General features: G+C 38.7%; 10 protein-coding genes across 13 annotated transcripts in view; 4 read left to right on the top strand and 6 right to left on the bottom strand.

The window, feature by feature from the left end:
• Nucleotides 1-24,180: 24,180 nt before the first annotated feature.
• Nucleotides 24,181-32,172, bottom strand: psat1 (phosphoserine aminotransferase 1). Its single transcript, XM_059337371.1, has 9 exons — nucleotides 32,015-32,172; nucleotides 30,978-31,038; nucleotides 30,527-30,596; nucleotides 28,479-28,684; nucleotides 27,345-27,517; nucleotides 26,885-27,054; nucleotides 25,950-26,078; nucleotides 25,205-25,342; nucleotides 24,181-24,606 (listed from the first exon to the last, which is right to left on the bottom strand). Exons 1-9 carry the CDS (start codon nucleotides 32,069-32,071, stop codon nucleotides 24,504-24,506), a joined length of 1,107 nt encoding a protein of 368 aa, XP_059193354.1. The 5' UTR covers nucleotides 32,072-32,172; the 3' UTR covers nucleotides 24,181-24,503.
• Nucleotides 32,173-35,397: 3,225 nt separating this feature from the next.
• On the bottom strand, nucleotides 35,398-39,260 carry kiss1rb (KISS1 receptor b). Its single transcript, XM_059337213.1, has 6 exons — nucleotides 38,996-39,260; nucleotides 37,696-37,820; nucleotides 37,302-37,437; nucleotides 36,136-36,374; nucleotides 35,899-36,051; nucleotides 35,398-35,634 (listed from the first exon to the last, which is right to left on the bottom strand). The coding sequence occupies exons 1-6, from the start codon at nucleotides 39,213-39,215 to the stop codon at nucleotides 35,398-35,400; spliced, it is 1,110 nt and encodes a 369-aa protein (XP_059193196.1). The 5' UTR covers nucleotides 39,216-39,260.
• A 3,676-nt stretch (nucleotides 39,261-42,936) lies between these two features.
• isca1 (iron-sulfur cluster assembly 1) lies at nucleotides 42,937-46,908 on the bottom strand. The gene is made up of 4 exons (XM_059337115.1): nucleotides 46,784-46,908; nucleotides 44,501-44,554; nucleotides 44,108-44,213; nucleotides 42,937-43,971 (listed from the first exon to the last, which is right to left on the bottom strand). Exons 1-4 carry the CDS (start codon nucleotides 46,862-46,864, stop codon nucleotides 43,823-43,825), a joined length of 390 nt encoding a protein of 129 aa, XP_059193098.1. The 5' UTR covers nucleotides 46,865-46,908; the 3' UTR covers nucleotides 42,937-43,822.
• Nucleotides 46,909-47,459: 551 nt separating this feature from the next.
• Nucleotides 47,460-61,541, bottom strand: tut7 (terminal uridylyl transferase 7). Of its 4 annotated transcripts, none has more exons than XM_059337177.1 (29): nucleotides 61,284-61,539; nucleotides 59,580-60,015; nucleotides 59,215-59,405; nucleotides 58,672-58,788; nucleotides 58,392-58,569; nucleotides 58,110-58,198; nucleotides 56,975-57,026; nucleotides 56,790-56,859; nucleotides 56,058-56,184; nucleotides 55,799-55,918; nucleotides 55,572-55,694; nucleotides 55,103-55,280; nucleotides 54,227-54,921; nucleotides 53,874-54,024; nucleotides 53,281-53,367; nucleotides 53,020-53,120; nucleotides 52,445-52,502; nucleotides 52,069-52,172; nucleotides 51,882-51,971; nucleotides 51,668-51,781; nucleotides 51,341-51,418; nucleotides 51,068-51,245; nucleotides 50,646-50,693; nucleotides 50,461-50,552; nucleotides 50,256-50,371; nucleotides 49,948-50,138; nucleotides 49,769-49,839; nucleotides 49,612-49,675; nucleotides 47,460-48,952 (listed from the first exon to the last, which is right to left on the bottom strand). In XM_059337177.1, exons 2-29 carry the CDS (start codon nucleotides 59,995-59,997, stop codon nucleotides 48,894-48,896), a joined length of 3,960 nt encoding a protein of 1,319 aa, XP_059193160.1. In that variant the 5' UTR covers nucleotides 59,998-60,015; nucleotides 61,284-61,539; the 3' UTR covers nucleotides 47,460-48,893. The 4 variants fall into 4 exon arrangements, with proteins under 4 accessions (XP_059193160.1, XP_059193161.1, XP_059193158.1 ...); XM_059337178.1 differs by having other exon boundaries at nucleotides 59,215-59,369; nucleotides 61,284-61,538; XM_059337175.1 differs by lacking the exon at nucleotides 47,460-48,952 and adding an exon at nucleotides 49,016-49,286 and having other exon boundaries at nucleotides 61,284-61,541.
• A 1,427-nt stretch (nucleotides 61,542-62,968) lies between these two features.
• On the top strand, nucleotides 62,969-65,657 carry LOC131975240 (cyclin-O). The gene is made up of 3 exons (XM_059337851.1): nucleotides 62,969-63,453; nucleotides 63,867-64,052; nucleotides 64,730-65,657. The coding sequence occupies exons 1-3, from the start codon at nucleotides 63,097-63,099 to the stop codon at nucleotides 65,303-65,305; spliced, it is 1,119 nt and encodes a 372-aa protein (XP_059193834.1). The 5' UTR covers nucleotides 62,969-63,096; the 3' UTR covers nucleotides 65,306-65,657.
• Nucleotides 65,658-67,184: 1,527 nt separating this feature from the next.
• mcidas (multiciliate differentiation and DNA synthesis associated cell cycle protein) lies at nucleotides 67,185-70,696 on the top strand. The gene is made up of 7 exons (XM_059336765.1): nucleotides 67,185-67,310; nucleotides 67,388-67,457; nucleotides 67,561-67,640; nucleotides 68,108-68,168; nucleotides 68,294-68,520; nucleotides 69,741-69,851; nucleotides 69,953-70,696. Exons 1-7 carry the CDS (start codon nucleotides 67,185-67,187, stop codon nucleotides 70,391-70,393), a joined length of 1,116 nt encoding a protein of 371 aa, XP_059192748.1. The 3' UTR covers nucleotides 70,394-70,696.
• Nucleotides 70,697-77,268: 6,572 nt separating this feature from the next.
• On the bottom strand, nucleotides 77,269-80,143 carry gpx8 (glutathione peroxidase 8 (putative)). The gene is made up of 3 exons (XM_059336200.1): nucleotides 79,891-80,143; nucleotides 79,469-79,730; nucleotides 77,269-77,898 (listed from the first exon to the last, which is right to left on the bottom strand). Exons 1-3 carry the CDS (start codon nucleotides 80,095-80,097, stop codon nucleotides 77,735-77,737), a joined length of 633 nt encoding a protein of 210 aa, XP_059192183.1. The 5' UTR covers nucleotides 80,098-80,143; the 3' UTR covers nucleotides 77,269-77,734.
• Nucleotides 80,144-80,941: 798 nt separating this feature from the next.
• On the top strand, nucleotides 80,942-89,815 carry LOC131974453 (cell division cycle protein 20 homolog B-like). Its single transcript, XM_059336764.1, has 11 exons — nucleotides 80,942-80,950; nucleotides 81,847-82,054; nucleotides 82,936-83,039; nucleotides 83,384-83,435; nucleotides 83,640-83,756; nucleotides 84,537-84,754; nucleotides 84,885-84,979; nucleotides 85,412-85,640; nucleotides 86,973-87,098; nucleotides 87,178-87,301; nucleotides 88,317-89,815. The coding sequence occupies exons 1-11, from the start codon at nucleotides 80,942-80,944 to the stop codon at nucleotides 88,412-88,414; spliced, it is 1,380 nt and encodes a 459-aa protein (XP_059192747.1). The 3' UTR covers nucleotides 88,415-89,815.
• A 10,931-nt stretch (nucleotides 89,816-100,746) lies between these two features.
• Nucleotides 100,747-103,538, top strand: LOC131975096 (granzyme A-like). Its single transcript, XM_059337633.1, has 4 exons — nucleotides 100,747-100,844; nucleotides 102,361-102,499; nucleotides 102,694-102,969; nucleotides 103,115-103,538. The coding sequence occupies exons 1-4, from the start codon at nucleotides 100,762-100,764 to the stop codon at nucleotides 103,271-103,273; spliced, it is 657 nt and encodes a 218-aa protein (XP_059193616.1). The 5' UTR covers nucleotides 100,747-100,761; the 3' UTR covers nucleotides 103,274-103,538.
• A 5,432-nt stretch (nucleotides 103,539-108,970) lies between these two features.
• areg (amphiregulin) overlaps nucleotides 108,971-114,331 on the bottom strand; it is a 6,367-nt gene continuing 1,006 nt past the window's right edge. The window contains exons 3-6 of the mRNA XM_059336762.1: nucleotides 114,022-114,250; nucleotides 113,735-113,905; nucleotides 112,145-112,258; nucleotides 108,971-109,303 (exon numbers count right to left, since the gene is read on the bottom strand). Of these exons, the coding sequence (XP_059192745.1) occupies nucleotides 112,165-112,258; nucleotides 113,735-113,905; nucleotides 114,022-114,250 (494 nt within the window). The 3' untranslated portion in view covers nucleotides 108,971-109,303; nucleotides 112,145-112,164. The remainder of the gene's footprint in view (nucleotides 109,304-112,144; nucleotides 112,259-113,734; nucleotides 113,906-114,021; nucleotides 114,251-114,331) is intronic.

The following is a 114,331-nucleotide window of genomic DNA, read 5'->3' as shown; positions in this document are numbered from 1 at the left end:
ATGTGTGTGTGTGTGTGTGTGTGTGTGTGTGTGTGTGTGTGTGTGTGTGTGTGTTTTACATTGCATGCCAAAGAATGTGTTTGAGAAAACAAAAAAAATCACCATCCTCCCCTTTCCTCCCTCCTTTATTGCCCCCCCCCTCTCTTTTTTTCCTTCCACCGCAGCACAGATCAGATAGAATGTCACCTCTACAAAATGCCGCGAGCTAATTAGCTGTTAGCCATGTTTGTGTTCTTGACTGATGACAGGATCATTTACTCTGGTCTCCAGCTGGCTCTGTTTGTCGGAGCCATCTCATTAGCATGGCAAATTAGTCCCACTCAGTCAGGGTTCTGCCTCGCCCAATGAGAAGTGATTGGAATGCAAATCAATCAAGAGGGCGGGGAAATGGAAATCACTAAATCGTGGTGAAGAGGGGAGGATGAGAATATTGTGTAAACTTTTATTTTGGAGGAGATATGACAAATTGCGTTGGCTTGTTTGTAGTAAATTAGAGACAAAAATAGAAAAGGTCAAGACTGAGCCAGTTTTGGATGGATATGTTAGTAGCAGAAGTATAAAAGACAGAAAGAAACACTCAAGGGCGATGCCTTTCACCGTTGCATGTGACGATTATTAGTCTGAGGAAATCGACTGTAAATTGTAGGAACATAACTCTGAATTTGTGGGTTTAATTCCTTTAAAAGCTCAGCTTCATTCCCAATATCAAAGCCCAGCAGCCATTCATTAAAGCAGTGCCAGGCCAACCAGGTACAGTATGACTGTGAATTTAAAGGAAAAAAAGAAATATCAATAAATAAACAAGGTTCAGCATATTAACAAGCAGCATTGCCTGGCAAAGGAACCTTGTTTGTCATCATTGCTTGGTAATTCTGCTAAGTGAGCCGTTAATACATTCCCAGTGTAAAACAATCTCTTTAATTTAATATTCTGTCATCAGGTTTTTCTCCTCATCAGCAGGAAGTTATTGATCACAGTCAAGGCTGCTTTCACAACAAGACAGCTGCATTTTGTCTGCATGTCATTCAAATCTGAAAGTGCATTTACATTCCCCTGCCCGTCTAGATGTGCTTTGCTATTTGACTGAAGTGAAGGAAAGTTTGCAGAAAGCATATAGGAACCTACACTGTTTTTTTTTTTGTCCAGCACAGAACAATAGATGACCGAGCCACTGGGGTTTTCTAGGTACATTTATGTTGTTAGAGGTGCAGGAGGTCTCTGTCTCTATCTTTCCTGTGTGTGTTTTACTCCTTCAAGTCAATCTCTGTGAAGCTGCCGCTATCTCCAGTTTCATTTGTCGACAGGTCTGGCAGCAGCGAGGGAGGGAGGGAGGGAGGGAGGCTGGCGGTGGAGAGAAGGATGGAGGTGGAGAAGAGGAGGGGGAGCAGTAATGTAAGAAAATTGGAGGATTAGACGGCGGGCCCTCTTCCTGTCTGCTGCAACCCCCCTCCTCCTCTTCTTCCTCCTTCTCATGCCTCCATCCAACCCTCATACTATAATAACACAGCCTGACATACTGACGACCCCCACCCCACCACACCCCCCTCCCTCCGTTATCCCTAACAAATCTGTCATACCTCCTCTTTCTCCCCGGCTTTGTTTTCCTCCTCTTTTTTTGCACATCTAAAACCTGGACTTTCTCCTCTCTCATGCTCTATTTGTGTCTCTCTCAGCCTCACTCTATCTTTCTCACTGTCATTCTCAATTACTTTGCTCACCTGCTGCCATCATCAGCTTCTCTAATCTTCACCAAGACCTGGTTCATGCTATAAAGGATGTGTAAGATCTCTATATGCAAGTTTGAGGCAGATTTTCATTGTCACTGTGTTTTTTTAAAGCTTAGAAATGTGGCACTTACACGACACAAGAGGTAGTAGAAGTAGTGGCGGTGGGAGGGGAGGGGGTATATGAGCAATGAGCGGGAGTTTCAGAGTGTACATGGAGGGGTCTGAAAGGGCCTAAATGGATCTGCGATTGGACTCTCTGAGGTCGTCATCAGCCCAGATTGGAGGCCATTAGGGCCTATTTAAAAGAATTACTTCCAGGATGCAATCAAAAACCCTGATAGGTAATCAATGGCAACTAGATCAGGGCACAAAGGCAGTCCATGTGTCTCAATCAGCCACCATTCAGCAGGACAGGGAGATCAGTACTGGCTAGAAACTGCATTCACTTTCTGTAGTGCATGCATGCACATGCTGCACAGAATATTCAATAGCTGAGACACATGTACACATGCATGCACACAAAAACACACTTTCATAAAAGCGTACAATCACTTGGACAATACTTTGCATTGCTAGAATATCTACACACACACACACATACGACAGTAAGTTGATCCGCAGATGGTCGTGTTACTCTGATCTGCTCCCTGACAGTGATTCATCAGGAGGCACATAATGCCTCCAACACCACCCCCTGAGCCTTAAAAGAAGAATTACAGGACATAAAGGAGAGGGATGGAAAGAGCGATGGATGAAAAAAGAGGGAGCAAAAAGACAAGTGGGGGGGAGGGAGGAGTAATGGCGGAATAGGTAAGAGCGAAGGAAGGGAGGAGGTTGTGGACAGACAGGTTGATTTATTAGACCTTCTTGTTAAAGGAGCCCTCTGCACATGCACACACACGTATTGTTCACACACACACCTGCAGCATCCAGTGAGAGTGATGAGTGGGGAGAGGTTGGTAATGCTGCTCAATGATGCGTTCGGCGTTTAGTTCAGTCTGAGTGCGTCTGTTTCTCCAGCCATGCGGGCTCACAATATGCCCCGGCAGGCGGACAAAGAAAGAGAGACAGAGGGTGAAAAAGCACCGGGGCCACAAACTGGGTCAATATGCCTCGTTCATAAACAGAGCAGAACCCTCAAAGCACCCTACGGCACGCTGAGGGGCAAAATTAGCACCCACATCCGAGCCAGAGGGACTTCGTGGTGCATGCAAACATGCACACATACATATGCAAACAGAGACATGCGCTCAAGAATGTGCAATAACTCAATTTATTAGGTTATATACACCAGTGCATATAAATGCAGAAACACATATACCAATAGGAACAATAATAGTCCTGACATGATAAAACACCATCAAGAAGGGGATATGAAACACACCGCGCTCCCTGCAATAAGATTACAGGCTATCAGCCCTCAGTAGATTTGCCAGCGGGAGTCCCCAGTATAATAAAATCAGATTAAAGGACAATCATATTTATTTCTAGTATATACAATATATCAAGGTTGCTCAGTAGCTCTTATTGTGATAGGCTGTGAAAAGGCGAGCCTCTGTGTACTCTCCTTCTTCTAAGTTGACGTTAGGCTGTGTTTAATGAGCTTCAGGTGTCAAGGAGTCGGGAATGTAACAGGATATGTTGGCGAGGCTTATTGATTTATTGTTTTTCAAAGAAGTTTTTGTACTTTTGTTATTGCCTGGCTGTCACCGGTAATGTCATTTCAGAATCATTTCAGGTGAATAAAAGTTGAGGGACGGTGTGTAAATGTGAGCGTGTGATTGCTCTGCAGCTGGATAAAATATTAGAAAATAAGATGACTTGGAGAGGTTAATGTGACTTCCGACACATAAACTCATCTACTGCTCTGGGAATAGGCAAAGTATATGAACATATGCAAAGATTTAAATTCATGAGGATTCAGAACAGCGGCATGGGAGTTAATAACCAGTCTCAATTACTTAGTTTTAATACCAGTGAAACCACCACTCCCAGTACTGCTGCTACAACTACTACTGAAGAGCTGAAAGTGAGAATCCTAACATATTTAGTAGCTTAAATATTCATGACTCACTTGTTAACAGTTGTACTGCATGAATAAATGTAACTGAGTAAGATGCTCTGCATTAGATGGTCAAACAGTTTGTGCAGGTGTCCTCCCTCATTAATTAAAACCTCAGAAGGTTATATTGACTGGAGTTATACACAAGCAAAAGGAATTGTTTTCTAAAATATATTCTCTTTATGTATGTATTAAAGGTGATAACTCACCTCTATAATTTTTTTTGAATGTATTAACATGTAAAAAATACTTAGCTATAATAACATTTTTGTTTTAATAAACTCTGGAGGAGGCTGGAAGCATGTCTACTCCTTTTCCCTCACTGAGAAATTCTAGATCTAGCATCTGCTTCGCTTGGCCCACCAGTGGTGCTCACACTAGGTTGATCAGTAAAAGAGCAGTGCTCGTGATCTGTAGACTGCAGAGGTAGTTTAGGCGTCTGGTCTATTTTCTCCATCAGAGGAATCATCAGATTCTGTCATACCTGTTTGAGCCTCCAGACTCAGATTGGAGTCTGTTGAGCACCAAAATTGGCGACTAGCAGACCTATCACAATGGTAAGTGTAGTTAACATCTTTATATTGTTAGCTTGAAGATTTCAACTGGCAGCGGCTGAAAGAGCGAAAGTGGTTGGGAAACATTACAATCATTACGGTGCACTTCGCTCTCTGTACTGGCAAGGTTTTAGGTTTCTTTTCTGGCTTTTGCAAATTAGCCAGAGATTGGCTTTCAAAGTTGTGATAAACCTAATCTAGCTTGCCTGGGCTATGTTTGAATCTCAGATTTCAGGGAAGAGCACAGATATCTCCCCCTTCAACAGAAGAATGTGGGGGAAAAAACACCTCAATAGTGACAAATGTTGCACTGACAAACGTCAGTGTAGTCAAGGACATTTAAGCGGACATAAACATTAAAAAAAACACATATTTGAGTGAAGGGGGACTTTAATAAAATCAATACAATGTATGTTTTTTTTCAACACACTACCTTTACAGAACCAAACAGTGTGCAGGATTTAGCAGCTAAAGAGACACATTTTTTCCATCAAGGGTTGGTGAAAACCAAAAGGAAAGTGAATGAAGGACTCACATTCAGGTGGATAGACACACGACTCCAAATGAATACTGATGTTTCACCAGATCTGCTGGATGTGTATAGATAGACAACCTTTTGCTAAAAGAGATAATATGTCAGTTTTGTGTTTCAGCTTGTTTTTGCTGCCTCCAAGCGGTCAAAAATCACTTAATGTAGCTTTGAGGTTACACAAAGCACAAAGCTGTGTGATGGAATGCTAACAGTCAAATAAAAAGCTAAGGTCGTTATTCAATAACAAATGTGACGTAATTTTCATAATATTTTCTAAGATAATTAAGAGAACAGTAGGTCCCTCAAATTGTACAAAATTTAAATTCTAAATTCCAACAAAATAAAAAAAAACATACTGATTTCCCTTTAGTTGCTTTACCAGTTTTTCTATACAATACAAGTCTCTCATCTACTAAAATGATATACAGTGTTTGCCGTGTTTGAGGTCACTTTGCACCCTACCGTAGCACACACTTAATTTGTTACCTGTCTCTTGACCGAGAAGCTTTTTCCCTCCATACTTTTGCCTCCACTGAATAGCGGCTTCATGCACTCTGCCCCCAGCCAGCTTTGTGCTTATGCAACCAGCTGTTTGTCTGCTTTGCTCATCCTGTCCAGGGAAAGCAACTGTCTAAACAGCACTTGTATCATTGGACCGTAGAGGTTGTTATCAGAGCCTGATAATACAAAGAAGGTTAAATAGATTTGACTGATTCCACTAGAGGAAGGGCTACTTCTTTGCTTCAGTGTTTAAGCGTGTTAAAAAGAAGTAATCTCTGCACCGACTGCAGAACCCTACAACATCTTTGTCAGATTTTACTGTCTGGATGAAGGTTTGTTAAAGGTATGCAGCAGCCTAGTCGATTGAAAGCATAATTTTCTCAAGTACAGACAAACAGAACGATCAAGTATGCTTCAACAAAAATGTGAGATAGGCTGAACTCTGAATGCAATACAAATGTATTGTGGTCTATGAGGTCTGCTAGAGGAGTCCATTTTCAATGTAGATATTTTCTTGGATAGCAGTGGCCTTGCCAATCTTCAAATAGGATCAAAATCATTCTACTGGTGGGAGTGTTTTATATCAAAACAAGTGGTTTTGATATAAATGGATGTAATCTTTTGACATTTTAAAATAACCTTGTGTGGGTTTTTTATATCGACATTTTTTTCAAACTTTTATTTTTTTCCATTTTCAAAAGACAGTTGACTCCTTTTGCTGAATTAAAGAAATATTGAAACTAGTGATTAATACCATAAAGTAATTAGGGATATGTTTACTAAGACAATAAAGAAAGTAAGAACTAAAGTAATTTCGTCATAGACTCCTATACAACCTGACTTCTCTTTTTAACCAGTGGAGTCGCCCCCTGATGGCCTTTAAAAAGAATGCAGGTTCAAAATACTTTCACATTGGCTTCACTTTTCAGATGCAGATTGCTGCTTGGGTTGAAATAACACAGATTGTTTCATATAAAAGAAAACAGTAAAGCTGCAGTCTGAGGCAAAACACTGGGCTGAAATACGCTAAAATGCTCTGTAGAGCTGAGGGGAACTGCAGAGAGGGTGATTATCTGTTTGTTCAATATTATGAGCGACACCTTTCACTACACAGTCATTTCATCCATTATTATAAAAATATTGATGAAAGCAGCTATAAATGTGGCTCATTTTCATAGACCTATGCTTTAGCTTGTACATTCAATTACAACAAAAAAAGCAAAAAAGGTATGGAATTAATGTCAAAATATGCAAGTGCCATCCATGCTTGACTTAGTATTTGTAGTGCTTTTTTTTTAATTCAGGGAGACTGCAACTGTGCCTAATTACTCTCAAATAACAGCCTAAAACGTATAACTGGAAGGCTCAGACTTTTTAGCGGTCCTCTCGCCCACACGACTTGATGTCCCTTTCCGCTGCCTAAATGCCACACAATTATGAGTGGCTCCAGGTTTGGCAGGCCAAGATGGTTGGGGGGGGTTGTTGAGGAGTGAGATTGCATGCGTGAGTGCACAAGCGTCTGTGTGTTTGTGCGTGTGTACATTGTGTGAACAGAGAAGTCATCTTATTTACCCACCTTGGTGTTAGGGGTGGCCATCACCCGCCCAGCTAAATGCCATGCAAATGCTGCCGCTGCCGTCAAGCTGCCAATCACAACGCTTTTGGCATTCACGGCATGCCGCAGGAGTATTTACAGCGTCTGTGATCTTTACTAAATGAGAAATAACCCTAGCCTGTCCAAGCTGGCCACGACGTTTAAACAACGCTATCCCCAAATTCCCACTGGAAAAATGCTGTGAAGTGAAGACATCGTATTGTGTCAGAGGAATGATAAAGAAAACAAAGGGGGTGGAGGGGAGGTGGGTGGATGTGTGGGTGGTACGGGAGGTGTCTTACTCCCACAGTACAGCCTCATTATGATGATGTGATTTGCTGGAATGGCAGCAGCGGCTCTCGTCACTAATACCAGCTCCCCTGAGCCACAAAACAGCGCTTTATTAAACTTTATGAAAGGCTTAGCTGTCCAATTTATGAGCCTGCCTGCTGAGGACATGAGCGTGCAGAGACAGAGGAAACACTGCAGCACTACATCAGATGAGATTACACAGAACAAAAAGTTTTACCCCTGACAGTACTTTTTCTCTTGCTTTATTCAGGAATGCAAACACAAGACATTGTGTTAGATTGTTCTTACAAGAAGTAAAGGAATTGGATCAGCTCGCTAACTAAAAGATGCTCCCATCATACATTTTTGGGAACATGTCAATTAAAGCATTGTAATGTGTTTTATAGACATAGATCACAAGAGTCAGCAAAAGTTGCAGGATGACATTATGTTAATTTGTTTGATCCAATTATGTTATTTCATTGATTGTTTAAACGATTAATTTAAGCCTGTTTTTTCCCTGCTGTTTGATTTACAATTCATAAATGCAACTTGTGTTTCTTTTAGTTTTGTATGTGCTTTATGGTAAGATGCTTGTTCTATGTCTTTTTTAAATAAATACTGACTGTTTGCAGACATTGTATTATCCAAATGTCACTGTGTATGGAATCTACACATCAGCTGACATTTAAGAATTTAATTAATTTACAATATAATTGTCTTCATTAGATTGAGAAAGTGAACAAACAATTATATGTTTTATGTCACTAAACACTACTGCAGAGAAGCAAATTATGTGACAGTGTAAACAGGTACAAACAGTTGGTTGTCATCAGCATAAGAATGAAAAGAGACACAGTGATTATGAAAAACAAATGTAAACAGAAGGGGACCCAACACAGAAGCTTGCAGAACCCCACACTGGACCTCAGACTGTCAGATAGCAGGTGAATGCTTTTTATGGTTGATGACAGTCAAGAAATGAGACTTTCCTCCCCCAGAAATGACCATGTGTGTAGTTTGTACAACAGCTTAAAACACCCCATGACCGTTTCTAGTTATCAGCACCCTCTAGTGGCTGTATTAATCATGAAGGACGAGTATAAGGAATGACATGGTCCACTTTGGGTGGGCGGGTCAAACAAACACAGAGCTTTCACTAAGGAACATGGTGTTCATGTCCTGCGTGAAACCAAAGGTCAACATTTTATATGAAGTTATGTAACTTAATTTCCATGCATAGCCCATCCATGGCTATGCCACAAATACATCACGCTTTATGTCACCTAAATAACTACTTTTCTTCTCAGTAACCTTGTGCTGTTTTTTCTTACTTTAGCCAAGTAGTTTTGTTACCTAAACCTAACTAAACTGGAACCGTATCACAATGTTAACAATGAATTTGAAATGTTGACCGATACATAGATTTGAGAACATATTAATCTCCTTTCATCAGTAGGGGTGCTATTTTTAAAATTAGTGGGTCATTTTTGAGGGCAGGAACAAACAACATAATGTGGTTGTATGGTTTGGAGGACTTGTTGCAAAAAAACCCTAATGGATAAATGTTAACATCCCTAAAGCACAATATGGCCATGCATTTCTATTTATATGTAATTAATCAACAGTTTTATCATACAGAGAATTACATTTTAATTGTAGTGTGCTCTGAGACTCTCTGCCTACTGCAAATTTGCTTTTTCTAGAATTTACTCATGATACTTCATCATGTTAAGAGCTGTGGATGACAGTTAATACAACAAGCAACATTTCCTAACCTTTGTTCTCCAAAATGGAGATCATTACACCATTATTTTCATAATACGATTACTCCCCATTATCCTCCCTTACACACCTAAGAAATATCATGATGATGATTTTTTAATCATGTTAAGATTACACTGATACTATTCTCTCTGTGCTCTGATGAACAATGCATGTGAGATCACAGAATGGTTTGTTATGTTTGATGAGTGGATTGAAAGTTTACTGTACCGACGATGTATTTACGTATCCATTCTGATACTTTGCATAATGGCAGCACAGATTACTTATGACGATCATGATTATACACAGAAATAATGCCCACAGAGCTGTGTGTACCTCACTCAATCCACTCCTGGTGGCGAAAAAGGCCTCATTAACTCCTGTGTCTTTGCTGACATTCTGTTATCACACACTGACAGACACACACAGATAAACACATGCATTAAATATTCACTAAAGTGTTTATGTTGGCAGGAAGACAGCCGGGCAAACACACACACTCACGCACACTCATGCACACACATTAACACAGATCCCCAGGCAGCAATTAGTCCTGGCCCATAAGAGTCCCCCCCCTCATCTCACTGAGCTGTAGGTGCAAATTAAATTTGTCTGAATGCACCGGCACTGGTCTCTCATCATACGAGAACATGTCTGGGTCACACAGAGGCAAAGACAGGTGCACTCACTCACACTCACATGCACATTGTAAATTGTACACATCAAAAACACTGAAGAAGGATGAAGAGATTAATTTTCTTTGTGCTGAGAGATGACAAAGAGTGTCCTTTAAATCACACAACTGAGCTTAAGGTTTCTTTGCTTTTCAAAAATAAAAGCACAATGTAAATATTTTCTATAGCAACTCTAAGATTTAGGGAAAAAAAATATTATGGGATAGAAAAAATAGCTATATTTTAGGGTTTTATAGGTGACTTATGCCAGCAATTGTTTGTAAAGGTATTTAGCTACATAGTGTTGGCTTTGTCTTTCATACTTTTCATACTGATTTTTAAGTTATCATCTCAAGACAAAATATCAGCTGTGTTAAAGAAGGATGGAACAAATTCAAGAAGTTTAGAGTCAAACTGATGAGATGCACTGAGTGAATTTCATACTTTATTAAGAATGTTTACCAGAAAGTAAAACATCATGGGATAATCCAAAACAAATTAAAAGAAGCCTTATATTAAAAATCTGTAATTTCTTAGAAAGTTTTGTCTTTTTTCCATAAGTGTTGAACTGTTTACTTGCCTAATTACATTATTTTCTCACTTTACAAAAATTAGAAAATGGTCATACTTTTCTCCAATTGCTGCAAAAATAAGTCGATTGCTTAGAAGTCTTTGTACTTGTCTGTACTACTCACTTAATTTATTACCTCAGTAAACATTTTCCTAATGAGTTTATGTTCTGAAGTGTTCTTCAATACAGCCTGAGGTTCATTGTAAAATATGGTCCTATTTAGAGAAAGACAGACGATAATTTAGGGCATGCTTGAAGGCAGGGCTACCTTGTGATTGGCTCAGGATAGCAGCTTAGCAATATATATCAATAGCACTGTGTAAATTGACCATGAGCCATGAATGTATTTTGAGGTGTTGGCCACATTTTTGTCTTTGAACTTTGCCCCTATTCCTGGTGTGTTTTCACTTCATGAAGGTTAACTGTAACATTTGGGTTGCTTGAAAAGGTCTTGTTCTACATTTGCTTGTACTAGTTAAAGGAGTTAGCTGTTCATTTTTCTAGTAAGGTGGTGGTTTTAGCATCCCAATTGATATCACAGTTAAACGTGAATAACAAATTCACCTTGCTTACCAAGCTGGCTAGCTCTGCAAACCTGTATTGTATTCTCAACTTCACCCTCTCGTCCAAAAGGTTAATTTCTGGTGCCAAAAAAACAACATTGTGATGGCCAAAATGCTTAACTCAAGGCTTCAAAATGGTAGTCCACATACCAATTGGTGTCATGGCTATGTCCACTTCGTTTATACAGTCCATGGACTAAACCCACAGGAGCCCTTAAGTAATCTGATTATCAATAAATTAAGGGGTTTGGCATCACTTCTAAAATGTCATATAGTAGTCAAGCAGGCTTGCTTTTTCTAAAATGAAAGCTGATTCAAACAGATGAAAAAAACAAACTTTTTTTAATTTGACAGCAATGAGATAATTGGCTCCAAAAAGATGCAGCAAAATCTGACTGTTTGTAGAAATGTAAAAATGCAAACTCCCTCAGTCAGCCCACTAAGCTGGAAACAGGAAAGGAAGAATCTACATGAACAGATTAAAGCATGAAGATAGTATTTCGCTGTGCTTAATATAAATCAGAACGGACTAATTGGAAGAAGAGCTTGAAGAGCTATGAAGAATTTATTTGATATATTGTGCAAAACAGAAGAAGTTAAAGAGAACCCTAAATCCTATCAGGTATAATACAGGGTCTAGTCCATTTAAGGAAAAGATTTAGAGAAACATGGTTACCACAGGTAGACTTCTGTTACAGAATCATGATTATTTCACTGTGTAAACCCTCAGGTCAGGTGACTTTGAAATGTCATTTTATTGGAAGAGATCTCACAATAACCATGTCTATTTGCATGACAAAGTCCAGAACAGGAAATGCTCCTTTGTCACAGCATGTAAATTAATCAGAATAAAATAAAATGCTGATTTTTCTTGACACTATGACCTGATTTATCTCAGTTATCTGCTTTGTAAACGTAGTCAGTGACTCAGCAGAAGCATTAAAATAATAAAACTGTGAAATGGTTCCACGGTCATACGTGGGTAAGTCGAGCACACTTGTATCACAGCGGCGCTGAATGAGTGAGTGTCATCGGTGGCAAAATGACAACGTAACACTAAAATCAATGGCACTCTGCTGCTAATGAATGACAAGGCTAATTGCGGGAACGGCTTGTTGCTCTTTGGTTTAGATAAATACTCCGACAAGTGAAGTGCTTTAATTATCCCCAGTGTGTTTGTGCCTGAGCGCCGTCGCCACCGCTGCACTTGAGATGCCTGCCGAATGAGACAAGCTAATTAAGAGTGATTTCCCCGCTCCCCACTCATTAATAACACAACAGCAATTAAGAGGAGCTAGCGGAACATGGTGCATTTGGTGCTAACAAGATTAGCCTCATGGAGCAATGAGTTTACGAGAGAGACTGACAGACACAGAGAGGGGAAGGTGACTTGGAAAGAGATTCAATTGAGAGAGAAAGATATTAGATGGTGTTGAAAAGCTAGTGTGTAAGGAAGCGAGAGTGAATAGAAATGAGACATTTGGGAGGGAAAGAGGCAGAGAAAAGAGGTAGTAGTAAGGAAAAGACAAACGAAGTTAAATGAGGAAGAGAAGGAGGAAGAATGAGACAGAATGCGGGATAGTTGTGTGCTTCTGAGTCGAACAAGCTATTTTTTTTCCCATTTCCCTGCATGAATCACCAGATTGGCCTTTAAATGAGCTGTTGCATAAAGGACATCCAGTTTCATGAGCTCACTGAATAATAACAGAGGCAGGAAAGAGACTGTGCACCTCCGATCGTGACAGCATTTAATTACCAACAATACTTGAGCCTGTGTGAAAGAGATTACGGCACTAACAAACATATTCAGGATATAAAAAAATGTAGTTATGTTTACTCACAGGTACCGGTTTAGTACACGTGGGTACAATAATCAGTACGTAGTACATTAACATGGTGAATTAGATCACCCCAACAGTGAGTCAGATGGCTGTTGTTTGCTATAAAAAGCAGGCTGACAGGCTTCAAGGGGTTCCGTTTCTGCTAAATTAAGTAATAGGAAAAGCTAAATTAGGGTGTCTGGGTGATTAGGAAAAGCCAGATACAACTGTTGATGACAATGAGCCTCATCCTTCCCTCGCCTCCTTTCCTAGATACTGAGTCCCTCCCACCTCAGATGCAAGTGAAGGAGGCATGAGGAGGCAACAGGCATTTAACAAAATGAGACATCCGTGATTCAGAGCCGTCATTTTATAGCTACGTCAATTTAATGTGACTTGTGGCTCAGCTGCATCGTCGGTCCGTTGTCACGCTTACGTCATAGATGCCAAAAAGACTTCTGCAAAGGACACACCTGTGCATCCTCACTCATAGCTCCTCAAGGTCCTCTTAAGGTCTACTCAAATTCATTTTACATCGTGCTGCGCCGAAGGGGGGAGGCACAAAAACGAAAAATGAGAATAGCTGGGAGACTAACAATCTTCAGTGATTTGAGAAAAACGCGTTAATATTTTCTCAGTACAATTTGGTCTTACGAAGTTGTTTGTATGATATCTTACAGATCTTTGAACAATGGGGTGTATGGTACCCTTTGAAATATAATTGTTATATTAAACATTGTTGGATGGTTGCTGTTTTAAACACATGACGATCAACTTTTTTTTAACTTGCCGTAATGTTGTGAAACAGAACTACTGAGTTTTGTTGCCTGAACCTAACTAAGTTGTTAGGGTTAGGAAAAGAGAACACAGTTTGGGTTAAAATAACTAAGTTAGATGCGTAAAAACAGTTGGAGGTGGTTTGTTGACTTTCAGTTTCAAATGGGGCATGAGCTCCAGCCTCCTGGGTCAAAGTCCTGTTTTTGTTTGATCCATCCAACTCCCCGCCCTTCTGCCCTCAACGGTTTTGATCAGTATTTACATGTTCTACGCCTCACTTCCTGGTTCACCTCCGTCGTTACCCTCATAATTACTACGGCCACTAGAGGTCGCCACCTGACAACAAATAAGCAGCACCTCCTTACTCACAATTATATGATCTTGTTTTTTCGTTGTTGTTGTTGTATACCTACGAACAGTGGATGGGAACAATGCCAACATGCTGACGTTGAGCAGTTATAACGTTTACAACATTCACCATCTTAGTTTAGCATGGTAGGATTTTCCAGTTAACATGAAACACAAAATACAGTTGAGACTGATGACACTATCATTAGTTTTGCACATACTTCATAAACCAAAGTACAAGAAAAATTAAAATGTTGGCCTGATGACGGCACTAGATGGATAAAACGTTAAAAGATCACCAAAGCTAGCACCAAAGCTCCAACTCATCCCGTAGGGAGCGTGAATTTCTGTGCCCAATTTCATGGTGTTGCATTGAGTTGTTGAGGCATTTCACTCAAAAAGCAAAGTGGTCGTCCAACCAACCAAGCACCCCCCTAAACGATTCTGCTGACTACTGCTGGCATGCTGTGGCTAGGAAAGGGTCAAGGAAAATCCCACCCGCCACACCAAGTGCAAAAATATTTTTTTCATGAACTTTCATATCATTTACTCCAAAGCAGTCTAAACATACGAACAATGGTTCATTGTGCATGTTGCTTTTTAAACTGTAAACTTATCACTTTGTAATTAAAGTTTCAGTGTGTGTGTTTCTTTTGTTCTCTCGCTGACCTTGTTGTGGCACTATTGAACAAAGTAGCTCATTTACAGTATTCAGATACTCTAAGTGTCTTTCCTGTCTACTGCTTCTTTGAAAACAAACTATAACAGTGGTCTGTGTTCATGTATAATAACCCTTGCAACAAGAGATTCAAAACAAAGAAACATCCTGGATTGAATTTCTGTGTCGTACCTGACCACTACAGGCAGTTTGGTTCTGCAAGAGCGTGTTTGAACAAGCTGTATTCATTCATATTTTTATATTAAAATCAATTGATGCAGGTTTAATACTCGATCCACTCTGGAGCTATCAAATGTATCAGAAATATATACATTTTGGAAAATTGATCTTCACCAGATGATGTCAAACAGGTTACAATAAATACACATGTTAAAGATGTGCATTTTCCTCCAGGAGCTTCTGAATGCAGCAGTTCTGGAGGAGAAATACAATCTTTTTCCCCCTTTTTCACTAGAAAGTGTACTAAATGTTCCATAATTCACACTGAGTGGTTCCAGGGAAATGGAATGAACTAGTTCAAGGATAAAATTGTAATTGAGTGATCTTCTTTGAACAGACAGTATATACAATATCTATAGAAAACAGACTCTGAGGCAATGCAAACTGTGTGTGTCTGAAATAGACTGTATAAAGGATGTCAGTCACAGTAACTTTTCATGCTGCAAGCATGGAGCTCTTGACAAGAGACTCAATCAGCAGCACTAAAGCCTGCCTCTGCCTCCTCTGCCTCCGCCACCCTACTTTTGTGTCGACTAATCTCCACTGTAGGATGTAGAGGAGCCATTTGATATTGTCTTCCCCGGTGTTTTTCATTATCACCGTCTTACTGCAGCCTGCCGGTGGCATTACCTCAACATTAGTGGGCTTGACAGGACGAGAATCACCACACAATCCTGTCACAACCTCCCATCTCTGCTGTAACCCTACTCACATTTCAAAGCCCCTCTGCCTCTTCTTATTTTTCACTTGCTTTTTTCTGCTTTGAGGTGGATCTGCAGCAGGGTCATGGACAATATTTTGGGGGGGAAATTGCTGAGAGGGTAGACAGTTTGTCGGAATCCAAATTGCATTTAGGCAGAGTAGAGTATAAAGACTTGTCATAGACACAAGAGCAAAATCTCCATTGAAAAGATTGAAAATACGATAATGTGTTGTCTGCTATGCACCGATACAAAAACCTTATTTTTTTTACAGAACATAGAATGTCGGAATCGACGCTTGTGATGATTTAAAAATGGTGTTATTTATTTTTTTATGGATTCTTTATTTAAATGACCAGCACTGAACACAGTATTAATGTTTATTTAGCTAATCATTCTATTTCTATATATTCTTTCTCTTTTAATTTGTAGAAATGGCTGATAATAATGTGTATCACGTAAAAAAAAATGTAAGTTATTTGTTGAAGAAAGCAGCCTTCTGAACACCTTTGCAGAGTCATACTGGTGCAAAATCAATGCACAATCCACACAGAAAAGGTTTTTTTTTTTAATTGAAGCTAAAAAAATGGCTATATCAGCCAACATTGCGGTAATCTGTGAAATGATCAGTATCAGCCTCAAAAAGGTAATTTGTGCTCTAGAATATACAATTTTTAAAGCTTTATACTATTTCTCCATATCCCATTCACAAATACCAAATTAGCTTAAGTGAAATTAAGCCTAATTCATAAGAAGAAAAAGGAAATCTGGTTTGGTTGAAAAAAAAGAGGAAAAAAAGCCTTGACTGCCATGAACTCAAACTGCACAGTCTGTTTCACAAGCACAAACAGCAAGCTTTGTTCAACACGGTCATGCACTTGCAAACATGCACAAATGGCTTGCTTCAATTAATGCATGACTGCTATTAATTATTGCGCTATCTAGCGGCTGTTGTAGTCCACAGCAGAAGATTATTTTAATGCGCTCGAAATCTTGATCAACATTTCCAATGAGTGATCTTAAATCTGTGAGATTGAGATGTTTTTTTCCCCTCTCATCCCTTCTTGAGTTTATATCTTCTGACTTGTTCCAGTTCTGTCTCCAGTTTTAGTTTGGGTTTTAAATGTCTCTTGGCTTTGCGTTGAGCTGTGATCAGAATTTCACCTCTGAAACAGAGATATTAGATGATAGATCTCAGACTAATCCTTTTGCATCATTTACTGTTGCTCACCTGCCTCAGGCTACAGTGGATTTACTACATTTCTGCCTGAACTCGAGGTCCCCACCCAAACACATTTACTTTGAGATTTATCTCCCGAGACTTCTGTAACAGGATAGATCCCAGTCTCCTTTTTAAGCTGCAACAATTGCCTGGGTTCAGACCTTTGAAGAAAATTATGTTGCACATTATCGTACAAATCTTTAGTTCTATTGTGCAGCTCATTTACAATTATTCAACGCATATCCTGCAAGCATCTACGAAGTGTAACATTTGACAGCTAATCACTATTAGATCTTGGTAGAAGCATGCTGCAGGCTTATTAACTCACTCACGACATTTATGCCGTAGGTATTGAAATTTTGTATCGAGCCATTTCTCAAAACTCGATAGTATGGAAGCAATTCAGTTGGTTCTATTAACCCTCCTGTTATGTTGCGTGTCAACTTGACCCATTTCAAAGTTTAAAAATCCCCCCCAAAAATCCTTAAAAGTAGTTTTTTCATAAAAATAAAAAAATTAAATTTAAAATAACATTAAAAAAAAAGAAAGTCATGTTAACTATTGTATTTTATGTGTAGATCTTTCCAATGTACATAAAAAAAAGTTTTAACATGCATTTATGAAAAACGAGTGAATTATCCTCATTGAACCATGATCTGTTCATATCCATTCATAAATATTGATGGAAATGGTTAGTAATAGAGTTATTAATGAAATATAAACAATGTTTATTGGGATTTTTTTAGTTAGACAGTGCTGGATAATATAATATATGATATTTAAAAAAGAATAAATAATAAATATTTTAAAATAACATGCCCTGGGTCAAACTGACCCACGAACATTATTGCGGTTCCTGAGAAAACGAACAAAACAGGAGGGTTAAACTTCAACTGATGCTGTATAATGAGCGAACTGATTTCAGGCAACTTAATCAGCAAAACATCTTGTATTTACTCATGATCCACATTGTTGCTAGAATTTCAATTTGCTCCATGGATCTATGGCTCTATAGATGGCAATGTTGGTCCATTTCAGTACGTGCACTTAATTTTGAACAGAGATGAAGAATTTTGGCCATGTGGAAATTGGTTCAATTGGTTCCCATCAATAGCATGTTTTCCTTGACTTCAGTGGGCATTTCATATTCTACAAGTTGGAAAAGAGAAGAGGAGAAAGCAACAAGTCAAGTCGGAAATTGTCAGAATAAAAAAAAGTCTGCATTACTTTAGCTCATGCTTGTTTTTTTTTTGCAGAAAATCAAATATCTGTAATAAAAGAACAAAAGTTCACAGGTAATCTATGTGATCTGCCATCTTGCTACTGCTGTTTACTTTGTGCAACACCCTCGATCAATGACACTTCCTTGATTATAATGGTTCCACTCAAAACTGGTGGAAACTGGTTCAAGAAGCAGAGCTAATGTGGTGGGAAAGGGTCAGTTCACCACTTTGTGCACAATTTCATGGCAATCCGTCCAATAGTTTTATTTCACCCTGAACCAGAGATTCATAGTGTCCAGAGGATGAATCATACCAACTTTGGTGATCCCCTAACTTTTCCCCAAGCACAAGGTTACAGGGCGATATATGCAAAAATCTTCTTCTTAGCATGCTAATGTTAGCATTCAACCCAAAGTTCGGCTTCATGGAGATGCTAGCATGAGTAAAAACATGTTCCATGATGCAACGTTGCACTACACCTTGATCCATCACCGAATCGCCGTTGAATATGCAGAGATCCTAAGGTGTTGGTACACTGGAGATAAAAATAGTCGTAAAGGAGCTCTAAAATGTGTGCCCATGCCCTTTTGGCTCTAATGGGAGATGGCAGAGAAAAGTTCATTGATGACTAATTTTCCTGCTGATGGGAGCATGAAGCCTTTCAACACCATCATTAAAGATGACCATGAAGACAAGTTTGTTACAGAAAGACCTTTGAAAGCTGCAGATATGACTATAAAGAAAATGATGAGGCAGTCTCTTACTGATCTGACAGAAAACTCATCCGGCTTAAAGCAATACCCGAGTCTGGCAGAACATTTTTACCTTTCAGCACACAAAGCTCCGCAGCAGGTCCAACATCTCCCGCTCTGGGGATCCACAGTCAACACCAGCATTCAGACTTTCTCCCCTGCTCTTGGTATTGATATTTGCTAACAGCCAAAATTACTTTTTGGAAAGAATCATCCGGGATGTTATATAAAATAATAACTCCTGGATCAACTTTACCTTGTGTTTCATTACATTTCAAAATGAAAGTAAGAAAATAGCCAGTGGCTTTTTTTTTTCTCACTCAAAAAGAGTCTCTTTCAGAGGCGACACTTCATCATCACCCGCCATTAGATACTTTTCAAGAGGTATATTAAATGTACGTGGGAACAAAGAAATTAATGGAAAATATATCACTTAAAGGAGTTTGCGTCTATAAAAGTGGGATGCAAGATAATACAGATGCTAAGCCTGAAAACACTTTGAGAGGCTACAGGGTCAATGGTTCTATTCCTACTCATTCCACCCATACAGCCATTCATGCACTGATAGATTTGTAAAGCATGAAAGAGAAAAGCACTGACAAAATGGTGCATCTAATGCTCTATTAACATCACGGCAAACAAACTAATAACAAACTAATAGCCTTTTTTACACAACAATTTGTTCTTCTTGAAAAATATCCAGCTCCTGGAAAGTGTAAAAGAGTCTGCAAGAATAAAATAAAATATTTTTTCTTTTTCCGAAGCAAGTCATCAGCAGTAATTAGCTGTTTCAATAAGTGTTTATCCTTCTTGCCTATGAATTACAATAATCTAATATTAGATACTATTGTGTTATCTACCAATTTGTGTCAAAATATGTTTTTTCTTTGATGATGTGATTTAATCAAAATTTCATGTCAATAAAGCCTTACTGAATGGGGCGAGTCAGACCCACAATTGATCTCCTAGACAGTTTGTTGTTGAACACTTCCACCTAGAGGTCGTTTGCCGCCAAAACATCTTCTAGTTTAATTTTTTTTTTTCAAGCTTATTAGCAGCACGTGGGGTTATCGTCTGAGTCTAGTTATCTTCTTACATGATGCTTTTGAGACTTTATCATGAATATTAATTAAGCTTTTCTGTCTTTTTAACTGATATGACCTCAGTTGTGTCTTTGTATGGATAAAGGATTATTTACCGAACGGACCTACCGAGTTTAAGCCCAGGAGCCCCCCCTGGCCTTCACCTACAAAACTTTACTCACAGAGACACATATGAACCAGTGAGAGGCTCAAAATGACCACAAAGAAACAACACAACTACAAGAGACACAAAAAGACTGCATAGAGAGGAAAAACTGTTGCAAAGAGACACAAAAGGAAAAAAAACACATACAAAAAGCAACAAAACAAAAAAACAGAACTACAAAAAGAGGCGGGAACAACAAAGCCTGTCTCTTGCTCCTGTGAAGGAAAGGTGGTGAGGCCACTTGCATGCCTGTGCCCAGAGATCCATGACATGTTTTCCGTCACTTACATTTGATTTGATTTTCTAATTGTTGTTGATTTTTGTTTTTCTGCCATGTCTGAAACACTTTGTAATCTCGGGATTGTTCCAGTGAAAACATTTATTCATTGTTATATGTTTCTGATAAATACTGGCTATATCCAGGTAGTTACAACAGACAACTACTTACATGCATTTTGAATGTACACACACATATACGAACAGTCTGGTTGGTTTGGTACCCAAATTCATTCATTATTCTTAACCGATTATCAGCACTCGGGTCGCGGGGGGCTGGAGCCGATCCCAGCTGACATTGGGCAAGAGGCGGGGTCCCTGGACAGGTCGCCAGACAATCACAGGGCTGACGCATAGAGACAGACAATCACGCTCTTATTCACACCTACGGGTGTGAGAGTCAACAATTAAGCATGTTTTTGGACTGTGGGAGGAAGCTGAAGAGAAGGTACGCAAAAGAGCCGCAGGCCAGAGTCGAACCAGCGACCCTCTTGCAAGAGTGCTAACCACTACACCACCATGTAGTCCCACTACCCAAATATCTTCTTTAATTTATCTATCATCATCCCTTACCTTCTGTATAAACACAGCTGGAAAAAACGTATCAAAATTCTTACTTACATGTTGGATAAGCTCAATGATATCCATCAATCCATCCATCTTCTTCCACTCATCTGGGACAGAAGCAGCACGCTAAGCAAGGTATCTTCCTACCATTTAACATACCTGAATACCTCATAGACAGGAGCCCAAGGAGCCTGAACCACCTCATCTGGACTCTTGACATGACGGCTTTGCTCCAAGCTCCCACCGGAGCTCACTGACAAATCAGTCATATATGGTAAATTAGCCTCTTCGAGCGACAGAGCTGACCTATACTCTTCTACCACCATAGCAACTTGGAAAAACATGAGACATGCTGGTGATTTCTTTCAAGAGAGAGGGAGGTGCTGATGGCAGGCTTGCTGTTGGTCATTGCACTCAAGGGTAAAGAGTCACTAAAATAAAAGAGCACACACTCATCACAGCTCACAGGATCCCCTCACAATACACATTTTCTCTTATATGAATGTTTCAGTCATTGTAAACCAAAACTACATAATAATTTAGCCTGTAAGTTTCATCAGTAACCTCTTTAATGAAATTCTCCTTTCACCGTCTCTTCCCTGTTTTGCTTCTCCTCCGGGGAGGTCAAAGGTCAGGGTCAGATAGACTCAGCGCTCCTGGAGCTGAAGCGGCTGCAGAACAGTCTCAGCGGGATGAAGGCAGCAGGAAACTGGCCTCTGGACATCCAGATGGAGGACGGTCTCTCTCACCATGAAGCCGTCCAGCCGCCCTGCTGATGTTATGTAGACCTGTTCACTCCTACATACTGAGCTGTTTGTGCTGTCAGCGAGCAGCCAGATAGTAGGGGGTGACTGCTTAAGACTAACTGCGCTTGTAAAGTAGTTGTGCTGCATATTATTATTTAAGAGTAACTTATCACAAGGCTACTTTTCACTGCTCTCTGGATAAAAGTTTCACGTCTGTTGAACCACATCCATACAGTGTGGTGACACACCTGGAGTACAGTCATACATCACTGGAGAAAGATTTTTCAGCTGCTTAGATATTTTAAAAAGGAGCTCCAGATTTTCACTTGGGCTCACCAGTATGCTAGCTTGTTGTGCTAACCACAGCACATGTTGCTATCAGCTAATGGCTAAACGTTTTCTGACACTAGATAGTTATAACGTAACATTTGCCTGACATAAAACATTGTTGACTTACTCTGCTGTGCAAGAACATTGTTATTCCTGTACAGGTTTGTCCTGTACATGAACTGTCAAGACTTTTAGTCTCCTCCTGGTTCGTAAATACTCCGCCAACAAATTATGTTGTGAATGCAGCTCTCAAATGCATTGTAAAGTCCTGTCTGTCTATTTCTCTCTGATATTTCAGAACTATTATTTTGAAATGTGCTTCATTTCCTTTGGTATTTCCACAGGTGTTATTTACTTTGGAATGTCTCACTGACATGGATGAAAACACCATATTGATATAGCAGGTGCAAAAGACAGGCATAGCAACAGTATCCAAAGGGGCCTGGGCATGAAGAAATGGAGCACATCATTTCTACATGAGTTACCAAACAGGTTACATTTTAACCTTCACTGTGCTTGTTATGGAAGTGGAGGCAGAAATCTTGGGAGACTGATATTTAAAAGTGTGGTCAAACAAAACCAAAACTGCCGGCTAAATATCACTACTGATGCGTGAGAAAAAAATGCTTCTCATAGGTTTGATGAAGCAAGACTTTAAAAAGGGGTATTAACCTGTGTATTTACAGCCAATCAGACTGTTGAGGGTGAATTTATATAGCAGTAGGTAGGGGTGGGCGATATGGCCCTAAAAGAATATCACAATATTTCAGGGTATTTTTGCAATATAACATTCTTGATATGATAAAATACTGAAAAATATATAAATGATTATTTGAAATTATTCTCGAGTGTGTATAAATAAAGATTGTACAACAAAATAAAAATAAACTATACATCTAAATGGTAGTGTAGTGCAAATCTCAACAGTTGCCAAATACAAAAAAAATGTACTTGACTCTTCGTTTAGAAAATAATTAAAATTCTGCAAATGTTAATGGAATGTAACCAAGTACATTTACTCAGTTACTGCACTGTATGTCTACTTAACATGTGTATTTCCATTTATGCAACTTTATACTTCTGCTTAACTACATTTTAAAAGGCAAATATCATATTTTATACTCCACTAAATTTAGCTGCCAGTTTAGTTATTTTTCATATCAAGATTTAACATAAAAAACGTGATTGAACATTTTTATAAATTAAACCACAAAAGTATATGAGAGTGGTTCAAATTAGTCCTGCCTTAACTACAGTAAAATGCTGCTTACATAAATGCATCAAAAATAATTATCCAACAATATAGATAACAATCTGAGTGCTGGTATTTTTGTACTTTTACAGAAGTAAGTTTTGAATGCAATGATTTGTCACTACGTCAAGAAGGAATCTTGCCATAAAAAATATACTGGTATTATCATGAACGTTTCAATATGGCACACCTCTAGCAGTAAGTCCATTTTCTAACAATATTTGTGATGATGTGTTTTAGAAATAATCTGTTATTCTGTCTCTGTTGTCTGTCTCTGTGTATGGGGGTCACTATCTGTGTGGTGAAGGTCACTATGCATGCGTAATTCACTAACCTTGTCTGTGCTATCTCTCTCTATGCAATTATGGATTAATCATGCAATATGCTTTTGATACAATGATTACGTTTGTGTGTTAATATTGGTTTAGAAACTATGATTAATATAAAGACATGTATCCCAACTGCTTAAACTTAGTAAGATTCTATTATCAAAAAAAGATATATTGTATGCTTTGTATTTTATGTGCACATTGCAACATCTGTGTCTCCAATTATATCTCTGTAAGTCATAACAAGGCAGGAGGTTGTGTTGAATGTTTTGGAAGCAGGCCAGGTCATGGACACGGTGTGCTGGGAAGAGGAGATTATGGTCTTCTCTGCTTGGTGACATGACGTGTCCCTGTATTGATTAAAACTGACGAATCAACGGATCAAGAGGGTGGCACTTCCTGGAAGAAATCTACCTTCATGTTTTAGCAAAATCTGTCAGGTTATAAAAAAAAAAAAAGGGTTCAAGGGAAATGAGACTGGTCCAGACTTCATGACCTGAAACCAGTCTCCTGTGTATCAGGGACGTGTAGAGTGAACCCAGAGATCTCTGTAACTGCACATTTGTTGACATATTGTAATAAAATGTAAAAACTAAGAACTTGGCCTCCTGCTCATCATTCCCCATCAAACGATCTACGCAGAGAAATGGGTGAGAGGTTTCTTTTGGAGTCAGATAATTTAACTTTAAGCGTTTCCTCAATGCATTTCTCTAACTTGTGACTATTCTTTATGAATACCAGCTCAGTTTGGTTGTGTAACACCGCCTCTCTGGCAGTCATTGATATTGAATCATAATAATTTAAAGTGGTCCAAAGTAAAACAGCATTTAAGACAAGAAATAACACTGCAGTGTGTAAATATTGCCAAATTAGATTTACTGGAATGTAAATATATTTCAAACAAGTAACAAGACTTACCTACAGTATGTACATCAAAGCACTGTTAGTCAACAAACTCTTTAAAATAGTGATTCTATGAAACACAGATGTAATTAAGACATTACTGGCGACTGTAGTGGTTAAAGCCGATGAGGAACAATGTTGGGTTTTACAAAAACTTGAAGGTCTAAAGGTGCAACTTCTGGATCTCAGCTAAACATAAAGCTGACTTTTTTTAAAACTACTGGAGTGATGAAATGCTGATGTGTGATATCAGCTGTCTTTTCCACTGGCCTGTTTTATTGGTGCTCTTTCATGAATTCTTTCATATAGCCAGCCAGCGCTTTAGTGTCCTCCAGAGTTACAGCATTGTACAGGGACGCACGGATCCCTCCGACTGACCTGCAGGGGGAGACAAACCGGCATGTCTGAGGTCTACAAACTGGCATTACAAGAAAATTAATTTACATTACTTTCATTATAAAAGAAAGTTTCTTTTCCAAGATTTCAACATTTTTTAAACACATGCAAAACATACCAAACAAGACAGGGAATAGTTATACAAAGATGAAGGATAGATTTAAATCAGCAGTGGTAGAGATTATGTTATAGCCCCATTTAACACAATCAAACAATTAAGGGACTGTTATTGTGAAAATGAATAAGGAAAACAAAGGCAACAAATAAAAGAGAAACAATCAAGTAAACGAAAAAATGGTTTAGTTTTTCAACACATTTTTAATCATAGACTTCAGTGACTTAATGTTTGCTTCTAAGTTGTCCATAAGACAAATTGTAACATAAATGTATCATTATAAGAAAATTACTATATGTTCTCAATACTGAATGCTAATTATGAATATCAGACCAAAACACATTAGCGCATAAACATTTTAAAAAGTAAATGATGATGATTTCATCATTTACTCACATACTATAGCACAAAATATAGCAATACAGTATATATTGATGCAGTAGGAGACACGTGTTTCTGACTAACCTGTGTCCTTTCAGGGATATCATTCCAAGTTTGGACGCGCCGGCCAGAAATTCCTTTTCCAAAGCTTCATCTCCCTCTTTCTTCCCCACACGAAATGGGACATTCATGCGGCTTTGACACGTCATGTCCACAGGACACCTGGACATGTGGACACAGCAGTAAGAAGTTGTAACTTTTCCCAACATTACTGAAATTATTTTTTTTCATTGTCACGGCCATTGTATACTAAATTATCCTTACTGTAGTTTAATCTAGTTACATATACTCAAGTGGTTTATTGTTTCACATTTATGCATTGCATAGGTATTTTTCTTAAGGCTTTTCCCCCTTCAGTTATGTTATCAAAGAGCTCTTATTTTGAAGGTGACTTCCTGGTGAGTCGTGATTGGAGTTTAAACAGTAATTCATCATCATTCTGAGGTTTATGATAAAAGAACATTTTTTTAGCTACTGTCACTCGGACATTATGAGGCAATGGATTATCTCTAAGGATTATGAGCTGTTGGAGCTACAGTGTTGTGCATTTCATTCATCATTATACTTTATATTAACTTAACAGTTAAGAGCATCATTCAGCCGGGCATACTGATTCAGGTAGATGAAAGTTTTAAATTTTAAAGAAAAAAAAACAAAAACAAAAACGGTGGACCGTCAGTGGGTCAGTATTGATGGTTCAGTCTTAACAAACAAACAAACAAACCAACAATTGTTGCATACTATACCTTTAAAATAGGAAGTTACTTACGCGTAGAAACCATTAGAGCCGTTGATGATGTCATAAATCATGGAGGACTTCTGCTTGTTGAGCGACTCCATGGCAGCGCTGCCGCCATTGTTCTTAATCCAGTCCAGAACCAGAGCCATGATGTAGATACTGAACAGACAAAATTAATTACGGTTATGAAATGTTTTTGAATGTCCTTAAAAGAAATAGTTCAATATTTTGGTAAAACCACTTATTTGCCTTCTTGCTGAGAGTTGGATTGGAAAATCAATATCAATCTCATATCTGTACACTACATATAAGGCTGTAGCACAGGGTGTATATAGAGATGGACAGCTCCCTATAAGTGAAGCCAGAACGACCTGATCGCCCCCTGGTGGTGGGTTGCAGGAAAAGTCAAACTCTACCCCTCCATGTTAGTGGATGGATGAATCAAACTGTAAACTCAAAAAGTACACATCAAATAAATCTTTCCCAAAAAGATTCTCTCAGGTAGTTCATCACACAAATCTATGTTCAAGTGTTTTTTACTTTATAAATTTGGTTTAAATGTGTTATTTGATACAACACAACAGCTCGCATTGTGCTCTGATTGGGTAGGGCAGGTGTTGGGCAGGAACTCGATACCTCAGCTCACTATTGCACAGACTCTGGCTCCAATTAAAGTGAACAGCGCAGAGTGCTACCAATCTTCTTATCGAACTCTTGACAATAAAGCAAATAAGTGGCGTTACTATAATGCAGAACATTAACCTTAAACATTTTCTGGTGTAAAATGCAAGCAATTCTTGTGACATGCATAGAAAATCAGTTTTAAAAAAAGTCCAGCATGATTTAAAAAAAAGTTGTGAGACATGTACATTTCGTAAATGCAAACTGACATTAATGTATTAATAATCCCCAGTCTGTAGGAAACATGGTAGGTTGTAATGATAAAAACAGAGGTGAGTCTGTACCTGAAACATGGCGGTGTGTTGTAGAGAGAGTTGTTTTCAGCCTGCACCTTGTAGTCCAGGACAATGGGACACTCTTTCAGAGCGTGGCCTAACAAGTCCTCTCGCACGATGACCACAGTTACTCCAGCACAGCCCACGTTCTTCTGAGCCCCGGCGAAGATCAGACCGAACTACAAAACGCAAGAGGACACAATTATACACTGTGTCACCTTGTCTATAATCACAATATCAACTTGTGTGTGTGTGTGTGTGTGTGTGTGTGTGTGTGTGTGTGTGTGTGTGTGTGTGACCAACAAGAGGGAAAGGTGTTTTAACTCCAGTCAAATATGGGTGCTTACAAAGGTGCTGCTGTTGCCAATCACATTTACCTTTAAGTTAATGGATAATTAAGGTTTTCCTGACAGTTGAAAGGGGACATGAAAGAATAGAATATTTTATATAGTGTCATTCTTGACGTCACCTTTGACACATCCACGGGACGAGACAGGAAGTTGGAGGACATGTCGCTGACGAGGATCACCCCGTTAGTTTCCGGTGTGAAGTTGTACTCCACGCCGTGGACCGTCTCGTTGCAGCAGTAGTACACATAGGAGGCTGAGGGGTTCAGGGTCCAGCTGCTGGCGTCGGGAATTTCTGGAGGGAGCAACAGAACACAGCACATAGTTAAAGCCATGGAGGATTACTAAACGAGCCTACCAAGGCACATGCCCGAAGGGCCCAGAGTGTCAGGGTCCCCCTGAGCCCTGTGTGTCTTGCTCCATGTAGGAGGAGGTGGGAGGGTTTTTTCTTTTGTTCTCTTGTTTGAACGTCTTTGCCCGGTGGGCCATAGTTATATAATGAGCCCAAAGTGAAACCAGATTAAAGAGTCAGCAGCCACACTTGCAGCTCTGAGAGAAACTGAACTTTTTTAACTACGAGCTTGGTGACAGTGACACTGATAAATAACATGTTGATGTTTATCGTTGTCAAACGAGAAATTCCACTTTAAAAAAATGGTGTGCAGAAAAAAATGCAGGTTTAAAATGAGACTCCTCTTTCTGCTGATGTCAGACTGAAAAAAGTTATGGAATAGAAACCAGCCCGTCTGAAGAGTGAAGGCACAACATATTGTGTATTACATATTTCCTCCATCATTCATCTGTGTTAACTGAAACCAGTTTTAGATTTTATTCCAAATCACTGTAAAAATGCCTAATGATAAACAAGAACTCAGATGAAAACCTCAAATCAGACAAGAATGTGGAAAGGGCTGCTCACATACCAGAGTTTATTGGTAGTTGGCTCTATTGTTTATTGTGCAATGGCCTGGGAACACAGCCAGCTTTTATAAGGGACTGTCCTCATGCAAAAGAATGACAATGACTAACTCATAAAAGCTTAAACTATTTTTTGATGTGGTAATTAAATTGAACTTTTAAACACCAAGTAAATTAACAATGTGTCAGGTCACACCAATAATTACATAACCTCCATTCTAGCACTAAATGCATGCTTACTTTTAAAAGAAATGTTGGTTGTGGCCTTTATTTCCCTTCTTCTTTTTGTTAAAATATTAGTCTCCCTCTGCATCAACACAACATGCACACAGACTCACTTGTGTAACTATCCAGCTTTGGGTGCACGATGTTGACTTTGCCATATTTTTCTGCTTCTTTGGCTGCTTTTGCTGACCATGTGCCGGTCACCAGGTAGTCGGCACACCTGTCCTCTTTAAGACCAATCAGGTTGAGAGGAACACCGCTGAACTGTCCAGACCCCCCGCCCTGCAGGAACATCACCTTGTAGTTGTCTGGGATGTTTCTGTGAACACAAAGGTTTTTGTATTAAAACACTATGGACAGATTTTACACTGATCTTTTCTTGTAGCAAACTATAAACAGCAGACACAGTATTTGAGTGTTCAACACACTGGTATGGATGGAATTTTACAGTTAAAGCATGCAGCTGTGTCTTATTCTTCAATAGTTTATAGCTTTCTGTTGCATTCAATGGAAACAGTTAACTAAATGTAATATAATTATATATATTTGACCCCATTAAAAACAGACTGAAATTGGATGTTGTTGATCTTAAATATGATTATATTTTTAAGATATAAAATAATTTAAAAAATCAATCTGCCATCACTGTTGTCGTGCATATATATATATATATATATATATATATATATATAAATAAATAAATAACTTACCCACCTTAGTCCACTTTGACCAATTCTAAGGTTTTTGTGTTTTTAATTTGAGCGTGAAGGAAACTATTGACTATTGCTGAAATATGAATGTAATTATTTTCTTACATTCATTTATTTTGCATTCCTTAACGTATTTAGGTTATTCTTCATGTGAATTATTTTCACTTTACATGACATTTTGTGTATTTAATATGGTTTTCAACCCGGATTCCAAAAAAATGTTAGTACATTGTCTAAAATTTAGTGTAATATGAGTTTTACACAGGGTCCCAACTTTTTTGGAAGTGTGGTTGTATTCATATGATGATTTGATAAGCACCTTGACCTTATCAAGGCAAGTTCCTAACAGCATTTGCTCTAATGGTATTAAATTGTCTCAACTCAGTTTTATGAATTGGTAAAGGTGCATCTCATTCCCAAAACAAGGCTTCTCAGTCCTCCGTTACATGGAACTACAAAAGCTTGTGTTTAGTTAAGACAGCATTAAATCAAAATTTAGAACAATCCCTTACATTAAAAAGTACTTTATTTCATAAAATATGTAAAGTGTAAACAGGTGGCTTTTAAAAAAAGAAGTTGACAGATTGTAAAGTGTAGAGCATGGTTTAACTCTCACTGATTAATCTTGTGTTAATAACTTTGTGGTGAAACACTCCCTAACATTAGCACGGCCCAACCCTGAACCTTTTTGGCATTCAGAAAAACATGCTGGCACATGAGAGGCTCAGCAGAAACAGGTAACACTCAATGTGGCAATATTATTGTTCCCATCGTTCTACTTGCAGGGTTCACCTAACTTTCCCATGGTATACTAAGGTCGCGTTCAGACTGCAGGCGAATCCGATTCAAATCAGATTCCTACTCAAATCTGGCTGAATTTTTAGGGCTGACTGTCCACACTGTTTTTAGCAAGTGTCCAAATCGGATATGGCTCTGTTCAGACTGGGCCACATTATTGACTGATCTGACAGGTTGCCATAGTAACGGCGTCTGACGTCATCACGGCGTCTGACGTCATCACGGCGTCTGACGTCATCACGGCGTGCCGCGTAGAGTGAAGTCACGGACAGTCAAAACTGATCTGAGTGTTTGGAGCGGTTCAGACTGAGACGCATCTGTCCAAATGCGATCTGAAACTACCTCCCGAAGGTGGTTTCGATCCGGTTCGCAAAAATCGGATTTCATGTGATTTGTGACTGTTCAGACTTCAAAAAGAGCCATCCAGTTCCAATCTGGATGGGCTAAAAATCGGATTTTGGCTGGCAGTCTGAACGCAGCCTAAGAGATTCAAATAATAAACAAGAATACATATGATGGTGCTAACTGTTTCCATACAGTGTATTACCAACATATTGTGGATACTGAGTAAGAATATGACTTAACATCCCAGTGTGGACGTCAGTCACTCGGTGTTAGAGTGATGCAGCAGAAACAACAGAAGCAGCACTTACAACAGCTCTCGCAGGAGACCCTCTGTTTTGTCCATGATTCTGTTGAAGTCCGCCGATCGGTGACTCATCTCTGGTTAGAACGAAAACATTTTAATTTAATCTCATTGTTATTTATTCACTTTTTAGCATATAATATTTCTTACTACTTTTTCTACTGCACACAGCAGAAACTATTCCAGTGAGTGAAGAAGCAACAATAAGTTATGAAAGCAGAGGTTACTGAAATACTTTATTACCTAATAATTACTTGATCTGTTTAATTCAGATTCAGTTAAACTTTGGAATAACAATTTACACATAGCAAGGCCTGTCCACCACTTGCATTGAAAGTGCATTATGAAGGGAATGCCTAATGTCTAGTAAGAACAGGAGGAATAATTACAGTGGAAAGAAAACTAATATTTAGGAGTAGTTTTGTCTCATTATGAAACTCATGTGTAGTTCTACTCACCGAGCACGCTGATTCCAATGCCGCTGTAGTTGAGGAGCTCCTTCTGTGCTTGAAGCAGCACCTGCAGAAAAAAAAAAAAAAAAAAAAAAAAAAGATATAGATAAAATATTAATTTCTTCAAACATTTCAAACTAGAAAATATTCTAACTAAATTAACTTGTCAAAATCAAAAGCAGGATTGGCTAAATCAAAAATATAACATTTCTGAAAAGATGGAGGTCATAAGTCAGTCTAAGATATTTCACCACTGCACATGGTTTTAATTTATTGCTCTCTTATCAATAATGCCCTTTTTATAAAGATTTTAATTGTGATTTGTTGGGAGGCTATCTCAGTGGTTCACTCACTAGCACTGTGGAGATAAGGGACAATTTAAAATACATTTTTAATATAACTTTGTAGTTAGTCAAAAAGAATGCACTACACTACACTTTGATTATGATGTACTTTGGATTTATGGGAGTAACTTTCATTCTTAAAGTTTTCTTATTAAAAAAAGTCAGCATTCCCTGCAGTACAAATATACTTTTATATTCCTAAATAAAAAAATTCAAAAATTCAAGTCTAATACTGGGACTGCTCTAACTAAAACACACTAAAGGTGCCATCTTTAAGAAAGCATTTATGTTATTTCTGTGTTTGATTGACCATAAAAGTCTATACACTGTAGTTTGCTAAATGAGCTTTGATTTATTTCTCTGACATGTAAGGTGTTTTCCTGCCATCTAGAGGCTGTATCTGCTGCTGCCAGCCAAGCACAAAAGAACAGGTTTCCACATGAATGAATGAGGCTGATGCAACTCAACACACAGTTTTCAGCTCGGTGGAGCTGCTGACAAACGCCAAGCCGACAGAAGCGCCCTCACCAGCAGTCATTGTCTCACATAACTGCGTGCAAGTCTATGTAACAAGGGCCCGACAGTTTCACAGCCAATACGTCAACGCTAAGATTTCACTGTTACATTAAATAACAAGTCAGCTCGTCTCCTGCAGCTTTTCTCACATTATTAACGAGCAAAGTGGGGATCCAAACTTACGGATTGAGGGAGTTTTGCGGGTCCAGCGCCAAAGTTGATGGTTTGTTTCTGCTCCATGATGTCAAAATGATTCTCAGGTGGATTTTTCCTCCGTTTGATTCGGCGATGTGAACGATTTCCCCCTCAGCCTCAGATGTAGCTACTTCTGCTCTACTCCCGCAGTGCGCGCTCCGGCGTGGATGCTAATTATCTGCGTGTGTAAAATGGTGCATTCAGGTACTCCCCGGAAACTTCTAACTTCGACTAGTGGGCATGTTATATGTTAATGGATGGATACCGTCACCCTGTTAAAATAATCGCCTAACTATTTTTTTCAAGTTTTGCAGGAAACACAAAAAACTTCACCAAAAGTGTAACATATGACATTTATTGATCATTTCACTCAAAAAGGGTGTAACAAAGGATGGCTATTGGCATAGTAATAACACTGTGTGTAGATTATGTAATTTAAGAGAAATAAATGACTGAGGCAATTTTTTGAACATGCATTTGCGACTTAAGCAAGATATGGTAACACTTTATTTTGAAGGTGTCTAGATAAGAGTCACACAAGCCTGTCAGAAACATGACATGACAAGTATCATGACCATTAATGTTACTTCAAAGTGTCATAAATGTTCATGACACATCCCATGTCATGTTTATGACACACTCATGTCACTCTTATGTAGACACCTTCAAAATAAAGTATTACCATATCTTGCTTAAGTCACAAAGGCATGTTCAAAAAATTGCCTAAGTCACATTTTATTTCGACTTTGGCATAATAAATCCACTTAAGTCACACACTTGACATAGACCATTATCTTAAAGGGGTAAAATCACATGATTTGATCAACTGAGGCGATTTTACCATAGGTGGCCGGCGTCATGAGGAGATGATTTAGGCAAAAAAATAAATAAAAATAAAACTTAGGTGATTATTTTAACAGTGTGACGATATTTATATACAGTCTATGGCTATACCAAAGACGGCTGTCTATACACTGAATACTTGGGCTTATACATTCAATATAAAATAACATACGTTAACAGCACGTAGCCTACCTTAGTGTTGTTATTGTGTAATCTAATGATTTAGACAGCAATAGGTTTAGTTAGCAATTTTGCATATATTAGCAGATATTTAGACCTATTTTGTACAGTCTATGATTGAGACATAGCGATAATTAATGATTTTTTATCGTTTAGTTTTTTTCTGGTATTGTCGTGTATCCGTAAATATGGAAACAAACAGAAAAAGCAACTGTGAAAGCCCAATTTTAGCCTAATATAATGTTATTGTTTTTATTTAATTTTAATTTTAGATGTTTTTAAAAACACAGTTACATGATTACAGCCAGAAAAGCCTTTCTCAATGTTCATATGGCCCTGGACTATTCCCAGCTGCTGACATTAGTCAGTTATTGTGTTAGTGTTGTCACATTTTGCACTGCTTTTTTGTTTATTTCGAGTCCCACTGTGAAAGTACTAATATTTTCGTCCTCACCTGAAGGCAGCACAAGGACCCAATTTGTCAGTCAGCCATCCTATTGGCTGATGTCACATGTCGGTTTGGTAGACAGCTATCATTGGTGAATATCGGTAAAGATCTGGACTGATTGGCTCCACTGTCACGCCACAAAAATGTGAGCGCGCGTCAGAGACGCACGAGTCAAACAACTTCAGGGCAGAGCAGCGTTTTAAAGTTAACAATGTAGTGCCATGAAAGACTGTTGACAAACTGCAGCCTATCTGTCACTGTATTAAAATAACTGGAGTGAGGGTGTGAAAGTCTGCAGCAGATGAATCAGCTAAGGAAAAAATATTGTGTTCCCATTCTGTAAAATGAAAAATTACTTTCTCCTGCAAGTAAATTAGCTAAATTACAGTAGAAATATTGCTGTTTCACATTTTCACCAATAAATTCTGTTACTAGAAATGCTAGGATGTCGCCATGCTGTAGAAACGTAAAGCTCCATAAAATGTCCCAAAATAAACCATACAGTGCAGTGAAACATGTTGATACTCAAAATTACAGAACACACCGGAAAAAGAACATGAGCAAATACAAGAAACAGGAGCGAAAAAGGTAACAGACCAAGCAGAATGTGTATGATTTGTGTTAAACCAAGATTTTTACTGGAACAGTTTTCATTCTACCTTCACTTCATGGGGAAATTGAGATGCAGATAAAACCAGAAAGTCAACAAATTTGACATGCAGTAGGCTGATTGCATCAGTCCAGCTAAATAAGAAAAATGTGACAAAGATTATTTTGGCAGCTCGTGAAAGTCACAAGAGGCTCCTGATTGGTTTCGTCCCTTTTAAGAGATCACATGGCCACATGCCCCTCATTGTGTGTGTCTGTGTGTGTGTGTGTGTGTGTGTGTGTGTGTGTGTGTGTGTGTGTGCATTGAACACACGTGTTAGGACGGTCTGTGCAGTGTTGGAAGGATTACTTTTAAATGCATGACACTACAGATTACTACATGCATGCTCTTTAAATGTTAAGTAAAATATTCTATAAATAGTTTAGATTACTTTTGGAATACCTTAAAACCTGTCTTCCTGAGCTCATTTGTCTGAGTCTTAAAGCTGAGACTCTTGTGGATTCAATGAGCCCAATTTTATCCATGTGTGATGATGTTAGTCACCATAGCTTTTTTTGTAGCAACATAAGTTTCTGAAACTTGACCTCACTGTATAAAAAAGACCTTATGTGACCTCTAGGATAGCCTTGTGAAACTTTACAACCACAAACTAGCAACCTAGGACATTCAGAGGATGTATAGCTTTCTTACATTTACTGACAATAAGGAGGTTTCTCAACAGTTTATACAGAACAGAAGTGCTCGTCATTCAATTGCCAAAAGGAGCAATTCCTGCAGAAATCTTTAAAATGTCAAACATTTTTGATACCAAACATGGATTTTTCTGTGCTGTTTCTCAAAAATCTTTTTGGTGAAAGTCCTGTGTCCACCAACCCAAAAAAGGCGTCCATGGGGCCTAATCCTCTGTCACCTGACATCTGGAGCACTTGCTCTGAGGGTCGCATATTGGTGCTGCATGAAATTACACACACACAGCAAAAAATGCATGGTGAAAACACACAAAATAACCTACAACCTTTTCATGTTATTGATATGACTTTGTCATTTGGCAGGTGCACTGCATGGACGATAATTGCTGCAAAAATGATAACTTTAACATAATACAGATTCAGATTTTGTATTTAAAATACAAAATACTGTTACTTCTATTTATCCATTAGTCCACAACCCAGTTTGTGTGTGTGTGTGTGTGTGTGTGCAGATATACCAAAGTGAGCAGACTGCTCTCATCTCCACAATGAACTATAAATAAACAATGAGCGCACAGTGTCCGAACGCCCAGCGTGACCTTTAGGACGCAGATGAAAGAAAGTGCATCTCTGCTTCTCCTTTGGGTGCCTGGTGATCCATCTCTCCCCCGTCCTCCGGTTCCATGTTTCCCACCCTGACTCTCCCCCTCGTGCGCCACAGAAATATGGCGGGGAAGGCGTGCTTGAAGGCCTTTCTGAAGTTGTTGCCCATGAAGGCATAAACCAGCGGGTTGACAGAGGAGTTGGAGTAAGACATGCAGTGGCCCCAAATCTTCAGCTAAGGATGCAGAGTTTGGACAGACTAAGGTTAAAAACAGGTCGATAGCAGTGTGGCAGTTTATGAAGAAAGAGCCAAAACATTTTTTAAATGTCTTGTATTTTGAATTTCCAGTAGTTTTTCTCTATTCTCTTTTGTCATTTTAAGTTCCTGTTTGTACTGGAGCATGGCAGAGGTCAAATATGACTGCAAAATGTTCTGTGCATATCAGAATAATGTATTTGGTTAAATCCCTACTGTCCACCACCATGGAGAGTACGTCACCTTGTATAGAACATAGCTGCGGAGGCCAAAGGCTTGCAGGAGGATGCAGACCTGGATGGGGCCCCAGCAGATGAGGAATAGAGCCACCATCACCACCACCATCCTGGAGACTCGCGCCCTCACCGATGCTGCTCGCTCTGCCTGAGCCTGCAGCTGGAGTAATAATCACAACACATTCTGTTCTCTGTGGATTTAATAGGTGAAAAATAAGAAAGCAGCTCTGTGTCTTTCTCTTACTTGGTAGCTGCTGTCGATGGGATCCACGCTGGGTTGCCCCATGCGCTTTAGCATGAAGGCGTAGCAGGCGGTGATGGTGAGCAGGGGCAGCAGGTAGACGGCCAGAAAGCTGTAGATGATGAAGGTTCTCTGGAGGTGGGCCGAGGGGAAGACCTCACTGCAGTACGTCTGAGGACCAAACCAGTATCCAGCCTCCAGACGCTGGTACACGGCTACAGGGATGGACAGAAGCAAGGAGCCTGGGGAGGACATGACTGTGTGACATAGAGCAGGATGTTTATAGTAGGGTTCACTTATTGCCACCAGATACTGGCTCCACAGCAAAAAAACACACCATGTGGAAAGCAAGTGGGAAATCCAACAAGTCCTCAAAACTATACGACTACATATATTGTTTGTTCCTAATGTCTAATATGACCAATAGGAGCATTTTTCCAAAATAAGAACCTCTACCAGTAGCATTTTAAACATGTCATTAACAATTTAAAGCTGTCATTGTTTGGTTATGTTAAGAAAAAAAACTACTACTTAGGAAAAGATAGTTTGACGTAAAATAACTACTGGCAGACATGAGGTAGTTGTGATAGTTACGTAGGTGACTTATACACAGCTACACATTGAAGTTAACTTACTAATGTAACTTTACTTTTTTTTTTTTTAATTTTAGCCAATCACAGTGAGCTATGAAAAATTTAGCTTGAATGTATAAGCTGCATCCATGCTTCATTCCTGTTCAAATATTTTAATGGTGTAACTCCAGACATCTGACAAGATGGTGATAAGAATTAAATCCAAATTCAAAGCTCAAGACATTACAGAGAGTAAGACCGAAAAAGCTATAAGAAAGAAAGACAAATTGAGAAATATAGGCTATAACCAATGTAAAATGGTTTATTTATGATTATTCATTTAAAACAACAATAATCCCAGTAACTTGCAGAAAGAATACGTTCTTTGATCTGAATTAATTAATTGTGTTATGATTTGTCTTTATCACATCAATAAAATCAGCAACATCAGCTGCTTCATGTTTTCCAACTTCTATTAACATTAAAGAAAACGTGGTTGAAGCGTGAACAGAGGCAATAAGTTGCTCCCACTGTCTCATTGCCAGTGTGTGTTAAAGGCAGTGTGTGTGTGTGTGTGTGTGTGTGTGTGTGTGATACCTATCCAGATAGACACAGAGATGGCCAGAGCCATGCGTGGGGTGCGGTGTCGCAGTGACTGCAGAGGGTAGACGGTTACGTAGCAGCGGTCCACACTCATAGCTGACAGAGTGATGCATGTTGCCTGAGCAGTCACCTGAAACATTAGAGAGGTCACATATCACATAATAAAGTTGGTTTTATGTCTAATTAAAATATATTATTTGGGTAGTTTTACATCTAATAATAGTTATTCTGCACATAGTATTATGTCCATAATGCCACAATGTCTCATGACACTTTTTTGTATTATTATTGCATTACTATAGCATGGCATTTAGGTCATAATGCCATGATTTACTAGTACAATGGTCTCAATTTCAGGCCTCTTTTTTTGTGCGTTTGTGTATCTCACTTGCTGGAGGTAGTTCACCAGTCGGCACATGAACTCTCCAAAGATCCAGCTGGGCAGTGGGTACAGTGTGGCAGTGAAGGGGACGCAGCAGACCAGGAACAAGATATCAGTCGTGGCCAGGTTCACTGGAAGAAAACAACAACAGAGAAATGTAACACAGAACATGCATTTAAAGAAGCAATAAGACGTTAAGAAACTGTATTTAAACATAGTAACATCAGTAGCTGCTGAGATTTCTGCCTTTCAAAATTCACAAACTTACCCGTGTTGTCACTTTAGGCCTACTTAACCATTGTAAATTTAAGGTTTTCAATCCAAAGTTAACTTTATTTTATGGAAGTCACTTCTTTTTGCATGATGAGGAACAAAGTAAACCAGTGAATGGAGAATCTGTAAGTTGCTGTGAGTAGTCTTGAACGAACCAAAGAGATGTCCATTTATTTTAATATGAGACTTTTTCTTTCTTCCACTTCCCTTCCTCCTACTATCACTAGATCCTGTGACTGTACCCAGCAGTAGAAACAAGTTTTGGACCCATCGTGGATAATAAACCTAACTTGGATGCCAACACTGATTTTGTGGCAAACCAAAGACTGCTTTTCTCTGTTGAAAGTGTTCTTTGCTATTTTAACAGTCAGTTTTAATCTAAGTTTTTCTAGTCTGTTGGTTGTTAAAAAATGATAATGTGTGCCATAATGTTACTGTTTAAGTTTTAAATGATCTTTGTCACATGGTATCCAGTCAGAGCCACACAGAGAGCTCAGGTCAGCTTATTGGACTCGTAAGTTTAATTTCCTTCTACCCAGGCATAACTTTTACCTTTCTAGAGGTGACACAAATAGTTTTATGACATCTTTCATTCAATCAGCAATTGGCTTTTTAAAATTAATGAAATTTTTCCTGTGACTTTGGAGAATTTTGCTATGAGTGTGTCCCCTAAAGTGTATGGAAAGACAGCCTGGTCTCCTAAAAATTACAGTCCCCAACAACAAAACTAATACTAGTTCTTTAAAAATTACAAAACTACAAAGATATGCAGCAATTTGTCAGCAAAGGCAGGGAAGAAGAAGACTGTTAACAGGTAAAAATAGATCTAAACAATTCTATATTCATAATATTCCTCTGTTCTACAGAAAAAGTCCCTCCATGTTTTCTCTTTTTACTTTGAAAAGTTACAATTTTCAGAATATTCTGTTTCTACCTTTTTATTTCTTACTTATACATCCCAGATTTCTTTCACTGGACCCACAGACAGGAAACCAGGAACGAGGTTGCTCTTATTGTGCTTCAGAAATTTTACCTATGTAAAAGTTGGTGACGGTCTTCATCTGCTGGTGCTTGGTGACCACATGGATGACCAGCGAGTTCCCGACCAGGCCCACCAGCATGATGAGGGCGAAGAAAGTGGGGACCAGCCAGGCGTCGACCAGCACTGGTGGCCCCTGGCCCCCCTGAGCAGCGGACTCGTTGCATACAGACCCACAGTCTGGACCTTGATCAGCTGCTGGTTCCACAATCATCTTCACAAATCAGAGCTAGGAAAACCTCTCTGGTACATGTAGAACATATTTGAATTTGGCAAATCCAAATAAAAATATTTAAGCGCTTAAAAAAGATTTTTCCTGTATAATAACAAGCTTATCTTACTTGGGTTGGGCTTGTCAGCTTCTGTGGTGTTCCTCCTGTCTGCTCTGTAAAACCAGGTTTAGTCCCGTCCCGTGTCACTGATGGGCTGCTGTTCTGTTCTCTGCAGGTCTGAGATGAAAGCACAGTTATAGACCACCATAACTGCGGAGGGGAGGGGGAGTTTGGAGGAGACAGGAGTCATTTGCTTTTGTGAACCTTTATATGAGAACAAGATAGATAAAGAGAGAGACAGCGGTAGCAGGAGCTTTTAAATTAAATCTCCATCATTGCCTGTAATTATCCAGGACCGGGCGTCCTGTAAAATGACTGCAGCTGGTTTGAATAAAGTTCAGGGGGATATTTTTCGGGAATGGTACATGGTTTATCATGAATTCATGCATGACTGAGTGCATGAAATACTGAATTGATTTAAGTCTGCAGTTAAAGGGACCACTCACAGCAGTGCACATGTATTTTTTGAATGGAACATTTGATTCATAATAAAAATGGGAAATCATAATGGCTGGTACTTTCCTTCAAGCCAGCATGAAGACTAATGAAGCACAGAGGCAGCTGGGGGTCATGGTGACAGTTCAGCTTGATCTCCAGCACAATACTTTTTTTTTTTTTTTTTTTAAAGCTGTCATTACATCTTCCATGGCCTTTGCTGCAAAGTAGCAAGTGGCAGACATTGCCAGCTTCACAGTGTGACACAAGTGGAGATAATTGTTAAAGCACAATGGTGACGTTTGTTGTTTTTGCAGCCATTAAACATTTGAAAATGCAGCAATGATCAGTCTGACAAACAAGTACTGTGTAAGTAAAAAAAACAGGTAGACTATCTCTGTGGTTTCAGTTTGATTTTATCTTTCTGTGTCTTTGGTTTCATCCGGGTGGCGTGGAGTTTTCCGAGCTGTCTGAGAGTTCCTCAGGACTCCAGATTTCTTTGAAGCCCCTAAAAACAGCTTCCTCTGGAGGTCTGTCAAGTCCTCAAAGAACCATTCACTGGTAGGATCTGTATCAGGATCAAGCATTACAAAAATCAATGAAGGATCTACCATTGATCAGCTGATTGGTCTGTCTATATGTACCAAAACAATATGATCTTTTTGCTCCATAGTGGGTAATACAGATGTCCTGTGAGGCAAGTCTGCAAAAAAATATTTGGCTATTCATCTTTCATGTCTGATTTAAATGATTTTCTCTCCCAGCTGTGGTTTACCACATGTTGGAGCATGTCAGGTCAGTTATGAAACAACTCTCCTGCACCTCGTGTTTCATTAGTAGGCACTTACTGTGACATTTACTGTCAAATAGGTCAGAAATCTGTGGCAAGCCATAGAAACTAGGAATAATAAGGTGGAGAGTGTGTGGTCATTTATTTGTGATATTACATTTTATGAGAATATACACCAAAGGTGGGTCCAAGTCATTGTTTTGTCACAAGTCCAAAGTCTTTAAGTTTCAAGTCCTAAACAAGTAATAATGTGTTCTTCACAACAACAACAAAAATCCCTTTTAAGAGAGCAATAGTAAATAACATTTGCAAAAAATCACACATTTTTTTTAAAAGTTTATATTTATTTGATCTTCATGATTCTCTCCTGCAACTTGATTGGTTTTGATGGATCCGTGGATCTGGGGAATTAGGTGTTGACTTGACGGGAATGAATAATAATAGATTTGTTTTTTTGTTTTTTTACTGTTTACTTAACTTTACTAAACTCGTTGCACACTTTTTAAATAACTTATTGATCTTTGGGCTTGGGGGGATGGTATCAAGAATTTTCAAGTCAAAAGGTTTAAATTCCAGTGAAGTCACAAGTCTGTGGTGTTAGAGTCCAATGCTAGTTACAAGTCTTTTTTGAATTTATGAAGCTAAAGTTTTAAAATTAGCGAATCGAGTCGGACTTGGGTATAAGTCATGTGAGTTGAGTCCACACCTCTGATAGACACTAAGGACATTTGTTATCCTTATCAATTATTAATCACTGATTCATGAAGCATAAAGCATTCATTGACAATGACATTGATAAAGCCATAAGTTACAATTAGTAAACTCTAGAAAAGCCATGTAACCTCTTTAAAGTATGTCTTAAGAAAAAGTGGAACAATTATTACTTTATTACACAATTATCTTTGCATATATGTTATCCAATATGCAACTTTTTTTTCTTTTTAAGCGTATAATGCAGCAAACTCATTATTCAGTCTATAATTGGTTGACAATGTAATACATTACATGTATAAGGTATAATAAGATTAAATATACTTTGATAAAGGTATTTAAGAAAGAAAAATGTATGAGTACCTTCTATAGTCATATTGCAAATAGAAAAAGTCTATTTTCTTTCCAGCTCAAATATTCAATATATCACCTGCTAGTTATATAATCTATTAATTTTTCTCTTCTAAAATCGCTATCTGCCTCTAAAATCCCGTATCGGTTGGGCTCTACTACATGTATGTGTTGTTTATTGACCTGTTTGAGGCGACTGTTCAGGCAGCGTCCTCTGCTTGGTCCAAGCCTGCACACCCAGGATGTGTGGCTGCATCTCTTGCTCTTTAAGTTTTCCTACAATAGAGCAGAGTGAGACAGAGGGCAGCATCTTGGACTTCTCTACCAGGAGAGCAAGGATCACAGGGTTTGAGGTAGGTGATCGGGGCTGCAGTTGTCCCCCCTGAGATGAGGCTCGGGCAGTGCTGGGGATGGGAACTGGTCCTGAGGCAGGTAGGATTTCTTTGAGGGGATCCCGCCTCATAAACTGACAGTTGGACAGCTGGCTGATGTTTTCAGGGAGGACTGCTCTGGATCTAAAGGTCCCACTGGTGTTCATGGTGCCTGTCCCTGTGTTCTTTAGGGTGGAGAAGGTGGTGCTGATTTTTCCGAGGTCAATAGGAGGTGATTTCCTCTCAGCCAAAGCCTTTAATAACCCTGAAATCTGAGACATGTAGCAGAGAGGGAGTTTCACAGAAATCTGACACAGAGACTGTTTTACCCATTTGGGCTAAGAATATGTCATTATTTAGAGCTTCTGCTGCCCCAGAGTAAAAAAAAAAATCAGTTTCAATGGTTATATTCCTTTTAATTAGTCTTTAAAATTATGCTTTTTAGATTATGATAAAAAGCCTCCTTAAAAGTAATAGAGTAAAAAAAGTGAATAAATCACACTGGAATTAATATCCCTACTTTGTCAGTTGGTGATATCCTTTGCCGTTGTAAACTGAATACAAATATGGCTCATTTATTCTGAAAAAGCTATTAGTAAATCAAACAATAAATACTGTATCATTTTTCTGTACCTTCAGCTCATAGGAATATCCATCCTTGTTTTGATTATCCATGGCCCCAGAGGACCTTTAAAAAGTGACCACATATTACTTCAGTCATGTACTCAACTTTAAAATATGAATTATTAAAATAAATCTTTGAAAGTTCCTGTACCTTCCTCCTGTCCACAGAAAATAAGTTAAAAACCTGCAACACAGAATCCATCTAGTACCGACAATCGAGCCGTCACCATGACAACTGAGATGTAGATTCTAATGAGCCATCTCCATGACAACTATTTTAAGCTAGAATCAAACTGATGCACAAAAACAGTGGCCACACAGTTTCACATTATTAGACTTAGCTATTTATTATTTCGTATGTACACAGACATATTGCACAGTACAAACACAAAGTCCAGGATCTCATCAAGCAAAAAAAGAGAAACCAACATAAACCTCATGTACTCTGCTAGGGATACATGTTTTGTGCGTTATTTATTTCAATATTTGTGCGTTTGCGTGGTTCAAGGGAGATATACAATCTTTATATTTACACACAGAGATAAATATACACTTTACAAACTAATAAAGCAGTTGAATCAAGACACTCGAGCTCCTCCTCTTTTGCATACTGCTGGGTTCACTTCACTGGGTGATAGAACACTGTCTTATGTTGGGATTTTGGATGCTAGATTTAAACATGAAAACTGAATACTTAACAGTATCATGTTTCATCCTGATAGACCTAAAGCTGAACAAATCTCTGCTTCAGTGAGCATGTTCTTGACCTATGTTGAACCATTTCCTCCTGCATACAAGTCATGCTGAAATTTGACTAGATTTCTGAAAATAACGTGTGGATGTATATCAAGCGGCAGCAAATCACTACATTAAAAAAACATCTTCCTTTTGAGATCCTTCTAAAGTTTGTTTTGGATGCAGAACGGAGTATAAAAAACAGCGGAAATATCTGAACCTATAATCAACACGTTGAGATAATTGTAACTAAATTGCATTAAAACCTTCTTCAGAGCATGAATATGCATGGTCGGGCTTTACGTGAACGCGAGTGGTCTGCAGTAGGACCAGTGGTAGGAACGCAGGCACGTCCACATCTCAGAGATTTCCTCATGTCCGACTTCCTCGTCAACATTCAGTCTCTCAGTCTTTATGGATGGGACTGGGTTTGCAGCGGGGAGGGTGTAGGAGGACAGAAGCTCCATGGTGCTCACATGTTGAAGCTTTCTCCACAACCACATGTGCCCTTTATGTTGGGGTTGTTGAAGACAAACTCACTGGACAGCTTAGACTCCACAAAGTCCATCTCAGTTCCCAGAAGGGTCAGCTGAGCTTTCTTGGCGATGAAAACCCTCACACCTGCAAGAGAGTCACAGGAGAGCCGTCAATACTCCCAAGTCCTGATACTGAGCCAGAATGTTGTGTGATTAATTATACACCGCACCTGCTTGTCCTCTTTTACTACAAGGACAAAAACACAATGAAACATACTTACCATCCTGCAGCACTTCCTCATCAGATTTGTCTCTCTCCTTGGTGTAGTCCAGTGTGTAAGTCAGTCCATTACAGCCACGTGTTCTCACTCCGACCTTCAAACCGATCTATGGTGAGACAGACGGATATTCCTTTACTCTTTAACAATCAATACTTTACAGAAGCCTTGGGCAGTATCATGGTATACCTCGGTATTTAGAAATCCCAAAGGTTTGATATTCAATACTGTCAAAAACAAAGATGCAAATGAAAAAGAGAGAGAAGCTCCATGTATTGATAATTTGAGACTCAAAACAACACAGCACCCTGCTGCCATTAAAGGAGATGTGGAGAAGCACCACCTGACGCTATGGATATGATGTTTCAGAGAACGGCGTCCGTATCGTTTACTTACATATTCCGGCTTGTTCTGCAACAATAACCTGATCTTGCTCACAGCTGCTGGAGTCTGGAGAAAAGAAAACAGAAGATAAAAAGGTTACCAAACCGTTGGATTTAGATGGAAGCAGTGTATTTTGGAAAGCTGCGACTATTTTGGACATCCTGAGCAAAGGCATGTGAATAGAGAGAAATAGATTATAGTGCGAGTTCTTCCATATGCTGGTAAAAGTGTTGTGGGGGATTTTGTTTTAATTGAGTGGCTGAAGGTGAAGGAAAGAGGGATCACAGAGTTTGGGCTCTTACGTGGAGGCATTGATTAGAGTGAACCCTAACCCTAACCACATTAGCCACATGGTGCTAATCCCTTAAAGCCGGTGTGTCATTTGTATGTGTGCAGCTGCAAAATTCACTCCATAAATAACTAATAATCAAAAATGATTCCCTCTTTTAACACAAAAGATATCTAAATTGCAATATCAGTCAAAAATAATCACAAGTATATATTTTTTCCCAAAACATTCAGCCCTAGTGTAGTGCATCATTTTTGCAACATTAATGTTTGTCATTATCCATAACCCCTGACAGTTAAAGAAAGTAACAACAGCAGGACCCTTTAATGACATCATCTGCCGGTGCCTCAGCACTGACAGGCTTCCTACTGTTACGTTGACTCCAGCTCACTACCTTTATCAGCCTGGACCACCATGCACACACATTATCTTACAACAGCACCATTAGCAGAGCTCGTCAGGCTGAAATTCACCACATTCTGTCCCGCCCATTATAACAAACCATGACTCTGCACTGACAGCTTGCTACACCGAGTCTATTTCATTAACATTATTATCACATAGAGTATATTCCCGTTGAATACTCATGATTATCTGGTGCACTGTCCTTTATTAGACAGCTAAACGGTGAACCGTGAAAGTAAATTTGGGGAGATTTGAACAGAGTGGCATGAAGTAAATGTCTTAGTAAAATAAAATCAATGACACCAAAGATAGATATGGGTCACAAATTAAAGGAAAACCCAAAATAACTTTTACTTCACTACAGAATATGTTTCACATCCCTTTTCATATAGTAGTGATATATAGGTAACTAACTCAAATGCATTATCAGCTAGTTTCATATGAAAAATACACATGGTGAATCAACAACTGTTTCTTTAAATAATTTGTAAATTAAAGTGACGTTGTTAACTCTGAGACGTCTGGGGCTATTTTGTCCATTTTTTAACCCTTTTCATCCCTCCTGTATACACCACTTGTGTATTTTTCTTGTATGTTTTTTTTTTTAGTCATTTTGTGTCTTTTTTTTTTGTCATTTTGTGTCTTTTTTTAGTCATTTTGTGTCTTCATTTGGTCATTTAGTGACTTTTTTAGTCATTTAGTCCAACATAAAATGTGATTTTGATTTTACTTGCAAAACACTATCATGCTCAATAAAGAATTTCAAATGTTGCAAATGTGAACAAACTTTGCAAATATAACATATAAGAGGGTTACATCCAGTTCTATCATTTTATACTAAATATATTTGACCTCGTCTTCAGTTTTACTTGGTATATCATCATCAAACTGAAACTGGCCTCATGGAGTTTACAGCCAGTTCTTTAGAGGTACATTTACAGTGGGGCTCCACGCTGCTTTGTTTTCTAGTCTGGATGTGATGAAGAAGTCATGATTTAGCGCTTTTGGTGACTCCAGAGGGTTAACATTTAAACAGTTTAGTGAAACATGAGGAGCTATAAATGTGTGGTCTCTAAGGATCAAGCGTATAGATGCTACCGTTATTGGTTGCATTATGGGAAATAGGGTGTTAAACTTTTTTAGAGCTTGCTAGAGACTAAATGTTACCGTTATGCGGCTTGACAGTGTTCTCTGTACTATTACATTGTTAATGTGCAGTTAACTGTCGCTATTAAGTAACAGAGCCGTCGATGGCACATTACCAAACAGCTTATAGCATCTAGAGTGGCGTTAGCATCTAGTTCAGCCCAGAGCAATTATAATCTTAAGGACGAATGCTTGTAAATGCCCAATTGTTTGCTCATCGGCTGGTATAACTCATCAACAGATTTAACATTGTAATGTTGTAGGAAACCTCCGTAAAAGTAGGAACCGACGTTTAAGTAACTGCGTGAAACGGTCACGTCACAGATGGTTAGCTAGCTTTGGATCACGTAACGTCAACGGCCGTTGGGTGCTAACGCCACACTTCGTCTAATATTAACATATTGAGGGACACAAATGTGCTACAATTGAGCCTATGACTACAGTCTGTGACTTACCAACGTCAGTGCGGCTCTTGTAGGCAGTATCTTTCTTTTACTGACCGCTCGGACGGTCGCTCGCACCATGGAGGCAGACATGTTGCTTCAGTTAAAAACAAAACATTGCACTGCGCAAACGCGAGACACAGCCGGCAACCGCCCCAAGTCAGCAGTCCGTTGGTTGGCTAGAATCATGACGGATGGGCGCGTCAGCCAATGAGCTCAACAGGATATACATAAGCTTGTTTTGTAACAACCTACTTATTACAAAAGTACAGAAAGTCCTCTAAGCTGTTCAATACGCAATCCATGCTTCTGGAAGGACACTCATGTTTGTGTTTCCTTTGTCTTGTCCCATTTGCATTGAATTTTGTGTTCTATACTCAAAGTCCACTTACCAGGTTTCCCTAGCACTTTCTACCACATTTCACTCAGCTTTGTTGGTCAAATCATTATTTGCAATGTCAATAAAGCACTTTAACACATTACCACATTGTTTTTGTGTGGCATAGGTGATTTTATAAAGATACCTGTATACAGAAAGTCCAGCTTCTAATAAAATACAATATTGACAGTCGTGCTTTACTGGCTACTGCACTGACAAAAAATAAATTACGGACCAATTACAATAGGGTCCTCGTACATCGGTGCTCGGTCCCTAATTAAATTAGAACTACTCAAGCAGTTCACGATCCACCCATAATTTCAATTGTATTGTTGGAGTTGCACATCACTAATGACTGTTTTGTAAATGCACAGTCTGATATAAATAAACCTTGTATTGGAAAAAAAAGGAAAACACTGGAATTTGATTTCAGTTTAATGAATTCTTTGAGACACAAAATGGATTGCAAGCCAACCTTTCCTGGCAGGATCAGAGTTCCTTAATAACAAACTAAACCTCCCATTTGAGTCCAACAAAAGAAATGCAATAAAGCTGGCATTAAAACAAAGCTACTTTAAAATGAGAATTTTGATTACAATACCATCAACAACACATTTCTTTTAATAAAATTCAGCCATATTAAGACAACAATAAAGCCAGACAGTCCATCTTCAAAGATGAATGATAAGCAGGTCTTTGAGACATCAACTAGCAGCAACATAATTAAAGGGTGTGTACCCTCACACAGTGCAGCTACCAATCTGTGGCACCATTACAACAAAATGAAGCCTTTGTGGCAAATAAATACATTTATCTCTTCACTGAACTAACCAGGATTACCTCTAGTTTATGAGTAAGTGTTTGCAGCAGTGTACACTACCAGCTGGACCAGTGCAGAGGACAAATTAAAACAGGGTTTAAAAGAAATTTGATTTAAAAAAAAAATCCTGGCCATTATGTACACTGCCATTACAAAGTTTTGGAACAAACTATACTGTAATTGTTATGAAAGCACACATTTTAAATGAGTCCTAAACACCTTGTAATTATATAAAAAAAGGAATATGTGAACTGACAAGTGAATTCTTAGTCAAGTTTGAAATGGCCTTCATCTCGAGTCTAACTGACCTCAAGTCACTTTAAATAAGCAGACAACCGGCTATTCCACATATCACCACGTCCACTCGTCTTACAGCTGTGGCAGTGTTTATGAACACATGGTCTTATCAGACTGCGAGGACAGTTGAAAAAAAAAGTGTATTTATCAAGTCTAAGAAAATTTTATAGTATGTTGTCTGCAAAGGATACCTTAATATGGTGTTTAAGATCGAAGCTATGGACTATTAGTCATGTAAGAGACACTTTTCAATCACTTACATTTTCTAATGCAAGATATTTCACATGAATCTGCAATAACATTCCTTGAAATTAAATTATAAAAAAAAAACAAAAAAAAAACTTGACTGGCAGTGTAGGTAAACAAAGACATGAGGTGCATGCATAATGGCTTCTCTTGTTAAAATGAAAGCTTTAAAAAGCTCCTCTGCAGAGGAGAGCTTCAGGAGGGGGAAAACACATAAAAAGGCCCTATTTGGCTTCAAGTCAAGGCGTCCTGGCTTTGGCTTTTAAACAGGCTCGCATTGGCCCAACAGTCCCATTCAGATTCAATGGTTTCTGGACTTTGGGTTGCTGCCTGTCTGGACAAGAGTAGAAGCTTGTGGTCTGTGTAGCCACAGCTGCTGCTCACTCCACTGGGCTCTTCCGGTGACCAGAGCGACCCAAATTTCGGCAGGCTAAACTACCTGAAACAAACCAGAATGCAATTGTCAAAATTCATGCTAAAACATTTCCAACCAGCAACCATAATGTGAAACAGGATGGATTGCCTCATCCTGATAAACTGACCACTGTATTTGCTTTATTTTCCACTTTATTTGCACAAAACCATTTGAGGTTACAAGATCATTCACAGAATGTGTTGTTGGACTATAAAGAAAACAACAGAAAAAAACAGAAGCCAAATGCTAAAATTAATTCCAAACATCAGCAAACGTGTAAACCAGGGTCCAGAGAAAGACGAATGAACCTGAACCTGCTGCAAACATTTCTGGCCCTCATTCTCTCTCCTCACCAGCCCTAAGACAAGATAGTTGATCCAAAATACAAAAAAATAAAAACAACTTTCAACTATCATTACCAAGAGGAACATTTTTTGACTGAAATAAGTTGTGAGGGTTCGAAAATAAGGAAAGATGGTCTGACACTATGCTGAAGGGAAAGCTGTGTCCATAATAGTGTTCATGACCGGTGAGGTTATTATTTTAAATCACTTCATAATCCAGGAAGTACTTAGTACTACAATAAATGTACATCAATAAATGGCAAATTCGCTATACAGTGACACAGTAAAAGATTTATTGCTAAAGCATTGGAGCAAAAACAGGACTGTAGATGTACATACCTGCTTGTGGACTTAAAATCACATTTTGTTGTTTTCTCTTCTTCTCTTCTTGTAAAGGTGAACCCTGACAAGAGGAAAATAAACAGGTGTAGCAATGTACATAAGTGTCAGTAAAAAATTAAAAGGACATTTTTCACTGGAATTCACAAGATCATACCTGTCTCTCCTTTTCTCTCAGATTCCTCAAGTGGACTGAAGAGGAAGAAAAGCCTTCCATCTTCATATTACCTGCCAAATGACAAAGATTAAAAAGAAGCAAATTACTTCTTCCCTCCAATGAAATCTTTTAGCAGGGCTTATCAATGTAGTAGAAGATGATAAATAGTTTGTGTGAACCTGCAGGGCTTCTGTACAGCTGACAGTCCTTCTTGATGTGAGCACTTGATCCACACAGGTAGCAGCAGCGCACCTCCAGTGAATCTCTTTTCCTCCAGTGATCACTCTTGTGTCTGATCTGATCCTTGCCGTCCTCTGCCATGTCTCGCAGGTGATCTGGCCTTTTCTCTGAGTCCCGTCTGTGTCTGGACCTGGGCCAAAAGTATCCAAAATATAATACAAATATGTAGCTTGATGCACAGTGCGGATAGACTTTTATCTCCAAGTAGACACTGCGACAAATGCAGACGTATTGTGATTACACCTACTTCTTGCGCATGGGGCAGTCTTTCATGAAGTGGCCGATCTTGCCACAGATGCGGCAGCAGCGGTCATTGGGAGCTACTTCTCCCTCAGTCAGGACTTCAGGATCAAAGAAATACTCCTGAGATCAATAAAGACAAATCACAATGTTAATGCTGCGATAATGCCACAACAATACACAAATGTGGTGTTTAGACAGCGAACACTAACCATCTGACTGGGGTACACGGGAGGAAAGGCTTTGACTGGCGTGCCAAACACTGTTCTGCCATTGATGAAAGCCTTCATGATGAAGTTTGTCACTGTTTTAATTAAAATTTAAGAAAACACATGAGAAAAGACACACGGGACAAAGGCAATCAAACAAGAAAAGATACACAAAGAATTGATCATACTTTTTCTGGACAGACCAGCACCGAGATTATGATTCAGGTCAAATGGATCTGGAATATGAACAGAGGAAAGAAAGCAACACAAATGAATAATGAAATAATTCAGAGCACCTACTATAGACACTCTCCTTTGGAAAAATCAATTGAAAAATTCTAATGATTAACATTGATATGAACTTAATTCACTGGATGGACAGTACCATGTTATAAAGATTCCAACAGTGCAAAAACTAGATTTTTAACAGTGACCTGTATTTTTGGTTAATTTGTAAATGGGGAAACAATGTTTTGCACCGAGGGCTTGAAGTTAGCACCACCTACTGCTGGTTAAATATGCATGGCTGCTTTATTTGCTTCTGTGTTTTATATTATCCGTTTCTTTATATTGTACAAGTCTGGAACCGGAGTTCGTCACTCAAGCTGACCTTCAATGACGATATATTTGGACGTCCACTGCTTGTTGAAGGTGGTGAGGCGGTCGTGCAGACGGATGCAGACCACATGGTCTCTGAAGTCAAAGTCCTCGGTGTAAAAGCGGAGCAGGCCGAGCCACAGCTCCCCCACAGTCTCAGTGTTCTTTCCACACTGTGGCCAGCGACTAGGCTGCAGGTGGAGGAAGACACAGCACGGTGTGAAATCCATTTTTACTAAACATCTACAACTCAAGACAGAATAGATAAAAACATAGAATACCCTACCAGTGTTTTTAAATCATCAAAGAAGTACACGTTCCAGCCGTCAACTAGCGTCTCTGGCCTCTTCTTTCCATCATAAATCTGCAACAAACAGTTGAGGGAAGATCAGAAAATTTGCAGATTCTTGACAATAACGTAATAACCACGATTAGTTGGTGTTTGGAATGTAAAGGTCAAATTATGTAAGGTGGATATTGGTTTTCTTTAACATGTTTAAACTAAAAGCGTGTTAAGACCAGAAACATAAAAGATGGTTACTGGGATAGTTTAATACTGAAAGATTAAGTATGAATTTTTTTTTTTTTTTTTTTACAAACTTGTCATTTGTACCTCTTGCAGCACTGGGATAACTGGTGGATTTCTCTGCTGGAGAAAGAACAGCACCATGAGGGTGTAAGCGTAGGACGAGAGGCTGCCACGTGAAGCATCGCCAATGTCACACATCTGAACGGGGACAAAAAAATAAACATGATTATTATATGATATAATAATACAATATGACAATGCAGACATACAAAGAGACCTTAGTGTCTAAAGCACTCACCTTGGCGAAAACCTTCATGACGTAACAGAGGATCTTCACTCTCCTGTCAATGGCGGCATACGATGCTAGCAGGTGTGTGTTGTGCAGGGCCTGAAGAAGAAAAATGCAAGTAAAGCATGACCAGTACAATAGGTTATTCAATAAAAAATTGGATGCAACACAAATATAGAGGGAGAAAGCGCTGTACCAGAGTGTTGTAGAGGCTAATGTCTCCCTCCAGGCCAGTGCGAACATGGTAGAACTTCACGATCGGTACTTTTGCGGTGGTGATGGGCAGGATGTTCTTCAGACCTGGTGGCAGGGTAGAGGCACATGTGGAGAGGGGTTAGCGAGGATGCTCTGACATTTTGTGCTCTAGAAATCTTTACTTGGAGGAATTGGTAATATTAAACATTGCTGACGAAACATTTAGCATCTCCTGTAAGCCACTGTAGTATACAAATACAGCAATACATTTGTGCTGACACACCTGTAAAACATAACATGTGGCAATGTATTGTCATGTGCTGCACGGATTGTGATCTTTAGCAAGAAAACTAAAATTGCCATGTCTTAATTCTAACCTGGGTGTTTTTTCAGCAGTCTTGCCAAGCTTTCAATGATGCTAATGCAGTCAACATCCTGTGGAAGAGATACATGTACACAGTTATATTTTATGTGGATTACAATGAATAAGACTAACAAATTACTATTACCAATAACTACAAATACCTCAGAATCTAACTCTTAATTATCTGTATCCATCCATAAATAGATTAAACTCATACAATATTCTGACTTAAGAATTTGGTCATGTTGCCAAACTTAAACCAAAACCCTTTATTTCCCCAAACCCCAACAACACACACTGGAAGCCTCTATTGAGGTTTTTGAAACTTTTAATGTCTGTTGTCATATTTGAGAATTCCATCACTCCAACAAAAAAAATTAAATACTTGAACAAAATCCTTAATTTGAGCAGAATAATTCATTTGATTGAATTAGCATTTTTTTATTTTTATGAAATCAACTTTATTTAATGAATATACATAGTCAGTTTCGTTAGTTTGCTGCTAGATAGAATTTCAGCGCTCTGAAGGATGTTTCAAACTATTCGGTACAGCCCCAATACTTTGCAATATGTTAAAAAGAAACTTACATCCATAGTCTCCTGCCCTTCCAGCACCATACAGATGTCTAGGTCACTCTGTCTGAAGCCAAAGCCATTTTTGGATGATCCAAACAGTTGTAGCCGAGCACCTGTACATCACAAAACATGATTTGTCAATGTTTTCATAAATGTGCTCTCCTTTTATACTAGCTTAGTGGTTGATGGGCAAGTCAATAATCTAATTAAAATGCATTATCACACTATTTCGTTTGGAAAAAACGATGCTTAATAAAAAGGAGTCTACTTCACCAGCAAACTGTCGTCTGACAAAGGTCTCCAGGTCTTGAAGGATGTGCTCTCTTACACCCACTTCCAGTTCATCTGGGGCAAAGTCAGCTAAAGAAGATACAGACCCATCATCAGATCAGACCAAAGTCATACACTTTATTTTAGGACTTCACCAAAATGTAATGCTTTATTTCCCTTAACTTAATTATATCACAATAGTGGTCAACATAAGGCTGACTGACAGGATGTCACTGGTAAGAAATGAGCTCATATGGATAACCATTTTCTTGCAAGCAACTCTGAATGATGTTTCAAAGGTATATTTTTAGCTGGTCACAGAAATTTGAGGGTGTCATTTATGCTGATCACAACACACAACAGGTGGCTTTCATCAACAATTTAGGTTAATTTAGGAAAAAACATGTCTTTTGTGATGAAAGAAAATATATAAAAATGTTCTTCCCTTCTGAAGACATTTAACCTTTTCAACAAACTTAAAGCAAAACTGGCATATTTTAAAAATGTGATGTTAAAGATACAAGCTGGTTGGCATTTCATTGAATTGAGTTTAATGTAATTAACTTTAAATACTCAAACAATCACATAATACTCACTGAAGCACTGCTCACAGACTTTGTTAAGGACACTGAGAAACTCTGGTGTCATTGGGGGCAAAGGATCCAGCTGCACTTTCTTGAAATCTTCCGGACAGTCTTTCTTCAGATGTCCATCACGCTTGCACAGGCTGCACACAACCATGTGTGACTAAGAAGATGTGAGATTTAAAAAAGGAGTTTAACAGAGATGATTATTTGCCACAGTTTATTGTCTAGTTCTTACTTCCAGTCACCTTTAACCCAAAAGAATAAAAAAACCCCAAGTGGATTTAAAATGTTTTTAAATTTGTTTTCTTAAGACCCTCACTTTGCAGGGAGGTATTTAAAAACAAACATGAGGCAACACTTACCTTGCCTCTGGTGAAAGCTTGCCTGGTGAACTCATACGACCGTTTCTTCTGTTGGTTTTTCTTTTCTGGGCCCTCATCCTTAATTGCATCCTCTAAAACTGCAGGTGAGACACTCACAGGTGCCAGCTCCACCTCTTCCTCCTCTTCCTCATCCAATGAACCAGGTGTGTCCAAGTCTGGGCCCTCCTCATCAGACAAAAGCTCCTCCCCAGAGATCTCGTCCACTGGGAAAATCTCATCATCTTCTGTCGTGACGCTGTCTAAATGGTGTCTGTTGTGCGTGTCCACGTCAATATCCTCGTCTTCTTCATCCTCGGAGAGACTGCTTTTGCCCAGGTCGACTTTTTCTTTCTCTCGTTCTTCATCCGAGTCACTATACTCCTCAACTTCCTCCTCTTCCTCAATAATGCAATCAGAGTCTTCAGGACCATTTTCTACAGCTTGAGGTTGATTAGCATGTTGTGACTGAATGCTTAGCTGACCGAGATCTGATAGGCATGCAGTCTCTTCACTCAAAGCCTCAGCGTTTGCCCCTTTAATAGGTCCACGCTGTGCCTTTATCTTGTGATTGGCAGCTGGCGTGTTGAGTGGCAGTGCAAAGTGCTTGTATGTGGTTTTGAGGCAGTGGAGGATGTACTCGTACATTTGCTGGCTGTTCACTGTGCGGGCCACATTTCTCTTCACCGCAAATGGATCTGAACACAGAAACGGAGACATTACTTCAGATAAACCATCCACAAATACCATTTACAAATCAGCAGAATTAACACAAATTAGTGGGATTATACATAATTGCTGCTTGTTATTTCAACCTGGGCGTTAGGATCGTTCCACTAGTGATTCTAATCAAGGATATAAAATAAGAACGTTTCTAACCCTCCACAGCGATGCGTTTCTTTGGCCAGTCTTTCATCTCTCGGGAGAGGACAGCACTGGTCCGTACACTGATGACATTGTCAGCCAAGTTGAACTCCAACGAGTAAAAACGAAGCATTTCCACCCAGAGAAGCCCAACTTCAACAGGCGGCCGAGGGCTCTGAAACACCAAAGGAACCTGGAAGGAAATACAGACATTTCTATCAAATAAGTGATTTCCATTTTCCTGATTAAACAATGCAATCATTCTTTTCTCCAGGAACCATTTCCTGCATCTTTGTTGCCTGCTAATGTATTCTGAGCAACAGAGCACAACAAAAGGTTTTTTTCTTTACTGTGATGAAAAGAAATTCATCACTGCATCTAGAAAAAGCATATTTATCATAAAGTCAACATATCAAAGTGTCAGCAATAAGGAACCAACAAAATATTTTCAGACAAGAAACTACATTAGTGTCTCCGTTATTACCTTTCCCTTTATGGTGGAGCCCTCTGCTGGCTGTTCTTTGGGGGAAGGGGTGTAAGCCCAGTGTAAATGTCCATCCTCTGTATGGGTGAGATTGAAGTCTGGCAACCTGCTGAGTGAAACCACCTTAATCCAAAACAATTAGATGATTTGATTAGTTTCGACCTAGGAAAATAATGAAATTAATACTGTACATGTCTTTCAGGATCAAGGTGAAAAGAACAACACACCTCTGGCTTCATGTAGGTTGGCAAGAGGGCCTGTTTGCGCTGCTGTAAGAAGTAGATCACCATGAGGGCGAAGACATACGGCGGCAGCCCACCTTCCTCTGCACGGTCGATCTCACAGATCTAAGCCAGACGCAGGAATACGCATGTTAAAAACATAATGTGACGTGTAGACAAAATAATGATACAAGCATCCTGAGCCCATTTTACCAGTTGCCTGGCTAACCTGAGCAACAGGTCAGGGTCTCAACTAGAAACATACCTGGGCCCAGCGTCTGAGACCCAAAACCAGAGGGAGGAGGAGATTCTCCCCATTGGATAGAGCAGAAAGATAGGAGGTGGTTTGGAAAGCGTTTTCATTTCCTGCACTCACTTTGCAAATCAGGCCGCTGTTGAGAAAAACAGATTTGGTTTACTGCTCTTGTGCATGTGGTACTGTAACTCTTTGCATGTAAGAAAACCCATTCTGAACCCCAAGCTGTACCAGGGCGTTTTTTGTTCCTGGCATCATTTTTCACTGCAATATAATACAAGTCCTGCACCTCTGCGTAAACAGCCTGCAGTACAGATTTTATTAGTTTCACTAAATTTTTGTCACCGATTGCCTGAGCCAAGTCAGTCATGGCTTCCCAGTCGCACTGAGGAGTGCAGATTTTAATGTTGTTTTTTGAGGATCGGGTTCGTGAAAAGTTTGTTTTTGGTGAAAGTTTAAATGACATACAATAAGCTGATTTTGAGGAAATATCACTTTCAAGCTCAGATTTTTCTACTTTTCCTGACGAAGGAGTTTCTCACGAAACAACATTTTCTGTTTCTGGCGATGATAAATTATGTCATTTTGGTGATTTTTTTAGGATTAGCATTGTTCAAAGGGTTAATGATCAACCTGAATATCTCAAGAGATTATAATTTCATAGTTTCTATCAATCAGTTTGATTCATAAATTGGACATGCAAATAATTATGAACTTTAATCCACTTTGAGAGACTCCCACCTCTGTTTCTCTTTGCAGATGACCACAGGCACCCTGGCATGGAAATCAGCTTCCATATCAACAAAAAGAGCTGTGGAGACAACATGATATTTTAAATTTAAAACTTGACTGGCTTTTAGATTGTTGAAATTTTTAAACAAGAAAATAAACAACCTTGCAGTTAAATGAATAAAAGGGTGACTCACGGCTCACGGAGAGACTCTCCTTGACCAACAATAAGACGTCTGGCTGATGCATCTGTGAATACATTCCATTTCAAAAGATTATTCATTAAAGATTATAATAAAACTGTTACAAAATAATAGCATTAGATACATTTTGTAAAACAATGCTATAACAGTCCCAGTGAAATGAAAAATACATTTTCCCAATTTTAATCCTGTGTTAAAATGATACTGCATTGGAATATTTGGCAAATATCACAAGATTGATAAAAGTATTTCACATAAAAACCTCTCTTTCTGTAAAGCCAAGTAAAACAATTTCAAAAAGTTTGATGACTCATCCTGCACTCAGCATTTACAAAAATGAATCCAACAAAAAAAAAAAAAACTTTTGGCGTTTAGGTAGTCACACTGCTCATATAAAACCGCACTCCATTGTTTGTATGTTGTAGTCATGGTTGCAGCAGTTAAAGCAATTTGGAGAGAGATGGGAAGCAATGTGTGTTTGGGCATGCGTCTGCAAAAATGTTGATTTAATTTTGAAAACAATGTTGCAGAGGTCTCTTTCAAGGAGGTTGTGCCGGTCTAACTCTGTCACTGCACATGCGGACCTTGGCCAGAGGGTGAGTGGGAAGCCCCAGGCCGCTGGGAGGATGGGCAAAGTTCAATAGCTTGTGCTTGAAAGCTGGCAAAGCTTTTGCTTTCACCTCTACCTCATCCTCCTCCTGATTTAACAACAAATGACCAGTCTTCTGGAGCTCGTTCTGCATCATGCTTAAGTCAACAGCTGTCCACCTTTTAGTGGTCAAATCAACTGCAAAAGATTTGATTTAGATTTAAATATTCTGTTGAGTAACACACTACAGTACAAAAGCTAAAGACACTTCCTTTTACACAGACTTTAAAGATTGCCATAAAGTCATACTGGTGTCAATTCATATCTGACATGACATAACATGAATGATCATGAACCTCAGTCTTATCAAACTGATATTGTTGTGTAAATAAAAGCTTTTTAGGTTGCATTTCTTATTCTTGAGGAGTGGGAGTGTTTTTTTGAAAAATGTGAGAAAACCCAATTAAAAATAGTGTTAAAAAACATGAACCAAAACCAAAAACAGTATTCACACGTTCAAACTCACACTGGGCTACTCACGTGAGGTGGATACTGAATGTCAATGTTGACATCAGAATCCTTAAATCCAAACTTAGTGCAAGATGATCCATATAGCCTGAGCCGGATCTCTACAGATAAGAGAAAGATATATGGATGTGGAATGTTATTAACATTAAAACTTCCTGTAAGTCGCTTTGGATAAAAGCGTCTGCTAAATGACTAAATGTAAATGTAAAACATAACTCACAAAACAATGTACTGATATAAAGCATAAGAGGTCATGGCTATGTCAAACAAATATTTCCTCCCTAGATGACTTACCAGGCAGGACGGACAGAAGGAGGTCTTGCATCATAGAGACAACATTTTGTCTTGTCTCAACATCCTGGTCATTCAGCCCATGTTCCCGGACAACAGCCTCTAGTGCAGCACTCACTGCACTGATCTGCTCTGGACCGGGAGGCAGAATCTCAGTCAGCATCACCTGCTCCTGCCTTTCCTGTACACACAATTGTAAGCAAACAGGTGTTTACAGTTTTTAATGCATAAGACCATAACTGGGATAGAGACAGTATAGCAGCATAATGGGACCATTTCTTACCTTGGCCCTCTTCTTGTGCCGTTTGTCTCTGATGTGTCTGTAAGCGTCAGACACAGACTCCAGCAGAGTATCACACAGAGTGCAGGTGTAAAGTGCACCAGGGTTGCTATGGGACCTCTGAATCAAGTGAAAAAGGAGGAAAGTACAGACATCAGATGCTAGCTGAAATAATTATACTGGAATGGAAATTAATTATCAGCTGTACCTCATGATCACAAATACTGTATCACTGAAACAGCTCTAATTATAGTAAGGGAGCCTGATCCGGTTTAACTACTCTAAAAATAAGTTGGGCTTCACCTAACTATTATTTTCATGATGTATTAACTTCAGATTATTTTCTCTATGAATCATTTGGTCAATTAAATAGAAAACAGTAAAATATACTCAACGTAATGTCCTAGAGTTTTTTCTTTAAAAAAAAATAAAAAATAAAAATCACATTTGAGAACCTAGAACAACCAACTTTTGTCATTGTTGCTTGAAAAACAATACATAAGGCAATAGACAGAGCACATCGATATAGACAGAGGTAGCCTGTACCTTCTTCAGGCTGTAGATCTCCTCTCTGTTAAGCCGCCTCTCTGCCTGCTGTAGACTTTGCAGCTCTTTGGCTGAGAGTGTGGACTCTTCAATCATAGGGCCCCTGTTCTCTTCAGCATAAGGTTTATTCTTGTTTCTGTTTCTCCGTCTTCTTCCTTCGGAAGGCAGAAACACATGTGCTGAATATGTTTCTGTGGAGACAGTTAATCAGTAATGTGTACATGTCATGAATAATGGAGTACAGCCAGTTCATACAGTGAGACTCAGAAGTTAAGAATCACAGTGCACCTAATTTTAAGGTGTCCAGTGAGAGGGCTATCATTTTTTTTCACTCTGTACCCAGAATGTGATTTCCAAATTCTCACCTGATTTATGAGCATTGCCATCAGTGTCCTCTCTCCCCCCCTGCTCCCTGTCCTCCTTTGGACCTTCTCCCTGGGCACTCCTCCTCCAATGCTGCTGTTGCGAGCGCTCTCTCCAATTATCTTCTCGAGTCCCACCACTGTTCTCAGGACCTGAGAACCACCGAAGGTCATCCTTCTGTGAGGGGCTGTGTCCACCTCTGAATCCACCGGGAGAGTAGCTCATAGGCCCAAGTCCTCCCTTCTTTGGACTGGCCCGGTAGGGCCCTCCCTGGTACTTGCCCTGCTGACCTCCCTCTGATCTGTAGTTCTGTCCTCGACCCTGGTCCTGGATTCTCCAGCTTTCTGCCCTGTCTGCTCCTGCTCCCCTCTCCCAGCCTCTCTCTTGCCTAGGCCGGTAAGGTCTGCCAGAGTTTTCCATGGTTCACTTATGCTAAAACTACAGAATGAAATGTTCAGTTAGTGTGTATGCCAAACACAACTTTGGAAAATGTCCTCTTTGAGGAAGCAACATGCGATTTTAGTTGCCGGTGTATTTTCTTTGTGCATAAACAGCTCATCATGTAATTCAGACCAGACTTTTGCACAACTTTGCGGCTGAATAAAGCACGGCTAAAATGTGAACTAAACAGAGTTGCACAAACAGATATCTTGCAATAAATTGTGTTATTTAGCCCCATTTAACATACTTGTCTGATTTCTGCAAACTGAGGTTAACCGTTAACCGATTTTTATTGGCTGTGAACGTTGACAGTTGTGAACAGAAAATCTGAGCTCAGTGGAAAAACTAAGGATACACTGCTGCTTCTTACGTTACCAAACCTAATACAACATCACCGTTAGGTTAGTTGGGGTGACTGTTTATGGGTCAGTGACAAATAAGGGTTGGCAAGATGTCAAAAGGTGTAACCACAAAAAATTATAAATATTAAATACTTCATCCACCTACATTGTATTTAAGTTGACATACATATAATTACTTCATTTAAAAAAACATCAAATTAATTATTTTTTTTAGTATTTCTACATTAACACATTTCGTCAATATTGAGCAGAACATATTCTAAAAACCACCATTTTGTTTCTAAAGTTTTGACAAATTATGTAAAATGTGTTATAAACCACTGTGTTGAAATGTAAACGTGGATTGTATTTTTTCTCATTTTAGTTCACATATTCACCTGTATATAATCAGATTTTTATGGGGAAAAAATTACTGGTTTCTCCAACTCACACTGGGTTAGATCACGTCATTGACCCCTATGCACACATGTAATATTAACCTGCTATTCGAGCTGCCGGACTAACTAAAACAACGGTAACTGACTTCAGAAGCTTCTTATTGCATGATGTTAGCGCAAGCTAGCTCAATAGCTTCTAAATCTATCGTGATTTCTTCCACTCCTTGAATACACGGCGTTGTCTTTACCACACATGTAGATAAAACTGCCGGCAAACTAGTGTAAGTCCCCCAATATAACGTTAGCTAACTTGCCACATATAGCCCAACAAGCTACCGTTGTTTGCTATTCCTATTTAGCTTACTGGCTAGGACAGCTAACGTTAGCTACTCAGCTAGCAACAGCTAGCATTCTGTTTATTTCGTAGTTTTTGTAATGCGGATTAACCTGCAGCTGCGGCAAATGCAGCCATCAATAAAATATCAGCGACAATCATCCACAAAGAATATTAAAGCAATTAAAATACCTTGTTTACGTGTGCAGAGGGCATACTTGAAGCCTGGTTCAGGTCTGACTTTGCATGATCGCTCGTCTTGCTCTGGAGTTTGAAAGATGACGTGCGTCTGTTTTGTAGTCGTCAGTGTTAAAGTTCCGCCCACCGCAAAGTCAGTGCAGGTCACTCTTAATATCAATACTACACAAAACCTCTTTAACAGAATAAAATAGTATTCGTTTCTAAAGATATTATATTATTATGAACTGTATCTGGGTCGCCATTGAAAAACAAAGTCACCCTTAGCAAGCTAAAATTTGAGGTGACGTCATTGTTTTTATGGATAAACAACACAAAACTTCAATCTCCACCCATCTTCACTGTTGTTTCATTTTTGTAAAATAACAATTAAATCATCACCCTGTTAAAATAATTGCCTAACTCATTTTCTTCAAATTTTGCAGGAAGCACAAAAAACTTCACCAAAAGTGTAACATATGACATTTATTGATCATTTCACTCAAAAGGATGTAACAAAGGATGGTTATTGGCATAGTAAAAACACTGTGTGTAAATTATGTAACTTAAGAGAAATAAATGACTTAGGCAATTTTTTGAACATGCCTTTGTGACTTAAGCAAGATATGGTAACACTTTATTTTGAAGGTGTCTACATAAGAGTCACACAAGCCTGTCAGAAACATGACATGACAAGTATCATGAGCGTTACTTCAAATTATTAATATTCACTCTTATGTAGACACCTTCAAAATAAAGTGTCTTGCTTAAGTCACAAAGGCATGTTCAAAAAATTGCCTAAGTCACATTTTATTTTGACTTAGGCATAATAAATCCGCTTAAATCACACACTTGACTTAGGCCATTAGCTTAAAGGGGTAAAATCACATGATCTGATCAACTGGATGTAGGCGATTGTACCATAGGTGGCCGGCGTCATGAGGAGATGATAGGCAAAAAAAACAAACAATTTTGACAAAAAATGACATAGGCGATTATTTTAACAGTGTGACGATATCAAAGATGATGATACATTGCATGTTCTTTAAAAAAAACACGTGAAAACTAACAGCAAATTCAAATACAATATTGCAGGTAAAACAGCCATTTACCTTTAATAAGATAAGATAAACATTTATTATAGCAGCAATTGGATAGCAGAAAGAACGATCAGTATAAACAAGGGTAGTATAAAAAATAAGAAGCATATTTAAAAAGCATTTTTTTATTAAAAGAAAAGAGATAAAATTATATATAGGCTACATTATGTGGATGTGGGTGTGGATATAAACAATAGGCTATGTAACCAAGATGAAGTGAACATTATTGCAAAGGTTAAAATGTACAGATTGTACAGTAGTATGAGATAATAATGCACCAGAGTGTAGTAATATTGCACAAGAAAAATTGCACATTGTTTACATTGATGAACACGTTGTTTCTGAGTGTAATCAAGCACATGTGTAGCCTAATTCATGTTTCCATTGGCTACATTTGACATATTAAAGCACAATTGTTACAATATTTAAAGAATGTATTTATTTATTTAATCCCGTTAAATAGGCAGACAGCAAAAAGTATAACATATGGTTCAGGCTCAGGATAATTAATTCCTACATGGGGCAAGTGATTGTTTGGCCTCGGTTCCCCGGGCGACGGGAGAAAGGTGAGCTCGAGGAGCGGGGAAGACCCCGGGAAAACTGACGTCAGCAGACGGAACTCCCCTCCTCCCGACCCCACAGCCAGCATCCAGGAGGCTGCTGCTGTTTGACCCAGCCTCAGTAATACACAGCCAGTGGAGGCTCCAGTGAGGGGCAGCTAACCGGAGATGGTTTCATTTGTGAACGGCGAATGTGGCTCGGAGTCCGTTTACAAACGGAGAAGGACAATTGAAGCATCTCCTCCTCCAACAGAAGCGCTCACAACCGTCCAGCAGAGGCAGACAGCCCGGCACAGAAAGCAGACACTCATGTCCAAGTTGAGTGACTCTGGTTTCGAAGAAGACTTGGGATCCTCCCCGATTTCATCCCCGGCACGGATGGTTGTGTCCCCTCTCCGTTCAGACGATCCGCCTGCAGGACAGCTGTCCAACTGGTACCTCCAGTACGGGGACATCGGTTTCAAGATCCAGAGGGAGAAGGAGGCTCAGTTTCATCCCTGCAAAAGCTTGGCACGCCAGCCACAAGTAGGCTATATTATACTGAAATGTTGCCAGGTGAATGGAGACAGCAGCCTATATAAAATATGTGTAATCTCTTAACTCATTTGGGCCTGCCATTTTTTATATTTATAACAGATATTAAGGCTACTTTTCATGGTTTCCTGAAATTAACACAAAAATACTGCCATGGTGTAACTAAAGACACATAGTAGTTGTTCAGTGCATGAATATTTTGAGATCAATGGCATGGAGATAGTCTTGAAACTGCTATAAAATGCAATAGCAGATTACAAAAAAGGTGTTATATTATTCTCTTCAGTTAAAGAGGATAAACACATGCTTTGTGTGAGTAACTGCCACTATAATCCTCCGTTTTGTATCTATTAAATACTTTCAATCTGCAGTTTATACTCACAGGCTTTATGTTTCACTTGCAGCTGACTGCAGAGGCGAGGTGTAAGCTCGTCAGCTGGCTCATCCCTGTACACAAACATTTCCGTCTGTCCTTTGAGTGCTGCTGCCTGGCAGTGAACATCATGGACAGGTTCATGGCATCCACACCGGTGGCTGCTGACTGCTTCCAGCTGCTGGGTGTCACTGCACTCCTGCTATCCAGCAAACAGGTGCGTCTATAAGTGTGGTCATGGATGGATTACTGAACAGGACTATCGAGCACTGGCCTATAGGGACCTAAAGTGTACAACAACAAACAACTCCAAAGTGTATGCCAAAACAACAACAACAACAACCAAAAAAGATGACTACAAAATTATAAGAAGGGCCAAAAAAGAGACAAAACAAAAACGAAGAGACACAGAACCATTTAGAGATGCAAAATGACCAAAAAAGACACAAAGTTACTACATAAAGACAAAAAATGACAAAAACAACAACAAAGGGACATAAAATAACAGCAAAGAGACACAAAACATCCAAAACAATGACCAAAAAAGCAAAATGGCTACATAGAGACACAATCGGCCAAAATGACTATAAAAGACACAATTACGACAAAGAGACACACAAAAACTACATAGAGACACAAAACAACAGCAAATAAACACAAAAAAACAAAACAAACAAAAAAGACACCAAGTGACACAAAACCAGGAAAAGATGTATAACGACTAAAGAGACATAAAACCACCACAAAGTCTGTGTCCTATTCCTATAGGAGATGTGGGGGGCCTTTTGCTTGTCAGTGCCCAGGGGCCCATTGCCTTAGATTCTGTCCATGAGTGTGGTAAATGCTTGATGAACAGGTAGTTTATGTGTTTGGATTTCATTCTCCCTCTCTCAGGTGGAGATATGCTCACCACGGATCAGCCATCTCTTGTCACTGTGCTGTGATGCCTTCACTAAGGAGCAGCTCTGCAACCTGGAGTGTCTCATCCTCCTCCGTCTTAACTATCGCCTCGCTGCACCCACCCTGGCCTTTTTCCTGGACTATTACACCAACTGCATCGAGGCTTCCCAGCTTGAGACTGAGAATACAGGACATGGGTCTGTACGAATGAATCCAGACACAAACAGACCCCGCCAGTGCAGCAACCTTGCACGAAAAGTGTGTGAGTTGAGTTTGGCAGACTACGCTTTCAACAAATACCCACCATCTCTGACTGCTAGCTGTGCACTGACGATAGCCAGCGAGTTACTGAAGACTGAACAAGAGCTTGTTGAGCATGAAACCTTCCAGTGGGACAGTTTTGTGGATGAGCTATGTGAGACATCTGAGAGCCCTGAGCTTTCTGAGAGCCACTTCCTGTCTGTGAGTCAGGGGAGACACGACCACAGTCTGGCCCAGGAATGCAAAGACAACCTGAGGCTGTTGGTGTCGTTAAACCAGGAGACACTGGAAGTGATGTCTGCCATGTGACTACAAGTGTGCCACTATTCAGATGTTAGCAAAATGCCAAAATCCCCACTATTTTTATTATTTACCTTTATTTAAAGGTGATGTTCAGAAGTTAAGTCTGGTGTTTATGCAAACCTACTCATGTACCTCATAGGCTGAACTGAATGAATGTTTCCCTTGTTTATCATTGAAGATATTCATATATTCAGTTTATTTTAATTAATTCTATATCAGAGTTTTTATTTACTGTGAATGCACTGACTTGCTGTAACTGCTGCAACCTATTCAATGAAGGACCTGGAAAAAGTACTGTAATTAATTGTTTGTTTTCATTATGAAATAAATTATCAGTAAATTAATTTGTGCCAGTGTCTTAATGGATATTAAAACGTGAAGCCATAATTCCAACACAGCTGAAAAATACAACGTCTTTCATTGGAAATAAGTCTGGCCAGATGTCATTGAGACTGGATGACATGAATATGAAATCATGCAGTATGACAAAATGCACCACCTACAGTACAATGTTGTTTATGTCGGCAACTTTAACTGGATTGGATGAGCATATAGCAGGGGTTTTAATTGAGCTCAGTAAGGCATACATGACTACTGTGTTAGAGCTAATTTCAGACTGACAGATCCATAGGGAAGCATGCCATAGAAAGTATAAAATTAAGAATATATTGCCCTTTTTTCTGAATTATTAAAACAGTTCTGTATTTCTGACAAAAGTTTTCATGAAAAGAAAAGTCAGCAGATTTTTCTTTCTTATGAGAAAAGTTCCCATGGGAAAATATGCTGATTTTTTTCATCTTCAAAGAGATAATTATCTCAGAATTTGTATATATGTAAATTTTCCTGGAAAAATATGGAGATAATTTTTTTTGTTGGATTTTTTTTCCTGAGATAATAATCTCAGAAAAGTTTTCATGTGAGAAATGTTCTTTACTGAATAAATAAGATAATTGTCGTCTGAATTCAGAAATAATTTCTTATTCTGTGAAAACTTCTCACGATTCTAAAATAATAATTTCAATAATTTAGAAAAACAGATCAACTAGTTTTTCTCAGTTGGATACATTGCTCTTCTCTAGATTTAAATGTGACTTTGTAGACCCTATACTTTTTCTCCCCGTGTATGTGATTTTTGTGGCTTAAATGTTATTTGTCAGGAGGTCAGTTGACCACATTACTTACCGTTGCATCACTGACCTGTGCCAACACAGTCTGGTCAAGTGAGGGGCTTTCTCTGATAATCCATTACGCGTGGCATCTCGACCTGCTGACACAGTGTCGACCACACAGGTGCATTCAGCGTTAAGGGTCAACAAGGCTTACTCTTGTTTGTTTACTAATAGAGGCATTTGTCACGAGTGTTTACTGAGCTGTCTGTTGTAATTACCCTTTTCCTTTTTTCCATCTCGCTTTAAATGTGGCAACAGGCCTTGACCCTAAGATATTTTACGCACAGCTGAATAGAAATTACGCACTGAGTGATGTGGCCATGAAATAAAGCATTTTGTCTCGACAATTCCAGTGTGCTGTTCAGCCTTATGGAGACTATATAGAAACGCTGATTGTATAAAACAGAAGGGGCTGGGAGAAGCCTTGCCGGGCTCTGCATGCGCCTCTGGCAGGGCATAGGGGATATTTGGCTGTAGGCGGAGGAGGGAGGGCAGATCTGACGCAGAGGGCACCTGCTGTAATGGCGCCGTTATGCGCGGTACCACTTTACACTTCAGGGCAGAAAAACCGTTAGTCTGCACCAATTTAATCTCCGAGGACGCTGTCACTCCCTGGAGACCAAATAAGTGCATGTGATTGGGCCAAAACTATGAGACCGCGGCACGGAGAGACACAAACCGGGAGAATTTGGTCTATATCAGCTTCAAATCAAACCATGATCCTGGTCAGCCCAGCAGCCGGAGCTGAGCTCATGAAGATGCAAAGAGACAGGAAAGTGTTTGGTGCTGTGTGTCCCAACCAAATGGGCCAACAGGGGAGGAGAGCTGCAGGAAACAAAAAGGTATGGCACCTCTGTCTTTAAAATTATGCAGACATTCCAGCTCTGTGCAGTGGTGTTAACAGACTCTCTATCTGCAGGATAAGCTGGTGCCAAGAAGCAGCAGTCCTGTCAGTGTGTACGCTGAGCTGCCCTGCATTATTGAACAAGGTATGCGCATGTCTGGCTACTTCATGCACCACCTTCCCGCATGTAAAATAAAGGCAGCGATTGCGAATAATAACATTTACAGACACACTTTCTTGTGTTGCAGCTTTTTCAACGATTGCATGGAATGATTTGGAAGAATGTGCGTCTGTGGTGAGACGGGAGAGCGACTCCCTCTGCTCTCAGGTGAGGAAAAAAACCTTCATCAGTACCAGAAAAAAAAATTCTTATGTGACATCTCAGGTTGTTGTGCCCCTGGTTTTCGCACTTCCAACAATTTAGATCTAGCAGAGAGATAGCATGGTGGCAGATCTTCGTCCCTTTACAGTTGTTAATGTTTGACAGAGTGTGCTGGAATTCTGCATGAATGTAGTTTACTCATGACACGCAGGCTACCGCTAATTGGCTGGACCTCCCAAGTTTTGTCCACGAGCTGCCTCTTTGGCACAGCTCACCGTGCGCACTAAACACATTACGCGCCGGCACACTTACTGAAATGACTACTCAGACATGTTCTGCCATACAGCCACTCTACTCTGCCTGGTCGTGGTGGGACTTTCAGGTCTGTGGCAGTTGTGGTTTCATTGTCGACTAAGTTTTTAATGCGTATATGTCTTTATATTCTTTAAATCAACAATGTTACTCCTCCACAGGTGAATGACTCTGACGTAGATGACCAAGACTTTGGAGATTATGGGCTGGATTTCGTGGCAGGTGAGTAATGCAAATATTCGACTGTAGAGATGCAACATTTACATCTAAGTCGTATTAAGTTGGGCTTCTATAATTATATATAAAAAGTGTTGACTGAAGCCCTGGGTTTTTGTCTCCTCTGTCAGATTCTCCTGCCACCCTGGAGAGCAGTCTGTCTCCAGCTGAGCTGGTCCCATTTCAGGGATGTGTCATCCCTCTGCTCACCCCTCAGCGGTACTTCTCTTCAGAGGACAGTCTGGCTCACTCATCAGCAGGAGCAGGCAACACATCTGCCCAAGATGGAGCTCCCTGGCAGGGCATCGCCCAGTGCCAAGGCAGGGTGTTGGGAGAGTCTATGGAAGTCAACAATCAGGTAAATCCTCACTCTTAGATTTATGATCAATGGACAGTGTTTTTCCCTTCTTTTTTCTCATTTGAACTTAAATGACTGCATGATAGGACACTATTCATATGTGATTTGTTTGCAATAGTAATATCCATGACACCTCAAAGCCCTGCTATTGACCTATGACAAGTTCAGTGACGTGTTTGGACTCATGGTCGTCCTGCGGTATCAAGATGTTATATCTCCAAAATGATGCTCAGAAAAAGACCTGGATTCTTTTTTATAATGTATAATAAACAGTATAAACAGTATAATGTGCAACTTTTCCAAATGAACATGTCTAAACTCCACTAGACCTATGTTGAGTTGTGTACTTACATTATCCCAAATGGCTCCAACAATTTTCAAACCCAGAGAAAAATGTATTTTTTTTTTTAGATTATTTTTTGGGCATTTTACATGCTTTATTGAAAGCGAGAGACAGATAGAAAGGGGGTGACAGAGGGGAGGACATGCGGTAAAGGGAGCTCAGGCCGGATTCGAACCCGGCTCCACCGCAGCGAGGACTGTAGCCTCTATACATGGGGCGCCTGTGTAACCCACTACGCTACAGACCACCCCAGAAATATGTAATTTTAATCGTAAGCACTGTTGTTGTCTGCCGGAAGTCAGGAGCTTTAAGCCACATTTTTCAATACACTTTTTAGAATGTGATTGTTTTTAACATTATATTTGAACCAGATAAAGAATTTTACTCATTCGATGTCTGGATAAAGTTATCAGAGAAACAAGCTGAGCTTAGGGGCGATGTGCCTCGCAGACCCTCGGTGAGTATTACTTATAGTATATGGAATTACAGACACAAAACAGAACCTGTATGGAAACGAGGCATGAAGGAATCCAAAACAAGAGAAGCTGACTGCAATGACCGCAATGTTGGAAGACAACAATTCCGACCAAACTCCATCTTTTGTTATTGTTGTGATAAAGAGACGCCTAGTGGCAGAAAATGACTTAACGTACAATAGTTTAAAAAGGTTAAGCTCTACTGGAGAGTTTGTGTACACCACTAAAACGTGTCATTCTTCTGGTTCAAATTACGTACAATTCACATTACTAAATATCACTAGAAGCGGAGTTTGTGGTTGTCATGTAACTGTTGCAATCAAACTTTGCATAATCATAAAGTATCTAAATATATTGGTTATGCCATGGTGACTTAACATAGTGTCTTTGTATGTCTGCAGCTCCACGAGACTCTACACCGTAAACAGGAAGAGATTGACTCCCTTCAAGAGAGAAACCTTTACCTCAGGCAGCTGGCCAGCCGTGCAAAGCACCTGGCCTCAGTGCTTGACGTGAGTACATGGCTGAGACAAATACATACACTCTGATTCACCCTGGATACAATATATAACCTCTTATGCATGAATTAATCTGTATTTCTGTTGGTCTGCAGAAACTAATGACAGTCAGAGACCCAAATGGAAGTGAACCAGTGAGGCCCTGTGGTGCTAAAGCGTCCCTCAGTCCCTGTAAGCGGCAGCGACTGGATGAAGGATATGAAACAGAGTCTTCTGACTCAGTGGAGGACATTTTGAGGGACATCAGCACACGCTGCAATGCCGTCCTGCACAGCACTGCCACCGGAACATCCCTACCGCAGGAATCAGAGACTATACGTATGTACGGAGCATTCTCAGGCCTACAGACGTCTATATCCAAAGACAGCAGCATGATGGTGGATGGAGCAGAGCCTGAAGAGACCGTCTCATCCTTCAGAACTTCTATCAGAGAGCACTGCACCATAAGGACGCAGGTGTTTCCTCAGGGACGAGCCTTCACCTCCAGGACTCAGCAAGGAGGATACCGCTTCCGCTGGGTGCCCGACCACAGCTGAAATATAAAATCAGATGTATTAAAGGGCCATACGTCTAGGAAGGAAGTGTGGGTGGGCAGTAATTGTTAATGCCTAACTAAAAATCTATAGTGAGATCTGTAAATGATTACATGATGTCTTCCTCAGGTAGCTTGTCAGCTCATCAGTCAGAGGTGGTGCCGGACAAAGGAAATGATACTGCCACAGCTTTTGTTTTCATTGTGTTTCTGTTTACAGGCCTGAAAATGTAATGATCTAGACAATCAATGGAGCATGTTTACTTTTACACCTCATAAGAAGTTTTGTCTTGGAAAACAGAAATGATTTTCCAAGTTTGGAAATAAAAATTATGTTTTATATAAAACAGATGTTGGAGAGATTTTTTAATAATGGGATGATGATTCAAGTGATATTTAAAGGGACAGTTCACCCCAAAATAAAAAAACAACAACATTTTTTCTCTTACCTGGGGCTATTTATTAATTTATATTGTTTTGGTGATGGTTGTGCAATGTTGGGAGATATGGGCTATAAAGATGTGTCTTCTCAATATATTTGAACATATATATACAATATGGGGACTCTGCTTTTGGTGCTTAAAGTGTCAAAGAAAAAAATGTAGAAAAAACTCATTATCACTGCACCTTTCCAGAAATCATGACCCGTTGACCTTGTTGTGACCAATTTCTTGTTGATTATCTTGAGGTATCAGGTCATGATTTCTGGAAAGAGAAATTAGTTTTTCAAATGTATTTTTTTTTTCAAACTATACTGATGAAAAGCACTACAGATGCGAGAAAAAACATGTATCTTTGTTTTGGAGTTGAACTGCCCCTTTAAACAAATGGACAGAAACTGTTTCCAATGTGAACTTTTCTTGTTTGAGCAGTGAAACAAATGTGACCCAGTGACCTTTTTTAGGAATCAGGACTTCCTTCCCTTTTGTCTCCGTCTGAGTGACTGTGTGGCCTGAAAAAGGGCACCGAGTCATGACGCATTACAAACATCCTTGTTTATATACTTGATTTTGGAAATTTATATGAATTTTTGTCTTCATAGCAATACTTTGTGCTCTTTTAAATCAACATTTCACCTGTATTCCCAAGTCAAAAATTCACATCATATCAAATTGTACGTTTTAAACTGGAATAAGAGGAAGACACTTATTGAAGGGGATGTTACCTTCTGATCTTTGGCTATCTCTGATGTAATCTTCACCCTTACTGTTGAGGGCTTTAGCTGTAAAAAGTATAGGTTAGTGTAAGGTGGACCGGTCCAGAGGACAGTGTCAAACCTCAGACACCTGTTTAAACTCCCCAAACCTGGGTCTGTTTACTTTAGAGCAGTAGAGGCAGCACTGAGCCTGCTGTCATGAACACTGGATGTAACAACATAAACAAAGATAAGATAAGAACCTGATAAAGAGATAGTGTTGCTATCTATCTATCTATCTATCTATCTATCTATCTATCTATCTATCTATCTATCTATCTATCTATCTATCTATCATTTATCTATTATCATGCACCATACATAAGCAGTTGAGAAAGAAGTACAGTACAAGTATAGCCAGATAGATTGAATAATATAGGCCTATTGTCTGATATTCATCTATATGAAAACTTTTCCCCAGAAATTACAACATAGTAAACAATTCTTTTTGAGTCATTTTAAAATGGTGTTAGCTATTTTTATTTTATTTTATTTATTTCTAGGAATGGTTGACAATGTAACACATTTTCTATATCATGTATAATAATATTTAATATTCTTCAGTTAAGTTGTTTAAAAAAGCAGCTGTCCGAGTACCTTTGCAGAGTCATATTGGTGCAAAATCGGTGCACAATCCACATAGACAAAGTCTATTTAAATTCCAGCTGACATCTTTACCATTTTTGCCACCATATTGGCAATCTCTTATTTTTTTCCCCTTTAAAACCGGTATCTGTATCAGTCTCAACTATCTGTCGGGCTCTAATTCAAACATTGAGGCATCAAATTATACCACGTATAAGTGTTCATTGTGCAGAAAGTCCCATTTTAGAATCATATATATGATATTACTGAATTAAAATTCTTGATGCACATATGCCTGCTACACACTAATATTTTAGTTTATAAAGGTTGGGCTATTTGTTTTGATTACTGCTGGTTAGCTTGTAAATTCATAAAGTCATATCTTAACAGATAAAACAATTACTATTATATTCTTTGTTATTAATCTCAATCTGCAAATCATACAATGTCTCCCTTTGAATTGTGGTGGATCAGTACTTCAAAATAAAACTTTGGTAGCTTTCAGTAGGCTACTTAAGAAAGTACTATCTCTCCACTGAGGTGGCTCACCCTGACCCCACAGACTTGATCACCGTTAACAATGTAACTTCCTGCTGCCAACGTAAATCAAACAGGACGCTTGTTGTCAGAGCTCATATAACCGCAGAAACCTTCACACACAGGCGCACCTCCAGCTCGAGCACTTTTACTGCAAACAAATCCCTGTGTCAGCGAGCAGCAGCGCGGTGAGAGTGGCCACGGAGCGCCGCGCTTTGTTTAAGCTGCTTGTGACACATTTGACCGGTTAAGCTACCGCCAAACTGCAGGGGACAATGCGGGAGGGGGAAGGAAAATACAGACACAATGAGTTTCTAAGGTGACTAAAGCCAAACCTGGAGGGAGGCTGCAAACCAGACAGAGTACCGCGGGAAAGAAAAAAAAATCTGTTGAGGGATGCTGATAGTGGTGCAGGCCTGCCGGCAAATACACACAAAGTTAAGATTTTTTGAAAGCCTACACTGTAAAATAAATAAATTAAACAAAAAAAAAAATTGGAAAAAGTCTGGCAGCAAGAGTTGTTTTTCTTTCTTTCTTTTCTCACTTTAATAAGTGCTTTGTCATGCTACCATTTCTTTTTTAAATGTTTTACATAAAATGTTTTACTTTAAGAAAACAGCAAGTTGCCCTAATTTTAAATTCCAATTATTTTATTTTTTACATAGAATTCATTGTAGAGACCGTTACACAATCGAATAGGCCAATACTGTAAAATGGTTATTATTTGTAATAAAGGTAATTTACCTTTTTTTATGGCATTTGCACTTAATGTTGAAAAAAAAACTTAATTACTAATTACTTTTATTTTTTTACAGTGTGTGCAAGTGGCACATTGCACATTTTAAAGCAAGATAATCAACCTTTGTATGCATAATGTTTTCAAGGATAAAAAATTCCGATTGATTTTTGTTGATAAACTCATGTTGTGTTATATGAATGTGAGTCTACACGCTGTTCAGTCAGCATGTGTCTGCTGCTGCACGCACCTGTCGCACAGCTCCAGGCTCGAGCATAGGTGTGAGCGCATATGGAAGTGGCAGGTGGCGAGAACGTGCTCTGCTCGCGCCGTTCAGCCCACTTAGCGCGAGAGCAGCTCGTCATTAAAACGGTGTGGCCCGCGGACACAGGGCCTCTGTTAAACGAGGCCACTGTTAAAGAGCAGTTATAAGATTATCCTAATAATTATTATTGCTAAATTGATTTTATTTTTCTAGTTGTCAAGTAGGGCCTTAATTATTATATTTTTCTTAACAACTAAAATAAAAAATAAAAAGTTTTTGCATAAACAAAAAAGACACATTTTTAATTTATTTTTATTTTTTATTTTAGGTGAGTTGCTAAATTAAAATATCTCACTTCACAAAAATATTTTGCATAAATTGTAGTCTTTCATTTAATTTCTTTCAATTTAAGTTGAGTTATTAATTAGCCTAAAACAAAATAAACAAAAGAAAAAGAAAATATTAAAATAGGCTAATATTTTTTGCATAAACTCTAGAATCTTTCATTTTTATTTAACTTAAAATACAATACATGAACTTCCATAAACTGCTTAAAATATAATTTCTACAATGACTATATTTTGTTAATATAGCCTCTTTTAAAAAAAGACAAAAAAGAAAACAATAGGCTACTAGGATACACTATTGACTATAAAGTACATTGACCATTTTTAGTATTCACTATTTTTCTTTTAAATGTGCAAAGACAAACCAATAATACTGACTAATACAACATAGGCCTATTATTCTTTAGCACCATATTTTCTCAGCCATAATGACAGGCTAGCTAATAGGCTGAGTAAGCCAGTGAAATGATAAACTGTGTAGAAATAAAAGTCTGCCCTTGTCTTGATCATTAACTGATAACATGTTGCCGCCTCAGCCTTCAGTACATTGCCGCGTTGCTCTTTTTACTGTGTCTATTTGTTTCCAATAGAAACCAAGACGCGGAGGGAATCCCTGAACAAGACTACTTAATTAAAAAAAAAAAAAAAAAATTTACCTAACCGCCAATAGCAGAGCAGAGGACGGTGCTTCCCGCTCCGCTGTCCGCCGGGGACACTATTTAGGATCGGAGTCCGTCCTCAGAGAGCAGACAGCAGGTGCTCCGGGCAGCAGGAGCGGCTCCTGGAACACAAGGAGAGGGAAGAGACGGGGTTTTATTCAACTTATGGCAAGTGGAGATGAAAGTTACAGGTGGAAAATCAAATGACTGGGTGAGTAATTTATAAATAATATAAAAATAGCCTAATAAGTATGGTATTCTTTAGTATTATGACTTGTTGCTGCCAGGCAACCATCTCCAAACACTGCAACACAGTTCAGCCTATTTACTGCAAATCACTATAACATTAATAAATACTTGTTTTGTTTTTTTAATTATAATGAGCAACAATTTGACTCTGTTTTTTTTTTCTATTTATAACCAGGACAATATGAGGAGAATGCTGAGAGATTTTGTAGGAAAGAGACGACATTTCCCTATCAAGGTAAGAGGGGAAATAAAGACTAACTGACTCAAACGCTTTGCTGTTCATCCTCCCCTCCAGCCTCTGAGCAGGTGGTGACAGTGTGGCAGTGTACTGCTGCTGGCTGTGCTATCTGATTGACAGCTGTCAGCTGCACTCCTCACTGCTGCCACTGACTGCCCTCCAACACCCTGCTGACGATGCCACTTAGCACACTTCATCACCTGTAAACTTAAAAAGTCAACAGTCGACTCAAGCTGGCAGTGGGGTGGGAGAAAACACATGTAATTATACATTTAGCACAATGAAAAGAGTTCAGCTCAACATCAGTTCAGCTTAGTCAAATCCCTACATTTGCATTTACAGCAGGCCTGTGAGCTGTGGCTGGTTGGGAGGCAGTGTAATGTTAGCTGATGTTTCTGTTGCCAGCTCACACTGCTCTGCTGCCTTAACAGTTACATTTGACTATACGTTTATTACTTGTTCCTTAAATGCTGCAGTCTCGTATACTTCAAATGTCAGCGAATCAGGAGATATAAGTACCCTACAGGATTCTTGAGATGGTTAGAGACTTTATACAGGGGTTTTCCAATTTAGGCTGATTTTCAGTGTTTGAGCTCCTGGTATAACAAAGAGCTAAGACAATATCAGCTGATATTGTGGGTGGCTGGTAGGCAGTGTCTTGTTAGCTGGTTGAATGTGTGTGTGCCAGCTTACCTGCTGCTGCCCTCCAACTGCCCATTTCAATCCACAGCAGCATGACAGGAGACTTCTGCAATGAATATGTTGTGCTATCAATTAAAAACAAGCAGGTTAGGTTTCAGAGCTGCACCTGCACATTTTCAGTTTTTTAAACTGTCAGAGGTCACCTGTGAGATTTTAATAACGGTTATAAACTGTCAAATATCAAAATCCACTACAGAACACAGAATATTAGCACCAATATGTATTTGTGTTGCATTACTCCCAAACTGGAATCAACGTTCTGCATTTAAATTATGGATTCAATTATGGAATTTGCCTTGCATTAAATCCTTGCCTGATCTTATTAACTTCAAATGCTTATGAAATTATTCAACACATATTCTTACATAAATGACAAAATAGGTAATTTGCAGATGGCTCCAAAACTAAATAAACTGTTCCATTTACAGGGTTTATACACCTTTTCCAAAGTCAGTCAAGACCTTTTTAAGTATTTCCAAGGGGAATTTTAAAGCCTTTCCAGCACCTTACAGCTGTGGTAAATTATATACAGTACATACATCAACTGATTAATTTAATGTGTTGACGAAGTGTAATAGACGTTGCTGTGCTATTATGTTTCATGACAGCATCAGGGTGACAAACTAAAACAAAACAAAGTTTCATGTTTCAAAATGTGTCACCTGTTTGTAAGTAGACTTGGTGTCCTATATAACCTACAGATCAAGGAGTTTCAAGCACTTTACTCAAAGTCAAAGTACTTTTCAAACATTGAATACACCACATTAAAGTCCAAGTCTTTTCAAGGATTTCAAGCACCCTAATTAATCACTGTGAAACATAAACAAGCACAGGTCTTTCACCCATGCAACTCAGTCATGTAGAGTAACTTTGTCCCATGCTTATTTTAAACCAAACCATGATCTTTTCCTACACACAACCACAAAGTTTTGGTACCTCAATCTTACCAAGTACACCCCCAGTTCCCAAAAAGTTGGAAAGCTTTGTTAAATGTAAATAAAAACAGAATGCAATAATTTGCAAATCTCATAAACCCAACATTTTTTTTTAGATGTATTGCTGCCATCAAATTCAAATTGAGTTAATATTTACTGTAAAAGTTGCAACATCTGATTTTTTGTTTATGTTCTATTGGGAATAAAACATGAGTTTATTAGATTTGCAAATCATTGCATTCTGTTTTTATTTACATTTAACACAGGGCTGTATTTCCATTTCATAACGTGAAACAGAAAAGTCATATATGCTGTATTTGAGTCACTGGCAAACTGCCCATTTTCTCATTTAACTATGAGATGTTTACCAACAAACATAAATATGGGTCATATTGGTCACAAGCTGCATGTACAGATGATCTATAGAGGCGTTTTGTGGGTGAAGATGGTCTGAAATGTTTTATTGTTGAATTGTTGTTTCACAATTTGCTGGGCTCAAATCAGTCAAAATGGGCTAAAAGTTGTGCTTCACCATGAGAAATTAATTTTAATGTAAACATTAGAAAAAGATGGTACAAAGAACAGACTGGGCCAAACTGAACATTTGTAAAAATCCAACACTTCAATCCTTGTGCTGCAGCACTGGTCATTATAAGGAATGTTCATTGTGATTGTCATTATTAACCACAGGATGGCGCCCACACACTCAGACAAACACACTCCAACTAGCCTGGAATAACTCCAAGTGGATCTTTTCATCCTGCATGTTTCTGGAGCGAGACATCACCACAACACACTCACTGTAACAGTTCAGAGTTCAGTCATTCCCTGCTGTCAAAGCACAGGAAGCACCGACACAACGCACACAGCTGTGTCCAGTATCTGCCACAGGCTCCATCATAGCTCCACCCGCTTCTTCAGGATGATTTCTCGCACCAACGCCGTAACCTCTTGTCGAACGCTCTCCATGGGCTCGTCCGTTCGCCAGAAACGGAGAACTTTCCCCTCTGGATTCACCAGAAACTTCCAGAAGTTCCACTTGGGAATCTTCTGAATAGAATCTGAAACACAACACATTAGCATCCACTCAATAATGGTAAATCATAAAACACTAAATTAAGCCAGGGACTGTGATGTTGCTCTCTATGTTTCCTGTGCTTCTTATAAATTAACTTGTAAATACAGATTATTACTCCTTGCTTATGTTTAAGTGACTGGGATGCATTTTCAGATGTAAAATATCAAGTAAACTCTTGAACAGCATAGCAGATAATGGCATTGTTTAAATTATACAATATGAATAATTTCCCTTTTGCTAGTCGGAGTGGGCGACATAGACAAAATATATATCAATATACTGAGATATAGTGCAATTCCCTGGAAAACAACTGCAAAATGTTAGGATGATATAACCAGCTGTTCCAGCAAATAAATTAAATTCAAGATACTATACCACATTGATTAATATTGATAATAAAGTGAGAGCTACCACAATACAAATGTTATGCTAAATAATGGAATGTTTTATGATATAACTGATAACACACTGGATATTACTATGGTTCAAAACAGACGAGAGAAAATTGTTTGATGTACAATCAGCCGCTGCTTCATTATCGAAAAATGAATTGTTATTTTGGTAGAGCTGTACGGTGTTTAAATATATAAAATAAATATAAATCCTATTTGGGTGGAAGAACTACAGATTGGATCACTGTCAGCAAAGTCCATTCAGTGTGGATAACAAAGTATCAGATTTCCACAGGAGTTAACAGTTTTGCTGCTGTTATTTTGGATGCATGTCCAAAAATATTAATTTTTGGAACACAGAAATAAGGGAACAATTTAGTGCCCGAGGATGCATATTCATGTATTTTGAGTGTTGTTGTATATTTTGTTTGAGGGCATGACAGTTATTTGTATAAGGCAGGTGTTAGTAGAAACGTTTTTTGTTTATTAAGTCAAATATCAAACATTAACTAGATACATTGTCACAAATGCTGATACAATTTTATCAAGTGGAAAGTACTGACAGCTGCTTTGCCAGATGTAAAAAAAAAATATATTTTTATTTATCATAAACGAATACATATCGTCACACTGTTAAAACAATCGGCTAAGTCATTTTTTTTGTCAAAATTGTTTTTTTTTGCCTAAATCATCTCCTCATGACACCGGCCACCTATGGTAAAATCACCTACATCCTCAGTTGATCAGATCATGTGATTTTACCTCTTTAAGATCATCACTTCTTTGACAATTTGCCACATTCATAGGCATCAAATAAGAACCCAGCAAAGAAGAGCTAGAGGGAGATTGTTTAGTTATCAGTTTAGTTTATCAGTGTTTTATTGTTGATACTAATATTGGTAACACTTTACTCTAAGGTGTCTACATAAGAGTGACATGAGTGACATCTCATAAACATGACATGGGATGTGTCATGAACATTAATGACACTTTGAAGTAACATTAATGCTCATGATACTTGTCATGTCATGTTTGTGACAGGCTTGACACAGTGTTATTACTAAGCCAATAGCCATCCTTTGTTAGGCGATTATTTTAACAGGGTGAAGATATACAATATGGTGCACAGTGCACAGCAGACAGATGTGTTGAGATGCCAACCTGTGAGGAATCTGAAGGCAGGGTCAGCCTCTGAGCCCATTATTTTGATCTTGCTGAAGAAGGGGAAAGTGATGCCGAAGTGGGACTTAGCGAAAGCCTCGATGTCCCGGCTGGCCCCGGGCTCTGTGTCCCCGAAATGACCGCAGGGGAAGGCCAGGACGTTAAAGTGAGAGGTGCCCAGCTCCCGGTGGAGCTCCTGCAGAAATATGTAGTTCGCCTCCGTCTGCTCGCTGTAACTCGCCACGTTTACAACCAAAGACGCCTGTACAGGAGGGCAAAATCAGGGTGTAATTATATGTCAAATGTTATAAACAATACGTCTTACGCATTGTAACGCACCGTTAACTGCTGCTGGATAACTTTGACAAAGTTTGCACAGATTTCTTCCCAAACCGACATGTCTGTTGATGATGTGGACTTACTTTTCCTCGGTACTTTTCCAGAGAAACCGTCCTCCCCTTCGCGTCTTTCACCTCGAACGAATAAAAATCTGTTGGTTTTCTTGGTTTCACCAGTTGAGTCTGCAGGAGGAACAAACACCCGACACCAACTGTCATACTCAACAAGACTGTTAACTTTTTCGCTTTGGGGTTGGAGGACTTGGTAGGATAGCCCCCTAAGGCCTCCATCTTGGAGGGGGAAGAACAAACAGTCTAAGCGGGGGCTCCTGCATCAAGTCTTGGGAGTAGCAGAGAAGTTAGCAAGAATACCACGACAGTACCGGAAGCTAGGTGTCACTTCCTCCAAAATAAGAAATAAATTAAAACTTTGCACTCAAATAGTCTTGTAGCACTTTCCTCTTGTGTAGCCCTCTAGGTAAAATTTCCACCTTAAATATAAGTTCTTAATTTCTAAATGTTGGTACAAAACGTGTGAGAAATGTTCATCAGCATAAACTAACTTTGTAACTTTAACACTAACACTAAATTTTTTCATTCGCAATATGGCTCTGACTTTGATATTAAATACAATGGTAAAAAGAGCAAGATTATGATAGTCAGAAGCAAGGAAGACAATAAATTGTCATTTCCTGTCTTCTCTCTCTCAGGCACTGTCCTTAAAACGTGTGAAGAGGTCAAATACTTAGGACATCACTTTACTGTTGACCTGTCTGATGATAGGGACATTCAAAGACAATGCCAAATGATGTATGCACAGGCCAACATGTTGAAACGGAAATTCTGTATGTGCTCATTGTATGTGAAGATCACTCTTTTTAAAACTTTCTGCACCCCAATGTATACTGCCCACTTGTGGCGGCACTACAAAAGTAGCAGTATTCAGAGACTCAAGGTGGCATATGATGGCTTGAGGATGCAGCTTGATGTGCCAAGAGGGAACAGTGCTAGCCAAATGTTTGTGAGTGTTGGTGTGTCCACATGTCCTGCTGTACTCAGGAACCTCATGTTCAGCTTCATGTGTAGACTTTCTCAGTCACCAAATAGCATCATTTCTGTGCTGGCAAATCCTGCCATGAGTACGGTCAGGCTCACCTCAAGGCTTTGGAAGCACTGGTGTTTTAGCCTATGTGTAAATATTTGATATTGAATATCTGTCTGTCTCTCTGTCCTTTTTGTTTCTGTTTTGTTTATTTTATTTTTATTTTTGTGTTTTTACTTTATTGTTATATGGACCACCCTGTGTCCGAAATAAAGTGTTGATTGATTGATTGATTGATTGATTGATTGATTGATTGATTGATTGATTGATTTTTGCTACAGTTAATCAAGCTACTTGTAATAATTACCTTACATTACCACAGAAATGGAATAGTAATAACAGTAATACTAATTATATGTTATTTATTAACCTCTCTGTAATTTCATGGGACCAGACAGTAGCTACAGCAACCACTTACTAACCAGTTTGTAGCATACTAGCAACAACTCAAAACAACCTAGAAATCCCATAGCAACACCAACAACCACCTAGCAACAGTCCCAAACACCTTAGCAACCACTGTGTCAGCAACACAAAATGACCTTCTAAACAACCACACCACTATATTTTATTTACTATAGACACACCAACTGCTTTAGTTTGTTTAGTTATAGTTTTGCTTATTCAACAAACACATTTAATTTTAAAAGATTTGCTTTAGGTAAGGTGTACTTGTATCAAAATTAAATATATAGTATGGTGAAATAGCTTAATATCAGCCCTTGGGACCGGTACCTTAAAGATACCATATAATGCTTTTGCTTTGAAGGTTTTAACCGGAAGTTTTGCTCTGTATATTGCTTTCTTGGCACTCTAGTGAATTTTTGAGGTTGGAAGTTTTTAGGTGTCTGAAGTATGTTTTTGTTTTTCAGCATTTTAGATTATTGAGGATAATCGTATTTTTTGTTTACAATGTTTTTATTATTCTGTCTTCTCAGGGACAAAACGACGTCTCGTACAAGCGGTTCAGGAGGCGGATCATCCAGCGGTGCAGCAGTGAGGGTCCTGCAGCGAGTACACCTCTGGCCACTGGGCGGCGGTGTGAGCCCAGCTTTGAGTTTGATACCGTCTGTCAGAGACTGGAGCTGGATTCTCCGACGAAACACCATGAACCAGCACAGAGAGTCCCACATGGAAAACCTACAGGTATTATTGTTGAACCACACAGCAAGACAAGGATGTAATCTCTCTCTCTCTCTCTCTCTCTCTCTCTCTCTCTCTCTCTCTCTCTCTCTCTCTCTCTCTCTCTCTCTCTCTCTCTCTCTCTCCTCTCTCTCTTTAAATGACTGCTATTTTTGAGGAAGTACATGGAAAAAACATAGGCTAGCCTACTTATAGTTTAGGGGTATATGCATGCATTGAATACTTTTAAAATTGATTAAAATCAAATAACTGATTTTTTTATCGCAGTTGTACTATAAAGACACATATTTTATATTTATTTTTATATTTGTATATTTTTTATATTTTCAAATTAATATTGAAAAATGCAATACTGCTTCACAAATGCGTGTGTCATTTTTTTGTCAATTATTGTGATATAAAAGCATACTGCTTTTTATTTATACATAATGTATAATACATTATGTATAAAGTGTTGTGCTGCATTCAACAACTAAGCGGAGTAACATTTTCATGGTTCAACTGTAAAATACTTGTTTACAATAAATAAGTAGTCATAGATCTCACTACCATATTTGAGGGCTTATTTCTAAAAGTAAAACCTATTTTAAATAAATTAACACAGGCTGATAAACTACTGCCAGAATTTATTTAGAACACTATAATGGTCTCAAGATTGCTGCCAAAATCCTGTCAAAATGTAAGAGTTTTTTAGTTTTATTTCATTTTTAGAATACACAGACTTATTACTGTACTCCATTACCAAACAACTGTATGTAACAGCAGGGCCATAGCCACAAACCCTCATGCATCCACTCTACGTTATCTTCACCATTATGTCAAGCTATCTCATTGTGCAGATCCAGGGATGACATGATGTTTTCTGTGATATCATCTGGCTTCAGTGTCAGTGGGAGGAGTGTCCCTTCACGTGGATGCCAAACCAGAAAACACACCATGCACCTTCACTGCCAAGAGACGGCCTGTCACAGAAAAGTTCCCAGAACAGGTTTGTTTATGGAACTTGTTCCTGTGCCAGCCAGGTCTGGCCCCAAGAAAACAAACAAAAGAGTCATTCAGTACCTAGTAAAAGTATTTCCCATGTGATCATAGAGATCACTGATATTAATATTATCTTCATCAAACCTTTTGTAATGCAAGATTACTCGAGGTGAAACAAGAAACATTATGAGATGACTTATATACCATATAGAGAAACAGATAACATCAACTATTGCTGAGGGAAGTTTGTGCTATTATGCCACACAATAAATAATTGCTAGATGTGTTTGAATAATGCACATGAACATCATGTAAAAAACTTTATCACATTTCTTTCTCTTTTTTTTGCAGGGATGGATGTGGAGAGCTGCCATTCAAGAACATGAAAAGGCTCAACAGGCTGGTACAGGATTAATGTTTTTTTCACTACATTCTTAGAACACTTCAAGACCCACACACAAAAAGAGATATTATTATTGTGTGTGAATGAATGTAGAGAGGTACTGCATGCAACACTCTGCAACAGAGTCTTGTATTGCTTTGATGTGAATCTTTGTGACTGTGTTTTTATGTAACTTGTTTTTATGTAATGTTCTTTCCACCACAGGTTCTGATGAGAGAAGACACGCTTTGCAACCATTCGATGTTCTGGACAAAACCTGTGTGAGTCAGCAGGGAAAGTCAGTGATGAAGTTCGCAGCACCGTCACTGCTCAACGACTACTGTAAGAGAAGATACAAAAATCCTGCAAAAATGATGATCTTTTTCTGTGTTTAAAGGACAGGCCTGCTGTTAGTTCTCATCATTTCCTGAAACAACAGGCTGATTAAGTTTTAGAAAATGCTAGAGGAAAATAGTGTATAACTATTTTTAGATTAGGATTAAGATTATTTTTTTGCACACACACATCAACAGCAAGTGAATTTGTCCCCTTAAAACATATTTTGTTCTCTAGTGCAGCTATTCTCAACCTTGGGGTCCCTACCCCAATTGGGGTCGCCAGATGATTTCTGGGGGTCGCCAAATCATTTTGGAAGTCAGCTCTGTCTCCACTGTGTTAAAGTGTTCATGTGTTTTAGTCTTTTTGGTAATTTAATGTCTTTTTTGGTCATTTTGTGGGTTTTTTAGTCATTTTGTGTAATTTTTTGGTCAATTTGTGTCTTTTTTGTGTCTTTTTTGGTAATTTTGCGTCTTTTTTAGTCATTTTGTTTCCTTTTTTGGTCATTTTGTGTCTTTTTTTGGTAATTGTGTCTTTTTTTGGTCATTTTGTGTCTTTTCTTTTCATTTTGTGTCTCTTTTGGTCATTTTGTGTCTTTTTTTTGGTCATTTTGTGTCTTTTTTGGGTGATCTGAACTGTGCGTGTGAGATTCTGTTCTGTGAGCGGGGGTCGCGGACAACATGCATGTTAAACTGGGGGTTGCGACTCAAAAAGGTTGAGAACTACTGCTCTAGTGGATTTTGATTGCAGCAGAATAATGTATGTCCCCCATCTCCTCTCTTTCAGATACTAATCTTCTCGACTGCAGTTGTAACGGTTTGATTGCACTAGCACTGGGCTCTTCTGTTTACCTCTGGAGTTCAGAAACTCGTGCTCTGGTGGGATATTTGGACGCAAGACTCCAACCAGGACGGGCCTACCATCAGATGCAGTCGGTCTCGTGTCTGAGCTGGAGCAGAGACGGCAGAGCTCTCTGCATTGGGACCAGGCGAGGGGAGGTACAGGTAAATGCTCTGGAGCTTAAAGTGACTGAGTACAGAGAAGATGGAAACTGATTCATACACACTGTGGTATGGGGGGCCTGTGTGAATCAGCACAATGACAGTTGTGGTGTCTCTCTCTTTGACTCTTTAGTTATGGGATGTTGAACACAAGCAGAATATGACACGTCTGCCGTCCCACCTGTCTGTGGTCAGAGCTCTTTCCTGGAAACAGCAGTTACTCAGCAGGTATGTGTTGTCACTACACAAAATGAAAGTTATGAAGAATTTTGATATCCCTCTTAACTCTATTAACTCCATTAAACCAGGATTGATTTCAAAATCTACAGTCATGGAAAAAAATTATTTGACCACCCTTGTTTTCTCTAATTCCTTGTTAGGTTAAAGGTACATTTGTTTGTACAAATATAATGATAACAACAAAAATAGCTCATAAGAGTTTAATTTAAGAGCTGATATCTAGACATTTTCCATGGTTGTCTTGATAATGATTTTGATTATGATCAAGAAAACCATGAAAAATGGCTAGATATCATCTCTTAAATTAAACTGGTCTAATATTTTTTCCATGACATACTGGTTTAATGCTTGAGCAAAAGGACATTTAGCTGTTATAAAAAGGCCACTTGAGTGTTAGTGAGAGTTTCCATGATCTTCCAGCGGCTCTGTTCTCGGACGTATCCACCACATTGACCCTCGAGCTCCTGCAGCTCTGGTGGGAGAAGCCGTGCAGACGGAGGGGATCTGCAGCCTTCAGTGGTCTCCAGGAGACGACTGGCTGGCCAGCGGCTCCTCTGAAGGTCTGCTCTGTATATGGGATAGTGACATCACAGGGGTCACAAGGTCACGTCAGCCAGTTACTACAATGAAACAACCCAGTGCTGTTAAGGTCAGTGTGATCTTTATGATTGAGACTTCAAACACTGCTTGTGTGATTTTTTTTTTTTAGATGATTGTGATACAGGGCATGTAAGAAGTATTTAAACCATGCACTCTGTTGGCAAACACTACTCACAATTTTAAGGGTTCCAAGTGGGCTTTTACAAAACAAGTTTTCTACCATTTTCTGCAGAGACAACCCTATTCTGAGCTGTATGCACTGTTGCATTTTGAGAAGTGAAGCTACGCCCCCAAAAAACTAAAAAACACAATCTTCAAATGATATTACCTCAAAATATTTCACACCAGATTTTCTTTAAAAATATTAGTTAATATGTGTTTTTATTATCAATTTATTATGTATCATGAAATCTCAATTTATGATTTTATAACAATACAATTCTATAGAAAGATCATACGTTTTCATATTGTGGTATCGTCCATTGTGTAGTATTCAACCAAGAGTCCCCATGCTAACATGCTCAAAATAACATGCTAATATGCTGCTGTTCAGTAGGTAATGTTTGTTGTCCTTTCCCTCTTATTTAAGTAGGTAGTTGGTATGTTTGTATGCTAGAATTTGCAAGTGTTTGCTCATTAAGTATTAGACAAATTGAAATTTCACAGTAAATGTGGCACAGGATAAAGACAATAGTTTATCCTGAGGAACATTAATGTCCCCACCACTAAAAACATGATCTGAAAGTGCACATCATTGCTGATTTGACGTCATAGCATCATTCACAGGGGGAGGGCTTTTATGACACAACCACAATGATTAATTTCTGCCCACTGTGTGTTCTGCTGTATGACTTGATGATGACTAATCTCAGCCTGTGCAAACCTGAGCAGCACACTACAGTTTTGTATACAGGTGCATCTCAATAAATTAGAATATCATAAAAAAAGTGTATTTATGTCAGTAATTCAATTCAAAAAGTGGAAATAACACATTATATAGGTCCATTACACACAGAATGAAACATTGCATGTCTTAATTACTAAATTTCTTCTAATTATAATGATTATGGCTTACATTTAATGAAGACCTAAAATTCAGTGTCTAAAAAATTATATATTACAAAGACCAATTTTAATATGGAAATGTTGGCCTCTGAAATACTTGGTTGGGGCTATTTGACTTGAATTACTGGAAATGGACTTTTCCATGATATTCTAATTTATTGAGATGCACCTGTCGTTAAAGGGTTTAATATAATGTTATGTAGAAGTTTTAGAAATACAGTAAGTTGATCGTACAGCTATTCAGTGCTTTGACAACCAGACAATCTGCTGACTGATTGTGTGTGTACTTTTGTATTAATTGTATTTTTGTGTTTAGGCGATGGCGTGGTGTCCATGGCAGAGAAAGATGATCGCCACAGGAGGCGGATGGAAAGATGGAGAGCTGAGAATCTGGGACACAGCTTCAGGGACTTGTGTGACTTCTGCCAACACAAATTCTCAGGTAAGACTCAAAGTGTAGGAGAGGTATTTTTACTTTATATAGATAACAGAAGGACTATTTGTAATGACTCCTATTGCAGATTTGTTCTCTACGATGGGCTGAAAAGAAGAAATGTCTGCTGGCAGGTCACGGACTACCTCATCACCAAATCAGCTGTTGGTGCTGGGAATTTCCCTCACTCAGCAGTATTGAGCAGCTCACAGGTTAGAGAATCTGATATGATAATCCTCAATGCATTCACAACAGCCTCGTACAAAAATGTGTTGCATCATTATACATGCTGAGTAATATTGATATCTGTAAAAATCAGCAGCTCAGTCATCAGTCACTGAGATATTCCAGTTTGTGCTGACTAATTCATGTCCTGGGCTTCCAGTCAATGTGAAACTATGAATTTAACACATCAAAAGTCTCTGGGTGTTGCATGATTGTCACAGTTTCATGAGGTATTGTTGATTGTAGGGGTAAAGAAAGATTTTTATATGAAAAAATCCTTTAAAATTCCTATAAAGAACTTTTCTTAAACTATAGTTCTGATTTTTTAAGTGTGGTTGTATGAGATTACTACAGCAGAATAATGGCACACCCCCAGTTTGGAGAAGCAGGAAGGTGGACAAGCGAATCATCATTACTGAATGATGATGATGATGATTGTGCAATTTATTTACTAACAAAAACAAAAATTAGTTACTGTGGTGGTGAGTTTTAGCCTGAAAATCAAGATGAGTTGCCGTTCAGTTTCACTTCATTATTCAGTCTGATGCTGTGTTCATCTTGGGGGTTCTTTTGTTCTAACTAGTCAGTAGTGAGTAAAGTATAAGGTATGCGGTGGTGGCTGCTCGAAGAAGTTGAAGATAAAAATAAGCTATTTCAGACTATCTTCTTAAAAATTTGTTATGCTCTATATTTTTTGTATTGTTTGGAACTTACTGTTGAGACAATGTGCTAAGCTTGCATGGCAGCTGGATTCTAATTATATCACAATATCACGCAGGATTACAATCACAAGGAAATCCATTTTGTCAGGCTTCAAGTAAGATATAATATAAGGCAATGACAGAAACATGGCCCAGTGTTTTTCCCTTATCAATGTGAATTCTATATCAGAGTTAGAGCCTCTTTATTACGATATAATAGTGGTGAAAATAGGCATTGAGATAACTCTGTTTTATAAGGGGAAGGAGGTATTTGATAATCACGTTGTTTTTGTTTTTTCAGGTCATTCTGATCGAGTTCTGCACTTAGCCACAAACCCTGGCAGCACTCATATTTTCTCTGCCGGAGCAGATGAACAGTTTCACATCTGGGACATGTAATTATCTACTTCACTGAGCATGGACAGTGAATGTTGTTGACCTGTAGAAAATCTGTGTCCACATACAAGTCGCTCATTTTCTTGGTAAAGCCACTGTGTAGAGAATGCATATTTCCTGTCCCCTGCTCTAAACTAACCACACTGAGAAGCTAACTAACCACAGGCAAACTTATTGTCACTTAAAGTGTTCATGCACCACAATTTAGGGGCAAAATAACACATCAGGAAGCTACATTATATTCTTTGCAGACAGATTGTATAAGTAGCTGGCATTACAAAAGTAATAATGGTTATAATAATTTAATTTCCATAACACTAGGGCTGGGCAATATTTTCACAGACTTTGTACAAAACCTTGAAAGTGCTCTGTTTTAGCCATCATGTTTTCAAGGTTGTGAATATGCTTGAATTTGAATATGCTCCTTGAAAAATCCTCAATTTTAAACATTATCTGGTGCTTCATGTACACACTCACTCATGTAAACAAAACAAAAATAATATTTGAAGTGAAATGACCCCATTTTTTTTGCTGTCTCCTGGAATCTGTGAGCTAAACAAGCTAATAGCTAGATAAATCCTGTTAATCCCTTAATTTGGAAATTAGCAGCATTTAATGATCATGATCGCAACATACAATCAAAGTTGATATAAAAAGATAGTAAAATAAATGAAGTGTCAATAGACACTGATTGTTGTAGACTTATATGTGATTATAAAGGATTCAAGACTATTCAAGGAAATGTAGGGATTAGGTATCTTGAAAGTGCTTGAACTCTGGCTTTACAATGTGGTTATTTGACATAGACTACTAATTTATTGAATTACCAGAAAACATGCTTTATTGTGATATGTATTGTTATGTATATGAAATGACCTATATCAGGATAAAAGATATAGGCCACACCTCCAGCTCTATGTAGAACCTTTCAAGGAAGAAGCAGAGTGCTTTCCAGTGCAGGGAGACAGCATAAAAAGATAATCACACCTATAAAACCTTTCAAAAATTATGCAAACAACTACTTCTAGTGGTCAGATGAGAAGGTGTGTGTATCATAATGTATTCTGATGCATGATTTAAAGGTATTTTGGTAACCAGTGCAAAGAAGCTAGATTTTGTGTTGCTTAGGAGAATGTTTTAATGCAATTTCTCAATGTTGTTGGATTCATTTAGCAAGAAGCGCACTTTGAAATAGAAATACTGTGTGTGTCTGTGTGTGTCATTACCATTTATTTTTGTATTGATTTATCTGTGTAACTTGTGAGTTATCATTTCCTTCTTGTCTATGGCATACAGGTAACTTCCCGAGATATGTTACCAAATAAAAATTATCAGGCTTGTGTGTTTTTGCTTGACACAGTGCCCAGACTGCCACAGTTAAATCAGTCGCATGTGTTTGGGTTTGTCACGCAAACGATGCACATAAATAGATACAAATTAAAGTCCTCCTGGCAAAGACCTGTGTGTTGACAGATTTTTTCAAGTATGTGACCAGACTAGACTTAAGTGAACTTGTGCAAGAGTACCTGTGGTGAAGACTTCCTTTTAAAAAGGAACAAACAAATTGGCCAGACCTCTGTCGTACGTGATACTTCGTCTGGTTAACATGTTCACACATACAGAGATGTAGAGATGGTGTGACATTTGAGGTTTAGGACCCTATAGAGCTAATTTGGAGCCTTTCTCATATTCAAAAACTCGCCATATTTGGAATATACATCAATCTCTGGTGAAATTTACATATTTTAGTGGTCCCGGGAATGGGCGTGGCAAAATGCCTCAACAGCGCCCCCTGGAAAGTCAAGAAAATTCAGCCCCTCGCACAGGAATGTCGTACTGACATGAAATTCGGTACATATGTGTATCATGGGAAGACGCACCAAAAAGTAACAAGAACCCATACCCTAAAACGTACAGGAAGTCGGCTATTTTGAGTCGAACATGGCGTTTCCTGCTGTCTTTGGCCAATTCCAGGTCGCATACTTTAAAGGCATGGCAAAGACATAATGGGTGGGTCATGGGTGTTTGTAATGCCATTATTAACACTTATATAAGCTTATAAACACACAAAAATGTTAATAAGCATCTTGTAAGGACTTACAAGGGCCTCATTACTTGTTAATTAATGGTTATTACAAGGACCTTAATATAAAGCGTTACCAAGGGTACTATTACTTCCTGTTGCTAAACACATGCAGCTTTCAATAAGAGCACAGTGTGTTAAATCCACCACAGAATTTACAAGAAGTGTTGCGGTTCGAGGTTTGCTGGAACCAAAAGGCAGACGAGCAGAAAACAGCAGTTTATTGTAGGGGGGAAAAGGTGAGGTGACGTCTCCAGACGCAGGGGGGAAGTCAGGGCAGGGAGTGCTCAGAGGCAGGGAAGCCGAGGGGGTCAGAGGCGGGGGAAGAGGGAGGTAGGAAGCGTGGTAGGGCTGGGGGCTTGAGCTGGTGGGTGCTGTGACTGGACAGGGTGAGCGTTAGATCCTGGAGGCAGAGCACAGAGAATACAGGTTAGTAATTCAGTCAGAAATCTCAAGTTAAAAGTTCACGCAGTGCGCACAGGGCTATCTACCCTGAAGGATCTGGCAGCGAGGACCCAGGAGGCCTGCCTCTTAAATACAGCTCCAGATGATGATGAGCCACAGGTGTGTGCAGTCCGCTCCTCAGCAACCCAGCAAGCCACGCCCACCTCTGCCAAGAGAAACACAGAAACCAACCCCCAGCCTCCACACACCACAAGAAGACTGTCAAAAATAAGATGCCTTAAATAAAACATACAACAACCTTTATTCCCCTTTACAATATGTCATTCAAATTTGCAATGATTAAGATCAATGTATATGATGGAATAGTGGCATTAGAAAATGTAAGAGGCCACCAAATTTGGGCTTTTATGAAAAAAATATATATCTAGGGAGGCATGCCCCCGGACCACCCTAGCCAGCCATTTTTCAACACTGTCTGGTTACTCCATGTCCTAGTGCAGGGGTGGCCAACCAGTCAGAGACCAAGAGCCACATTTTTTTTACTGTGTTACCGCAAAGAGCCACATCATACACATCCCCCAAAAGAGCCACCACCCCCACACATACCTTTGCTCTGCCAGATTTATTGTAAATGTCACACACCAACATGATAATGACAGAAATTGACTCCTAAAGTACTAAGACCACAGGCCAGTCTTTTCAACAATAAACATTGTGTGCACTGTCTCACACAGACACACTCCCAGTTCAACCAAGTCCACAAACATAAATACAATAATTTACAATAGCGTTTTTCTTTTACTATGCATGTTACTTAGCGTTTGACTAAAATACCTTATTGAACTTGTGCAGTCTTCCCTGCTCTGCCTTGTCCGGGACATCGCCGAATGTTACCGGAAAGACCCGAGTAGTCCCGAGTAAACCCGAATGAACGACGAACAGTTCCGGAGGAAAAGTTACCAGTTAAGTGCGCCGCTGCAGCCGCACATCCTCGTTGGTTACGGCAGAGTCAAACTGAGCCTAATCATAACTGTTATCACTTAGTGGTCGTTGTGTGTGAGTACAAGTTATTTGCATCGGTTGATTATTATTATTTGCTGTATAATGTGCGTTTTTATGGATCCGGACCGGTCGCCATGTTGTGATGCGTGATCCCGCACACATAGTTTTATTTTTGTAAAACCTCACCACAGCAATCCCTGTACCTTGTTCATGTGTGAAGCAATTAAAGAGGATTAAAAAAAAAACTCTCTGGAGTAGCTGCAGTTTTTCTGACAGAAAACTAAGGCCAGACTGTGTACTCCAGCATTCAAAATATAGTTTACAGAACTCAAGCGAAGCGCACACGCACATAAAAAAAACAACACAAACACAAACTTCGATATGAATGTAAGAGCCGCATGAAACTGGGCAAAGAGCCGCATGCGGCTCGGGAGCCGCGGGTTGGCCAGGTCTGTCCTAGTGGAAAGCCCTGTTGACTCTGAAAAATGTTATGTGAGGTGTTTGCTCACATTTAGCTCTAAAAGTGGACGATATTGATGCATTTTACCCCCCAGACCCCCTAGATGGTTATTTTTATTATTTGCTAATACCACATTTTTACATTTAGTCATTTAGCAGACGCTTTACACATGCAGCTTTCAATAATACTGAAGAGTCAAGAGTAAATTATTTGCATTTGGCAACTGTTGAGATTTATTTTGTTGTACGTTTTTTATTTATTAATACAGATCATTAAAAAAATCATATTTAGGGCCACGGGGCAATCGCACTGAGCACTGATAGGTATTATGGTTTTGTCAAAAACGGTTTCTGTTAGAGGCCAGAAATTCCAGTCTAGCAGGATAAACACAAACTTTCTTATCCTTTTTTTCCTCTTCTTTATAAACATGTCGTGCATTCACAGAGGCTGTGGATTGTTGTAGTTACAAATTATTAGATTCAAGTCCAAAAGTTTCAACAGCAGAACTATCATTGTTCCTAAAATAGACTTGAGGGAGGAGCTATTTTTAGTACCTCCTATATAAGCACAAAGCCTTTTTCCTGGTGTTCAGTTTCACTGCTCTTCGGTCGTACACTTCGCTTTGCGAAGCACAATCAGGAGTTTCATGTTTACACTATAATCAGGAAATAAAGAAGACTTTTGGGCTTTTTGAAAGTGGTGAAAAGGTTTAGTGAACACAAGCAGGTTTAATGTTCATTTAATTTATATCGCACTTTAAAGGCAAACAGGTTTGTGCACCAACTACAGACAGACATGTAAGTATACACATACAAGCATAAAGATATACAGTGTATTTCCACAGATGTTGCCGAAACAAGACAGAAAAAAAACATATAAAAAGAAAGGTTTAAACAAGGGATTAGAGTAAAAAGTCTGGTTGAACAATGAAAAAGCCAGTGTATAAAAGTTGATACACACTGTGTTGTGTTGTAAAGATGCATCTTAAAAGCATCAACAGACTTCATATTGCATATGTGTGTCTAGAAAGTTCTGCACTGACATCATCATTGTACGCTGGCACATTCTTTATACAATGTCTAAAACAAACTAGGCAAACCTCCTGGAACAGGTGAGCATAGCCACTCCCATCACCTGCAGCTCTTGCATCACCCCACAGTGTGAGCCAGTCAAATAAAGCTCCAACTGGAGGGAGTGTTAAGCAGACGAGGAGAGAAAGACGATGTGTTACGATCTGCAAAACATAAACCTTTTAGAGAATTACAAGGATTCAACTGTATGTTTGCCTATGAGACGCAGATTCTGCAGCGACTGGCTGTTCTGGGTAAGTGTTGCCAAGAACTCTTTATCCAAGATCAAGCTTTGATATTGCATTTTATAAGATTAAATTAGATTAGATTAGATTACTGCTACTGTTATTACATTGTACAGGATTTGATTAAATATAATGACAGTTATAGTGTTACAGTCTGCAGCTGATGTGATTAACTTATGTAAAGATATAGCTATATTGCAATTGTTTGCATCTTATTTTGCTTTTTGTGTCTCTTTGTAGTTGTTTTATGTCTCTTGTGGTTGCTTTTTATCTCTTAGTGGCTGTTTTTTGTAGTTGTTTTTCGCCTCTTTGTAATTGTTTTTCGTCTCTTTGTAGTTGTTTGGCATCTTTTTGTGGTTGTAACCCTAACTTTACTGTAATTTTATTGTGTATTATTGTAGCCTCAGTATGATGTGTAGCTGTAATTTGAAGGAAAAAAAATCAACAAAAACAAATATACATTTGGATTTTGTTGTCAGATATTCAATGTTAAGGGGTTGATCAGAATCATAGGCCCATTCAGCTCTCCATGAATGGGTGCACAACCAGGGAAAATAAGGCCATAAATGCAGCCAGGTTACAATGTAGCTGTTAATAAGTCAACAATTTCCTCTCTGTTAATATCCCCTGACACAGTGGTGTGCCATGACTTAGCCGTGGGTCAGATCACCTCACACTACTCCCTGGTCCAAAGAAGGATGTCCTGGTTTGAAGCCCGGGACTTCTGTCAGAGGCACTATGTGGACCTTGCTGTCCTGAGTACAGAGGAGCAATACTTCACTCTACTCAATGCCACCGCTGCAAGCAAAGACAGCTTCTGGCTTGGCCTGCAGCGTCAGAGCATCTCTAGTAGCTGGAAGTGGGTGGATGGAGAGGAGCTGAGCTACGAACACTGGTACAGGAGAAACTATGGAAGCCGCTGTGCAACTTTGGAGGCAATGCTGAAGAAAGACAAGAAGCTGCTGGCTCGCTACTGTGAGGAGCTGCATATGTTTGTCTGTCAGGGTGAGTCATGCTTCTTGGCTGTACAGTTCAGAAACTGGTAAATATGGTGACTTCTATATGACATTAATATAATAGAAAGATAGTCTCTATTGTCCCAGGGGCACAGCCTGTACATGTTCATGTCTCACTTGCACAACATACAGATACCTTCATTCCCAAACATACTGTATATCTCCACATGTACTTACACACGCATCAATACTCTCAAACAATTCAATGCCAAACCATATGATTTCCTTATAATTAGCAAAATAAAAGAGACAAGTTGTTATTTTTTCATTGGCCAATACACATTTTACTCAATGCCAGTGTTTCCTTTTCTTGGTCCAAGTTATATTTTCAATGCCAGGATCTAAAGTCACTGTCCTGGCTCCATAGGGTTAGGGCTGAGGTTTAGTAGGGGAAATACAAATTGACAGGAAAACATATTTCAACACAGCATCGGACCAAAGAAAAAATAATTATGCAATAACATTTTAAGGAGCAGGGAACAAGTTCTGGTCCATTTGGTGTTCATATCAACCTGCATGGGCAAAAAGTGGTGTTAAAAAGTGTGTCATATTCATTTTTTATTGGAAAGTCGAGGCCTGTGTTTCATGTGTCAGAGGAAGCTTTCAGTCACAATGCATACATGAAGTGTTTCAGTGCCAGGGTTTCCTTTTATTCAATTCAGGTTTTGTTTTCAATGCCCAAATCTAAAGTTGCTGTCCTGGCTCTATAAAATCATTTATTTCCTGCGATACTAAATCTTAATTAACAGCCTGACTCAACAACAACCACCTAACCGCAACAACTTAAACTTTTCTCTGACTTGTTCTCTCTTGTTCACAGGTCCAGAGTCTCCGCAGCCAGTGACGGTGGATTCAGTGGGCTCCGATCTCGTCACTCTCTCCTGGAACGTCTCATCACTTATGCAGATGACACCACACCATTACAACGTGACAACGTGCACAGACACTTGTGATACGCTGCTCTTCCCTTACACTGGCGGCTCGGCCTTCATGAACATCATCATCTCCAACTTAACGACAGCCACACAGTACTTCATCGAGATCTCTGCTGTTGTTGTCCGGCCTGACTGTGTTAGTGGTGAAAACGTTACCCTTCAGAGTTACACAACAGCTTTGCAAGTCACAACAGGTACCAATGACTTGAATGTAATTGATGTGCTTTTAATCTGGGGTTGCTTCAGGTTTCCTGCATTAAGATACTAACACTAGCAACAAGTTATTTAGCCATTCATTGTTTTTAGTCATTTCAATGCCAAGATCTTTTTATCTGAGATATTATTAAAAAATGAATCCTTTGAGGTTTTCAACTTATAAAGAGACTTTGCAATGGGCATTCTGTCCTTATTTTCCTGGCATTGTACTGAACAAAGCATTCTGTTAATTAGAAAAAATAATCAGTAGATGAATTGATAAAGACAATAACCACTAGAAGCAGCTCTAACAAAATGACCTTCAGTTGGAAGTTATCTAGGCACTAATGACTCAAACTAAAAAACAGTTTGGTCAACTGATGGTCTTGAAACTGATGCACGTGTATGTGATGCATATTTGTCTTTTTTCTTGTCTAGTGGATTCTTTTAAGCTGCACAAAGTCATCATTGTGGTTTTGAAGTTGATCAAGCTCGTGTCTCTGGCTCCTCCACTGTGGGTTCTTTGTCGTATCCTGATAAAATGTAAGTCTCCTTTCTTGTGTAATTATATTAGTACACTAATATAATCATCATAATATCAAAGCATAAAATGTATACTACTTTATTCTTTTCCAGATTTCGAGGATTCACATCATGACGTTTCACCAGAGGAGCTCTCAACTGAGGACACAATTGTTGATCTGATCCCTGAGAAAAACTGAAGAGTCAGTTAGATCTTGATGTTGGGATCTATAGATGACAGGAAAACACTATTTAATTCTTTAGTAACTTTCTTATCAATGGTATGAGTTCTTTACAAATTTACGTTTTAAGTTATATACAGATTAACAAATATATAACAAATGGAAACAAGTGGTCAGTTTAATGAAAACATGTGTTTGAGAAACAGACCAGAAGACCATCAACATAAAAATGATCCATGTGACCTTGTAGATCATTTGTTTCACAGCTCCGTTCTCCTAATTTTGCAGAAACCATCACAGTGTTTCAACTGGCATGGAACAATATGTCTCCTTAGCTGACCCATTTAGTTTTACCTTTAATGTCCCAGTTCCTGTATTCATGTAAAAGGTTGGAGCCGTGTTTAAATATCTGCTTTGGTATGCCAATGCAAATATAACACTTTCTGCAGCTGCTTCAAAGTAAAAGCTTTTCAGTGGCGCCTCTGAGGGCTGTTGCTCAGAAATTCAGTTCAGAAAAAACATGGGTATATGGGTTTATATTAAGGTCCTTGTAATAACCATTAATTAACAAGTAATAAGGCCCTTGTAAGTCCTTACAAGATGCTTATTAACATTATTGTGTGTTTATAAGCTTATGTAAGTGTTAATAATGGCATTACAAACACCCATGACCCACCCATTATGTCTTTGCCATGCCTTTATTAATCTTATTTTGTTTGCTTATTGATATTAAAATATACTTTATTGCTCATCTATTATAAGTTCACTATAAGTTAACTATGCTTTTTGCAACTACCGGATCTAAAGCGAGAACAATGCCTTATTACTTGTTAATTAATGGTTATTAAGGACCTTATTATAAAGTGTCAGTAAGCACTAATTTCCCATGAAATGGCTGTAAATGTGGGTCATCCACAATATCCTAAGTAACAAAACTGAAGCTTTTATTGTGAGGACTTCAGCCGTACACAACCTGTGACAGATCATTGTGTTCATAACACACATTTTTTGTGTCATAATTATTGTCGCCTATCCGTTTTGTTTTGTTTTCACAAAAACTGGCAGACTACTTGATTCATTTTCTTATTTTCTTATTTTTTTTAGAAAACGTTAGTGTCATACCATGACTTGTTAAAATCTGAGCTAATTCATTGCCGTGGAGCTGGGGAGCAAATGATCTTCAGAGGACAAATTAATAATTTTGTCAATGTCGAAGGTTTCCTTCAAGCTGGGAAACAGTGTGTGATGTTTAGTTTGAGGCTCTCAAACTATGATACATCATAACTGTAGGTTCAAAAAGGGAAACACATGCTGTCTTAATGTAACCTCATTGTTGTAAAACTGTAGGTGGCAGCTTTTGCATTAAGTTTTTTGCAACTTCATATGACTTTAGCTGAGAAAAAAAGTGTCTGAATCAGTGGCAAGAAGAAATTGCTACATTTTTTTACACTTAATAAGACAAGTGATATTGGTTAGTTAGTTTCAAAGTTAGAGTTAGAGTAAGTTTAGAGTTAGCTAGGAGACTAGAAATATAATTTCAATATTCACTTACTTTAAACTTAAAGTGAATTGTGTTACTGTGAATATGGCAGCAAATTTTGATAGTATTCTTCTTATCATAGCAGGATTTCTGCATTATTTTTATTTTGCACTTTTATGTTGTTTTTATCCATGTTTGTTTATTTTCAGTATTTTATTTGCTGCAATACTTGGTGCAATTTTTAAAAAGGCCTTTGCCGGTATTACACTCATTTGGATGTTTTGGACCCAAAGCAAAAAAAAAAAATCACATTTCAAAACAAGAAAATAACACTTGCAGTATTCTGACATAAAATTGAATATTTCTAAGTTTTGAAAAGTAAGCTAAGTCTAAAACACACAAACAAACGATTAAGGCAATCACATTTTTTTACATTAAAAAAATATTTCTCACCACAAATCTTGCTGTTCTCCTGTGCCCCCGGCCTTTAGGTTGAATTCTTTGAGATCTGTGGTGCAGTCAGGGTTTTATATATATATATATATATATATTAAATATATTGTATTCTACAATAGAAATGTACTATAAGCAAGTTGCTGCTTCCTTTGGTTGCTGGAATAAAAAAATAAAATGATTAATATGATTACTTACTTACTTACTTCCTTTTTTTCCAGTCATTTGGGGAAAATGAAAGCAAAAATAATATGCTTCTTGTCTTTCTGGTATAGTTATTTGAGAAGACCTTTACCACTTTGATGTCTGATAAATATGAAGCTACAGCTAGCAATGCTCAATTAGTCAATTTACAGGCGTAATGTGCCAGACTATTACTTGGTTCTGAGTTGTGCCAGGCAACTAGCTAAGACTCTCGAAAGTTACTCTGCTTAGTCAGAAATAGTCTGTAACGATTGGAAAATAGTCAGTTTTACTCTTCAGGGTTTGTGCAGATTAAAAAAACAAGATACAAATAGTGAGCGACAAGGTATTTTTGAATGATATCTTATGAAAACTGACCCTTCTATTTAACTTGTGAAACAGCTGCTGTTTTAAAACTGAACTGAACTACTGAAACTGAACTACTTGGTTAGGTTTAGGTACCAAAACTACTTCCTTAAGTTTAGGAAAAAAATTTGTTTGAGATTTAAAAAAAAAAATAGTAGCTCCTAGTTAGGTAAATAACCTAAAAAAAACATGGACACCAGGCTCAAGGTTAAAAGTCCTGTGCCTTTTGACCCATGCAGCATCTACTCAGACCACTCTCCTAGTGGACATTGTTGTGGGCAAACATCATAGTTTCACTTCCTCCCTATTTGCTCCTGTCATAAATATTACGTAACAAGTCTTCCAAACCATATCCCATAGGTGATTTTCTTCCTATTCTCCGAATCCATAAGTGTTTCCTAAACTAGCACCCTTGCTGGTAGCAGGAGATCAACACATCCATGTTTTAAACATTTGCTTTATGTTGACAAACGGTTGCAGTTAGGTTAGGTTTAGGCAACAAAACCTAACTAAATGGGAATTTTTTTGGAAAACTTGATCAGGCTTAGGAAAGATAGTTTGACGTAAAATGACTACTGCTGGAAGTGGAATGTGACGTAGCTACGCATGGATGCTAAATACATATGACGATGACTTTTGGTTTCACAGGGGACACAAAGGTCAAAGTCCTGCGTTTGTTTGAGCCATCCATCCAGCACTCTTAAGACTTGTCAGTCTTTATAGTCTTTGGCCTCTCTTATAATTACTATGACCATCGGAGTTCCCTGCATACCAACAAACATCAAAATGGGATTTAATAAACGTAATGTAACTTCCATCCATCCATTATCTTTAACCGCATATCCACTCGGGTCGCAGGAGGCCTGAGCCGGTGCCAGGGCACACCCTGGACAGGTCACCAGATTATCACAGAGCTGACAAATATAGACAGACAACCATTCATGCAAACTGCGCCTACTGGATCACAATTAAGATATGAATTATAGTGCATTACTTTTGTAGGTATAGAATCAGTGAGCCTGAACATAAAATGTAGCATTTATTTCTTACAGCAGTGAACTCTTCCTCTGAGTTGTTATCAGTGACCTCCACCAGCCTGGTGTCACACCATCAATATGTTCCACTTTCTCATGAGTTCCTCTGAATCATTACATGGTGTTATTAACACACATTCATAAGTGGAGCCAGTGTGAAAGGCTTGACAACAGCCCTTCACACTAGGCCCACCCATAGTCAAGTGTCTGCAACCTGATGATGTGAACAAAAAAACCACCAGCCTTTCAATAAACGGTAAAGACGACTGGGAAATGACAAAAAAAACTGTTACCACAGGCTTCTTAATGAAGACGCAGATTCTCATGTCATGCTCGCATCTATTCTGCTGACGCATGCATTTCCATGGTCAAACCACATCCTCTGAGACTTTAAAAGGAGTGTGTGCATCGAGGTGGGCTTCACAGCATTCACCATCACATCAAAGAGACAGGTCGAAGACATGTTCTGCCTGAGGGATTTCACTGTTTTTATCTCCTGTATTGTCCTCCTCATTGTCCACTCAAGTGAGTAACATGTTATTTGTATCATTGACTCTGTGACATGAATGCGGAAAATGTTACTTTCAATATTACAGTGCAGCTGGTGTTATTGAATAATGTATGTACTCCTTAAATGAATGAACTGAGTGTGCTCTGTTTCAGGTCATGGTTCTGAGATAATTAATGGAAAGGCGGTGAAGCCCCATTCGTTGCCTTTCATGGCTCTGTTGGAGGGTAAGTTCGTTTGTGGCGGGACACTGATCCATCCATCATGGGTCCTGACTGCTGCCCACTGTGGAACGTAAGAGCAAGATTCATGCATTCCAGAAATTCAGAATATGTACTGACGCTTATCTTTGTTTTCTACTGATGAAAGATATTATCTACAGGCTATTTACAATCTTACAATGGCTTTAGTTTTCATTAAAAAAAATCTCTTGTTTTATGTTGACTTGCAGTTGTGGAATAAGTATTCAGACCCCTTACTTAGGTAACAGTACTAATACCACACTGCGAAATTACTCCACTACAAGTATCAAAAGTAAAAATACTCATTATGCAGAATGGCCCCACACAAATTAATATAAACACGGGCGTCCATAAGGTTGGAATTATTTTAATTGTGGTTTCATTTTCATTGTGATGTGTTTAGAAGAGATTAATTAATAAAGTTTTGAGTAGATATACACTCAAGAAAAAAATCACATTGTCAAAATTATTTCATGGAAAGAGGTAAAAAATATTTTATTCCAACTTTATGGGCAACCGTGTATTTTACTGAGGATAAATATATATAATGTCTAATTACTTACAATTGATCTTGTTTTTGATGTTAAATCTTGACCTGAAGAGCAAGCTGGCAGCTACATGTAGTGAAGTAGAAAATACTTAATTTGCCTCAAAATGTACAAGTAGAAAGTTACATAAATGGAAATACTCAAGTAAAGTACAAGTACCTCAAAATTGTACTTATGCACATTACTTGAGTAAATGTACTTAGTTACATTCCACCATAGTTGACTTGAATATTTGCTCTCTAAAGTATAAAACTCTGAGCTCTCATCGACATAATCAGTAAGCATGCAAGACTAACATTCCTGAGATCGTTTTGCACACTAACATTTAAACTGATTGCTTAGATTCTAGAAAGATTTTCAAGATTCAGTCAGACAAAACAACATGTAAAATTCATGTCCGGTGGCATATGTGTGATAAAGACACAAAAACAGATGGTTGAGCAAAATGTCACATCAAGAAACCACAAGGCAAAAGGCCTAGAGACAGGAAATGCTCATGAACATAACTTTTTTTTAAAATCTGCACTTTGGGCAAACTTCAACTCACATTTTTATTTGCACATTTTTATTTGCAGTTCATCATCCAGATAATGTTACAGTGATGTTTAACTTTCACATTTTATCACTGGTTTCCTCAATATTAATAATGGTAATAAAAAAGTTTGAGGGCCACTATATGCAGATCTACGGATGCAAAAGTATGCCTGTGTAAATTTAACTCCAGGAAAGTGAAGATAAACATTACAAGATTTTATCAGTCCACACCCACAAGAGGCAAATTTACACTTTCACCTTCTATCACACAGTCATATCAACCCTGCAAACTCTCTTATCAACTACCCATGGGAGAAATGTGTATGTCTCTCTAAGTCTCAATAAAAAGCCTTATCCTACTGACCTTGTGATATATATTTTAATGTGATAATGTACATAAAATAAGTCAACTGCAATAGTCATAATTCTTATTATTCCCTCATGTTGACTTTGGTTAATAAAATCGTGTGTTTCCTACTCCTGCAGAATCAAGAAGGTGTTGCTGGGGGTCCACTCCATCAAACAAAAGGAAAAAGATTCTCGGCAGGTCCGCAAGGTTAAGCGTTGTGTTCCTCATCCCTGCTATGATAACACAGATAAGGTCAATGACCTCATGCTGCTCAAGGTACGATGACAGTAACAGTAATCAGCTGTGAATTACAACCAAGATCAAGCAAAGATGTAACAATTTGCAAACTCATAGAGTTTTTCAAGGTCATTGGGAAAAGTGGCTTGACTTGAATTAACCTGTCTCTACTATTACTGTCTGTATAACTTTAAGAAAAAACATTTTTAACATGAAATTTTTTCACATTTTAGCTTGACAAATCTGTGAAGGAAACCAAGACGGTGAAATGTCTCCCGCTGGGTAAGACGGTCAAAGAACCAGCAGCTGGCAGTAACTGTCTGGTGGCTGGATGGGGGGCGACAAAGAACCTCGCCCGGGAAGGGTCTGACGTCCTGATGTCTGTCAATGTGACTGTGATCGACAGAATGAAGTGCAACTCTCCTGAATACTACGGCCTAAATCCTGTCATCACCAGGGGCATGATATGTGCTGGTTCAGATGGGAACAATGTAGCTGATACCTGTCAGGTGAGTTTACATTCTGATGTTGTGTGTGTGTGTGTGTGTGTGTGTGTGTGTGTGTGTGTGTGTGTGTGGAATGTAGACATTCTGTCACCACATATGCTACTATGTGCTTTAAAAATGACATGTTGTGCATTTATTCTCTCTGCAGGGTGACTCAGGAGGACCACTGGTGTGCAACGGAGCGCTCGTCGGTGTCACTTCTTTTGGAAAGAAGTGTGGCCTCATTAAAAAGCCTGGAGTTTACTCTTTTCTCTCCGAAAACCAACTCAACTGGATCAAAAAGACAATGAAAACGGCTGAAATATAATATAACCTTCCCTATCAAATATTCTGTCTGTTTGACCAAGTTAACCACTTAAACCATGTCTCTTTGTACTTATTTCTCGCTACATTCACTTTATACCTTTATAGATTATAGCTGCATATTAAGGTATGGATGCTTTACTGAACAGGTAAAGGGGATTTTTGTGTTAAGTTTTAGTTGGTGTTTATGCTGTCCTGCCCTATGTGTATCAATTGGTTTGATCAGCTAGTATATGAGTTTCCCTTATGGCTTATTGTATTACATCTGTTAGTTGAGTTGTGTTTTGTTGATGTATTTTAGGGGCCCTATAACTCCTAACCTACCTTTGGTTCGTGTTGCTAAATAAATTCAGCTTTTTAAACTTTGAACCTGTGTCCCGGTGCATTGACTGTTTGTATCAAGACAAGACCAAAGACCTGTCTCTTTTAAGATGAAAGCAAAACACCAAAGTGACATTATTCAACCGATAAACCAGAGATTTACCACTTCCTGCTTCAGCAGCTTCAGTTGAGGTTTTCGTCAATATGAATTCTTGGGCACACTTCCTTATTTCCTCCATTGTATTACTGCTTGAATGACACTTGCCACTGTTGAATAACAGAGACACACATATTTCTTTCTTTTACACCTTGCTGGCATGACAGATTCATGTTTCATTTCTCTGGTTTCAGGTCAGGTGAGATCAAATTGAATATGTACCTCAGTAAACATGGCAGAACATTGTGTTGCGTTTTTCTTTCTTACTCCTGTTTCGGTTTATCTGTTGATGACACTAAAATGCTTCCTGCACAAGACAATTACCGTCATTACCACTCACACCAAACATAAAAAAAAGTCTTGCTGAGTGTATACTTAGTCAGACCAGACCACACCACAGTAAATAAATTCACACGGCCTTAAGACCTCCAACAGGAAACGTGCAAAAGGTCGCGTTGTTGAATAAGTGCCTTTATACAAACACGGAGGGACACATTATCAGTGACACACATCGAACACGTTCACTTCCAGTGAAAATAAATAATTGCCTTCATAATCAAAGTAGGCACAGTAACATATGTGGAAGGATTACTCATCAACTTCTTTGTCTCTCTTATCTTCAGTAGCCTACAGGAGTTCTGTTTGCTCACCACTTTAAATGCTTGTGGGTTTATAACAGCATAGCCTACTTATTACCTGTACTGTATACACAGTCTATGTCCTGGGACTTACTGTTAACAGGCACTGACGCTCAGTTTCCATGCTACACCACTAGGTGGTGCTCTCTGCTGAAGTTCATGGCCCAGTAATTCACAGAAAGCAGATTTCATTGGCTGGTGGTTAAAGATGCAGAACTGAAAAATAACTAAATTAATTAATTAATTAGGTCTGTTTATAGAAATAGGCTATATTATTATTGTTGCATTTTATCCCCATTGGCAACTGTGACAGCGTTGATGATTATTCTTTTTGATGATGATTATTCTACAAAAGTTCAGTGAAAATGGTACACATGGTACCTAACTTACAGTAAGAAAAAAAGCATATCCAAAATAAAAACATAGCTCTATGTAAGTGGTTTCCAGTCTTTTAGATGTTTGTTGATCTTTGTTGAGACCAGATCAACCAAAGAGGGATATTTTTTTTAGCTATAATGTTTTTTTTTATTTTTTTATTTTTTTTATTTTAGGCTATCTGAGAGGTAAAATTATGCTTTTCCTTAATCGCAAATTAAAGGTCAGATTTTACTGGAGCTATTTCCATTGATATAACATAGTTTAAGGTCAAAACAAGTCCTATGTTGTTACTCTGTCATGTCAAATCTGTTTAAAGGTGCAAAGTGTAAGATTTGGCAAGAATTATAGTTTGAAAGATTCAAAAGATGTGAAGAAGTGACAGTTCATGTACATCTGTGTATTGTGTTGCAGAGATATCTATTAACATGAGCGTGCTCACCAGCTAGCTGGGGCTACCCTGTCCCGTAATATTACCACCTGTATTTTAAGAGGCGATAGTGAGTATCGTCCAGTCTGCCTTCAGTTCAACATGAAGCCGAGCTGCCCTGAAGGCTTGTCAATCATGTTGAGAATACAGCAATGGTTGGTGGCGCAAGATAGACAATGATAGATGAAGTTCTTGGCAAGCGACCGTTTCTCACAATAGCAACCACTTACTCCTGGCAACAAAACCACATTGCGGCAAAGAAAAGAAGTGATATAAAAGAAGCAAAACAAGAATAAATGTTGGCATGGCTTTTCAACGCTGGAGACAGCTCTCGTTGAGTGAAGAGATGAAGTTTGATGCTGAACTTGAAATGTTATTTTTAGACTGGTAAGTAACATCTAAAGTTTGCTGTTAAATATTTATATATATATATATATATATATATATATATATATATATATATATATATATATATATATATATATATATATATATACATATATATATATACATATATATATATATATACACACACAAAATGTTTTGTTGATGCAATTAATGACAACACAAACCGTACTGAAAAGGTTCAAAATGGTGATGTTTGATGTTCTTGCTAGGTGCTAGGCAAGCTATAATATAAACTCAGTAATGACTAAATTAGCAGCAGAGACGTAAGAAGCATTGAGAGCCAGCCGCTGAATTGCTATGACCAGATGAGTTACAACTTTATTCTGCAAATTTTCTGTAACCAGTGTGTCATTAAAGCACGGTCAAATTAGCTAGCTAGCCAGCTAACTAACTAATGGAACTGTTGGCTATTTAACTAGCTAGCTTGCTAATACCACATTGCTTAAATGCTAGCAAACCTGCAATATCTACTGTAACACTTCATGGCCCCACTGAAGTGTCAACATAACAACTAACAATAATTGCCATTTTGTTTCAAATGTATTTGGTTATAAACTAAATTTGAAGTAATTATGCTGCCAGAGGAAAACTACAAAATGTATTAAACAAACAAAAGTTAACCTCACCGTGGGGCTAGAGCACACCTGGCCATTAGGCGGCCTGGGGGCCACATCCGGCTCGTTGGCTGTCCCAGTCCGCCCGCATGAGGGTGGATTTAGGTATGTGCGTGCATGCATAAGCACCTACACAGAAATTAGTTTGACAAAAAACAAGAGTTACCTTGTTAAAAGCACTTAAAACTTGTTGAATAAAGTTAATAAATTATAGGTTTACTGCATAACATACACGCTCTATATTGTTTTGTGATTTGAATGTATGTTGTGTTTAAAATAAATGGGAAAGTGAGATAATGATTGGAGTTTTTACTATTTTTTACTGCTATATTTGACTTACTTCACACTAACATAGGTATTATTACATGTATTCTTACCAGTAGCAGCTCAAAACCAGATAATTTACTGAATTTTGTAAAGTGATTAAATCAATATCGAGCAGAATTTAGTTTAGAGTATTGGTCTGGCCCTATGCAACCTTCGCAGTATCTCATGTGGCCCCATGGGAAAATGAATTGCCCACCCCTGGCCAGAGAAGAAGTCAAGGGATCACCAAGTCAGTAAGTTTCATCCTCTGAGGTCAATGAATGTTTGTAGAAATTTTCTGAGCAATCCATTCAATAATTGTTGAGCTTAAATATTTTGGTATGGACCAAAGTGGCAGGCCAACTTAGTTATCCATCCCTAGAATTAGGCTGCTAGCATGACTAACTTTCTGCTTGACAACCTGTTTTATTTTGCTGAATTAGAAATGTGTGTGGGAAGTTAAAATTGAAAAACAAATCATAATAAAAAATACTTATCTTGGCAAGGGACCTGCTCTCTTGTGAAGGTGGAGAAGGAAAAAAACGTTACCACACCCAAGAAATTCCAGCACGTCCTTTATTTGAGCTGGAGTGAATTATCACTGACCAACCATCTGCCCGTTTGTTTACTCTGTTTCCATGGACACACACAAAAGCTCACAGGCCCACCTCAGTGCCACCGAAACTATCAAAGCTCACCACACCCTTATCAACTTATTTTGTCAAATGGATGACTGCACACGTTTTTATGAATGATTTTAGTGTGTATAAGTAGTAATTTCTGCCATGGAGATCACCGTTTCTCTTTCTCTCTCTCTTACACACAAAAGTAAATGTTTACCCATGCTTGCATCACCTGCATGCGTTGGATGAGCTGCCCACCTTGCCTCGCCTTTTCCCTTCGTCACATACAAACAGAGTGAAACCTTGTTTTATGCAGATGACTTTAGTATCCTGGCAGGTAATCACACTCATCTTTCTATAGTAATGTCTGCTTTGCATCATATTAGCCCAAATTTAAGATATATATAATACATAAGAAAAACAATCACTATTCAACATTTATTTCTGGATAAGAACTTATAAAAAGGTTCAGACTTTTAAAGGAATAGTTTGACATTTTGGAAAATACAGTTAAGTTGGAAGATTGATGCCACTCTTACATTCATCCATTAAATATGAGGCTACAGTTAGCAGCTGGTTAGTTTGGCTTAGTTCAAGGACTGGAAACAGCCAGCCTGTCAAATGGTAACAAAAATCCACCTACCTTTCACAGAAGTGCTTGCCCTCTAATTTAGAAAAAATAGTATTCTTGCAGAAATCTAATCTAAGTTTTTTAAAACCAATTCAATTAAACCAATATCAATTCTTGAGTCATGGAAAATGATTGAAATGTGCACATAATGATGCAACCATAAAAATTGTAACCATCAAACCGTAAAAAACAAGAGCTGAAACAAGCTGAAGAATAAATATTATACTGACGGGCTGACAATGCATTAGTCATTGTCATATGTTTCCATATTAACATGATATTGACTGGTGACTTCATTAATACTGTATGTAAATCATAAAACTGTGTTTAGTGACACCTGCTAGTTATCTTTGTAGATAAATGTTTCTCTGCTAATCCCTCCCATGCAGTTCCAGGAAGCGAGGACAGTGACACTGACCTCATACCTACAGTACTATTAGAAATGTTTGACTTTAAACATTCATCTTTTAATGTCAGAATTAATATTTATCTTCTATTAACAATGAACTTTCTTTCATAATTACATTTTGTGCTGCAAAAATGCATCTTCCTTTGTACATGTGAAACTTTAGACCTCTGTGCAGTCTATTCTCAGCCCCTTTGTCCCAAACTATCGAAAAATGTTCAAGTCTTTGTTTGCATTCGTGTTGGGAGATAACTTCTAAGTAATAAGTAAGTTGTAAGTAATAACTTCCATTCTCAAAATAGCTCTGACTGGAGACGCCTCCACTTTCTATCACAGAACACCGGTGCGACTGCACGTCATCCACCCATTCATAAACCTTTGGACATCACTACTGTTAACAACACTGCAGTGCCATAGAAACTCAAGGCTCTGTGAGTTTGTGCATGCAGCATGATGACAGTGTTGAGTGTAAATCTTTGTGTTTTTCTATAAGAATAAGATAATGAGTCTTCCAAGTGTCAAACACTGAAACAATATAAATCCTGCTTGTCACACGCATACAAAAAAAGACTTTCCAGCCTCTCATGCTTTTGTGTTGCTCTCATGATTCTCTGAATTCCTCGCCGATGTCAGACAGTTTTCCGAGAGCTTCCCTCAGGGTTATTCTCGTCTGTTCAATCTGTGTTTGGGTAACATGCCGAGGTGTTTGTGTGAGCAGGCTGCAGAAGTATGAGATGCATCCACAGATGGGAATGTAAACACCAAACTCAATAAATAAATAACTCTTTCGCATAACACTGAGACACTTTATTGGTGATCAAATTCCATCCCTTTTCCAGAGAGAGATGAAAAGCGTTTCTCTGACCTATAACAACAGCAGTGCAATAAATAAAACCAAACCGCACATATTCGCACATTAAAAGACATCATAACAATAGTCTGACATACAGACACTCATACAGTCAGTAGCAATAAATAATCACACTAAATAAATTACATTCTAACAGGTTCTGGACAGTGTATTTTTTTTTTACATAGCATCTAATGAAGCAGTCTATTCACTCTACTGCTTTCTCAGGTCCCCAGACTCTTTTGGTCCACTTCGTCTTTGAGTCGTGCAGCTGGCTGAGAAAAGATCAGGACAAATCAAAAGTCAATAAAAGTAAACTTACCACAAACATAACATGAACATAGAATAAACAAGCATTTGATTTTATGTGTGTAAAACTTTCTTGTAAGAAATGAAAACTGCTCTTTAAAACTGCTTAATGAAAGTACTGTATACGGATAACCTATATATATATATATATATATATATATATATATATATAATGTTGTTTGTGCACTTTTTGGTTGATTTTCAGAACAAAGTAAAAATTATTTATACTGATAAAGTAAACACTGGGCCCCTAGGAGCTAACATGAAATGTGAAAAGGCCCCCCATCTTGAGACATCTACATACATTACACAAGACCAAGGAATTTCTGTAAATGACACTATGTGATTACAGCATTTTACAAATTATTTTAATGAAATTTGTGTCTGCATAAAAAAATGATATAAAGGTTAACAGACCCACTTCCTGGTTGAACTTTGACCTTCTGTACTTGTTTTTTCCTTCAAAAGTGTGATCAAAGTTTTATTAATCTGATAGATGTGATGGCTAAATAATCATATTTTTAAGATTAATACAACTATTTATAGCCTCAAAACCACAAAGCATTATGAATATATTCTAATGTAGTGGCGAAGTAAGACTGTAACCTGTGACACTGATCCCATTTCTAGCCAACAAATTGCAAGATAAGAGTTAAGGTCTTGGTTCTTACAGTTATGGCATGAAAATGCTATACAGAAGGCATCTGTAGCTGTATCTTTAATCTTTACTCTAAGGCAGGGTGGACGCTGAGTGACGTGCAGGTTATGAGGAGAATGCTGCAAGGCTGCATTGTTTGTTTCGGGCCTAAAATGCCTGTGTGGACACGTGAAGTCTGCATGTGTGCGTGCGTGTCCTGCTCAGTGAGATCAGACCACATGTAAGTTGAGTAATTAAGGTATTACATCAGGGTCATCGCGTGTAAAGTCAGTGTGTCAGTACTGTTATTGTTTGGACACACAGGTGAATGTGTACGATCAAGTGTGTGGCTTTTCTTTACGCTGGTATGCAGTGCAGAGAAGGGACAGGTCGTGACACCCCTAACCTAATCCAGACTAATACCTCTAGCGGGGATTCCTCTTTACGTGATGCAACTGGCTATGTTCAATAACAACAACAACAGGCCAACGGGCTTCTCTGTCTCTCTCTGAGCCCACTCCTTCCTGTTTGGCTTAAGGCTCACATGAGCAGAGGTCCGACACCGCCCTCTGAGGAATTTAGCAAGACTTTTTTGAAGAAATACATCACCAAAATCTATACCACCGGAAATACAGGAGCGCCTTATTGCATGTCTTTCTTACAGCATCACAGTATTGCTTGCAAGAATGGCATTAACAGAGCATCCGTTTCATTGCATTTTGCTCCCCAGCAGTGGAATTCTTGCCAAGCTCTGCCCCCCTTAGGTACTGTTGCTGTTTCCTTTAAAATTTAAAGTAATATACAAAACAGCAGCTCTTTGATTGGGAGGAAGACAAAAGCAGGCTCCTGATCACCTGATGTCAGGTTTAGGCTAGCTATACTTCTGCAAGTTAAGCATTTTAACAATATGCAACTTGTGTTGTAGTGGAATGTGGATAACTGAGAAAGCTATGTTTAGTGGCTTAGCTTGTGAACACATACCTAACATTAGCTTACTAACATCTAACTTGTTCCCTCTAGTATACAGAGAGTGCTAAATTAACCATTTTCTGTCTTTAAATGCATTGTTTGGACCTGGAAAGAAACAGTATTTTGTTTCTTCAGTGTATTAAAATACTCAGTGAAATGACAATAAAGTGAATTTTGATTCTTGAATTTGACATGCTCTAATGTTTTTAGCTGAATACAGGCATGTTGTTAGCTTTTCAGCCCTTGGTTGTATATTGTGGCACCGTTAGTTTTCCCTTCTGCTGGGCGTGGTTTTAGCTAGATAAGCTAGCTAGAAATAGCTAAGCTTAAGCTAGCATTGCTTAGTTATAGCTAGTATAACTAGTTAGTTCTAGATAGTTAAGCTAATGAGAGGTGTTTGAAATCTTGCTGAAATCAAATACTTACTCTTTGATGTTTGAGGCTGACCTGAACTTTGTAAAGAGGTCTTAATATGTGCTTGATGGCTACATTCATTAAATCATGCTAAAAGACTGACGCTAAAGCTGCGTGTCCTAGCCAAAAAAGTTTACATTCTCACTGATTACAGAAGAAAAGAAAAAACAGCATAAGCCTATTCTTGTATACGACATAAAGCTACATTAGTTATGATGTATGAAGTATGAAGTATGATAAAGAAAAATGCAAGCTCATATTGTTATTTTGTTCTAAGATACCGGTTTAGCTGCTTAGCTCTAGTGTTATATTTGTATTTCCATTATGTATTAACAGTATGGTTAACTTTTTAACTCTATAAGACTAAATCATTTTAGGGGCAGGACTAATTTATGCATTTCCAAATGGAACGTGTCTCCTGTAATGAATTTGGTGGGGTTGCTGGAGTGGACAGAACAGAGATGCTAACGTAGCCGACACACTGATATATGTAGTAGTGTCCAGGACAGGCTCCCACTTAGCAGGGAAATGCCAGACACCGTGGATGTGTTTGTTGTGAATTGGCAGAAAACCACAGTGTTTTAACAGGTTTGCTCTTGTATTTTCTTGTATGGCCCAGTGCACACTACTTTAACATGCGGAATCCAAAGCTTGATAGCTTTACGGTTAAAGTTTTGAGGTATTGAAACGTTTATGAATGGCATGGAGTCAGAATTGAATTGACGCCATATGAATTGTTGAGCTATAAATAAGTAAAAAGGAAAGTCAAAACTTCCGCAAAACCTACCTCATCGTAACTTGACGCCCTCAAACCATAACATCCCCAGTGGGTTTCTGTAGCTTCTCCTGCTCCGCCCCAGTTCCCAGATAGGATGCAAGGAAGTTTTTATGTGACCTGTAACTATAAAAGACATTCAACATGAGTATAAAAGCCCAGTACAGTTCTCGTGATTATCAGATGATCACAGTAAAGTTATTTTGAAAAGCAGGGGTCAGTTACATGGACGTGAAATTCAAGGAGCTTTTTTGTTGTGTTTTGGCAGGAATCTCTATGGATTATAGCACAAAAAGTGAATTGATGAAATGATTACATGACTATTGTTTTTCTTGCTGTTTTGATCAGAAATTAAATTACAAGTAGTCAGTTTTACTTTCTCTACACCTCTCCAATTATGTACATACAGGCTATTGTGGCTGAAATGCAGTGGACTTTTGACTTTGTCCCACATTGGCTGCAATTTTTTTTTACATATTGATAAGGAACAGATATACAGTAAATGACTTATCAAACCATTACAGTTAGTGAGACATGGCAGTTTCAAGTAAGGAATGAGTAACACAATCAGACACCCACTTGACCAATTAAAGTGAAATGAAAAGTCTACAATAAAAGTAAGAATGAGACATGAAAGCTGTAATAGTCAATAAGTCCAGCCTGTGAAGGTGGTGAGCAATACATGTGTAGTGTGGGTGTGTTTGGGTGTGTTAATGTGCTTTTTGATGTGTCAATGTGTACGTATGCCAAGAACTGATTCTGGGCAGGATGTGTGTATTGTAATGTGTGTATTGCTGAGATTGGCAACATTTTATTTTTTGTCAAGGATTTGCTTAAAGCTTCAATAATCGGTCTAGTTCTAAAGAATAAAAAAGAATGAAAGGGCTTCAGTACCAAACCACTGGCATCAGGCTGTGTCTTGTTATAGTTACAACTATTGTGAAAATTGACTCTGAAGCAGGAGAGAGAAGTAGGTCTCACTGATAACCAGCATTTGTGATGTGATTAATTCCCAGAAATCCTGTACAAACTGCATACAGCATGAATGAGATAGCCAAAACATCTAATGAATCTAGCTTTTTCTGGATGCATTTGTCTCACTTTTGGTTGGGACATAGTTTGTAATTTTCTGTTAACTCACAAAAATTTCCCTCCCAAAGAAAAAACTGAATTATGTCAGGTTTTCAGTTTGTTTTGTTTGTTGATTTGTCAACAGAATTACAGAAAAACTACTACTAATCTTCATGAAACTTGGTATGGATACATAGATAATTTCTCACTCTTTTTTAGCATTGTTTAATAGGGCATGGCCTAACAACCTTTCAATACATTTTCTCAGTTTCATTATTACTTTTTTTCCTTATCTTTTCTTCTTGATCTAAAAGGCAAAACTCCCATGAGTCCAACAATGCTTATCAACGCCACCTTTGTTAGCTTAAGCAGGGTTTATACTGCAGGTTATAGAAGTCAGGTTGTGACGAACTCTGCTGGATGCCAGCCTTGCACCTATAATTGAGATGTTTGGACCATTTTAACTAAGATCCCTCACATCAGCAGTGCAGCTCCTTGTGAAAGCCCTACAGACAGAATGATGATACTCACTGAGCACAAGTCATGAGCAGAATGGCGGTGCAGCTGATGACCGACAGGACCACAGCGATGATCACTAAGACCGTCTGCACCAACTCAGTATTGTTGATCTGATCAGGTGGGTTTTTAACTGTCTCCAGAGTTTGAATCCCACAGCGCTCCCCGTCGTAACCCTTCATACATCTGCAGAGAACAAGTGGATGAGCCAGATGTGATGTTAGAAATTATAATAAAATATGTTTGCCAACAGCTCATATTCACACAGATATAAAGCCAAAGTGAACTCAAGCTGTACTCACATACACACTGGCTCCTGCAGCCCCTCTATGTACTTGCAGTAACCATGGATGCAGTAGCCCAGGTGGGTGGAGGTGCAGGGATCCTCTATGGTGGTGTAAGTTGAAGTGTATCCGTTGGTGAAGAACGTGTGCTGGGGGTTGAGAGGAGTCGTGCTATTGCTCCTGGTCCTGTGCCTCCTCTTGCCTTTGCCTTTCCTTTTCTTCTTCTCATCTTTACTGGGATGGAACTCTGTACCAGGAGAAACTACAGGTCAAACTGGGGTTAATGTTTATGGGATCATTTTTGTTTAAACTAAATGTCCTGATTTAA

Source organism: Centropristis striata, chromosome 7 (assembly GCF_030273125.1).
Source record: "Centropristis striata isolate RG_2023a ecotype Rhode Island chromosome 7, C.striata_1.0, whole genome shotgun sequence".
Classification (NCBI taxonomy): domain Eukaryota; kingdom Metazoa; phylum Chordata; class Actinopteri; order Perciformes; family Serranidae; genus Centropristis; species Centropristis striata.
This window is presented reverse-complemented; position numbering and strand designations above follow the sequence as displayed.

Coding starts and splice junctions, on each gene's coding strand:
- psat1 (XM_059337371.1), bottom strand. CDS start 32,071: ATGGAGCAGAAACAAACCATCAACTTTGGCGCTGGACCCGCAAAACTC. Junction 26,079..26,884: donor AACACACCGCCATGTTTCAG/GTACAGACTCAC, acceptor TTGTCTGTTCAG/TATCTACATCATGGCTCTGG. Junction 24,607..25,204: donor ATATCCCTGAAAGGACACAG/GTTAGTCAGAAA, acceptor CTCCCCCTGCAG/GTCAGTCGGAGGGATCCGTG.
- kiss1rb (XM_059337213.1), bottom strand. CDS start 39,215: ATGATTGTGGAACCAGCAGCTGATCAAGGTCCAGACTGTGGGTCTGTA. Junction 37,438..37,695: donor TGGTGAACTACCTCCAGCAA/GTGAGATACACA, acceptor CTAATGTTTCAG/GTGACTGCTCAGGCAACATG. Junction 36,052..36,135: donor CCATCGACAGCAGCTACCAA/GTAAGAGAAAGA, acceptor TTATTACTCCAG/CTGCAGGCTCAGGCAGAGCG.
- isca1 (XM_059337115.1), bottom strand. CDS start 46,864: ATGTCTGCCTCCATGGTGCGAGCGACCGTCCGAGCGGTCAGTAAAAGA. Junction 44,214..44,500: donor TGCAGAACAAGCCGGAATAT/GTAAGTAAACGA, acceptor GTCTCACCATAG/ATCGGTTTGAAGGTCGGAGT. Junction 43,972..44,107: donor TGAGGAAGTGCTGCAGGATG/GTAAGTATGTTT, acceptor ACTCTCTTGCAG/GTGTGAGGGTTTTCATCGCC.
- tut7 (XM_059337175.1), bottom strand. CDS start 59,997: ATGGAAAACTCTGGCAGACCTTACCGGCCTAGGCAAGAGAGAGGCTGG. Junction 51,246..51,340: donor TTGATGATTTAAAAACACTG/GTAGGGTATTCT, acceptor CTCCACCTGCAG/CCTAGTCGCTGGCCACAGTG. Junction 50,139..50,255: donor GACTGCCCCATGCGCAAGAA/GTAGGTGTAATC, acceptor CTTTTGGCCCAG/GTCCAGACACAGACGGGACT.
- LOC131975240 (XM_059337851.1), top strand. CDS start 63,097: ATGGTTTCATTTGTGAACGGCGAATGTGGCTCGGAGTCCGTTTACAAA. Junction 63,454..63,866: donor GCTTGGCACGCCAGCCACAA/GTAGGCTATATT, acceptor TTTCACTTGCAG/CTGACTGCAGAGGCGAGGTG. Junction 64,053..64,729: donor TCCTGCTATCCAGCAAACAG/GTGCGTCTATAA, acceptor TCCCTCTCTCAG/GTGGAGATATGCTCACCACG.
- mcidas (XM_059336765.1), top strand. CDS start 67,185: ATGATCCTGGTCAGCCCAGCAGCCGGAGCTGAGCTCATGAAGATGCAA. Junction 67,311..67,387: donor GAGCTGCAGGAAACAAAAAG/GTATGGCACCTC, acceptor CTCTATCTGCAG/GATAAGCTGGTGCCAAGAAG. Junction 68,169..68,293: donor TGGGCTGGATTTCGTGGCAG/GTGAGTAATGCA, acceptor CTCCTCTGTCAG/ATTCTCCTGCCACCCTGGAG.
- gpx8 (XM_059336200.1), bottom strand. CDS start 80,097: ATGGAGGCCTTAGGGGGCTATCCTACCAAGTCCTCCAACCCCAAAGCG. Junction 79,731..79,890: donor TGGAAAAGTACCGAGGAAAA/GTAAGTCCACAT, acceptor CCTCCTGTACAG/GCGTCTTTGGTTGTAAACGT. Junction 77,899..79,468: donor TGCCTTCAGATTCCTCACAG/GTTGGCATCTCA, acceptor GTTGTGTTTCAG/ATTCTATTCAGAAGATTCCC.
- LOC131974453 (XM_059336764.1), top strand. Junction 82,055..82,935: donor CCCACATGGAAAACCTACAG/GTATTATTGTTG, acceptor ATCTGGCTTCAG/TGTCAGTGGGAGGAGTGTCC. Junction 83,757..84,536: donor GTCACTGCTCAACGACTACT/GTAAGAGAAGAT, acceptor CCTCTCTTTCAG/ATACTAATCTTCTCGACTGC.
- LOC131975096 (XM_059337633.1), top strand. CDS start 100,762: ATGGCTCTGTTGGAGGGTAAGTTCGTTTGTGGCGGGACACTGATCCAT. Junction 100,845..102,360: donor ACTGCTGCCCACTGTGGAAC/GTAAGAGCAAGA, acceptor CTACTCCTGCAG/AATCAAGAAGGTGTTGCTGG. Junction 102,500..102,693: donor ATGACCTCATGCTGCTCAAG/GTACGATGACAG, acceptor TTCACATTTTAG/CTTGACAAATCTGTGAAGGA.